This window comes from Danaus plexippus, chromosome 14 (genome assembly GCF_018135715.1).
Source record: "Danaus plexippus chromosome 14, MEX_DaPlex, whole genome shotgun sequence".
NCBI classification, from domain to species: domain Eukaryota; kingdom Metazoa; phylum Arthropoda; class Insecta; order Lepidoptera; family Nymphalidae; genus Danaus; species Danaus plexippus.
The window spans coordinates 7494962-7615151 of NC_083546.1; the positions used below are offsets into that span (position 1 = coordinate 7494962).

At 35.0% G+C, this 120190-nt stretch overlaps 1 protein-coding gene across 1 annotated transcript; it reads right to left on the minus strand.

Annotated features, from left to right (window-relative positions):
* Positions 1–12071: 12071 nt before the first annotated feature.
* On the minus strand, positions 12072–111985 carry LOC116769396 (protein couch potato-like). Its single transcript, XM_061522654.1, has 10 exons — positions 111820–111985; positions 105095–105761; positions 20293–20370; positions 19597–19650; positions 19175–19237; positions 18143–18284; positions 17463–17605; positions 16930–17153; positions 16031–16226; positions 12072–15800 (listed from the first exon to the last, which is right to left on the minus strand). The coding sequence occupies exons 2-10, from the start codon at positions 105152–105154 to the stop codon at positions 15765–15767; spliced, it is 996 nt and encodes a 331-aa protein (XP_061378638.1). The 5' UTR covers positions 105155–105761; positions 111820–111985; the 3' UTR covers positions 12072–15764.
* Between the last annotated feature and the right edge of the window lie 8205 nt (positions 111986–120190).

Consider the following 120190-nt stretch of genomic DNA (forward strand, 5'->3'; position numbering starts at 1 on the left):
TTAACTTATCAATTAACAGATCGGTAGACTATTACAGATGTTAGAAATTAGTTACTTGCTGCTCTAGTTCGTTAAGGTCTGAAGGGCCTACTTACTACATCTGTTTCGTTGGAACTTTTACCTTCTCTCTTGTCAAAATACCTTTGTTCATTTCTTCTTTCAAACACATCTTATTCAATGCTTAAATAAGACACCTAAATAAAAAAATTCCTAGCTTGGATTGAATTTTAAATTATTTGCACAGCAGGTTCAAATAGAAGAACTGGAAGCTACCTCATACAAAAGTTTGAATTTTTGGAAAAGAAGCAAGGAATTGTAAAAAGGAATAAAAAAAAATGACAATGCGTATTATATCAAACGGAAGGAATTAAATATAATATTTTTTAAATCGTTAAAAATTGTTTGAAAAGAAAATATTAATTCTCTAGTTGTTTATTGTAAACAAGTTACTAGTAAAAAATATATATAAATTGTATTAAAGCTAACCCACATAACAAAATACTAAACACTCTTTAAAGCAATCAAAATCCATAAAAACGACTAAATTTTATAATACTCATTGCGTTCGTAAGACGGAGTTTACTTAAAACTTCTTATAACGTAAATATTTTAACAGACACAATTTCTACAAATGTAACGTTAAATGAAAAATAAATTCAAGATGTAGTTATTAGTAAGTTTTTATAATTTCATTAATTCTTGAAAGATGATTTTGATCTATGTCGGAAGCTACAGTAGCCGAGGAAAGACAGGGTGCTAAGGTTTGTTTTGTGGGTGGTGTACTAGACAAAGATCGAGATAGTAAGTCCATATAACTTTTTGATTCACCCACATACACGGTATGCTTTTAAATATTATGATGTAAATAATTAATTTTACACGTACAATGTACATTACGATCTATTCCAACAAGTTTTAAGGCATACACGAGTCCTTACTTAGTAATACTTTTAAATTGAATTACAATATTTTCTGTGAGTTTCAGACCAAAAATAATTAAATGGGAACGTTTAATTTTCGCTCAGACGCTAACAAAGCGTGCGGTCAAGATAAAGTCAAAGCAACAATTAGTTTTTAATGTCCGTAATTAGCGTTGTTGAATGCTTTTTGGTCAGAGTTTATATATTAGTGTTTTATTAAATAATATATTCTGTAACTTCTATCCTTAAGAAGCGAGATGACAGTTGATTAGTTGCCCTCGTGCGGTGTAATGCAGGTGCAATACAGACGAGATCCCTCCAGCTCGTAATTAGCAGACGTAATTGTGTCGAGCGACACTCACAGAGCTGTATGAGGGGTCGAGGGTGAGCTTTTGAAATATTTGACAGTAATGAGACGGAAAGTATTCATCAAATCTTTGTATGTATTTTCATAATACGTTCATTGTTTATGGCTCTATATTAACGAATCTGTTTGTTTGCTTTTTGTAAATATTCCTCGTGTTAAATAAGTGATGTGTCGATCAATTGATCATGTTAAGCTAAATGAAGTTTTTAAAATATGATGTCTAAGATTTTTACGTGTACTCATTGAACTGGAACAATTTTTTTCGGATACTACACTTCTTTTTATTATTTTAAAACTGCGTATACCCGACGTTTCGGTTCCTTTACAGCAACCGTGCTGACGGACTCACGAGATGAGAACTCTGACGAGATGATTGTAGTTAAATTATTTTAACAAAAATATTTTAGTGAAACTTTTATTTTCTGTCACATCTCGTCTACCCGTGATCACGGTTGCTGCAAAGTAACCGAAACGTCGAGAGTATGTAGTTTTTAAAATAATGAAATACGCGTAGTAATCCGAAAATAATAGTTTTTTTTAACGGATTCCATCGAAAGTGTTACATCTCATTAAAATAATATTATTCAATGTCAACTCTATTGATCTTTTAAAGCTGGTATTATACTTCCTCAGACCAACGAAAGTCTTGTTTCAAAAAGCAATTCATTAGTTTTTAATCATTTATTTAATTATATAATTTTCTGTTAAGGAAATTAAATTTAAAATGTCTATTATTATTTAAAATGTAAAATGTTACTAAACCTTCTTTGAAGATCACAATTCTGAATGAAATTTATTTCTACAATCGTGACTTCACCCCTTAAAATATATTATACACACAAGTATTAATGCAAATACATATATATATATATATATCTTCAATAACCCATCACCTCAATATATTAAATTAATTCGAAAACTTATTACTTGAACTGCTCTGGTTTCGTCTAGTCGTTCAATAACAGTGTTCAGTCGTTTCGAGATTAACCGCTCCTTCCTCACTCAGAGAACCGAGTGTTTTACAGATGACAGATGTTCTCGTATACATTTTACATGCTATACACTTAAATTTCAACTGGATTTATATAAATTCTTTAGGAAACATAACACTAGTTGAAAATGTTGTATTAAAAACTGGATTGTAAAATCTATATCGAATATAAATTTGGAAAGTGGATTAGGAAGTTAAGATGAAGAAGAAGAAAAAGAAAGAGAAAATAAGAAGTTTATTTTATTTCAAATAAAAATATGACAGGGTCTAAAAATTTTTACTCACTTGGGGTCTCACTTGACTAAAATTCTTCTGTATACAAATATATAATAAAGTATAAAATTACCTCACTTTGAAAGTCGGTGAAAATAGTTTTTGGCAAATTCTACACAGTTAATTTAGTTAATTTAATTTAAGCTGAACGTCTGTCGGACGAGCTACGTAGCCGTAGCAAGGTGTTACGGCGTAGCACCTGCTACGTAAGTTGTATAAATTAAAACCAATACATATATATTTTGGTAAAGCGTCAGTTAAGTTGTTATATAGTATGAATTGGAACTGCTGTTGTGTGGCGTGAAATAAAAATTGTATGGGATATTATATTTTGTAATCAGTTCTTGATAAATACGTCTCACACATACATATATGTATTGAATACCAAATGTAAATGAATTCAACAAAATTATTCTAGATTTTAACTTTGAGTTATATGAACGATGATCTAGAGACGCAATGCCGCTAAGGTTAAGCAATTTTCTACCTTTGATATTTTTAAGTAGCACTCAAAATAAATAATTACTTGCTGAATTGTTAATATTATGACTTAAAGCATAAACATATAAACAACATCAACAAAAGCATACATGTGTGTTTGTACTGGTTTCAACAATAATTTTCACGTGTAAACACGAATTGTTTTAAGAATTAATGATGTCGTGAAAAAATTAAAATTTAAATCATATTTAAAATCATATCCGAAGCTATAAATAAAATTAATAGTAATAGTGAGGCTGAGAAATATTAAATAAAAAAATTCAACAAGTGCGAGTGGACTCGCCCGTGAAGGGTTCCGTAGCAGCAAGTAGATGACATAATATAAAAGTTTCCTCCACCTCGTCTGCCCGTGATCACGGTTGCTGCAAAGTAACCGAAACGTCGGGATTATGTAGTTTTTAAATAATAAAATCCGCGTAGTAAATCCGAATAACACTAGTTTCATTTAATATAAAAGTTATTGTAGTGCGCTGTAACTTTGATCGATGTTTTATAAAAAAATAACTTGGGTTTACATACATTACATTTTATGAAAATGTATCATTTCTTAAAAACTAAGAATGATATCTCGTTCAAACTAATTTTCGTTGAAAGTTTCCATTGAAATCTACAGCATATATTTTTTTTAGTTTTCTTATTTTAAAAGTGGGGGGGCATTCATTTTTCCACTTTGGAAGCGTCTATCTTTCAAACAATTGATTTTGACGAATAATGGTTTTAGAAACCTTAATGTCTTTTTAAAATCCTATCCATAAACACCCATCACGTATAGGTTAGCTAAAAAATTTTTTTGAATCAATTCCATGTATGTAGTGCCCCCCTTTAATTTTTAAATTTATTATTTTTTATTAAAAATTCGAATAGAGGTTACCAGAATACATCAACCTACAAAGTTTCAACTATGTAGGCCCAACAGTTTCGGAAATAAAAGGCTGTGACATACGGACGGACGGACTGTCGGTCAGACGCACAGACGCACAGACGGACAGATGGACAGACAGACATGACGAATCTATAAGGGTTCCATTTTTTGCCATTTGGCTATGAGACCCTAAAAACAGTAAGCTACCTCTAAGCATAGTTGAGTTAGTACTTAAATGAAAATTTGAATGAAAAATATAAAATTCATCGAAATAAACGGGATTCGAACCTGCAACCTTCTTTTTATATGTCCCCAAAGAGGCAAACGGGCAGACGGTCTACCTGATAGAGGGTAGTCACCGTCGCCCATGGACATCTGCAACATAAGGGGTGTTATAGATGCGTTGCCAACCTTGGTTGTGCAATAGCCACCTGAATCTGAAAAATATCAAGATATCCCTCAAGTTCAGAACAATTTTCAGTTGCATTACTAATGAACCTATCGCGCCCTAACAAGAGCTGGTGGATTAATCATTCTCTATTCCTCTACCTCATGTTGCCAGGTGATGCCATCTAAAAAGCTGGTCCTGTTAAAGCCTGCTCCGGTCTCATTACTCTTTTTATTCTGTTTTTTACTTTGGTACATTAATGAAACGAGTTTATTTAGTTATGAGACCTCTTCTAGCAATTTTTTGTCCAGTTTTGTGATCTATTGAAATTGTTTTCTGCTCTTCATTCCAATTTACAGCATATATATTAAGTTTTATTTTTCTGACAACCTTTATAATATTGTTCAATTTACTTTATTCCTTTTTTGTTATGTTTTTCTTCCGGATCATGGTGGAAACAGCTGCACCGATTTTGATTCCAATTTCATTGGCAAAATAACAAAAAAAAATAGTAGTAATATGTATTTTTTTATTAATACGAATAGTAAAAAAATTATTATGCGTAGAGTCAATCCGCGCGGAAGAAGTGAAACTTCATAACGTTGATATGGAAACAGAAAGGAGTAGAAATTATTTTTTTTGTATTTCTTTAAGACAAACTTTATTAACATTACTTATAGGTCACAATTGATTGCTCGCATGTGTTTGAGCGCCAGGCATTTCCTCTCGCTCAGTACCCTTTTATCCCTCTCTCCCTAGGAACGTAAGAAGTTTAACACAACCTTGTTGAAAGTTGCATAAGATGTTTCACATCTACATAACGTATCTGCCACGCATCGGTGACGCATCTGTAACATCCCTTATGTTACAGATGTCCATGAGCGGTTGTGAGTACCTTCCATCGTGTAGGCCAACTGCTCGTTGGCATCTTTGAAAAAAAAATCAAACAACAGACATTATAGAGCTTATTCTGGCTAACATTAGCAGCGTTCATAGTCTGATCCGTTATTTGTAATTGATGTCATATTGTGGTTTATTTTGAAGAAATCTAGTCAGATTTTAACGAGTTCTTAAGTTGAGTCACATAAATTTTCTCAATCGTTCATTTATTTCAATGCTGTTTGGAACATTTGCTGCCAATAACTGCAAATATTGAACACATGAGACTTGTTCTGCAATCTGTTAATGGAGCAATCGTGTACGAGCTGCTTCGACATCATAAAAGTATCCGATCGTTTTTCTGAATTGCAACCGACTTAGTGCTCTGTTTGATTAATATTGTAGCTATAAATATTCAATGTTTAGATTCTCCTTTAGAGATCGTTTGCCGTCCATCCATTTATTAATGAAAACACAGAAATAAGATCTAAAATGACGAAGTATAAAGCACTTGCTTTTTTATTTCATCTTTTCACAAAATTGTTAAACATTAGAGACAAATGGCATCCATTTTCAATGCATTTTATAAAAAGATATTCACGCAGCTCACAACGAGTCTATATTTAATTTAATATCTGTTTTAATATAATAAAAACATTTCTATATGAAATAATAAATAGTCTGTTTGGTTGTTTGTAGTCTAAGTAATTATTCCATATATATATTATTCTGTGGCACAATACGAGTATGGAATATTTACCACACAACGATTCGTGTCTCTAGTTTCCTAACAGTTGCTAAATCCTAATTATTTAGACGGCGCCTAAAGCTCTGCTTATTCTGCGGTATTTGTGTTAAATATTAATACGACGCTCCTTAAATAATCCTTAGTTTCTGGTTAAAATTATAATAATTAACTTATTTATATGTAACAGATTATTATAATAAGACAATACGTAAAGATAACAAAATATCACTACTTAACAAATACGGACACATTAATTGTATTGTCCCTTTACTTTAATGATATCATGCACCAGTTAATAACTTAAATACACTGAAAATTCCTATATTTTAAGACGACCGACAGTTTGTCTGACAGCGCTTAGAAATGGTGTCACCGGTTCAATGTTGTTAAAATTACTCTCATTTGTAAAGCTTTTTTTAATGTTCGTTATGTTTTCACGAGATTTTTACTTTTATTTCTATCATCAGCCGTAATTATGTAAAAAAATATTTCGTATTCATTATTTTGTACATCAAGTTTTGAATTTGCTTATAATATTATGATTCAGATTTTTTGAAATAAATTATATTTTTCATATACATTCATTCTCGTTAGATAGTTGATTTAAAATTAAGGCGATATTAATAACAGATATGTATAAACTTAAAAGAGTTTGTAAATAAAAATGATAAACGATTGGTGCATTTAATTGCAATAAATTTTTTTTTTTAAAGTCGCCTCTTCCTGATATTAAAATTAAAGGGAAATTCAACATGAATGAAAACAGGAAGAGGTAGAAATTAATCTTTAAGGATTTATTTTTGTGTTTTTAAGACAAACTTTACTAACATTACTTGGTCACAATTGATTGCCCGCATACGTCCGAACGCCACGCTTCCGTCGCGCTCTGTATCTTTTCACCCCTTCCCCCCCAGAATTGTTAAACGTTTAACGCAACCTTGTAGGTCGCATAAGATGTTTGACTTCAAAACTTACGGTTCTCATTGCTTATTTTATACTAAATATTTAAAACATTTATATTCATTTTAATGTTGTAGGTATAATCACAAAAAAATTAATCTAAATCCAAGCACCTATACCTATACCTTGTTAATGAGTATGACTTATGTGATTGTTCCAAACAAAGTATTTGGTCAGGGTCCAAGTGTCGGACGTCACAATTAGTTTTTACTGCTGGCAATTAGCGCAGTCAAATGTGTACAGCAATAAAGGCTTCGCTGATAAGTAATTAGAAGCCGCCATTAGTAACCCAATTATATCTGTCATTTATTCTGTTCTATTAAGCGTCTGTCAGTTATTTTTATATAATTATTCGTTCCTTTTAATATATATTAAAAAACTACGAATAAAAATGGAAAATACATTTATTTTTCAATAATAACTAAAACCTTTATACGTAGATTTTTTTTAAATTAATTTTCCGAATAGCTTGGGTTTAAATTGAGTACCAACTGAAAAAAATATATGTCGCTTCAAACAAAGAAAGTTTGTTTATACTTTATTAATTATTTTTTTACGTTGTAACAGCTAATTGGATTGCTGAATTGTATAAGATTTTTTCTGTATTTTGCCAAATTAAATTTCCAAAATGAGTGTATTTTTAGCTCTAGATATAGATTTATAACAATATAAGTATGGAGGTATGTCCAGATAATGTTGAATTACACTAAACTTCTACGATTCTTCTTGATTTCATTAAAGCACTACTAGTTCTATGATATGGTAAAACAGAAGCTGTGAACAGAGAACTTCCGCACCACTGGTGATTAGCAGAAAATATTTTGTCGAGCGAGATTCGGTGTTTTATGACGGGCTCGGGGTCTTGACCAACGACCAGGACGATATAGTTTATATTGTGAATAGTATTAAAATAGATTTTGTCCCAAATCAAAATTCCTTAAATGTATTTCAAGTCTTTGATGTCTACAAATGCTTGAAGTAAAGTGATTTATTTCGTCTCGTTACATGACGTGTTCCAAATGCGATCTATTTTGACACGGCCATGTGTATGTTAGCTAAACCTAGGATATTGGTGGAAAATTGATAAATGTCCCGCAATACAGGAGTATTGCTTCTAGTGCTTTATTAAATGTGCTAAAGGAATTATCATTATAAGATTGAAAAAAAAAATTATTTAATGATTCATAAGTGAAGAGAAACATTATTTCTAAAAAGATACACTGTGTGAGATGGAATGTAGTCATTACTTAAACCTTAAATAAATGAAAAGTTCAAGAAAACATGCTAAATGTTTGTACTTGGGAATCTCGTTGTTTTTCTTCGTATTATTTGTTATGTAAAATAAACATCTCTGTTGTGTGTCCCTCACAAGAGGTGCTCTAAAATATTCAACACGCTCCCGATTCTGCTCCTCTCACCTCTGACCTTTCACAATACGCATAACATCGCTTAGTGTGCCGTTTTTTTACTTCCTCTTTGATATATCATATATTAATAAACAAGTTACTTAGATTACATAAATGTTAAAATTCTAGGTCGGGAATAGAAAAAGAAATAAAAAATATATAATATATAATAAATGAAAATAAAATGCTTTATTTAAAAAAAAAACAAGTATATATGGTAAGCCAAATTGATGAATTATTTGACTCAGATAACTAATATGTGGAATAGAGTTATTTCAATGCCCGGACTTGACGGAGACAAGCGGGGTGAACGATAACGGGCAACACTGACAGTGTCAAAAATTAAGTCATAGATATGTCCATTAAGAATCGTACACAGAAAGCTGACCTTATAAGATAATACAGGTAGTTATTTTTGTGTAAAATAAAAATCAATTGTAAGAGAAAATTGCTTTTAAAAATGTTCCAATGTTCGTTTCAAACAAGGAAACGAGTTGAGTGATCTTGACAACTTCACAAAATAAACATCGTTACATCCGTATTTGTGGTGAGTCACTGGTTACGTTAACATTTAAACCATCAGTAACAAGTTTAAGTGACGATTTTTCGTAATAATAGTAGTACTATTCAAAAAATACAGAGTGTATTTTTTATAAATATTTAAGATTTTACAAGTGCTAGGAATGAGTTTAGTACATTGGACCTTACTGATACATTATTAATTTTGTTTTATTTTTTTTACAAAACTGTTATAAGGTAATACAAAACTCAATTATTCCAGAAATTAAAAATTTTATATTCCAACATAATCAAGCAAATAAAATCCGTAAATCACAAACATTTGGGATCACCGAGCGACACATATTTTTCATTACAGCGAACATGCAAAGACAGACAGAAAGTTGCAATTCGTATTCAATGAACAGAAATATTTGAAATGATTAAACTTTTACCATTGAAGGATTTTGTATTCGAAGTTTCTTTTCACAACACAATAAAATGAAAGGTGTACCAGGACAATAATTTAATAGCCGCAATGGGTTATAATGTAGTGTGAACAGACCCCTGACGAAAAACTCGTCAAGTCAACGTAAATCCATTAGTAGGTACCTAATATTTATACCGCGCTGGTGGAAAATAGTTTTAATTTAATAACATTTACATTTTGTACCTTACTTAAAGATCGAATGAAATCAGTGAAGCCTACTTATGTTTTTTTATATATTAATAGTGCAGCTTTTCAGGAGCTTTTTTTTAAACATCGGTCTAAAACAGTTTAGTCATTGACATTTGAATGCCGATATTAAAACGTTGGAGGGGGTTGGTGATAATATTTAAAAAGTCGGACCTCTACTTTATTTCATATTTAACTGAATATCGTCGAAGAAAGAAGAAAGATAAATAAATAGGACAGAATTCTTAAAGGTTTTTAAATAAAACACTGGATGATAAACTGGTTGTTTGATAATATTGCTTTTATTTGTTAACGAACTTAAATTATAACCAGACCAAATGAAAAAGATTGATTTTCTTGCTGATATAGTGTAAGATTTAATATATATCTTAAAACTATAGTTATATGTCCGGTGTGGTACAAGTATTAAATTTAGCGTAGCGCTGAATTTAATGCTGTAAATAAATAATACGAGAGCTAAAAATAAAAGCCTGAAATAAATACGTCAATTTAGAAAGGCAATTCAGACGGTAACCTTACTTTGTTATTCAGACAAGTCTCAAAACTACCCTCCTAAAGTTAGAAAACAAATTATACACTCCGAAAATACATTCGCACTAAGAAATTGATTATTTATGTATACAGGTTAAGCAATGTTTTAGCCTTTTACATCAATAATACAGTACAGAAGACTGGTACAATTATATATTTCACTTTACAATAGCAAGACACACATATTGATTTATTATTTATCGTAGTTTTGTCGCTTAGACCAGTTTCCTGAGTGGCCCAATGATGACTAGCTGTAGATCTAAATCATTCTCAACTCGATCCCATCGGAGACATTACGCGACCATGTCCATTGTCTCGTGGGCCTGATCGTTGACTCTCATTGCGCTTGATAAACGCAACAGAATTAACCTATGTTTATAAAGTTAGCGACTAGTCTACGATTTTTTTTCTCCTCTACAAGTATTTTCAATACATGATTTATTTTGTTAAATTATTTGCAGTTTTCAATGTTCCTACTTACCTTCAGTTAAAACCGCAACATCAGCTCCAGATGTCTTAAACCGTGAACATGTAACTATTGAAATCTATGATTTTCCCGTTACTCATTTAAATGTAACTAATTTTTTCGGATACCACGGGTTTCTTATTAGGTATTTTATATCTAGATACTCCCGACGTTTCGGCGCCTTTACAGCAGCCGTGATCACGGACAGACGAGATGAATGTGTCAATTTAAAGTATCCGAAAACCTCAGTTTCATTTAAAGATGTAGCTTATTTTTTTATTACTGATAGATTTGTTTAATTTTCATTCATGTAACAAAGACATCTCCAAAAATCGAAGTTTGGTTATATGTACTATAGAATTTATGTTTTAACTGCTCGTTAACTTATGTACTTATTATGTGTGAACAAATGAATTAATAGTTTTCAGTATATACGTACTAATATTTTTTGTTCTACCAGTTACGTGATAGCATACTGATTGCTAACGTATTGCTCGCTGTTTGTTATAATAGCGTCCGTTAGGGACGTTCCATTAAAATCACACAATACGGTTAACCAGAAGAGAAGTGTTAAGTTAATTAATAGGCTCGGCTCGGTACAGAGTATAATGTCACATCAGTCCTAAACTTTCCGAGTTTGCGGCTAATGCGTTATTAATGTCGCCTCAGTAATCTTCTCCAGGCTCGGGAATGGGGTCGCACCAGCTTTAAATTGTCTAAATAATTTGAAAGCCACACGCCATCACGGCATGCATCGTGAACTTTTGTAATTATAATCTGAACTCAATATACGAGATATTTATTACGGATCCGTTATTGAATATATGAAAAATAAATAGGAACAAAACGAAGTGACTAATGATAACTGAACTTTTGGGTCTGTTTTTTGTTTTTTTTTTTTTGTAATAAAAAAATGAAATATTACAATCATAGATAGACAATAGCGATCGCCTATTGTCGACATGTTCATTAGCAAAAATTCAAAAACTCTTCATTTTTAACAGAATCCCAACATATTCCGACGACAAAACCCATTCAAATATTGTCAACCCCGAGCAGTTTATTCAGTGTTTATGGTCGTTAGCTGCAGGACTTTAATATTCTTTACAGATATCAAACTTAATATATATTAAATGTAAAATTTCCAACGTGTTCAGTCAAGGAGAACGTAAATAATATGTTTATATTGTAAAGAAACAAACACAATTTTCACATACATTTTATTCGCAACGTTTGGACCCTATGATGCTTTATATCTATTCATACACAACACTGCCACAAATTTTCACTAAACGATGTTATATCGCTTAACTGACACTTGTTTTGTAAAACTGTTTTTTTTTTAAATCGTCACAAAACCCGTTTTAGAAGACGAGTGTCAGCCGTCATACTACAAGCCACTGAACTCCAGTCACATGTCTAAATACCGATTACACTAAAGTACACCTATTTGTTTCATAGAATTTAATACAGCGGTTAGATTGACAAACGATTTGGAAGTCAAAACATTTCAAACAAGTCAAACTCAGCATCAGACTGGTCGTATGCGGATGGTGTTCTGGGGTTGTTGAATAAAAACTTCGGTAGAGGATGAGCTCAAATTTATTTGAATTAACAATGACGTCTCCAACCACAATAGTTCATGAAGTAAGAAAGGAAAATAATGAACATCTATAAAAGTCGTAATAATTATATAATTAAGCTAAATTTATCACTATTTATACAATGTCATTATGTTTTTTTTTTTCTTATACCACAATAACACTCCACCTCCGCCCTAGAAGCTTTAAATAATCCGATTCACACAAATCTAACAATTAATCACTAATTATATACTTTGTATGTTTTAAATTGCTCGATATACAAATAACTTTGCAGCGACGCACTAGCGAATAAACGTAAATAAAAATAATAATAATAATAATAAAAAAAAACAAACAAAAAAGATTTATTAATACTGCTACAAATGTTTTGGTAATTAAGCCATATTCATCATTAGCCTAGACATAACGAAGGAAATTATATAATAATAAAAAACACTATCAGCGGTTAAACTGAAAGGAATCCCGCGACACTACTCGGATACTACTTCCAATACTTACTCCGAACCGAAACGATGCTTCGCTAATATTTTTCCAACTCACGACAAACAACACTTATGTATCTGATACTCAAAAAGATTATTTTTTTATTTATGCTATCCATATGTATCTCTTAGATTTAATTTACTTTTTTTATCTTTAATTATTTTAATAAGGGGCACAGATTTGATATGTTTTCGATGCACGGTATTTGTTATGAACCGCTTCACTTAACCTAACTTGCAAGGCGCTACACCCCTACCTACACTATCACATGTGGCCAATGTCACGCGGATCCTAGCCGTCGATCCGTACCGATAGAACCGAAACATCCACGAGATATATCCGTAAAGAAAACATCCAAGCGGAAACTATACGCGAAGCGTGAAGGTAACGTGAACAAAAACGTCTCACCGTGACATACAGCCGAGCACATAAGACGTAGATAGTGGATATAGATCTCTATGGTAGCGCGTTATAACTCTAATTACTTTATATATATAAGACGTTGATATGTATCGAGTAGTCCCGCAAATGACGTAGCCGTAGTCCGTAGCCACTGGACGTCTATTACTTCGCTAGCTACGATTGGACGGAATCATTGTGGCACCGTCATCCCCGGCGCAGGCGGAGCCGCGAGCTACAACTAGTCAGTTACCATGCAGAGTATAGATCGTAACGACCGCCCGCGCACGGCTCGCTAACTCAACAGTGTATACTTGCTAACGAGAGCCTGGTCGTATTACATGTCACACTGGACTTACGTTAGCACAGTGTACAATACAAAATGAATCTGAAAAGAAAATTAGAACTTTTCGTTGTATTGGGTACGCGCCGGGACGACGGTGGCCAGGGTTTGGGAGATCGCTACTACACCATTACACATACTTACATACGAATTAATTAGCGTAATATATATAATGTAAGTAAATGTTGACTTAGCTTAGATATTTAAACCGACTGTGTTCAAGAATAGAAGAGAAACCGAAAAACAAAAAAATAAGAATCTTGATTGATAATTTAAATTTAACTTTCATTATTCCTAATAAATACTTCGTAAAAATATTAGCTTACAATTTTTTCTAAGTTCGCGTCGTATTTACGCACGAGATATTTTTTTATCAGAAATAGAAAGTCGAAGTAGAGTGAATCACGTCGTATGATTGTGTCGTGCCAATTAACTATTCATATTTTACGCGGGGACAGCGTGGATCTCACGGTAGTGTTGTAGTCCTAACCTCGTAACGGCCGGTTTGTGAGTTAACCAACGAACGGCCGGTAACAATCCCGGTTTGTAAACATTAAACGTATATTATTCTCTTTGGTCTGTAATCAGCGGCGCTCGGTACCAAGTTCCTATAAATAACGTATAAAATTTCGCTAAGTCAAAAATTGACATATCATATTGACTAAGGGATATCATAAGAATCACATGCTATAAACACCGAGTGGTCGCGATCTGGGTCATCACAAACGGACAGACAGACGAGCGGCCGTCTCAACATTTCCGACACAATCCGAATCTTATAGGAAAGCCTAAGCGGGGGATATATTTTTTTTTTTACTTTTTTTTTGTTATAATTTTTACATCAGCAGAATACATCTATACCTATAGTAAACATTAAGATTTAATATTTTTTTTTTGGTTTATTGCTATCTCGCTCCGCCACCTCGCCACGGCCGGCGGCGATCAACGATGAAGTCAACTAACTAAAAATAATATATATATTATTCCTCTGTATTTAACCTAACAGTTACTCAAACGTTACACCGTCTTTATTATGTACGATTAACTGTCGCGGTAATGTCACTATGCCGACGCCTACAATAAATACCCTTATCTAATTTAATCGTCTAATGATTACGCGATGTAACTACGAGATTTATTAATATTTTTGTTTCATTAATACATTACCGAAGCTCGTCGAAGCATGCAAATAGAATGATTTTATTGACTATTCAGCATGACGCTCGTCACAATATAATTACAACTAGAAATTACTAAAGTATAGTGATTACATATTATTATACTATATTATTCTCATAAGGCCAAGGCTAAATTCTCGCAACGATCACGAAGCGACGGCCTCGCATCGTATGCATTGAATGATGAAGAATTTCGACGAAATCCTTATTTCTATGAGAAAGGGCACGATATTATGATGTATTCGGGAAAATGTTTCCGCAAGGCACAAGACTTTAGGGTGAGGGCAGAGGGTATTAGGAACGATGAGAATGAATGAATGATCTGATGAATGAATGAATGAGTGAATGGATGAACGAGTGAATGACTGGATACGATGCGAGTTTCGTACGTTCAGTGAGTATTGCACTCTGACGGGCCGAGGGCCGCCATCGTCTCGTCAGTTACATTAAGTTTATTGCAATCAATTAACATAGAGAGATATCGAAACAGACACTAGAGTGCCGGCGACTTAACGAGTGACCGTACCGTATAAAGAGGTAACTTAAAAAAAGCATTCAGGTAAATATAATTTGTTATAGACGTTAAGAATTCATTTAAATACTCTAACACTATCGAGAGAAAACAAAGAAACTATAGTGATCATTTACATAGATTAAAAATCATTTAACTCGAATGATATCATCAACAAAACGTAACGTCTCTATGAAGGGCACCTTTGGTTTTTAGCTTATTAGAGTGAGATGTAACCTAGTTATCATTTCAGATATAACACTATCCGTAACAAAACCTCCATCGATACGTCGGCCATAGAAACTAATGTACAAAATCGACCGTACAATAAGTTAGTGTAAATAAATCTTATGTTACATGTAAAAAATAATATATTAAATAAAAGCTATAAGGATATCTCAAACAATAAATTGGAATGTTAATATGATCATAGAAATTTATACTACATTTGGTATTAACACCACACCCTCCGAATACGGTGGAGGGGAACGTAAACGAGAAGAAGATCTGTATTATATACCACAAGTTTGTATTTTTACACTAAATACGGACAGTTTGGAGTTTTTAGTCCATTAATCTTAGGTGACAGCAACAAACGCGGCATATTCAGTCTAACTATACCAACTTGTGATCACGATAGCAGTTCGGTAGTGCTGGCCCGCGCCGTCTTGATCCTAGTGAGGGCGCGCGGTTGGTCCGGGATCAAAATAATACGTGCCTCAGTTAGCCGATTGTCATGTGCCGAGTGCCACGAAGGAGTTAATGCTGTTCGCCCTCTTCTCCGCCTTTGGCTCCCTGAAGATCGAAGCACAGGTTAAGACTCAATGTACCCAGCATCGACCCGTCACTGATCTGTTAAGTATACAATCTAAAGTGCGTGGTGCATGGTGCGGCGATTCGGGACCCATGGCGGGGCGCGGATGGGAACCGAATCTGGATACGACACGGTTTCTTATACGAGTGAGGAATGAGATCATCGAATGTTATGCGACGCGTTATATGAATCCGTGAGGTATCGTGCATACTTCATATGCTAGTATCCAGGTGTGCGGCGACTTGTGGCGGGCGTACTCCAGCTGGAGGGCGGACTCCGAGCTGAGGAGGAGCGCGCCTTGGAGGGAGGCTCGGGCGGCGGCGGCGTCCCTCGTAGTGGCGAACTCCACAAACGCCACCGGCCCATTTCCGCCCGTCATCAGCCTCAGGCGGTTGAAACCCGAGCAGCTGGTATCACACAAGCCTCGTGACCCACCCATATCACATATATGAAGAACGTCTTCATCATCAGCGAGCCGAATGTTGTCATGATCAAAGTACTGTCTGGTGTCATTGTCTGCTATGAATCGTTCTGTCGCTGTTGTGAGACTGTTTACGGTGCAAGATACATTTATGTGATGGTGCTCGTTTTAGTGTTGTGTGTACAGTCCGGCTGTCATGCGGGTGAGGGTGCTGGGACATCTCACACAAACTGGGAGGCTGATCGCCTTCTCAGTTGGTGTCAGATGACATCTTAAAATATCGACAGTGTACGAGATAGTGACAATCTGTGCGACATGCACTGCGGAGAATACACATTTATTTTACCTATTCAATGGACTATGTGTTATCGATTTTCATACTTTTATATATTGTTACATGCAGACATTTATTTTTTTTGCATCGACTGGAAATATTTTATCATGTTAAAGTATGTATCCTCATACTTAAGCGTAAGACGAGGGTTTTCGCTGAAAGTAAAAAGGGTTTGTGATAAATATCCTCAAAAAAAATAAAATATTCATTGGTAAATTGATATTCGATCAGGTTCAGCGACGTTGCATTTTATAAATATACTCTTAGTTAGTGAACATTGCAAGACAAATAAATAAGTTACCGTTTTGATATTTAATATTCCAGTCGATACTCCCTAACAAATTATTGTTTGTACCTGCTGAATATCTCCTTGAGCTCATGCTCCGACACGAACTGTCCCAGGTTCGCGACGAACAGCGTGGAACAGGGCGCGGTATGAGCTGGATGAGCTTGATGGCCTGGATGAGCTGGGTGCGAGGGGTGCTGAGGATGCGAGGGGTGCGCTGGGGGCGGAACTGACGCCCCCGGCGAGCCCAGGGCTGGCGCGGGCAGCACGCACGCTCCGAGAGTCAAAGGGGTCTGCCAGGATTCAGAAATTGACATAAATATAGGATGACTCGAATTGTTAAGTAATACTTACGCAATACAATAGAGAAGGTAGATTTCAATAAAATTCAATATGTTCAACTACGAGTAGTTCGGGGTTCGAAAGCTATCTATTTCCAAAGATGTTCACAGAAACTTTTACCGTATCATATGCAATAGAGAGTTCAATATCCATAGACACACAAGTTTCTAGAGGGGCTTCTATTGCAATGGTAATTAGTAAGGGTTGTTAGAAAAGAAAATCGGACTTACGTGGTGTGGCCTATCGGCGGCAGCTAGTCAGAGGTAAGAACGCACGGGCGCCATTTGAGGATGGATAGCGGGATGGACCAGCCCGTGCGAGAGAGTCGGCAGCTCACCGCCGTAAGCTAACGGGTGGTGCCACAGTTCAGCACCTCCTCCAGGGAAGAAGGGACTAGCTAAGTCTGTACAATCATCGAACGTATTACAAACAAAAAAAAACAGCCAAATCCCAATGAAGCAGCTTTAAATAAGTTTATTTACAATACCCGTGACATGTCTTCACGGTTCCTATACGCAGGAAATTAAATTGTTACATAGTATAGTTTGTACCTCATTATACCAGGAAAATATGATAGAAGTATGTCATGAAAACATGTGACTAGAAGGTGGATAGAACCCGGAAGATCAATTGATAAGTATAGCCTTGCGGAGCTAGGCTTTGCGTGGAACGTGTAAGCGATTACAGATACTTGGCCAACGTTTAAGTTTGCTCGACACGCCATCACTCTCACTAGATACATAAACAAGCGTATTATATTAAGTACATAAGTATATCGTGTGGAACTCTGTTCGGCCGTGTTGGCGTTTTAACAATCGAAGAACAATAAATCACCTTCGCCATAGATTTGGGAATCCTCGATGTTGTGATTTGCTGTTATTCATTGGATTAATTAACGTGGACAATCGAGCTTGCGCCGGGCGGTGTGTGTGGTACTTACGTCCAGTGAGTGGGTGCATCAATGCAGGGTGTGCAGCTGGCGCGGCTGTGGCAACTGCCGGCTTCGGCTTGCTGACCTTCGTGTTGCTTTTAGCGAACTCCAGCCGAATGGTTTGCGGCATGTCGGGGTCGAACCGGACACCCTGCTGTGAACAGCCGCGAGCGTTGCGGCGCTCCGATATAATGACGAGGGACCGCTCCGCTCACGCTCCCATAGGACTCCCAACATTATGACAGTCCATCAAGGATCACGTGACGTATTACATGTATCCCTATACGACTTTGAAATTTCGTTGGCATGTTCCTCTTTCTTTTCAACCCGAGGTTCAATAATGTTAAATTAAAATTCGTTACTATTTAAGTGTCACGGTCAGATTTCCGTTTTGACAGAAGCTGAACGTTCGATACGCTCGCGACAGCGCCTGACAGTGTGCCGTAACACAGTGCTCGGGGGTGTGACATCAAAAATCTGTCAAACGGTGACATGCAGTTGCGTATATACAACGTAAACCTAACGGATTCCTCTCAAATATCCTGCGATTGAGAGCTTAATTGCTCCGAGTTGATGAGTTGACGTGGCCTATTCGGTATGTGCATGGGTTTAGCATAACTTACGATGCGGTTACACGATTCAGGAAAATGTTATTCCAAGTCTACAATGAAAATATTATCTATAGTGCTCTTTGGCTGTGTTTAGGCATGTGATGAGAAAGGTTTTAGTAACACCGTGCGTTGTTGGTCCTCAGTATTTACATGTAGCGTATTCGTTTCTCGTGTTCAACTATGTCCATCTATTGCAATGTATTATCGTGATATTTGTATTTTGTGTTCTGTAAGCGTTCAATATTATCCTTATGCAATGTATTGTCTGTTGTGACAATCCTTCTGTTTACCTCACACATAATACACGTTAGTTATGTTTTATTTAAGTTGTATATGTTAGTTACTTGGTGTGGTTTACTTAAAGATATAAAATTATTTGTTTTACTTTGTAATATATAATTATACGTCGAGAGTTCGATGTGGGACTAACCTGAAGATCTTGCTTTGCTGCCTCTGCACCAGCTCTGGTGTGAAATGTGACGAACCCAACCGGCTGCGAAAAAAACAGCACCATTGACAATATCATATTACAGGGGTTGTACAACCTTTAAGTAACCCAACACTCATTCACACTCTATAAATGCGTACGAGATAGATAAACTAAACTACTGAACACTTTAGTAGTGTTATCAAACTGCTTACTGTTTTAACGAGAAGCTGTCTGTAGTACACAACAAACAAACTTCGCAGATGCGGCAAATAAACCTACTCAGTTTGATAAATATTGTCACTATTTTAAATAAACCAACGCAAAATTTATCAAAAGTCTAATTCTTATTAACATATCATCAGTTATAATACAATTATTTCATCTTATAAGGCACAGTAATTAAATAGTTTTAAAATACTCACAGAGGCAGTTTTTCCATTTTTGCTCGTGACTTTCAGCAAAGAACCTTCGTAGCCCTGAAAATTGTTGAAAGTTATATTTCTGCTTAATTATTAGTAATAACATACTTAATATTTAAAAACAGTCTTCCTCGATTGTATGAAAACCTTTTCATTTTCGGCGCAAATAAAACTATAACATCATTTGCTTCCAAAGAAAATAAGCTTTGTACAAAATAGATACGGGACAATACTATAACAATCGCGCAATATTCATATTAGTAGCACAATGACGAAATTACTTTAAACCGTACCGCGAACCATAAAGAAAATTACTGCCGCTTCCAATTTTCCCTACACAGCCGTCATCATGACATAGTAAATCAGTTTCAACGAAATTTAATTCTCTAATCATAGCAGGTACCAGGTACAATGCCAGCCCCAGTCACGCGATGAGGGCGAACTCCCCAAAGTTTTAGAAGGTGGTACCATTCGTGCCAGACACCAATTTGATACGCTATCGTCCGAACCGATTGTACCAATATCAATCAGGATAGCTATATACTATAACATATACGTACAGTATAGTATCATGATTATTTTACCAGACATATATTAGCAGTATTAAAGAATTGTCGAATACAAGCTCTCCGTCTGTATCGTTTTTTATATATATGGGAAGATGCAAATGATGCGTTTAATGCAAATGAGTATACTCACTTCGTATGCTCGGAAAAGCAGGTAAAGTTCACGAGGCTTCGCGTCCATTGGCAGTCCGCTAACAAACAACGTCCGCACCTGAGGATAAATTATAATATATTTATGTAATGGAATCAAAGACACATACATTATCTCGTTATTTTAAAATACATTAAGGTCAATCAACCGAATATAATTAAAACAAAATTCTTTTTAATATCAGCTCGAAGTATTTACGATTGCTTTCGCCAGACAAAGGCATTCGTTGGTAACCGACATAAAGGGGAAATTCTCGAGCGGCATTCTTCATAAATCTTTGCCTTTGTAAACATTTAATACATTTGGTCAGTTTAATGAAATAAAACAGAAAACCTTATTTGTCCGGATTGCGTGAAGGTTATGGATATTTAACCCGGGTAAAACCAGCCACCGTCTTGTGATTTCATATCGAATTACGTTTTAAACTTTTCAGGTGTCAACGGAGGATGTAACATTTTCAACTGTGATGATAATAATGAGATCTAAGATTTTCGCGAGTTTTATTCATTTAAATGAAACTAGTATTTTTCGGATAAACTACGCGTGATTTATTATTGTAAAGAAACTACATACTTCCGACGTTTCGGTTACTTTTCAGCAACCGTGATTAAGGGCAGACGAGATGTGTGAGTATGTAATTTTTTTACAAAAATAAATCACGCGTAGTCTATCCGAAAAATACTAGTTTCATTTAAATGTGATGATAATATTATCACGTCATGAATGCTTGGCTTGTAAATATTTTGACGTTAAAATTACGAACCTTATAGGCCATGAAATTGCTGCTATCACTCAACTTAATGCATCAGCGTATTTAGAGCTACTAGTAATTAATGATACGTTTCATATAAAAAATGTTCATAGCGATAGAAGATTACGGCTCTCACGGTGGAGGGCGCCGGTGGATCTCATATATATTTTATCGTTTCCGTCCCCCGGTACGAAACAGAATGTCGGACCTTTATGTCGGCTATTTTCCGGTCGAACGCACGGGAATTCCCCATATCGGTATTTTTATTTTGGTCACCTTTAATATTTTATGCGACCAGGCCGAGAGTTTACGGTGGTAATATACACTTCCGTGAAATACCAACATATATATAAACGTATACATATATTATCATGTGTGTATAGTATGGACTAAACAGTTGTTTGAACAGAGATCATCCCTTAATCCCTAAGCGCATGTTAAATAGATTCAGTATGACAAACGTACGTCAAAGCAGCGAGCTAGTTGATTATTAACATGGCAGTATGAAGCGGTATCGATATACAGCGTCGCATATTTCAGTGGCCGGTCACTGAAAATGCCCCTAGTCCTCCAGCATTATACACTCCGTTGAACACGTTTGCCCCACACCACTCCATTGAGCTGTGTTTCATACACGCCTTCCTAGGAAAAGGTGTTTCCACATTTGACATCACCGACTAATATTCAACATCCACTTCATAATTATTTCGTAATAAATTTTCCGTTGTTGATTCTCAAGCAGGTTTTATTTATATAATCTCGTTTCAAAGATCCCAGCTATTAATAAATTCCATCTCGGATTATTCTAAGTGATGAAGCGTAGTTTCATAAAAAGCTTATCAAAATTGTATGCTTTCTCGACTTCAAAAGAGATACGAACACTCGATCCCCGCACCGGGTCAGATAACATCGCGCTTGACATTATTGCGACGAAAAAGAATATTAGGTATTCAGCCCAATGGAATAGAAACAGGCAATTTGTTCAACTCCATATGAATTATTTCACTCGTCTGGAATGGAGGTTTTGCGGCGGCGCTCTGAATCCTACATGTAGACATTACATGCTGAACTTTACAAAGAGAACGAGTAAAAGGAAACATCTAATAAAATTTTGCAAGTTAGGATGGTCTACATTTTATACAAAACTGCAGTCTTCGGTTACTGTGTATATAGACTTGTAGGATGAATGGTTCTCACTGGCACATAGTTTAAACAGAGTAAACGCAAACAAAACTGTATAACTTTTATAGTTCACGTGTTTATGTAACTTTAGTTGGAAAGTTAGCTATTATCAATGAAGACATACTGTTAAAGCTAACTAACGAATTTGAACATGAGATACCGTGCGATGAAATGGATTTTAGACTTTTAATATTTATTATAGAGATAGTTTTAGTCTACTCACAAGTACATATATGTTCACAAAATATTATCGGGCTGATCTTAAGGAACCAAAAGAGTTTGTTAGTCACATCGAAGTAAAGTATCAACATATGCTTTGAACCAAATTCTTTATTACGTTACACTTGCCGCGCTCATTTTTGAGCTCGTCTTAATCCATACAATCTATTTAGACGAACATTGAGTGACTTTAAATCAAACGTTCTCAACAAACGTCTCTCGCAAACTGTATCACCTCGCATACATGACAGCGAACACATGCATGAGCGGTCAAAGTGAACTTTACAAATATCTCCGCTCAGAAACACCGATTAGGCTCCAACGATTCGGTTTAATGCAATGGACACAATGTTCCTTTGTGTAAACCCTCTATGGTACTCAATGATGACTAATAATAATTGAACGTGGCGAGTTTATCATTTGATGACTGAGCAACGGAATGCGTTTTAAAACATCGCCAGGAATGAACATCTGATGTCGACTAGCTCAGTCAATGCGTGAATTAATTCTTCTCTAAATTCTTCTATAACAATTCTATTATTAATTCGAAGTTTTCTATTTTATAATAATAATATGGGTGTTCAAAAAAGGCTTCGTATACAATAAGTAAAGCGTGGTGTACACGACACTTTTTAATTTCTTTATGTTGATAAGTCTAGTATTTGAATATAATGATGCTAAAAGTTGGCAGGCATTTTGACTTATTTATAAATATTGTGTATATGAATTATTTTATTGTAAATGAATATACCAGGCGTTATATATACGCGGCTCGAACGTTCGTTTTAATTTCTACATCATAAATTTCATGTGCCAAATAATCGATAGTCCGCACGTATGCGGTCATATAGGAGAGAGTAAATTCTATAGCGGCCTATAAATAAATGAAAAAACAAAAATAGAAAAAAAAATACGATAAAGGTGCATTCACACGATCGATCGCACAGCAGCGAGCCGATTGAACTGTAAACGGCCGGGCCTCGCCAACGATATCATACGCTTATATGTATCTCTTTTAGACTGCAAATATCAAACTCGACCACCAAATACACGAGCTCTATAGTACTGCATTTTCACTAATTTAATATCAAACCAAGCAAAAAGTCCGATTATGCGAGTATACATATACATATATATATATATATATATATATATATATATATATATATATATCACACTATTAAACTACGGTGGTAAATCCCAAGCCAGTTTAAAAGATTAAAAATTAAATAAAAAATAACTGCCATTGAAAAAATCATTTAACTAGAGCGGCGAAAAATATATCAAATCGTGCCAGCCCCGGTATCGACACCGGCCGTCATCGGCGTCCGAAACGAAAAACCGAAACAATGACATGCTCCGTTTGTAACAACGAATCAAAATCAAGGAGGAATTCAAATTAAATGTCAGAAGTCCGAGCAAATTTGAAAATAATAAGCAAGGAATAAATTCTCTTTATCACACAAAGGCCGTCTGTTTACTTTGAAATTAAAAATCAAAGGGAAAACTGTCCTCGTTCAAGCTTATACGAATAATCATGAAAGACCAGAAACTGTTTAAAAATTATTTGTTAACTGTTTTTATCATCAATGCATTCACATAAATGATTATACTGGCCGTGGATGTACGTACAGGTGTTGAAGCTTGTTTAAAATGATACAAGATTTAGAAACAGATAGCTATATGTACATGAACTACGGCCATCCTTATTGTGGTGATAATAGTTTCGAGGAGACAAAGACAACGATTCAGAGAAACTTCATTATGAAACATTTAATTATTGACGAGGCTAACAAAACTAAAAGAGTTGTAGATATTATTTATTAAGATGAGTGAAAATGAGAAAGCTAAGTATCTACATATCGTAGTCTTAGAAGTACCCCGGTCCCGTCGTAAAGCGACGAACATTGTGTAGGATTAATAATCTACAAAACAAAAATGGAATCTTTAACGATTCTCTGTATTTAATTTAATACACTTCTGATGATCCGAAGCGAGAGAATTGTTTACAAAAACATGATTTCAATTTGCCGCAGAAGTGTTTTGAAATTCAAATAAGACACGGTTTTGTTGTAATAGCAGGTTAAAGAAAGTTTAAAAATCCACCAGTAGCAGGAATATGGTAAATAGGTTTCGGATTTGATCGAATTGAGGGGCTTCAGGAGCTATAATAAAATATTTGTTCGGTAAGTTGGAGTGGGAGCTGGCTCGACTTTAGGAAGATCATTTTTCTTCCCGTGTCAATGTCAGTAGCAATCATTGAAATTTTTACAACAACACATTTATTTATTATCAATTCTATGAAATATAATTGAATGAATATCACTTTATGCTTTATACAGGTATACCTATGCTTTTATATATCTGCATAAATATTATGATATTAGTATATTATATTCACCGGATACTCCCAAAGAATATAACAATGTTCGCCCTTTCCCTCCATTAGTCTAACTCACGCCGGGAAAAACCTTAATGGGGTAAAACTTTACTTTTATCCGCCATAAAGTAAAAATAATAGCCTGTAATTGCACACCTTGAGACCAACGTAAAAGCTAGCGTCCTCTTTAATTTTAGCGTTTCGTAATTTATATTCAATAAATTTGCCATGCACTAACACGATTCCCATTCTTAAAGTGATGTTAAATTCAAGAAAATTATGATATTTTTACGACAAAATAAAATAAAAATGTAGCAGTCTGAAACTAAGAAAAACAGAACAAGATATCAAGACAATAGAAGTTGCGATTCGAAAGTAATCAAGTAGCCGTCGGGTTCACCGAAATGCTATCGGATAGAGATATTTCTAATTTTTCGGTCGACCGATATCTCGATACTGGCTGCTACACAAATAGATAAACCAGAACAAACAGAGCGGAAAAAGAGAGAGTTTGAAATACAGTTGTAGACTATTAAATAAGCTCATTTACAAACGAAAACATTCGCTTAAAGCGAAATTATGATAAAATAATGGACGGACCAATTAAAATTTACCGTAATGTTGAAATTCTCATCGCATCGCAGAATTAAAATGGCGAAAGCAAAAGAGCGGAAAGAGTTCTAACAGGGCAATATAACCGAGCACCTGGTCTCCAGAGATAGGGATCATAATGTTAATTTAATTAAAGGACTAATCTAAATTGCAGACGACCCGACACTCCAACGTTCATTAAAAGGATATTTCGCGCCAACTGTTCGGGGGAAGTTGCTGACAATAAATATCTTAGAAGACTTATTAAATAAAACAAAACAAAAACACGAGCGATCGGAACACGCTGCTGACTTATTCATTTGATTGAACTTCATCGTGAAAGACGTTATAGACACGAAATATTATGAAGCATGTCCTATAACTTGTTTAAAAAAGAGCGGATGATCCTAAAACAAACGGTCTTAAGATCAATAACCTATAACAAATCTTTATAATGACTGGGAGGAGTTAAATTAAATAGTTAATTATATAGTTATCTTGTTAGCGGACACGAAGTTTAATTTCAACTACGTTCCCAGTTTAGTCTGTTGGAGGAACAGAAAAAGTTTAGAGATAAGATGTCTTTGCATCTTTATCACAACGAAACAGGAAGAGAGTTTAAGAGCTCGGTGACAGAGAATTAATCATTGTGATACCTTAATATTTATTTTTTTATTTAAATATAGATTTATGTAAGTCGCAAGACTATATGAGTGAGACCTGATACAGATCTTCATACAGTTTGAGACTGAAATATCACTCACTCGTACATTATACTTTATTGAAACGAGTTTTTTTTATCAATAGGAAATCAATTAGGACTCCTACCACAATTCAGCGATGGGAGCGATTGACTCAGGCTTCTCTCAGTTGTCCGCCCAAATTATGTTCAATGGATAATTAATAGTCCCCGTTCAGTTCAATAACAATGGCCTCAATAATCCCAATTTGAGTTATTACAGCTATAAATACGTTTTAAACGAAATCAGTAACTCCTTTACCTCTGAACGATTCCGTTACAAATGACGGCGATGAGAGATATCCGTAGACACGTAGATGATGTTCGAATACATAAAGGGAACGGAATATTAAAAGCAAAACAATATTTAACTCAACTCAGGGGAGCGAACAACAAAGGCTTAAAGGATAAAGCAAAATATAAAGGACAACCGTAACAATTACCGCTAATTGGTTATTTTGTTAGGCTTACGTAATAAGGTGCGGGTCTTCTGTGCCCCTTTAACAACCCTTCCACCGGCATTCCTACTCGAAGACGGTTTGCGCGAGAACTATTGACCATAAACACCGAGATACGAGAGGGTTTCTCTCATACAATCTGATATTCAAAACAGTTTCAGGTGACAACGGGATTGTTTTAACTGAAGATCCGACAACGTTCACTTTAGCTAACAATCTAATCGTATCTGGATCTCAGTTTTATTTTAATATTTAACTTTTATAGGTTGCATAAGAGTTTTTACTTTGCTGGCATTGTTTTTAATTGAAGCTTTGTACTTCCCAAATATTCCACGTTGTTTATTTTTCTTGTCTGCTTACACGGATATTGTTGTAAGAAAAGTATTTCTCTTTTTCATTAATACAGAACCTCTATAAATAGATTTAAGTTATATTTATAACAGTTCAATATTGAACATTGAGTCTTGTTTGTTTCTGTTATGTTTTAATTCACACAAATCGTGACGAAAGTATTTCAAATCATATTATAGTCGAGAAGAAAAGACTGAAACTGGGCAGGCAGTCACAAAACTTGGCCATAATTGGCCATAACTGTTGTTTATCAGTATTAATAGTCGTGTCTACACATCATAAGAGAAGCAATCTAGAAGACGATGGACGTAACGAATTCAATCCATCGATTATAAATAACTCAATCAACATAATGTGTACAGCAATCCGAGTCGGAGCTATCCAATCGTGTTAAATCTCGAATTGCTGGAACGCAGCTAAGCAGGGCGAGCGGGGCCGTACGGAGTCTCCGAGTCGCTGATTTAAATTGCAGATGGCTCTCACGACTTGCGCCGACTGACGCGTTATGCTAATCACAGTCAAGCCAAGGATTATCCCTGTTTACACTCAACAAACTCACTTAATTTCGTCCTGACAGACATCTCGTCATGCTTACTATATATATTAATATTAAGACTTAGATTTAAATCTTTTGCCGCAATTCAAATTTTAATAATAAATTTTATAAATGTATGTACTGTTGTAAATGATTTCTCACAGAGACGTGTATTTATCACGGAAGCCAATTAAAACATCAAGAAGATACATCGGTCCAATTTTCCAAATTCTAAGAAACTTCGTGACACCTTTAAAGATGTCGTCGTTATTTAAATGCTCCTCTCTGAGATCTCTTTTAAGCTGACTTGAAACCATTATTATAAGAAAACTTAAATGTTAACTTGGAAATATGAAGCCGGAGAAAAATCTATCAACAAGACCCTAACAAACTGATAAATATAAGTATCAGTATCGAATATAAAATTTAATAATTTTATAGACTAAAATGTCTCATTTAAAACATTTAAAATATAAATTTAACAAGAGGGGGACGTCTTTACCTTCTCCTATTTCCAAGTCGTAAAGTCGCTCAGGGTTGGCACTAATGCGTATTTATGTCTATGGACTTGGCGCCCAACATCGATCCTATAACAGCCTATTACACAAAGTGAGAACCAATTTTAGACAGCTTTTGTATTTTATAAACAAGCCAGCACCTACGGACGGACCAAATAATTGCGAGATCCTAGTTTTGAGTGACAGTTGATTTAATCAGCTTATATTTAACAAAACAATTTTAGACTGACAATAAAATAGGCACAAAAAAAACATTACATTTTAATTTCTCACGTATTGTTTAAGAAAATTGCACATAATAAATAAAGTTCCATTAAAAACTGTGAATTTTATTAAATTGTGTATAAAATGTCCAAAGTTAAGTGTGAAATATATGACTGAATAAGCTATCCGTTTAACATGTACCCATGACGTGGTGCTCGTGGAAATCTCGATTTACATGATAAAGGACGCTGCGAGAGGTTCCGTGTCTTCTAACAAGGGTGGGGAATGTTTGAGGTATTCGAGTCGGGAACTTGAAATACGATAGGAACATTTAAATTGAAATCGCGAACACGCTTAGCTTATATTGAATTAGAGCCAAAGCTATACGGGATAGAGAAAGGCTTCTATACAATGCTGCAAATATATTTGTAACAGAATTTGTTGGTAATTAAGGCCATTGATCCTGTATTAATTTAATTATATACATGTAATTGAGAAATCGCTATTTATCAATAGAATCCTTTTCAATGACGACTTCTATTATTTGAATATTTATAAATTAAATTATAAAAAAACTCTATCAAAAAAATAAAATTTATGATTTGGATTCGAAAAATTCACTATATATTTGGATAACCCTCATTCATCAAACATGAATACGTATATAAATGATGAGATTCATGTGAACGTTAATAAAATAATAAAAAGCGTGACCAAAAAAGCCGCGGAAAGTTGGCAAAATAATTTTTATCCTTTTAATTAAGCTAATTACAACAAAATTGAAAAAAAAATCAAGGCTAACATGGCGAACTATTAGCCCGGAGCGTACTTAACTAGATTGCAAGGCCCGCCGTTGTAAAAAGATAAATTCTGCGGGCCCCAGTTTGGGCGCCAAAGTTCGCGATGTGTGGCCGCACCAGTTGTAATTAACAACACCCCGCGAGCTCTCCACTCCGCTCCCGCAATCCCACCCACAGGCACGATTGAATTAAACTTCGGCACGGTTGTTGCGGTGCTGATTCTAGCTTCGGGTTTTGTCGCGTTCCGTACAGCTTGCAACTGCTATTAAACTACCAATACCGGACCGGCATTTATTAGTTTCACTATCGACCTTTTTGTTTGTCTCCATTACACTACAAACGCCAGGTTTTATGTAGTCGAACATACGTGTACCGACAAGTTTACAGAATCGATTTAATTTGGATAATTTCAAAGTTTCGAAGTTCATGTTGAATTGTAATAAAAAAAAACTCTTTCAAGACGAAACCGTACCGAAAATTTACAAGAGACATACACATCTCTCAGTCTTGCTTTAGTGTAAGAGCTCAATGTCAACAGTTATAAGTTTTTCCACATACAATGGGTCTTGGAAACAAGAAGTATAGAGCAGTAGGTAGAGTGGGAGGGGGGGGGGGCTGTACGAGGAGCACAATTAGCGCGCGCGGCTCAACACGACTTGAGTTTTAACAACGCCGAGCGGAACACTCAGCGTCATTCACACGAGACGCCTGCACCGCGGGACTCGGCCCCGAACTACCCACACCACCGACACGCTGATGCTAATTAAATAGTTTCAGTCGCACCAAGCTAGATCATTAAGAGAAGTATTACTGAACCCAGAGATTAGTAGAAACCAACCAGAGACACATTTTAACTCTTCATATTCAACTTAGATGAATTCAATTACACAATTTCGACATGAATTCCGTGCACAAAGACGGCCGTTTGATTTGTGGATCGTCTTATAAGCAGTGTCTTCTGTAGCATTTAAAGAATTTTATTTTCTATACCATCAAAATCGATTCCGAAGGGATATTCAGTTGTAAAGTAATGTTCGTCCTATGAATGTATGAGGAGTAAGTTTAAATAGAATTAATGGAATCAAAATTCAGCAACAAAACAATTAATCAACAGGAGTTTACACGACGCATATAAGCAAAAACAAAACGTGACCCAATTAATCCATCATTATTAAAGCGGAGACGACGAAACGAATATCACTATGAGAAAAAAAAGTGGAAACATTCATTAAACGTGAAATTTATATGAACGGAACAAGCAGACGAAAGAAGTTATTAAACATCCTCATGTACGTAGTCAAAAGCAACATAATAAAACTAAATGAGAACCGCTGTTGGCGCGTTCATAAGCAAAACCCTTTAGTACAAAACCAGTCAGACTTTAATATAAACAGCAAACGCAGTACGTGCCTCTGTAGATTTTTTTTTTCAATTTAGTGCTATGGAACGTTTTATTAAAGGGTTTTCACTCGGATAAAAAAATTATAAAGAATGCTTTATGTGCGTACGTTTTATACGTCGAGAGAGAACACTTGTCTAGTTATATTTTTATAATTAATAATTCATGTACACCGGGGCTCACGTAAAACTATCGAACGAATTGTATGGGATGCATTAATGGTAAATATTTAAACGCGACTCTGAAACATTTAAAACTCATTAGAACAAAGGACATCTAAACAAATTATCTATAATAATAACCCTCCTGGCAGCAGTAGAAAACTAGAAGTAACATAACGAGTACTGATGCTTGTGGACTGTATATTTAATAAATTTTATATATTTGTGTAAATTTCTGACCATTGTATGTATTCATATGTATATATAATTATAACAAATTTGTTGGTTATGATACATGAGGTAGACTGCCAAGATTTCAAGATTTAAATCATCTTGAAATCAGTCCAATTGCAGTATCTCCGGGGAAATTTATTTCTTACCGTTTTACTCTACTGCCATTGTACGTCAAGAGAACAACATTTTTGTACTATATATAGCTTATTAATATCAAAGTTAATACAAGTCCAGGTCTCCAAATACCCAAAAATCAATATAAAGGCTTCAAGTCAACTTTATTCACTTTATTATTAGGTCATAACATTTTTAACATATTATTTTAACTGAGACATAAAGTCGTTGGAGTCACTTAGCGATCACCTAGTTCCGCGTCAATAGCACCGGCTGACAGCCACACATGTATATGATAAGTTATCATGAGCATGTTAAAAACGTCACTAACTAGCGCCCCGCGGCGGGGGCTGAGGGCGCGTGGAGGCTTCTTTGCATCCACTCGAGTCGACCTGGCCTTAAAGCCCTTTATAAACCACCGCCGTACTCCTGTTCTTAGCTTAGCTCCACTTTCGAGTACTCATTTCCGCTTTTTAACCGACTTTCTAAATAGCGCTAACCAAAAAAAAATACTAATAACAGTATTAAAATATTAAATCCGCTTTCCTTTGTTTTCCCGGTAAGAAGGAGGTACATGATACAAAAATTATAAATCTTAAAGTTTAATCTCAGTTAAAGACAATATTGTGCATTAGAAAAACTAATATCCTGACGCCAAAAGAATTAGATAAATTAAGATAGATTGATATGAACTGATTAAAATATAAATTGAAACCTAACAGAGTGGTAATAATGTTATTATTTGAATGGCAATATTAATTGAAATGTTAAATGAACAGTGAATCAATAGGTATACAGGCATCCGCAACAAGTTAGACTCTCACGGTTGAGCGAACTTCAAAAATTCAACGTGTCTATTTGAATTGAAACTGGGACGACGCCGGAGGGTCACTATACCTCTTAAAAAATTCAATATCCATTTCAATTTATCACAACAAGATGAAAAAGAATATATGTATGCATATACGTATATATTTTTAACCACATGTGTATATATATTTTTATTTCAATTTTATAAATAACACTGTAAAATGACGTCTGTTAAATACAATGATATTAACTGAATGATGTCCAAACAGCTTTATTTTGAACAATATTTCCTATGGGACACGTTCAATGGTAAGGTTAGTTTAGTAAAGTTTGCCCCTAGTAAATAGAATTCGATCCTCAATACTCCCGACTGAGAAAGGGTTGTTTGTGTTACATCTCACGCATTCTGATTTGCTTTTAACGATATCCGAAGATCAGATGATGACGTGGCGCCTTTGTGAATACATTCAGTTTGATAGACACAGCGAGCGAGAAAATTGTATTTTGTTGATAAAACTTTCTTTCCAGTCACAAGGCACATGAACACAAGATGCTAACAAATTTGAATATGACATGACCACAAAAACTTTACAGGCAACAGTTTCTAATTCAAAGCCAACAGGCCTCCTCTGGGTACAGAAGTTTGGTTATCCCAGTACCCTGTCTCCACTATTTACCTATTAAAGTGGTCGGAGGCACTAAGGTATTCATGAGTGGCAGAATACGTCTCCCGTTTTACGAGCGACCTCCCAGCCGTATTGAATCGGAAAGGTCCGGACCCCTGCCCGTGTAAAATATCACGAAACCGTATGCTACATAATTTGAAACATTCATATAAAGCTCTGGAAGGGTTTTATGCTACACTTAAGACTCTAAACCGGCAACTTAAATAAATAATGTTACATTCGCTGCCCAGAACGTTTATTCTTGGAAATATATTGAAATAAACTCTGTAATGCGCTGATTTATTAGATTGACACATGCGACCTACATCTGTTCACTGTCACACAAAGTCCACTTCAAATAGAATGTATTTAAGTCATCAATATATTTCAAATGGTATTGACAGTTCCAGTTGAAACGACCAGATGTTGTTCATGTCATATCGAATAATTCGGATATCAAAGAATTTGATCGCGTCCTTTGAAGCGACCGAAAATAATCGTAAGATATTTCAGAGACATCAAGTTGGAGCGGATTAGTTTGGGATCCCTGTTTGTAAAACAGAACACAGATGTCAATCGAGACTAACATGACACTTGTTTACGCAGAACGAAATAAATTACTTTGAAATATATGTTTTGTGATCCAAAACTAAAGGTTGCGATACTTTTATGTTACAAAATATTTTAAATTAAAATTGTTACATTAAATTCTTTAACGTTTTATACAGGGTGCACAGAAATCAAAAAGTCGACATCCCCATTCCCTCCCTCCGGCAAAAGTCACCGAAGTCTGCATTCGACGTCGCCATTATAATGCCAAATAAACATGACAATATCAAAGCCGATAACAATATAACAGAATGTGATATTTCTTCAACAATAAATATACATAACAGTAATATGGTGAGAGCCGCAGTGGAGCCGCATTCAGCTAATGCAGCGTTCGTGCAGACATACTTATACTCGGTACGTGATCGTTTTGCACTCACACTGTGCCCGCCAAATATTTGTCTTTCCATATATTATGCTCTGGAATAATGTTGTTGCATGGCTTCCTTCAACATCTACTGATGCTATTACTAAAGTGACGCACTTTTACTCTTTGTCTTTATTGAATATGAAGATTGAACATAATTTCATCATTGACTTATTTGATTTTAATCGTTATGTGCGATAATGAGACAAAATTTAAAAAAAAAATTCGCGAAACTAGTTTATGGTTTCGGGAAGAGTGTTTTTTTAGTTACTATTATATTTCAATAACGGTGTAAGTACGAAGTCTCATTAAATGAGATACAGTTGAATTAACATGTTAAACTGAAAGAAAATTTATGACATGGAGAAAATTGTTTTCAAAAAGACAAGTTTTTCACAATGAACGAAAGACCCTCGTGGATTATTTAACATAGATCGCTTTTATCTATAGATACTTTTGCATATTCAAGACCGATCTTCATAAGTTGCAAAACATCTTTGAGTATAGCAGGCGTTCTAAAACAGGAAGTCGAATAGCATAAATAAAATACAATAAGCCCGTCAAAAAGATTGCAGATACGATAGAAGTATGAGCGGTTTGGAACGACCAATAGAATCGTCTTGGCATGTCAAAAGTGTGAACAAAGATTGAGAAAAGGCAACGATTTTTCAAAGCGCTACTTTTTGCAAGATGCACCCGTGCAAAAGTCACCTGTTCCGGTGGCTGCTGCACAAAGACTAGGTATCGAAATCTTGGAACACACTATTCAGTTTAGACTTATAAAATTGTGTAATATAACTACGTAGTATTGATTGACGGGAAAATAGAAAAAATATTATTCATTTATTTCTCATATTTTATCCGGTTTTAAATTAAAAATAAGGTATATCCGTGATTAATGAACATTCGTAATTGATGATACTACGGAGATCGCAACCTTAACAGTTAACTTAGAAGTAAATCCTTTGAAATTTTGTTATACTTTCTTAAATCCAACTACATTGTATTCTCAATCGTTGTTGATATAAACACGAATGGTCTAACCGATTTCCAAAGTTCAGGGAACGTCGTCTCATAAAAGTTATATAGAATAATGTTTAAGTCGGGGGTTAAGAAGGCGCAAGTTTACTCACTGCAGGAAGCATCTGTCCGCGGCTGGATTTATTACCAGACAAATTGCGGCGTGCGCATCGCGGCTCCCGTCCTCTTACAGGAATATTTAATCTACATTGGATTATAGTCTTTATTGCATCACAATAAACCCGATAGTCCTCGGATTATATTAACTACAGTTGTAGCGAAAATGTAAACAGCTGGATTAGAATTTTAAGCTTGTGATTCTCTATGAAACTTTAATTATATTATATATATAAACAGAAACATATGAGATATGTCTATTTGTTTATGACCTTCAATTCCATGTAAAAGGTAAACAACATTTACTGATTATATCTTTATAAAAACGAACTTAAACGAGTTCGATAAGAGCTAATGTGTTTCTAATTGTATATTTCAGGTCACCAATTGATGTCGTTATATTCCGCGCTGATGAATATTGTGATAACGTCTACGATTTGATAAAAACGTCGGCGGTTGTTCTGTTGCTAAGCACTTGTGTGTGTAGACAGTAGAAATACGATCATTGTTTGAAGTGAATTTTCTTATATTTAACTTGTAAAAATAGAAAATAGGTTTAATGATTTTTAACCGAATCTTATTAATTTTATAGTAATAAGAATAATATTTACAATAATAGAATAAATACAAGAGATAATTGGTCAATTACTGTACATAAATCAGGCTGTAAACTTATATATATGTATAAATTGAATTCAATTAAGACGCCCCGAAATACAACGTCGTCTTAAACGATTTGTTTGTCTGTTAGCGTTAGTTATTGCTTTGTTTATATTATACCTAATGTTCGAGGGGCCTAGTCTGACAGGTGATCCTAACTAAATTGTGAGCGGATGAATAACTATTTGTACAGATATAACTCTGAACTCAAATATACGTATCATGGAATTTGTTTGTTTTTTGCCATTAATATATAATTTTAGCAAAGAAAAACTAAAACTGTTATTCTAATACAACAAAATTGTATTCAATTGAAGGAAGATACAAGAGATTGCTGCATCTCAAATACGGAATGTAAGGAAACGTTTAAAAACACTTAATTCTTTTAAATATTCAACATGACCGTACCACATCACTGTAGCATCGCCTGTTAAATATTCTTATCAAAACGCTTCGGGAATGACGTCTAAACTTTTAAAACAGTCCCGTCCCACATACATCGTGATAATATTTTAAAAACATAACTTAGTTATTTACGTCACTAAATTCTCTCAAACTACCCGCTCACCACATCACTGTTAGTGACAATAACGAACAAACAGACATTCACAGTAACAGTCGAAATAAATTTTGAAAACAAAGTATTTTCGTTAATCTGTTAATTAAAATGTACTGGAATAATTAACTCTGGCATCGCCAATTTAAATTATGTTCCGATATCAATGTTTGCGACGTAAGAACATCCGATCGATGGTCTTGTCATTAATATGCAATTAAAAATGTATATCTATACTATAATTGCATAAAATTTAACCGCAGCTAACACATACTTTGTCCCACCACAGCCTAACTTTCGTAAACAGAATACTGTTTCAAATATAAAGGTATAAATATATGTAGTAAATTTTTCTCAAGTGCCATCATTACACATGGAAATTATCAGTAAGTAGCATTAATTTGAGCAACACAAAAAAAAACTAAAATTCCAAGCCTTTGATATATTAGCAGACTTAGAATATAGCTCTGTGAAATCGCATTGACGAAACCTAGTTGCTTCCGGACCAAAGTGAGACTGACATATGAGCCTGTAACGAAACACGGAATCAGTGGGAAGTTGAAAAGGTAGCTAGCTAAGTCTAATGACGAGAATTTTTCAATGTCACGTAAAGGGAAAGAAAGACTTCATTACTCTGTGACGAGATGAAAAAAGTCGCAGCTGGTTACATTGGAACAGCTCGTACATTGTATATAATTCAACGTCAAACATTTTGCAAATGTGCCGTGAATATTGATGTACACGATCAATAACCGTTTATAGCGCCATAGAAACAGCACAACCCTGGAGGTACAAGTTTGTTCCTTAATCGAAACTTAAGCATGCTCGCCAGTAAGTATTATATAATAACGAATTAGTTAATTCATAAGTTCAGACACATCTCAACACAGAACTTAGATAACTGTGGCGGAGTTAAGCCAAAACTCGAAATAAAACTAAGTATATTACCAACAGAAGTATAGGACGTTTTCGTTATAATGTGTACTCAAGCCGGTGGAGGTCTGGAGATGTGATCAGCATACATTACCCTAACGTATCCTAGTTTTGACACCTGCTCTCTGAAGCCGGCGGAATAGATGGGGTAAACATGTCGCGACTGAACTCAACTCTACAAACTTAACAAAACGAATCGTAAACGTTGTCGTCTGTTAACTTACATTGCTTTATAAGACATTATCTCCTTGATGAAACATAACGTTCCCTTAACACTTCACAGATATGTACACAAGATTTTTAATAACTTATTGGACAAGTAAGTCGCATTACAGAGAATGTATGCTGAAATAGGGAGTTTTTGGAATACGCTAAATGATTAAATATCTAAATTAAATCTCAAACAATAATAAACGAAATACGTAGAAGAAATTCAAACAATTTGAAGGTAGAACGAGAAAACAGGTTGATTAAAATAGAACAGCAAGGGCCAGTGGGATGATGGTGCTATAAAAATAAATAGATTACATTGGACATTAAGAAAATAAGGTGATAAGGTGATTGGCCTGATCTTAATTGACAGCTCGCACCTCATTGGATAAAACGCAGAGAGAAATGTAACAGTTATTTTTAAAATGTGTGATGATTTTTCACATAAATGATCCCATATAAATGTCTGTGAAATATATTAGACAGAGTACAAAAAAAATGTTACAAACATGGTGGCTACCTGAAGTGGAACTCATTAAGGAGGGTAACATTAATGTATTGATAACCTTACCCGTTAGGGGGGAAATATTTTACAGTCAATGTTGTATTAAACCGAGGGTAATTTTAAACAGCGAAGTGAGGCGAGCCGTCACGTCAGGGAGTGTTTTAATAATGCAGTTGCTCGTTTAGTATGAAAATTAGCTGGAGTGTTGGCCGGGAATGTCACTCCTTTGTTTTATTGATGCATGGCAGCCGCATCACTTCTGCTATGACGTCATTATGTGCAGATAATTCGTTAGAAACGCTCCGCGAACATTGAATATATATGAGGTTTTAATTTCAACAAGCTATGAGGCTTATAAACATTTTGAAATAAATGTAGGGTACTATTTCTTTTAAATCAAAAAAATAACAGCAAAGAAAAAATACGCGTAGAATAGAAGAAAATATACTATACAATCACGTACTGGGTACAAATTCCTTAACACCCTAACCCTACCTTCTTTGTATGAATATATCAAAGCAAATGGAAATATATTAAATCTGCATATATGTAAGTATGTGATATAAATTGTTCAGCGGCCGCAGTGAACCTTATCACCCGATTAGTTGTAGGGGATCATTTTAAAATTAAACCCATGTGATATCCGAAACCAATCGCGAAATGTATCTTTATATAGGATCGAATGCGTGACCGGGTTCCGTAAGCGATGGCGGTAATCGAAAAAGAATACGTTCGATATAACTTAAAATGTTACTTCAGACGGGAACATAGAAAAACCGCCTCCCATGTCGATATTATTATAGCTTTAACCTCAACAAAATTTAATAAATTTTCGCCCAACAGGAATGTTTTGCTCGGTATAATTTTTAATTACTACTCTTTATGTTTTCACGTCATATTTTTCTGCCTACGAAACCGAGTTTGATATCGACCACTGAATTATAAAATCTGTACAACATAATTCATTTTTCAGTTAAGCTGAAGCATAAAGTTTTTCATATATTTTAAAAGCAACTTCTGCTTTTAGTTTGTTTTTAACTGAATTCAAACGCGTGCGTTACACAACCGCCGACGGCTTAGAAAACCACGTTCAAAGTCAACAACGGAACGCGTTTTAAATATTAAAGCCAGTGGAAATTCAATTTGTAGTTGTAACCCCGGAGTAACCCCGGAGGTATGATAGCTTTTACCACACTTTCATCCTAAAACCCATCCAAAACTCTTCCTGTTTCAAAAATAGTACTGCATAATCCTATTCCATGTTCTCGCCCAGCGGAAGAGTAAAAAAGGCATTAGTTTTAACGATCGCGGGTAGAATGAATCAGAATTCATATAGACGAAATGAAACTAACAAGAAAATTGTTGTTATATACAGTATAATAAAGCTAAATATAGGTAGATCGATAACACTATATTAAGATGTATACCAGGAGAAGCAATCGTGTAAACGTAATCTTCAATCTCACACAGATTTAGCTACAATCTGGATATAACGTTAAAAATTTTCCGGCTTCTTTAACTGGTTTCATTCATAACTCACGAGCGAGTGGAGCCTTCGAATATTTCAAACTGTTCCTCACCCCTATAAATTCCGGACGTCGGGTTGCCAAATTAGGCGCAAGGAACGCCGACTTATTCCTCACCATTACCCGACAGCGTAAGGCGCTGTTCTCACTGTAGCTGTCGTGAACAGCACAGTCGAACTATCAATATTAAAAATAGATTGAATCATAGATGTTAGAAATATTGAAAACGCTCAGCAGATTTAGTTGCACGATCACGAACACGTTATCTCAATGTCATTAAATCTTAAATCGTTTAATGTGAACACAGCCTTAAGAAACGTGTCCGAGCTCACGACTGAAAACTTTCCACACTGTCACAGGTGTTGCCAACATTTGAACTTTTTGAAATTGAACTTACAGTTCTAGATCAATAAAAAAACTATTCCTTTTCTTACGTATCATAAAATCTGTGTTATACTAAAACATTCAAATAATAGGTTAGCGTAAACAATATAAATCAATTCAACCATATCACTTAAAACATCCATTATATGAAAACGTACAAACGAAATAGAAATCTATTTAAAACAGTAGTGCGGCTGTCGGAGTCAAAAATAATTAAACAAGTTATTACAATTAAGTTAATAAGTAGCTCGGAATATAACGAATACAACACACACGTATCCGCGGCAACAACCGAACGAACTTCTGCCCAATTTACTTTATGTAGACCATTATTATAATTGCTTCAGTTTCACCTTACCTGTTACTGACAATCGACTAATCGAGTTACGCTCTTTGTATTCATGTTTTTCTGACGATTGTACTAATTTTATTCACGCTAGAATACATTTTTAATCACGACTCGCTTTCGACTATTCTTAAAACAGCAGAGGCTTTGGTCGTCTGTGATTTAGGAAGATCTTAAGAAAGGAAGCCTGACACACCCGCGGGAATTGAGCTCTTGTGAAGTTACAAATATAGGTCAACATTTGTTTAGTTTTAGAACGGATAGTGCAATGACCGGCTTTGTTTTAATTAAGCAAAGTTTAGAAATGCCTTTACATCTATGAATGTCAGAAATTAAGAATTTAAAGATTAAACCCCTCTGTTTGGGATGATATTCCTGTCTAGTTATAAACTGATTACGACAAAAAGTTTTCAATTTGCTGACTAGTTTATCAATTGACATAATTAAATATTTAGAAATATTAAATATTCTTATATATTAAACAAATATTACACTATAATAACTTATAGTCAAAAAGTAAACAACGAGACAATAAGGCAGAATATGCGAAAACAGTAAAAGTGTTTAATTTGCATCAAGGCGAATATGAATTTCCACTTCATTTGCGTATCGGTTAATGGAAGCAAATAACAGAAAAACATTAAAAATTACTTTCATTAACAGCATCCGGCCATCGGAATAATCATGAAGAATAATCGACGCAACAATAGAGCCGTATTCACAATGACCGGTAATTTAGCGAGTAATACGAGCGGAGCGTTTGGCGAATTTAATTTTATCAGGGATAAACTGGCCCGCAATAACTCATGTGAAGTGTCCCGAGCCCGGGCAGTGTGCGATATAATTATTGGCTACCCCATTGAAATATTGTAACCGCTTTGGAAATTATATTTAATTCACACAGTCCGTTATCAGAATCATTTAGCTTTCAATTAACAAAATCTGTGACCCATATGACGGAGGAGCTAAAAACATTCGAATCATACCGCAATTAAATGAAATTCAGTTTTTATAAAACTTGAATGTTATGAAAGAGTTAACGGCGCCGGATATTAATATCACAGGAGCGAGTAATAACTTGCAGGATCATACTGAGCTTATTGGAATACGTGTATATTAGTTTCTCTTTCAAAGTCTCCAATAGTATAAAGTTGTGAATTTTACTGAATACACCACAACAATGTAGATGAGACCTCCCGGAGGTGGGGACGCTGAGAATGTTACAAGTGGACAATATCGTGTACAAGCAAACATCTGGGGCCGCCTATCGAACACGTGTAATGCACGGTAAAATATCTAAAACGCTCTGTAACTGACGCTTCCCTGGAAACAGAAGATGAAAGTCGGACATCACTTTGGAAACTTGAATACAAAATTAGATAAACTCACAAGATTCGTTAAACTTTGTACGGACAGAAAAATGTCACAGGCAATTTTATCTAATGATATAGACGTTAAAAATCTCCGAGTTGGGCTTTCAAATGAGTTATTCGTGTATCTGTCATTGGACGAAAAAAATATAATATATATATATTTTTGTGAGACGTTTGGATTTATCAATAATTTCAATGAAATTGCGAACGTAACAAGCGTCAAACACAGAACATTGGGAAGGAAGTCGTCATAACAAATCTCCGACACAGATTCGCGCTGTTAGAATGTTAAAGTTAACGTTTAGTGCGGAACGCTGAACAGGGCGATAGAATTAATTCAATCGCACAACTTTGCATTCGCCATCAAAGACTATCGTTTCTATTCATGATAACTAAATGAGGGTAACCTCAAAGGGTTCCATAAACAATCCTAACATAATTGATGAACGACTTATTGTGATAGCTAAGAGAAATGTCAGCCGTTTCATTAATACTGTACGAGACTGAAGTTATATAACCTCTATGGTTCGCCTTCAACTAATTATAAATCTGTTTGTTGAATATCACTTTATTTCTACATATTGTTACAAGAATTAGCTACTTTGGAAGTTGTCGCGTAAGAAAATTTTCAACACATTAAAACAACATCGCATGACAACGGAGCAGCTCTTGAACACACACCGAACTAAGTTAAACAGCCGCCCAACCTGGGATTCAAACTCCGGACCTCTCCAAACAGCGAGACTTAAGTGCTTAAGCCGAGAACAATCGAGGCGTCGCATTAAACTCGTGGCAAAACAATAAGTGTTCCTCATAATACTAACACCATACATCCCTGACAGATAAAAGTCGTTACAGATACGTTGTGAATAAATTTACATTAATATATATTTATTTTGTTTGAGCGACAAATATTTCGTCTGTCTCTCGCTTCTTCGTATATTACAATCGTTTAGGAAATGTTTTGACGGTAACCAATTTATTTCTAATCAAATAATCTAATGTGTTCCATACATTAATGTTATAAAAATTATAATAATAAAATATGCTTTGCATGTTTTGTGTAGGAACAATCTCTTATATCATTTTATACAAAAAATTACTTAGATGGTGACTCTTATTCGTTTTGACTCCATCACGATGTTTCAGTTATACAACATCGAGCCGTATCTTTTCCAATTAACTTGAATTTGTTTAGCATTCCCGTGAACCTCGTCGCATAAAAGTTACGACGAATAAAAGTAAAGTGACGAGATTCTGATCACGTCAGGGAGGAATTATCTCGCTAAGGCAGGCGATCAATTACAGTGACAACGGGTTCCGTGGAAAAAAAGAGACGGAACTAAGTTGACGTTATGTTTGTATTGGCGTAATCTGTTGATTCTTTATAGGAATATCTGCGAGAGATTGTTTGATTTATTGATCAGGAAACAAGGGACGCTTGGAATAAACGAAAAACGTAAAATTATATGACGATCATGAGATTGACAGAATAATGTTTGTAACAAAATTTTACTTTATAATCAATCAATATAAAATGAAAATCGATTCCTCCTAAAAATTAAACTAACAAGATTAAAAAGCTTAGATAATGAGTGAAGTTCAAGTTCAAATTAGCTGGAATTAATTTAACGAGACATGGTAAGCTTGTAGCTTAACGAATGCAAGATTAGAATTGAAATATAAATTGTATCGTAACAACACATCCGCAGGTGAGTGAAGTGGGAATTACGGGTATTACTATTGAGGACGCGGCGTTTGATGCGAGGCGACTATGTATTAATTATTCCAGTTATTGCAATGGCAATGTCGCTATACTGTAGTATTATATACATATATATAATTTTTAAAACAGCTTCCAACATGATATATACTAATTAAATGTGTTTGTTAAATAAGGTTAAGAATAACTGTCATATAAACAATGATTTGCTATGAGCTGATTAAAATAATTTTAAAATAATTTAAAAAATAATCTTCTATACGATATTAACTTGCACTATATAAGAATCTTCGTAAAATAAAAAATTATGTATCAAATTGAAGCACATTTCGCGACTAGCGAAACAACTCGTAAGACTGTGAAATAATACTCGAACGAGATCGAGCCAGGACGAAATAATGTAGCGACTGAGATCAATTTGGGGGAAAGTAGAATTAGGGACTCCGGTAAACCATCAAATTTGTGAAGATTTACGACGGCACATTTTGGATCGGTTTAATTGTTAAAGCCTGTATTTATTCGACACTCTTAACCTGTTCACGGTCGCGATGTTGTTTATCGATTGATAGTTTTGTTAGTGTTGATGACGTTACGAATTCTGTATATACGTTTCAAAGGAGCGAATAAATGAAAATATCTCTCATCGCAATGAAGGAATATTTTATGCAGCATATTATATAGTGTATGTAAGAAAAAATAGTAAGGGTTTAGTGTGTTACATAGCTTTTAAGTATGGTATTAAATTAATGAAATATTTGTCACTAGCCCGCTGGATATGTCACGAATCCAGAAAAATTCTCTCAATCATGACTACCATCAATGTTTTTTTGTGTGCATACATAAGCTCAGAGAATCATATATCAAACTGCAATAGAATTATAATATTCGATTTAAAAAAAATGATTAAGCGCTTACAGCAATGTTTCTGTAATCAATAGCATGGCATGGAAAAGATTTACGATTCAATCGTTGGAACTAAAATCACCACTTCTAAAATACGAGTAACGTCGGCGAGCGCTCGTAACACTCCCCCAAGATCCCTTATCGAGTTGTTTGGGTTCTTGTTGGAGTAATTATCTTGGATGAAACAGAGTCGTAATTATGGTCTGGATTATCCTCAATAGTTTAGTTTAATGGAGCATTATACGAGCATTAACATCTCTATGGAGATATCAATTATTATGTCGTTTTGATCGATTTCTGTATATGATGCATCGCGTTTTGGCGGGAGAACTTAAATGATTTAGTGGCTATAAGACAACACGGCGAATAGGAACGAAATGTATAACTATAATCTACATAACATTATTACACCAAAATATCTTTAGGTTTTAGATATATCTTTATTATGAAAATACATATTTACTTTTTATTGAAAATAAAAAAAACCTCACACTGATTGCTTTAAATTTTATTCAAATCAGTGAAAACTACTCATAAGCGTTTTATTATTTCCGAATATCGCATTCTCTTACTAATTAATTAATTGATTTTAAAATAAATGTTAACAATGTATCAATTGGAACCCTACTCATGACGTCTGGCGGTTAACCATACCCCCCCCCCTCATTCGACACCCCCCACCCCTCCCAGCAACAAAACTTCCTCTGAACACGAATTAAATAGGAAAACGGTGCTCTTAGGAAACGAAACCGCCCTTCGGCTCCATTAAGAATTCAGCAAACGAATTGGGGACATCGAAATCGACAAAATTGTGCTCGGCTCATCTCTCCTTACATCTTATATTTTCTATCCCGAACGGCGTTCTTTTAATATTTTTTCACCCCCTCCAGGGAACAGACCTCCGTTTTGATCTATGTATGTGCGCAAAAAACACTTTTATTCCTAACACAAACTCTGTACAGTTCATACGGTCCAGAGCTAACTTTTTGAATACATCTGAATGTATACAAATCTTTTATGAATGTGATTTTATGTAGCCGCGTTGAAGGGGCAGCACTCCAGCCAGGGCTGGCGATCGTTTAACCTACAAAGGGTTACACCGAAGTTAGTTCTACTTTCTATCATAACTATAAACAATCCTTCACTGTAACTTTATATTATTGGGAGTTTAGAATCAAACTTTACTAATACTGGTTTTAGTTCGTGTTGGATATAACCACGTCCACACTGAGTATTTACCTGTTCCAGATTAAATTTTACTAAATAACCGTTGGTGTCATAACTATAATATTTTGTTTAAAATCAAAGCACCACCCCTTAGCATATAAAAGATAACTTTCACGGGCCACATCCTTCGGGAGCCATATCTCTCGGAACAGTTGAAAATGCATTACCTGGAACAAAATAAACAGCTGTTAAATCTTAATTTATACCACATTCATATTTATTATCTACACAGTCTATTAAATAACAGTGAACATGAATACAGTTGTATAATAGTGTACTTATATTTTGTACCGAAAAATATTTAATGCAACATAATCTCATAAATTACTTAATATTTATGAAATTTTATATCAGATATTATCGTTTTACGAGTTTGACGAAAGCAATTATTAAATCAGACGAAGTATCCCGCACGTATGAGCAGCTCATAAATAGAAGTGTAACCTTTTGACCCGTACTTCATTGACCCACCACATATTAGATCACCTTCGACAATCGGGGTCAAGTGCCTTAATTGTCTTCAGCCACACTAGGATGTGTCAATGAGTTGGGTTGCTGCAAATTGCTTACAAAACTATACTATATGTACATACACACAGATACACAGTGTGTCTTAATTTTTAATACATAGGTATAGAACTCAAATAGACATGAATTGTATAAAGAAATTGTTATACTGCGAGGATAAAGAAAAGCTACTTTATATCGAAAGTAAAATTCACATTCTAAAATAAAACAAAGCGTTAATATATTACAACGCGAGACAAACGCTGTTCGCACATCTTCAAGTTATCTTTGGCTAAGCGGACCAATGGATTCCTATGTAGAATTTATAGTTTATTGAAAAAACAAAGACATGGATGGCTAAAGAGATGGTATTTTTAATTTTGCAAAAAAAAATATTCCTTGTCTAAATTATAGTTTAATGTTTTCTTTGTTATTAATATCTTAGATATAGTTTTCGTCAAAGCAATTAATACAAACGCCATACACAAAGTTAAACAAAATAGTTATTATAAAACAAATTCCTTTTGTAATCCGCAGAAAGATTACTTTTATTAATGTTTTGTTCAGTCGTTTCCATTACGGGCACAAAGGCGGTAAAAAATTGCGTCTAGAGCTATACCGACAGCACAATGAGAAAATTGCCAACAAAAACGACCTACATGATGCGGTGTCAACAAAGATAATGTAGATCTCGATATCGGGGGTAGCTATTGTCGCCCTAAACACGCCGGGTTCATGGGATCGTCAGCCCAACACTCGTTTGTCCCGGGATATCCTTTGGCAAACATCAACGAAACCCGAGATTCACTAGACCTTTACTCGAGAGCTTTGTCAACTCGCCGCAGGATACGAAAATATAAATAAATATATGTTCCCCACCCTCCGAACGCCCCATGTTATATCCGCTGTTTTGTTATTGCTTCATATTGTTTCTGCTTTTTTATGGAATAGCAATTTTTCTTGGTTTCCTTTTAAGACTTGATATATAATAACAACGCCGGCTTACGCTAGCCGTGTCATATTAAACAGCATTCCTTATTCCTATTCATTCTACGGCTTTATGAAATTTTGATCATATTGTCATATATTTACATAATATCACCTACCAGCGAGGCAACTTATCTATCAAGGAATCACTCCTATAATATATATTCGACAGCAATAACTCAAGACCCTCGGCGTGAATTCCGCCCAAACAGGAAACTTCCACATATCCCATAAAAGTTGTACAGTTGCACCTAAAAAGTTTGGGCCACGACCTATCGATCGGTGAACTCAAACGACTTGTCCTCACAACTTCGATATTAGTTTTCCCGTGATCGATCCAGCCGGGCCAAACTGACAGTTAGGATGGTGACAGATGACGCCTCGTGCCATAACGCGCCGGTGATTTGTCTTTGACTATTTGCTACGGATGTCCGGCTCTAATTAAAAAATTATATCTCACTTTAGAAATATATTACACTTTTGAAACTGTTCTATAATAGCACCTAACTCAGACGTCGTTTTACTCAGCTTGAATTTATGTAATATTAAACTTGGAAGTTAAAAAAAAACACAAAGCCAAGTTGATAACAATGTAGATTCATTTACAAAGTGACTAAACAGTCTCCACCTTATTGTATAGCAATAATTACTTTAGCGTCGTGGAAGGGAGTTCTGCGGCAGTTTGCTCTACGGGAAAGTGTTAAACGCCTTTAGTGTCATTCCAGTGATTAATTTGTGTCGGGCCTGTCACGTTAATGGGCTAAAATAATTTAGTGGGCGCCACTGCTTTATTTATTATCAGGCTTCGCATCGGAAAATGCCTCATCGTTAATCTGCTGCAATGTATATGCAGATATCCGCGTGTTTTGTTTGTGTTTTGCTAATGATTTTGATTGCCAGGACCAATAACGTATGTTTGACACTGATTAGTACATCGCTGATATGTTTATGCTAATCGCAGCCTTCCAAGTCGTTTGCGTTAGAGTGCTTTCGGTCTAAAGTCGTTAATATATATACATATTAAGTTGAGAAAAAAACTTATTTTAGTCTTGGGTAACAAAAAATGGATGAAGTAAATGTAAATTTTATATCAAATAACTTATATAGAAATCAAAATAAAATTATGTTAAAACACCAAAAACACATTTGTTCGAATATTCATGCTTTTGGACGTCAAGATAAAAATGTTAGAAAATATCAAAACATTCAAGAGTCGTATCATAATATGAAATAAAATAACGGCAGAGACCTCCGGAATCCGCAAGCTTTACTTTGCCGAAACCATTTTACACTCCTCACAAGAACGAGGGGCGAAACTTTCCAAATGAAAATCATTGGAACCGAGAACAGACCGTAAGTATTCTTAAAATAAATAATAATTTTCCGTCACAAAACTTTTCCTATCGGCTCGGCTGAGTTCTGATTTCGGGCTCATAATGAAACTTTTTGACTGACAAACAACAAACTTGAGGTCGGATCAGCATCACGCAACATCTAAGTTGGAAGCGAAAAGCCTCTAGTAATACGATATAACTTGTCTGATTTCAGAGAAACTTGCCCAAAATACCTACGAATGGCTTCAACTTACAACGAATCGGAGGGCGGGCAACAATGCCTTGCGAAACAAAGAGCTGTTTGAGATACTCGGAGATTACCACGGGGCAGACTCGAGTTTTTGTAACTTTTCAAATTTGCTAAATATTCTGAATAGTTAATTAAACTATTGATGTGAATATTATGAAAGGTTTGATGGAGGATGTTTTGACGATCATCAGTTGCTATGTAAGGGAGATGCTTTTACATTAGCAGACGATATATCAAGAGGATATAAAATATAGTGACACGAAACGGGGAAGCCAGCAGAAATACCAAAAATCTGTAATAAATATGAACAGACGAGGAAAATGGTACAAAACTCCGTTTTCATGACGGCAGGTATTTCTTTTGTCACGTGAGTGGTATTCATGTTCTCTCCTTACTTCCGATGAAAGATAGCTCCTTAATTCGGAATTACGATGACTGTTGAATTATTTTTAAAAATTTAACAGCTAGAATCATCTAATATATTAGATTTATTTAGTTTTTTTTGTTATTTGCAACATCACCACTAATTTCAGTTTCATAGTTTTCATGCAGAAAATGATTTATCGATTAATTCGTTTTCTGTAATTATGTTTCTCATATGCGGAAATGTTGAGAAATACACTAAAATCATTTATAATAATTTCATCGAATATGTAAATTACTTTTCAAATTACTTGGACACGATGAACTGAAGGTCCGCCGTCGATCCCGGCTCCAACAAACCACTCATACGAAATTACATATTTTAAAATTATTACAAATTTATTGCTATTGAATCAAACATAACACGAACTTGTAGAATCAGACATGAAGCCACACAACATAGCATAACGGCGCGGACTAAGATAAGTAAAACATTTTAAACCACAGAGGACGAATAAAAGCGTCGTTAGTAAGTTGTATCCCGATGCTCAAGACTGAAAAATGTTAACATCGTTTTACCGTAACAACGAACGGGTTTATCCTGAACCCTTACAGGACTTAGCGGGTTTGTTTAGATCGATGTGACGTGCCTTTTAGAAGTTATTACCTTCTATAGCACACAAATAAATGTACGTTTATTACAAATTCCTGTCGGAGCTATTCATGTTGCCGATACGTATTACAGAATTCCAGCAATGACTTATATTTTTAGCCAACAGTAATGTTTAAGAAAAAAATTACTTAATAATAGTATTTAATACAAATATGACTCTTGATGCTTCGATCATTCATATAGAATATTAAATAAATTAAAAATATTACTATTAAAAACCTAGTCATCAACATAAAAGAATAAAATAAATAATATACATGAAAGCCTTTAACTACGTTCTATGAATGTTAAATAAAGTAATATTTTTTTATAATAAATCCATCGCTGTTAAACACATTATATTAAACAAAGAGGTTGCATACAGTAATAACATAATACAAGTTGATAGTAGCGATGTAATGAACTTGAATCAATACAACATGGGATTCAGACCAGCTGGCCGTGTCACCTAGCGACCAGGCACAAACAAACGAAGAACACGCCCAAATTATACCACAATTAATAGAATATTAAAACACGTGATGTATACCACGGACTATCATTATGAATGGCATCGATAAAGGTCGATAGCAATTTAATTTATATACGAACAATGCATATAAAACTATCAAATACTGACTATTCAGGAGTTCGCGAGGCTATACTTAGAAGTGATAGCGAGGGAGCGGATGGTGGAAAGCACCGTAGACGATACCAATTACAGACGTTCCTAACGCACACATAAAAAAACATGTGTTCAGACGCTAGTGAAGTAAACATTTGTTAAAGTACACCGGACTTCATAAAGACCTATTCCTGTGCAAAGCATTTCATCGTTTTAAAAACAACTTAATGCGAAACGTCCTGAAACGTATACACTACCAGTAAAATCAATAACACCGATCGTTGTGTATAAGAATCAAAGGGGAAAAGACCAACGCCATTAAGGGCCACACGTCAGCCATAACCACAAAAGACACAATTACTTTGCCGTGTGTAACCAAAATTGGTTGGCCTGAAACCAAATTGCCGTACATTTTATTTCACTTTTTCGTGATCGTAAGGTCACAAAAGCGAGGTTATATTTTTGCGTCTACCGAAAATTTTGTAAGAGAATTTATGTTTTCTATTTAAATTAAGTTCCCGTTTTTATACAAAGAATTAACTGGATACGTAAGTACAAATCTCATTTTAATAAATAGTCACTTAAACAAAAATTTCTAAGAAGCAGTCTCAAAACACTACGAGATTTATTCATCGGGGAAAATATATAAAAGAATAAACATAAATTGAAAATGACTGTTTATTTTTAAAAATAAACTGTTGCACCATAGCAACGAAGTGCTTGTGGTATCGCTCAGTAATTAGCATATAACAGTTGAAACAAAATAACATATTTGAACAACGACACTTATCAGTGGAATTGTCGGCGTCGAAGTAACACGTGTTGTAACAGGATATGAGAGATTAGTTCTCCTTAATCTGCTTTACGACATGGCATAGCATGCGAACCTTGTACCTGTATACCTTATATACATTTATTTTTCTTTATATTGCACTAAAATAGAAGAAAGTACAGTATTCCGATCACAATTTCCACTGAACCATATCCGACCAGCGGGTCAACGAGACCAAGTATAAAAAGAAGTCTCCTAGTTTATCGGCTCATAAAACTTACAGGCGAATAAATCACAAAGAAACTGCTTTCGTAAGAGTGGACGGTTACGGAAAACTACGCTATTTCCATAAGAGGGAAAAACAATAACTGGAGGAGCTGAATACACCGCTTTAAAGGCCCATAAATCAAGATACCTAAAATATTGTCAGTACAGCATCCGGTGAGCACTTTCGGTGCGGGATTTTTTTGGGACACGTCGGGATTAGTGTAGCCTTTACGATTCACCACTAGCTTCTTTTATTTCTTTATCGAGACGCTCGTAAAACGATGTCACACAATATTGTTAGCCGGAGCCGGCTGTAACTAAACATTTTTACGATACTCATGGCAACAATAAAAACTAACATAACTATACTAGAAAATATACGTATATAAAATTTACTGAATCGTTTACGTGACTGTTCTGCATTTAATAATAGTATAATATTAAATTTCAATTGAACCATGCAATATAAATATAATAACAAAAGAGCATCGTTATTATATATAAGTTATAACGTAAAAATAAACATTACGGCAGCGTGGCAAACGATTTCAGCCCATTTCGGTGATTGCCACGATTCAATGCTAGTAACATGAATATCTTAAAAAGCATGGCTTCAGGCACGAGCGGAATGAGTTTCTTCCTTTGTGAGCTCATACTTCATTCACCTTCCCCTACACGCATCCATAATGCACATTGAAATATTAAAATCACTTCTAGCTGCCAACATTACAGCACATTTTTAACTGTAAAGCTCTCGAGTAACTATACAATATTATATTGCCTTCAGAACGTCTTAAGGCTATATGGCTTTTGAGTGGCGAATCAAAATTTATGTAACGTTATATATCCCATACGGGATAAATTTTTTTATAACTATATTCTATCATACATACAATTATATTTTAATTCTCTTTACACTCAATACGTATAAAATTACATATGGAATAGGGGAAGTCAATATCGTATACTGATCATTTGTAAGGTTACAACATATCAGTCGTATTTCAATCGATTTGAGAATAAAAAAAAATCTCCTAGACATCCCACTCTGCTTACATTTCCCTCTTTGTTATGACGTGACAAATTGGCAGCATTTTTTCTCCGAAGCACCGGGAATTAGCGTGATCAATTCAGTTTTCGAAGCTCTTCCCTCACGCGGAGATCGTTATAGAGCCATCTCTATCAGACATATATTAAGACTTCGGATAGGCAAATCGTTACATGCCAGCGAGGGTCGCTTCATACCTTGCATTTTATAGTATATTTGGATTACTTCTAAACATTACAATATCAATAATTCCATACAATTTTCAACATTACTTTCGCTATACATTTTATGAACATGCTGTAGATGGTGTTATTATATATTTATAATAAAGTTGAGGAAATAAATCAGAAAAATAAAGTACCACTTCAGTGGTCGGTTGACCCGGAGAAACTTTAAAATGATTGCGCATTAAAGTTTGTCGCCCGTTGTTTTGACTCCGCTCGTTATAAAATCAAATTAAATTTCGAACATAAATCTCATTTTCAAGAAGCTGTTTTACAATGCGACAGATCATAATATATTATAAATAAAAATATATACATGATATAGTAATCCTTGGATACTTTATTATTGCGATTTTATTAAGAAAGTAGAAGAGTAACTTCTGAATATGCTCAGTATGAGTATTCTCCTGAAATAACGCAAGCCGCGTTCGGCGATAACATTAATTATAATTCATAGCTATTAAAGAGGCCAACCGAGCACACACACGACGCAGCCCTCACGAGGGAGCAACCGGCGCGGCGGGAAGCCATCTTGTATAGACTATAACAAAATATACATTCGTCACACTGTCTCCAAGATTCGGATCCTTAAATCTGTCATAGACAATTATGAGGCGACCGTAATTGATGATGCGGCCGCCGGGGCCCAGATAACACAATTACCGTGCCGTTATTAAGAGCTACTATAATTCATCGCTAAGACCTTCTATCCGTCAGGAGGACTGCGCCCCCGTGATGTTCCTAGGCGTTTATGAAATCTATCTTCGGCACATTCAGCTATTACTTTTCTCTATCTACCGTCACCTCGCTATCAAAACTGCGCTTCACTTTCTATTTTCATAAAACACTAATGATTCCTTTTTCTAATTAAACAAAATTTAATCAATTACAGTATATATTAGAGTCGTAAATAAGTAAACGAATGTTTCGTCAACAACAAAGATAATAAATGTCATCTTTGCTAGCGGATATTAATTATTCGGCAAAAGACATTGTCAAGTCAGCGAAGTCATTAGAAAAACTGTTTGTACGTTGAAAAGTCTACAACAATAAAGACATGTGAAATAAGGTTAGAAAGCGAGCAGAAAGTACGTAATAAAGAAATAGCTACAGCGGGACGTGCTTTACATTAATAATTTAATGTGAACCTCCCTAGTCTGAGATACGAGTGTGGAGAGCGCGGAATAGTAATACTGCCTTCCGACAGACGTATAGCTTCGGAAAACTATATCGAGTTAATAACAAAAGCTAGTTATAAATGTTTTTAAGTTCCGTATATAAGGATGTGACGTCACCCAGACAGACGCCGCGGTTAGACATTTAAACTATGTGGAGAACATTTTAAAGTAAAAACATTTTTCAGGACACGTTGTCGGCTCGTGTTCTTATCAGCTGTACGTCCTCGAGGTGAAATTCGTTGTGAACGCCTTGTTAACTTGTTAATGTATTACATCTTGTTAGGGATCTCAAGAAATGCTACCACAATACCTAATGGGGAAACGTCTGCCACATCTCACAGTCAAAATGACACCATATTTTCAGCAGAGTGTCTTCAGTGGTGGCAATTACGAAATGCAAAAGATGACATCGTTTATATAAGTTATGCAATCTCGACTGAAATATGCTCTAGCTTAGTATTACACATTTTTACGTTCTTCGGTTATTGTAATTAATTAGTATTAATTCCTGAATATTTATAGAATAGATATTAGCATATATATTTCTCTATAAAATATAGAACTGTATTCTTATATATTAAAGAATTCAACATTCACCTTTTCAGATATCTGTACTTTTTACTGTAGACGTATTTTATTCCAAAAACTCTGAAGAGTGAAATAGACGTCTACCTTAATATATTTATTCACTATAACCTGTTGTGGTCTCAATAAAGTATAACAATAACACTAAAACTGTCATAATTAAATTTCATAGTGATATGTGGGAAGCGTTTGGTATTATTAATAGACACACTGGGTGCTAAGCGTATCACGGCGATCACAGGACGTCAACAGTCCTATAGAAAACAGGAGCGATTGACCGTCGCTCTTCGGAAGCTCTTACAATCTGTCATAGAAACGGAAGCAATGGAATATCATTGGAAGCATATTGAAGAATGTTCGTGGATGCGACGGTTTATTGCAATATAGTCTTTATTTTAATGAATTCTATTTAAAGGCACACACATAGCCACGTCTAAAGGCAATAATCTACAACGTTTTGTCATATGCTTCACGCGTAATATGTGAAATAACTTGAATTGACTGACTTAATAATCATCTCTTAGTAATTTTATCACTCGACCCTAACAAAAACTCTAATGTAAATCTGTCTGTTAACGCTATATATTTTATCTTTGACATATTATATGAAGTTTTGGAATGTAAAGTATATTTTATTTTCTAGTAAACTAGTATGAAGCTATCATATACTGGCGAAATCTTAGATTTATTTTGAAACATAAAGAACGAACTCAGCGGAACACTACAAAGAGTGAGGTACCTACAGTCCGGAACCGACAAACTTTTAAACTTGTAAACGTAAACTTCATATGTCATTCTTTTTAAAATAAGAAAGTCGTATCTGAAGTAAAACGGCTTGAAACATTTTTATATATAAAATTAAAGCACGAAATATCGCGTGTTAAAATGTACACACACGAGACATAAATAATAATTAATTGGACATTTTTATAACGCTCCTTCAACAGACTAAATAAATTAAACAGATGAATTAAACATTTATAAGAATAAGTCCGGCTACATAGACCGGAGCCGCTGAACAAAAATACAAAAGTAAAAAATAAATAAATGGCGATAAAAGAAAAATAGAAAGAGCAAAAAGAAGATCCGAAAAAGAATACATCAATTCAGTTTGATTATGTTAGTTCGAATTTGTAACAAAGTAGAAAACCGGATGGGGTCAGAGGGGTCATGTCCAAATTAAACAAAAGCGACTGGAGCAAGAGGGGAAATGGGATTGATTGGTTTTTCTTCCTTTTTCGCCACACAATGGACTAGTCAGGTGGATTACAATTGTTTTCAATTAAGATCATTTTTCATGGACATTTCTAACAATGTTAAAGAGAAACTAGGATTTAGGCAACACTTACCGACAAAAAAGGGGTCATAAGAATTTTACTAAACATGTCTAGTCATGGCAAAAAGCAATTAAAAAGTACAAAGGAACTGAATCTAAAAATACAAAGCTGATAGCGGAGTTGAAAACTAAAAGTCAAAGAGGAGCCAGTGTACGTACACTTCGACGGTTGGGGCAGTTAATTGTTTGCGAGGTCGGGCTTGTTGAGTGTTTGTATCCCTTACACCCACCCTACAGTAAACAGAGAGGGACTGTTTTCATTAATTTAATACTTATCTATGATAGAAATTCCCAAATGTGGGGTATTTGCTATGATAACGTCTATAAATACATCGAAGCTGATAGTTGTATAAACGTAATTTCAATAACTTGTGAAATATATCTTCAATTACAGTATTATGAAGCTGGTAACTCCGGAGAAATCCTGAATATTACCATTACAAATGCATTAAAATATTCTTATACGGTTACTGTGGTATAACATTATGACTGCAAGTATGATTAAGTTAGTTGAGATCGGGCTTAGAGTCCGCTCAGACGAGATGTGATCATTGTGATTGGTTTGTAGAGCTGCGGAGGATATTGTTGCTCTTCAATTTTATATAAAAATAACTTCACTTGCAAGGAAAATTATTATTCCGATCGCTTTGCTCTAAAAATATATACAAAATCTTTTTTTTTTAATGCACGTTTTGTTTACTGTAGAGTTTCAGTAGCCTTCACTCACGACTTCTCTGTCCTTTTTATCGAATGTGAAAAACAATAGGGTGATTGTTAAAACGATTTGAAACACAATATAAAATATTTCCCATCAACCTAACGAGTATGCCTTCACTTCATCATAAATCATAATACTTATCATATGCAAATTGAAGCTGATTTTGTAACTTAAAGCAAAGTAAAACAGTCGCATCCCATAGGACGACGCACGATAGTTTCTCCGATACCCTGATCCCTAGTGAACAGTGTGTCAGTTGATTGGACATGTGACAACGGGCCTGCGAGAGTGGATTGATTCACCCCCTAACCCCCAACACCCTTAAACTCATCCCCCAAAAACCTCCCGGTTATCCCGCGACATATTATTACTGAAACTACCGCTGGTGAGTTATAGACAGGGTTTCTATAATTAATAAGAATATCATACCCTCGATACACACGGATGCTGTGCTTAAATTATTGAAAACTGTTTGCAAACTAACAATGTTATTTTAGTATGATAACGATTGACGTAGCTCACTCACGTATTGTGATAAATAAAATATGTTTTAAATAAATTTTTATTACTAAAATGTGACGAATTGATATGGACGAACTTGGTAAATGTATAAAACCTAAGTCGAGGAGGCGAGCGGTCGTCGCGAGACAGGTATGATGTGAATATATCCAGAGCGCAATGTCATCAAAGTAAAACGCCTATTCTCACAAATCAAGCGACGAAGTCGAGCTGTAAATCTGAAATCGCTTCACGGAATTGAAATAGTGGCAATATTTCATATTGGCGCGTTTCCTGCGTAGACGTATAAGGAAATATTTGCCAAGCTGAGCTGGTTTATAAATGCCCCCAGACGGCCGCGTCGACTCGGGGGACTCGGGGGACCAGGGGCCTTCCGGAATATTTATTATGGCATCGAATAGTGACGTGATGAGTATCCTAATTCTGTCCCCTAACAATTTCGCCTGTAACTCGATATATTAAAATATATTGTTTCGGCTAAACACGGTGACACAATTTTATATGTACCATAATTTTCGAAGTCGCTAAAGATACCTTTGAAGTTACATAGAGCCTATTCCTTTAAGTCGGTATTTACATTCTTCCTTAACGTTTTAATCTGTCTGAGGTTTTGTTTCAAAATAACAATTTAAACCTTCAAACTCGTTTGGCATTCAGAACTTTTGTTAACGTTTTGTTCGTGAAAGATTTTTTAAGAATATTTCCTGTAATGTTTATTTTGGTTATGCTGAAAAGGGCTTAAAACCTTTTAGGATGTTTGATTTATTACTAGCGTCTTTGATTTTGCCTAACGTAGATGTCTGTGAGATACTTACATTTGTCCGGATTTTTGGAAAAGGGAAACATCTTTGGATTAGGAGTTATTGTTGTGATCTTACGAGTGTGTTATCCGTCAATTTATGTGCGGGCCGTCTTTGAGTTCAAGTAGATTTATAAGGGAAATTCATTTTCAACAAAAATGATCCCTTTCTAGTTTCTAACTTAATCATCGAAATTTATAAAAATATAGATACAGTTTAAATAAAATACGGAAACACTCTCCGAAACCACGAGTGCCAGCCCTGTTTACAATTTCTCACAATTCAGCAACGTTTCCAAGAAATAACGTTTTTTCGGAAGTAATGACGCTTACTACATAAACGATTCTTCGCACATCGCGAAAATTTTATTGAAAAGGTTACAATTTTGTCACGATATCGATCAGAACTGTTGTCACTGGAATGTGATTTTTACAACGCTTTTGTTAAATTTATTATATCATTGAAAAAACATAGCAGTCATTCAATGAAAATGTGCCTTTTAGATGTTATAAATCGTGCGTACTACAAAGGTTGGTAAAGAATTAACGATTTTCTCTATAGCGACTTTATTTCAACAGTTTTTTAGTTGACGAACTGTTGTTTAAAAATGAGCTTCGAACGTTAATCCAGAACCTTAAAAAGGAGGAGGGGTAGGTGAAGATGATGATCGCATTTTTTCATGATTAGTTTTTATTCTGTCTCTCTATAATTTTATAAGTTCGATATAATAATGTAAGACGAAGCTAACACATTACTGCCAGTTCACTGATCTAAGTATCCTCGAGACAATGCTCCGACGTAAAATGCTATTATATTATACTGGGAGGTGATGTTAAGTTTTCATCGAAAAAGAAAATTAGCTTATATTATAAAATAAAACGTAAAATATTAACGCAATTAGGAAACGCTGAGCGTATCTAGAAAATGTCTGAAGGTTAGTCTATTTACGGACACGTGGGGAGTCTTCCTAATTAGAAAATACAGTGTTCGCAGTCTCCGGGGGAACACATATCGGTGACCACACTCTAGGCCTTGTTTGCACAGGACGTTCTACTAATGCACACCAGAATGTTTCGCCGCAAAATCTCCGACCCAAATTAACAACGCCAATGTGCTGGGAAGGCTGATTTTATTCCACACTATATTAATATATAATGCTATAAAAATGTTCACAATTTTTGCTTACACTTTTCTTTGAATTCCTTGATATCTTTTAAAGTCACTATAAATATTGCTTTCGCCGACCCCTTTATAATATACAGATGTAATCTCAGATTTCACTTTAAATATACGCATAACTGAGACTTCCAAGTATCCATACTCCAGATTTCTTATTCAATCAGAATGTGGAAGTCAACCAGGACCAACTGTAATCGTTCTTTGCTCTAAGATCAACTTTCGCTCCTATATTTAATAGCACAGAATCAACGGTACTAATTTGATCCCATCTATATCCGTGCCATGAATTTTCCCATCAACTACTCCAAGCATGTATACCAAAATCCATCAAGCATCTTGATAGATTTCGTTGCTTCATTAACCACGCTCTAATAACAAAACTTACTGAGCCATCCAGTGTTTTACCGTTAGCTGTGACGTCATCGCTTTAATTAACATTTTATATATTTTTATACTACGTCCTAAAGCAATACAATTTTTTAACGCGGCTTCGTCCATCATTATATTTGTCGCTAGTAAATACATTCTAAATTTGTCTTGTATTGCAATGATAATTATTTGCGTAATTTCAGTTAAAAGCGAAAGACATGCATCATCGAACACTTATTAATAAAATATATTTTGATTTTAAAACAAGAAATCATTTCCGATCTTCTCATCTTTTCTGCTTTAGTCCTAGTTTTATTTTGAACGGCAAACAATTTGTCACTTCAACTTAATATCACGTAAGCCGACTAATATAACTCCGACACACATCTGAGACAAATTGTACATCTTACCGTCCTACAGACAGCAGACACCCCATTCCCCAATTCCCGGGGCGAGAGCTCGATCTTATTCGGCATCGATTTAAAGCGGTCTCAATATTGTGGTGTAGCTTATTTTTTTATCGGTAACGTTTCACTGTCTTCTAACCGTCCCTTGATTTAATGCTGTCAGAGATGAACCACACGCAGAGGACACAATAAAAAACAGTTCGACCCTGGACTATTTAATATGAATGTTTTTTATGTGTACTCACTCGTAAATGGAAAATTAAAAAACTTTATAAAGAAGAGTAACTTAAATCCCGATAAGTCGCTGCCTAAATAATCGCAAGAAAGTCCCAGTAATTGCCGACATTTGTAGCAATACTCAAACCAACGATAAGTATTTGTTAGCGACGCACACATAACCAAGTTGCCATAGCAACCGCGCTGAACTCAAGGGAGAGGGCTATAACTCGCGCCTAGTTAATAGGATGCCGCGAAATTAGGAGAAGGCTGCAGTGTTTCAGCACTAACGTATCACGAGCTTCAGAATCTGGAAAATTACATAAATACTTAAGGACACTGTGTCGCGCAACAAAACGCTATAAATATTTACCTCACTACGATCCAGCCATAAACCGAAGTTTGTTGCTGTACAAGTTTGAATTAACGACCTAAGAGTAAACACATGTTGCACTAAAAGCATTTTATAGTCATTCATACAAACTGTTGTTTTTGAAGTAACTCTTACATAGATATGCATCTGAATTTAACTTTAACAATCAACTTTTATGTGCAGCGCCTTTATTAAAAATATAGCAGAGACAGTCTTCGTCGTAATGGTACTAAGATAAAAGGCGCCTCTGTTATGAAGTTGTATAAGTTATCATGTAACAAATATTTTAGAATAATTACTTAAGAGATCATATAACAAGAATATTACGGGCTAAGGGCTTCAATATAACTAAGGAATACATGTACTATAGAGCCTACAAATTAAGCTACAAATATTTTTATATCCTACTACCTATATAAAAACTTTGGTCATAAAACAATAATAAAAAAACCTATAATTAGTTCTAATATAATTTACGTCAACAAGATCGTACATAAATAAAAACAAACATACATACATATAATATCAAAATATATTAAGGAAGCATACATTAAAACAAAACAAAGATACTTAAATAAACAAGAGAGTTATTATATCAAATGTTTATTAGAAGTAAACATGAATCGTATTAATATATGAAAAGAATAAAAAAATGAATAACAAATAAGAATATTCCATTCAATCAAAATAACGAGAATAATATAATATTTCAATGTTCCTTCAAAAAGTCCCTTTAAAAATGTTCTGAGCAACTTTTCAAGAGCTCTCGACGTCGGGACGTTATTATACCTTAGAGTACAATTTTATTAAGATACTTAACTAAACTTTTGATAACCTCCGAACAGAATGTTGTACGTATTGTGATATATTATTAATTTTAATTCCATTATAAGTACTATACAGTACATGTACCATCATAAATTCAATGTTATATTTAAGGTAACATATAAGGCTTCAATATTTTTTCCTTTTAAAAACGTGCAAGGAAGCTTTGTTTCAAAATTCAGATCCATTTCAATCTAGTGTAATGGAATTGTCAGTACATGTGAGATGGGGATAGCGTTAATACATTATCGTTCCCATTGAAAGCGAAGATGGATTAATTCTAGCGAGATATTCGAGACGATTCTACTGTCTCAGTCATCGCGGGAATGCCGCTAAGACTGAGGAAGTTAGTTTCAATAGAAACTTCTGGAATACAGTTCGTACAGGCGTTCTGCGGCGCTCTGGATCGTGTTCATTGGACGATAATAACTATATAAACACCCACCTCACAGATTATATCCTGAACCTAACAGATTATGCTTAATCAAAGATATACATAATAAAAACTCCTTGCTATATATGAAGAGTTTATTTATTGGATTGGACCTTTACAAGGTATAAAGATTTTAACATAATACAACTCTGAACCCTTATTGATTCGTATAAAAAACGTTTCTCGGCATGTTTCCTTCAGCTTTCATACGGGCGAGGTGGAAGGGTGTCGTCCTTTGACTGGGAAATACATCGGAAAAACATCGCACACTCGAGCTCTGTACAATAATACGTCTTCTTGATAAATAAGATTACTTCATTCTATATATAAAAAAAAAAACACAGTTACAATGAAACGCTGAATAAGAACATGGTTTATTCTATATCAAAGACGACTTCACCTGTTGAAAGAGAAAAGACTTCAGTGACGTCATCAAAAGTACTTCAACGTTGCGAGCTAACAATGTGCCCTCCGACCCTCGGCCTCAAACCTCGCCTCTTTGTGAGGGCAGATGTCTACATGTACGATACGCATCACACAAAGAACGGCCGTAAAACATTCATTATACATTTAGTTCAAGACGATGTTAATTGGGCGCTGCGAGAGAGGTGATGATGTAACATTAGTCGTCTTATTGAGGCTCGGACGGTACGATCCGAGATATACTCTAAGATTAAGAAAAACCAACACAAGTAAAATTTAAAACCAATCTATATAAAGATAGTCTTAATTCCGAAAACATGAACAATGTAAAAGTACTTTTCGCGCGAGATGCTAAATAAGTGATTATATTGAGGAATTAATCTCTCATTTTATTAAAAATCATAATATTTTTAATGTCATGGATTTATTCAAATTAGTTATATATCTAGAACTAGAGCCTAAACGAAATAGGATAGACAGAAGATGGGGAGGTCCTGTGTCCAGTAGTGGGCGATCAGTTACGTTGCCGATGAAACGAAACAAAGAATCAAACTGCAACCTTCTCAGTCGCTCGATAGATGTTATTGGAAATAAATTACCTGTTTTTAATTTTGGGCCGATATCGTGTGCTGAATATCAATAGGCGAGCTATATTTTATCACTTATCGGAGGGGAAAAAAAACGACAATTCATTACCGTCATGATAAACGTTCACTGGCGCTCTCCCATTGAAATCCAGCCCTTTTTACATTGACGGTGATATGCAAAAAACGGGTTAAAAGGGCCCCAAATAACCAATGATGCATTAATCACAGCGGAGACGGCCCGCCGCCGTTACTATTGTGATATTAATATTGAGACATACTATAGGATACTAATGAAAAACTATTTCTAAGCCATTCGATGACACTAATAAATACATTACATGTAAAATTCGCCCTCAAATCTATCGATCTTCCGTAAGTTAATCGATTGATTTATACGTCATATTCATCGACATGCCGCATTGTTCGCCTCACGTTTAATATTGACGAGCGACAAAAATCGCTCGCGCGTTTATATGCGGGCGAAAATAAATCAAGGCTTCGCGAAAACAACGACGGGGTGAGATGCATAGAGAACATGTCAACTGAATGGAGGGAAGGATTATGGGCTGCTACGTCACACTACTGACGGTAAACGAAAACGAACCAATAATCAAAGCGTTCATAATTATAATATCAAATGAAACATCACCACGTTACCAAATATAATAACATTACGATAAAATATCAAACAGGATTCAAATTGCAACTCCCGGGAGATCACGTCTCAGTCGCTTAAACAAGAAAGCCACCGTGTCCAACAAAACAAGACATCTTACAAATCATTATAAGTAAAAGTCTGACTGGCAATAATGAACTAACTCGTCTGTTTATAGCGTACGTAATAATTTTACTACACTTTACGTAATATGACATACTTGTTTGAACACGTACGTAATTAAAGACAACTCCGATTGACACGGACTGCTCACTGCTCTGGTGACTAGAATGTATCTGTTCTAGTATCGGTAGCACAGTTCAATGAACTATCATTGTTTATTGTGTTTTTACTACTAATGAGAACTATTTAACGCTGCCTCAGAATAAACTGAGATGTGAAGTCTTTATTAACGATTTGAAAGTTTAATTATGAGTTCAACTTTAAAAAAAACTTTTAAACGTGAGGATTAAACACAGACCAGTTAATAGGAAACCTAAATTAAGACTTATTTACTAATGTGCTTTTGAAAAATCGATAATGTACGTCCGTTTTATGCATTCGTCTGAATAATAATTTATACAAAAAAAACTATCTGTCGATACACCGAAGCAATATTTCAAATAAATAAATACATAAAGTGGAACATCAACCTGGTAAATATAAGTGGAGCGATCGTTGCATTACCTAATGGAACGACTTTAGAAAATTACACCAACTAGAGGTAAGTCAAGTTTGATCCGGACGGTAATCAAATTCAAATAGGTTAAAATAATGGCTGCGGGTGAAGGGGGGCCGAGGGTCGATTTCGGGGATATCTGTGGTACTCTGTCAAATGGAAAGCGCAATTTATGGAGGGCGTGGCGAGAATACACAAACGATGCGAAACGAAAACTGCGAGTACTTTACGACGGAATAATTCACGTTAACTCAACTTTACAACTTAAACTATTAAAATATCACTATTTTTTATATTATAATAACATCGCCATTGAATGTTAATTTCTATCAGCCATATAAAAACTATACATTAAAGTATTCAATCGCTTCAATCCTCGTCAATACACTCCGCGGCCGTATAAAAAGGCAATAAATCTTCGAAAGCACACAGCTCTCTGTTAACGATGGGAACTCACGTTATCATTGTTTAAAAACGCTATAAAATAAAAGACACGTACAAGCATCGTACGATATTATCAATTGTCACCGAAACAAAAATACAGTTACGGGCTATCGAGGACCTACGATTGACAAAAAAATGTCTACCCTACAAACATGTCAATATTCGTTTTCCTGAACGACCAATGAACATATCCCGGCAATTTCTATCATTTCTCAGTTATGTCCCAATATCGTGGTGTATATCAATAAAATTACGTAAAACGACCCAAAAATAAAATACGTTCAACAACAATTCTGAAATATTATTTTACGTGAACATAATTCCGTCATCGCGACCACAAGACGGCGGTCAGCGTTAGAATATAACGTATAAAACGTTTGGAGATCATTAGAACGTATTTATTATTTAAGGGATTGTGATCAAAATTAGAATTCCCGAATCGATCTGGTGCGGAATTCCGTAATTGTTCGTCTCTGTTATAAAGCGAGGTATTTTATAATATCGGAGAGTAAAACTATGTCGTACGTCGTTTATGATTTCCTGCGTCTTCGGAATCCGCGACCGACTTGTCCAGAAGATCATCAAAATGTTATCTGGAATTAGCACTAAAAATATATCTGACGATCTCTGTTGCTAACTTCACGTTAACGTAGTTATAGTAAACATTTTTCTGGAATTATTTGATCGCTGTTTAATAAAAATATCCCTCACCTTATTTATTTTCGACGTTTATATTTTCTATAAATCTCCACTGGCGTATAGAAAATGTGGAATATGGATGTCAGACTGTCATAGTCATGACTTTATAGGAAAATAAATTATTTACAACGTTAAATACTACGCAATAGTTTGTCCGAAAACTTTAATACTACAGAAGTGATTTAAATGAAAAAGCATTATAGAGCTGCGTCATTGTCAGACGGAAAAACTGTAGAAGATACCTATAGCAGTATAAAAAAAAATCAAGTACAGAGTATTTAATCGTAGCTGAAGAGTGAACCTCACTCTTAACACACACACCCACACCAGCAGACACATACACATATATAGATATACACACACGCACAGACAGATACACACACAAAGACAGACCGGTGAATCATGCGTCATGTCATATTACGACCTCGAATATGCAACTAGGCATGTACATCCACGTGCAAGTATCGATAAAAATAACACATACGTTGGGTATAACACTGCGATATCCGCTAAGCGTAATCGGTAACTGTAGCAGACATATAAAAATAACGATATCAAATCTATTCCAATTTAAATAAATGCAATTGTAATTGACAAATTCTTGAAATGACAATGCTCTTTTAGAGTCGCCTGCCAAAACTTAGTTAGCGTTATACGAAGGCGCTGTTTAAAATATATTGCACCGACACGATTTCCGTGAGACGGTTATTAAATGTCAACAGCGGCGTCATCGCGAAATTTAATTTTGTGTAATTTTATTCTATACACGACGTTTATGTGTTTACGCTTTTTGGAGTCGGATTTATGGCGTCTTTACCCAGTTTAGCTCATTCTTGTTACAAGAATTTGTTGTGTGAAACATTTCTGTTCACTTTTATACAAATAACATTAACATGTACAAAGTTTTGAATATTTCAGTGTAGTTATTTGAGTAAACAACAAATTCGTTTCGTTACGGGTGTTTGTATATAATTCATTTTTTATCGCACACCTAACAGACCACCGATATCGGTGTAATGATAGATGTAACGACTGACAACACTAGCGTCATGCTAATCTGCGGCTCGGATGTCATCTTACGCAACAGGCGACCGCAGTATGTAGAGGCGGGTTGGGTCGACACTATTTAATGTCCCACTCCTAACTTAAACCACAGCCATCCGTTAAAGTATGCGGTTTTTTACGTAGCATTAAAAACTATAACGGAAACCCTTCTCATGATGTACCTTTAATGATCACGTTAATACGCGATAATGCATTTTTAATTCTATAATAAAAAACACAATCACATATAATACGTAGATCGCTCTGTTGGATAGTAATAATAGGAATCGACTCGGCACTAACTACGTTGTCGGATATTAAAAAACAGGTCTTGACAAATGCTATTGTTTTCCTTACTAGGCTAGAGTGTGATTCATTAGTCAGGTACAAAATTGACGAGACTAGTGGAACAACATCCACTTGTATTAATTTGCAAGCTAGGGACTTATTTATTTATATCTGATTTAGTAGAAAACAAATTTACTAAATTTAGATCGGACCAAAAACATAATCAAGTTATTTTTATCAGTTCGATCGTTGCAGATATATTTAAATAGATAATTATAGAGTATTTTAAATCGGTCTCGACATTTTTCCTGATAATCGTACAACCAACTTAAAACCTATTTGTTTTTCTCGAACTTCGCCGCTTCATAATCTCCGAGCGTCTATTTTTATATAAAGTCATTACAGAGAAAATTTATTTTCGTCCTATCAAAAAAAACATGTCATCAAGATTCACGAACAAATATAATGTAATAAAAAAATATAAATATTGAAGAGAATGTACGTATTTAATATAGCGGTATATTTTATACATGAAAACGTTTGTCTGTACGACGTAATCATGTCGAGGGTGTGTAATTCAATATTCAAAGTTCCAACCCTCCGTCTGTAAGAACGCTATGACAGACTGGCGCATACTCGGTCTTAATCCGACTTCGTCTCTTTGAGATATTCAAATTCGTTTAATACATTTTAATGTTGAACTGTGTACACCTACGTTTTATTAATGAAATTATTCAAGTTCAAAACACGTCACAGACTATATATTATGATTTGATCATGGATTGACGGTGCAGTCACTACAGAGTAATCGAATCGTAATATTAGAAATAAAAATGAATGTTAAACAGAAATTAAATCCTAAACTATAGTTAGATTTATTATAGATTGAATGTTTTAGACAACGTAAAGCCACACAGACACGATCCCACCAATAATCATAACAATTCTAACATTAAAAATATATTTATTACATAAGAACAGTTAAATTCATGACTAAAAAAGGTGTTCCATACAATATTACATTAAGCTTATATGCTTCTAGCGGCGGAAGCGCGCTCCCTACATCCTGTGAGGCGTTGTTGAATGCAAACTAGCGGCGCGTGCGCATGACGAAAACAACGCCGCAGACTATCCATCAACATATGGCACTTACAGATTGATTTAATTCCTTAACTCTTAATTTAGTTTACATCATTGTAATAAAGCTTTAAAATTATGAATTTAGTATAAGATATATCGTGGTAACTAAATAAGTAGTTATCGTTTCTGAAAGCCTCAATCATGATGAATGGAGAGTTTATAGTGCCAGTAAATATTAGTACCTTTAAAGTTTCTATTTTTAAATTAAGTCAAAATAATATGACACCTTCAAGTATAGCGTAATAAAATATAATGAAGTCATATAAATTCATCTGTATGTAATTTTTTTCTACAGTTCGAATTCTAAATACAACCTGAACAAAAATTCCGTAATTGAGAATTGAAATGACCGGTTTGCTGTTAGATAAAACTGTAATGGCTCGTCTGTGTTGCTGAATGGAAATGAAAATAAAGGTAATCAGGCGTGCTCCGCCCCATCCATCCCATGGAAACCCATTCCGCAGTGGTCGATGTCGGATATCCGCAGTAATGTACCGTTCGTTAGCGGCGTAATGAATTTTTTATCCGTTATTATTGCCCCGTTCGCCTGTTTATCCGGTCCATTTAGTTTCATACATGGGTGGCCATTTGGACGTGAGCTAATGCATATATTGGTACCATTAGTCTCCCATTGTTTTCCATTGACAGATCTAGATAAACTTAAAAACTTTACGAATGTATACATCATAAATATATAAATAGTTACAATAAACAAACAATTCGGATCATAATACTCATGAGAAACTATGCTACGAACAAAAACAATTCAGACACAAAGTTATATTACCCAAGCATTGCTCTAATCTACATCAGCGGACAATCTAAACAAAGTAAAAACAAATTACTTGAGATAATCTAAAGCCGCAAAAAAAATACGTATTGCGTGTAAGAATCTATAGAACAATCGTCGACCTTGGGAGTACAGCTCGTAATCAGAGGAACAATGGACGCGGTCTGCCACCGGACGGCCAAATGAAATTGTAGGAAAACAATCCGGTAGTCACTTTGAAATGATCACAATCGCTTGTTCGAGATGGATTGCTTTTCTTTTATGTATTCAAATTCTAGACAGAGATGTATGAAGCAAACTTCTCTTGCTCCAGATACGGTCCACAAAAATAAAATAAACAATGTATTACTATGTGTCATTACGTTTTAGAATAGTGAAGGAAGCTCGCTCAAGGATATGGCCGATAAAATGATATTAAAAATATTTAACAGATTAAGACTTGATTAATGATACAGAGACTGTCATTACGTCCGTTGTTTACGCAGATACCTCAAATAACAGTAATTTTATTCAATGTCGTGGGAACATTGCTGAGCTAACCGCCGATCTAGTTCCCAGTTAATCTTAAAGCGATCGTTAACGCTCGTCAATAAACAACTATTAAACATTCATCATTGTTCGCTTTCAAATGTATATTTTTTGTAGAACTGGTCTTTGATATCGATTTAAAAACCGGTCGATATCAGTCCTGTAGTACAAAATTACGCAATTGTCACATTACTATGAGGCAACTTTCCATTACCTTATATAATATCGTGCGAGCATATGTGCATGCAACATAGAATAATAAAAAGTCAACTATCATATAGGATTAACAGAGTTTGAAACGTATAGGATTGTTTGAACAAAGTTTCGATACTTAGTCCATTGAGTGTTTCAATCAGAAATTCAATCACACGGCTTACAAAACCGACACGATGCAATGCAATACGCGGTGAAATCGAAACCACGCTTCATAGTTACTGTAAGTGAAACCGTATACTATGCAACTTCCGTCCACAATATGTTAGATATCCGATGACCGGCTGGTAAGCCACGGCCCGTTGGACCTGTGGCTGGACACATCCATCCCTCCAAATACACTGGAACCATCTCGGGGCCCTATCCTATTACGATAGGAAACCGATGTTATTAAAGTCTCATTCGTCACAAGCGGCCCCAGTTCCCAGCACCTCATATCAAGCCCACCTTTAAATACGTCATTATAATAAGTGTCCATAAAATACCCTTGGACGGACAGTAATGAGGTCTCCGGCGATGAAAGAGAAAATACGAGGGATAATACGGCTATACCTAGACAACTTCTAAGAGAGTTACGAAAGCCTAATAAAAAATACATAACAGAGTGCCGGCGGCAAACGAACGGGGGGCGCCGTTACAACGACTCCAGGGAACAATAAAAAAATGATATGGACCTTGCAGCGGTGTCGTGGAAAATCGATAAGACGAAATAACAAACTGTTTCCAAAAAATGGAACAAACATGGACAGGCTCGTGTACTATGTTATGAACATAGAACCTTTATTAAACCTTTATAACTCCTACTTGTATCATTAGGTATAATTACCGCATTAAGATCGCTCGGAGCTCCGCTCAAAATCTGGATAACAGCATTCGTATTCGACTTACCTGCAAAAGAAAAATATATATTCAATGAAAGGCCAAATAATTGAGTCACCTTGACGTATCGCATAGAACGTATCCACGCTAGAACAATAATGTACATCAAAGCGGAGCAGCCTTGGTGTCTGTTTGTGTTGGATGCAGTGGCCGGAGCAATCTGTTAGTCATTTAATAGGGCGAGATTTATACAATGTATATTAATACAAAACACCTTCTGATGAGAACCAATTGGCTGCATTCCCGTGCATATCAACAAATTACTTGCGCTCTGTGCCGTCACTGATAGATTTATCTGGTGTGTGGGTCGATATGCGCGTTTTATTCTAAATCAATTGCCACTAGTGGCCCACCCCGCTGACCGTCTGCTATTAGTTTTACTAACTGATAGATTTAGGGTAAATCCACACCACACGGAATTTCGATGCGCATTTTCCAAATTATGATTTCCATATTATCATAACTTTAGCAATTTATTAGATGTTTACTCCGACAGTATCAAACGAATAAGTAACATATTTTATATAAAGTTCGTTGAAATGTAGAAGTGAGCCTGAACATTCATGAGATAATTAATTTAAGTGTAACTCATACTATGTTATGTTCTAAAATAACAGTAACGTATTTTTAAACCCTAAATCCCGTAATAATCCCGTCATAATATATTGTAAAGTCAACCTGCCAACATTAATGGGACATTACGCTCCTCCTCGAGAATGATTCAATAATTTTTTGACAGCCGTGACGTCATAATCCGAGACCGAAAGTTATACATTTCGCATTTTGGGCTGTCAATAACAAACCGTGGCGCGGATCAAGTGGGTCGATTGAGAGATTTCGTTAATCCCATTAACGGCCCGGCGACTTACTGTGAAATATTCCCTAAACCGGCTACCGAGACGGTCAAATAAATTGAGATTCTTAACGTTAAATTACCACAACTAGAACACGAAACATTCGGAATACGAATCACAGTTAAGAAATGACCGCAGCTAAACAAAAAAGGCAGGAAACAAGAGTGACTGTAAAATTTCAACGGTGGCTGTTTACTTTCAACGTTTTTACGATGTTGTTAACTGTTGGTTCTTTTTAAACATCTATCTTTATAAACCGTAAACTATATTGTAAGTGGTTTGACAACTTTAATGTTCTTTAACAATTCTGCGTATCTCGTCAGTTTGTCCATTGACTCCGGAGATTGATATGAAAAAACATGTATTTTTACATGAATAGTTAAAATTATAGTAGAGTCTAGGTTCTAAATATTTTATATTTCATAAAAGTAATAATATAAAAATGAAACAATTAGGAAAAATTTTCAATATAAACGGGCGCAAGTGTGAGGTGAAATGCCATAAGATTAATTGTAGATTTGTTTCGCGACTAATTTCCTTCCCTCACTGGTCGGACGGCGAGCGAAAGCCTTAATCGCCCCAAGCGTCGATACAATTTAAATCGGAATAAAACGAGCAAAACGAATCGTTCTCCGTCGCAACGGGAGCAAATCGCACGACTAAAGATGTTCTTTCAAACGAAATGCTCCGATGCTCCGAGCTATTGGAAATGCTTGCCTCAACTTCGGAAATAATACAAAAAAAACACTTAATTGATATCTCATTTCGTTACAACAATATCCCGTTATCGCAACTAATTTCTCAACTGTGAAACTTTACGGTTATTTGTAAACTTTAGTTAGAATTCGTGATAGTTAAATATAAAGTAGAAAATAAATTTTTTGCTGTTTATAAAAAAGAAACGTCAAAAGTGTCAGATCTCACTTAAGACTGCAGATGAATGTCTTTATAACCGTTACAAAGATTAGATGAAAGAGCTAGATGCTGGAATGTAAAAACAAAGCTTCGGAAGATGGAATATGAATGTAACGTCGTTGAATAATAAATCAAGATACCGGCCTCTCCGAATATCAAAGGGATCTTCAAAGTCTTCAGCTAACTCTGTTATTAAAGTGCCGTGTAAATAAGAATTAAATATGAAATACACTGACGCAACAGACGTCCATTGAGAACTAACATAATAAATACCTCCTGAAATAATTAAGATGGCTATTTGTTATTATGAAAACAGATATCAAAGATTATTCCCATGATATCAGATAACAATACATACACACAAATACGTATGCTGTTCAATAATTCTCACAACAAATAAAATTTATCGCTTGCATATTAACAGGATTTTTTTAGGCACTGTTCACATGATCCGTCCTGATCCAGAACCTAGTCACATAATATAATTTACAAATTATTTATTTAACATCTGGCACTCGAATGCATTGCCAGCGTCGGAGCGCAAACTCCGCAACGCGTAACGGTCGCGCATCGCGGGTGACGAGGCGCACGCTTGGCCGCTAATGTCGCCGTACTTTTGTCCTCACATATATGATCGATGATCTATAACCACTCGATGACAATACTCTCGTACTTTACAACATTAATTTTCATGAGTGACGGCATTAATTCCACGTTTTAATCCTCTAAGACGCGTCAAGGCAGCGGTAATATTTATATGAGTAGAAATATTCGTTTGGCAGAATACAAGCACATTTTCATTAAGCTTTACGGTGCTAGTGGTACAAATACTCGTTCCCTGTTAACTCGTTTCGTAACTTACTTTATACACTGACAGACATCAAGGACGATAACGTTTTCACGTCAGTTTCAAACCAAACAAAGACATGGAGGAGAAAAGACATCAGTCATTATCAGAGAAGAACAATGAAAGGGCAAGTCAGCATCGTTAGTCAAATTCCGATACAGAGATGATCCGAGTGCACAGACTTTTATACTGCGACGGAATCTCACTCTCAGATAATTCAAGTCTAAAGGAATTCCGTTAACTAGACTGACGGAAAGTATGTCACTCGCACGACATGTTACGCAATTTATACGACGGGGTTAATTCTGTTTGATCCACACTTCGGCTTATTACTAAATAATTATATTTGCTCCAAAAGTTTAAGACATTATAACAGTTCCAAGTCTTGATGGAATGGAATTATAATTTGAATATTTCTTTAACTTCCTCTATGTCAGAATAATGAGACAAAAATTATACCTTATCTGTGACGTGTAAGGGCTATATTCGAATGTTTGGGAGTGGTCGCTGCGAATGGCCCATTAGAGCAAATGGCTGCGAGTACGCTGACGCTGCCGAGACCCGTGTTGACCGTTATATTATAGAGATTTTCGTGACGAGATCGCCGCTTCAAGTAATTGCTTAAACTCTAGGAAACACTTCCACAAAAATTCTTATAAAAGTATACTTTGTTATACGACTTTGATAATTATTACGTCTTCTGTCGCGGCAAACGACGATACGAAGACAAAGATGTTCTAGAAGATGCTAATGTAATTGAGTACTTCACATATGATTTCAGAGGTAAAATATGTGTGCAGAATGATGTAAAATATGAAAAGATTCAAATTAAAAGAGCCCGATGCTTCCCGGCCGTGTTCACACAAAGCGTGCGAACGTGATGTTTTACCGCACATGCAAAAAACACAGCACCACGACGAGCTCACCAGCCCCAGCGCACTGTGTCATAAACAAAACACATTTTTTAATTACTCTTTTTATTTTATAATTTATTGGATGTGAATTTTAATTTGTGTGTGAATTTAAACATGTGTTGATCGATAATTTAGTCGGTCGATTCAATTCGACTCGGTAACTAATACGGACGTTAAATCTCATAACACTTGCGGGGGTCGAGTTACAGATCACAATGTGATGAACTTGGTTCAAAGAAAAAACAAAACAAACTAACGTAACTGGTTACCACGACGCTTGGAAATGATTGACAGTCTCATTTCAACGCTTTCTAAATTTTACTCCCCCCAAAGAAGACAAGCAGACGATAATGCTGCGTTCAATAAAAAAGAAATCGAATAGAATAAACCACAGATTATAGTTAGTATTGTTTGAATGTATTAAGTCATTCTGATGACACTGAAACTAAATTTTTCGGATACTACGCGTTTTTTATTATTTACATCTCCATGTTCCTAGCGTTTCGGTCCCTTTACAGTTTACGGCAACCGATCACGGGCAGACGAGACGAAAGTGTCAAAAATAACATTATAGTCATCAAAATTTTCAACAAATATCGTTTCTGTATCAAAACAACCACAAGCTTCTTCTATACACGTTATTTAGATTATATATAATTTGTAGGCATTTATTTACTATACAAGATCAAAATAAATGCAATTTAAGCGGCTAACTGTGAACACGCATAGAATTTTTATGTCATCTTATTGTTTAGTGTGTGTATGTAAGTTTGTGTGTGTGTGTGTGTGTGTGCTGCAACAATATTAAATGTAGGTAAAACCAGGTCCATGTCCGCGCCGGTTTAGATAAGGTACAGTCAACAAGCTCTTCAAACAAAGAACGCACTGTTTCGCTTTATTTTACTATACTCGCTTTTCCGTTCGCCATTCAAGAATCCAAAGGCAAACTTACTTTTACCGCAAAAGGCAGACATCCAAACACTCCACACTGATACATTACTTTCTTTACAGATATCTAAAGTGAGATAACATCACAGACTACACCTTTTAGATGAGACTCTACGACTCCGTGGAATTAAACATACATTTTTACGCGTCATTGTCATTCGAAACGTTGAAATGGCAACAATTAGTCGAGGTATTATATGGAAAAAAAAATGTTTTTCAAACTGCAACATTGTACCCTTGTTACTCAACATAACGCAGCTCATTAGAAACGGGCTGTGGGAAGAGATGGCCGATTAGTGATGCTGTTATATCGATAGTTTTTAAATTATCCACTATCAAAAATTCCTTGCAAACTAAAGCGCCAGTGTATGTAAAATTTTCCTTTTTAATATAACCTTAAGTTATTTTTTTATCTTTAACACTATTTATATAACGCTATAAAATTCCAAGGTCGTCGTATCGAGCCCGCGTTCACGGCTAAGTTACCGTTCGCTGGCGTGATGATGACTTGATCACTGATAACTTATATTTCTCACGCGATCAACTTACGCTGCAATTACCTTCTTGATCATGCTATTTAATAGCGATACTACAACACCATGTAATACACGAGAAATATAATGAATATAATATTTAAATCTGTAAAGATTTAAATTAATAACAATCATAGAACTGCGTTGTTTAAAAAAACAATTTCAAAGGTATAAAAAAATTATAAAAACGTCCATAAGAATCTTAATACAACGTTAAAAAACGTAAGAATGTTTGTACGAGTAATAATAATCATATTCCTGACACGTAACAATCGATATAGCAAATAAAAATTTCCCATCCTTAGCCGGCATGCAGAGCACCGTTTACAAACAACGACGCCTGCGGACGAGTAGATACATACATACACAGACGCATACACTCCTGAATAGTATTCGTTTCGACATACGTGAGAAAAGCCAACTATATCATACGTTATACATTGTGCTGCGGATCGGATTTAGTAAACCGCTGCGGTATGGCCATTATGGACATTATGGACACTATGGCCATTATGGACATTACATGTTTCATAGCGCATAACATTCAGCCATACTTGGTTTAGTTATTCCGAATTTGCAACCGATCTCGTATACCACATACGTAATTTTGTTTCCATTACGATTTCGCGTAATATATTCGATAGTTGAAGGATAAGCTGAATTGTATTTACGTTTGTATTGATATAGTAACTTCTTAATGATATTATTATTTAAAATTGTTTTTAATAAGAGTAGACTTCTTAGAGATATTCGATTTCTTTCCATTCGTTGCTCTATAAGTAAGTCTAAGCCGGTTATATATTATAAAACTAACTAAGTTTTTTTTATCTCCCTGGCAGATTGCTGAGTAACTCTTCGAGTCAGCAGTACGATGACACAGTTCGTTTGGAACTGCACATTCTATGAGAATACATCATGGGACTGTACCTCTTCGGTTTAAATGAAATTAGTTTGAAAAAAATTGATCAAGTATAGTGCCATCTCGAATTTAACAAATACTTATACATTTTACAATCTCGATATACGACACTCACAATATAATACTCACGACCGAAAATTTTAATACCAATATATTACAAATCAATATCAATTAATATCACAATAATCTAAAATCACACATCGGTTTATAATCAGATGACAAAACTATTCCAATGTTAGTTATCTGACAGATCGCATGAATACAAATCCGCAGCATCCCGGCTGCATTACGAGTGATTGGCTCACCTTTGACATAAATAACTAATTCGTAAACCAACGTTGTTTGTATATATAGTATCAAAGCGACCGGTAGCACTTTATCCAATTATGATCTCCCAAATTTCGCATTTCGAGTTGGGAGAATTTTAAACCGATGTAAATCATTTTAACTCATTTCGACACTGACATGGATAACTTCATCGATAGCTTTGTTTTTTAAATATACAAAAAATTTGTTTAAAATTAACATAACAATAATATGATGTAGAAACAACTCTGACTGACGTAATCAAATATAGAGGAAATGAATCTGAGATTGACGGTGTATATATTTATCGATACATTATAATACTGATGTCAGCGTCTCTCGAACGGCGGGGTAATGTGATTTTTAAAATCCTTATAAATTGCATGTTCATCATTTCCACACCTGTATGATATTGGACGCGTTCCAGCGGACCAGTTAAAAAAATATTTATCATAACAAACGATCCGAGACTAATACGAAACTACACATTGATATTCATATAAAAATATGTTTAGGAATAAAGAGAATTGTTTCTCGACTGTCGAGTGTGAAGTAATGAGATACAACTCCAATGTAATTCATTTTAGAAGAACGCTTAAAACATTTAGAAATCTAATAATAAAAAAAAACACATCTTCCGTCATATTCACATTCGAGTAGTGTCGTAAAATATATATATATTTCGGTTTGTCTAAATCTTATGTTAATATCGCAATAAACTTTGATTTTCACATATTCTTAGTGCCTCCATCGTAAAAAACGTACAAATTTAACGTTTGAAACGTCTTGCAAAATTAATTAATATAAAAACAATCTTTAAAGTGCGTTGTTTTGAGACGACACGACGATATGTTTCGTTTATTTATTTTAAACAATAGAATAATGAAAATAATTACATAGAGATCTTTGTATAAATATTGTTCCCATCGACCCCTAGCTGAATGTCACAGTCGGTGTTCAAACCGTGATTCACGAGACCGTTATAAAACTGATGTTAACAAATAATGAATAAATCACACCCTAATTATATGAACGACGCCCACACGACTAGAGCGAGGCGCATTATAATAAATAAAGTTAATTTCACGTCTCAAACGCTCGGCTAAGTAAAAAGAGCGTTTAGGATACCTTTGATGCCAATTGCTGATTCTTTGTGACATTACGCACGTAATTCGTCTTAATACGATGATTGTTTGATACAAATAAGACGTTTTAAATGTTCAAATATAGTGTGATATAAAAACATATGTCTGTAGCAGATGTATGACAGCAAGATACGAGGGTGTGTAATCCGACAGACGATCAGGCTATAGATACTAGAAGCCTTACATCAATTTAAAAAACAAACATATCAAGTAATGAACACTTCATTTTATATAATCCATAAACATATATAAATATATTATTGTAAAAAAGTTAATGTTCCCACTTGTTACACATACACAGATATTCTGCGTTGATTATTTTTTACGTTAACTTCTTTAAAATGTATTCCAACATATTTTCGTCATTCGTTTTATTTGTACAATTCAATGGATAGTAACGATCACTGTTTATAATTTGATACTTCGGCATGTATTCACGAACAACAGAGCATTACCGAATGTTTCATATATTTTTATTGTTCCCTCCATACAATAATATCTGATTATAATGAGATTACATCATAAATTTCATAAACAAACCAGTTAAGTCTACTTGTAATTATTTACTATTTTCATTCGGTATCAAAACACTATATTTCTGTATTAAAACAATCCTGGCCATGTTGTTTGTTCCACTTGATACAGCCTGTTTTTCCATTGTTCAAACCCACGCTCATACAGCTCTATTAAAAACAATGCTTTTAAAATGTTTAAAGTGAATTCGTTTGCAATTTTTATAAGGTATTTTTTTTTATATTAGAATCATTATTTTTATAATGAAAAAAAAATCAATAAAACTATGACAGCAGATAGATAACAATCATAGTATTGACATTGGACAACTACGAGTACTCTACAACTACACGAGCTTGTATCCGTGTTGAAAATCTTCTAAGAAAGTCTTTCATGACGCAATTCCGGCCATGATCTCTAGCGCTGCACCAAATTCACAACTCCTCAAGCTAATTTCCGAACGGCACTTTGTTCTTTATTCAATTTCCGATATTCGCTTTATTACGTTTCAAAACTCGATTCCCGCTACTCGAATCAAATCTAAGTAAAAAGCTAATATAGCACAAATTTACTAATACCGCTCCGGAGCCGTCGTTCAATTACAATTGCATTTTACTATTTAGTACGTTTCACGGAACTACACTCATTGTTTCTACCGACTTCGTTCGCTTTAATAGAAGGCACTTGAAATCAAAGAATACATAAAGCGTATACAAATTAATGTCAAAATACAGAGATTGAACCGTCGAAGGTTTTATACGTGTCTAACGAACTAATATTAATCCTAACATTATTATAAATGAGAAAGTTTGTGAGGATTTATGCTCGTTTGTACTCTTCCACGCAAATACTATTAAACAGATTTTGATAAAACTCTACAGTAATGTAGCTTAGATATCAGAATAAAACATAGGCTACAGTTTATACTAAAATTCCGTGTAGTTACTGTAGGATCCAAGCATAACAGCGGTATTGTGTATGAAGTACTGTGACGCGGACTACAAAATATTGTTGGCCGTTGATATCAGCATATCTATCGTGTTCACACAGTACATACATTACACTGAGCCCTGTATAGAAGCTCACGGAAACGAAGTCACCTATAAAAACTTCTAGATATAATATATACTGAATGATAAATGTGTATAAAAAATATGTTATATTGTCTGTCATATATAATATATATCGTATCCGTTATAACAGGCTGCGTATATTAAATTTGTGTCGTCACAACAGACACGTCACAATATTATTACTTTGTTCCTCTCTGACTGATAGATAACATTACAAGAACGCTATTACAACACCAAACGGAATAAATTTTACAAATGTATTGACGTCATTATAATATACGTTTTGAAAGAGAACGAAGACAAAAATTATAAAACAGTTGAAGCTATTCATCTTAATACACAGCATCCTACTGATGATGAATTGCATCACACGGTAATGGAGCAGACAGAGAGAAGTACATACAGACAATCAAGCACTTATTATTATATAATATTTGTATGAAATAAAAAGTTTTTAATCAATATAATATATTGACAGGAACTGTGTTGGACATCGTTGGCACAACGTAGTATCAAATTAAGTGTAAATCTATTTAACTCTTAAAATAGCAAAACGTTTTGACAATGCCAAAGCTGGCGTCCGATTAAAAATATATTATATAAAGAAAATAGTTTGATACTATTTTAAGAGCATAATAAAAAATATGTTCGGTTCACTGTTGGCGATCGTATTCTCAAAGCGTATTAACATTTAACACCATCGGTCCGTTAGTACGCAATTAGGGACAAAAAGCGAGCCGGCTGAAACTACGCCGACAGATGTTGCCGCGCCACTGAGCGATCGAGACAGGTGCAGAGCAGATATAGGGCTGGACTACACCGCTATAAGGATATATTTATAAACATTACAAAAAAATATCCCATCATTATTAACATCGCAAAAAAAATCCTCTATTTTTCCTACACTTACATTATTTGAACTAAAATTGTAATAAAAATATATATGTAATTACAAAATGCAAAGCGTTTACCAAGGAATTTCATGACTGAATACCGCTCGTGACGGATTCGTCATTCCTCATTACACATCATTTATGTGATATTAATTAATATATTTATTACATAACGATAAAAATAATTAAACTGATAGCATCCTCTATAAAGGCTTGAATAACATTTGCTGTGATGTTCCAGCGGTGGGGCGTATCATATGTATAACCTTGTTAAGACAATAAACTGTTTTATCCGCGGTTTGATTGGACGGATTATACTATAACATAAAGAAATAGAAATTTAATATTTGATCACAATCCACGAAACATCTAATCGGCGAGTTTGAAACGGCCCGATCGTAAAATATTTATATAATATATAATCTTTGGCATCAATTTTTATTTGTTGAAACAATCGTCGAATTCCAAGTAGACATGTTGCCAACCCTAATAAGATGATTGGCCTATTGGCTGCGAGAACGCTACTTAGGACCTGCAGGTCAAACACATCCAGATATATCTTACAAATACAATTAGGCTGACAGCTGATATGAATCATACGAAAAAATATAGGGCAGAAACTCTCATGCACACGTAACGATTAATTAACTCATTAGTTTATTTAATGGCATAGTTAACGTTTCAAATTGATTACTTTTAAATTATCCGTCGGTAAAACGGAACTATTAAACTTAATGCAACAAACACAAAGACATTCCAGCGTCCTGCCGGCGAGTACACACCGCTAGCCAGTTTAATTCCATTAAAGCCTCCCTTTTATTTCCTTTCTTTTATCTTCTACTATTGGATTACTGAACCGACCGACTCCACGTACTCCTTTTTCAATGCTTCACCTCGTCAATAACGACCTTACAGGCGATGCTTCAAATGTTCACATCAAATGACATTTGACCTTTCTAGTGTCTTTCCGTTTATAATTCTTTACCCAGTCTGATCCAGGTCGGGTCTCAATCTCCGTCCGGGGTGACGCCACAACTTCACAGTAACCGTACCGTCGATTAGGGCAACTAACAAAACTAATATCTAATATGTTTCGTTAACGACACTTAGTCGAGTCTGTGCCGACAAATTCCCGCAGCATAGTTTCAAACAGCTCGCCTCTTTGATGTTGATCAATAAACCGCACATAAATATCTATCGGGCTCTTGAAGCACATACTACGCTCTTGTAATTACACCAGAGACTCGCTTTTTCTCTCGGATTTTCACGGTTGTATGGACTACTTAGGGATTTAGTGGCGAACAAAATCCTAAGGGAATTAAAAGATCGAAAGGACATATAGGGCAGGGATAGTTAACAGGAAAACAGAAAAAGTACAACGAGATCCTGAAGATATGTCGAACAAACTGACACTCGCGATATAATAAAAAGTCTGATACAAATTATACGACATCAATATTATTTACGTTAAAAGCGAAACAGAAAAAAAATACGAATTAATTCGTTTCGCATACACGCGAGTTTCTACTTGTATTAACGAAGTAAGTTCTCGAATAGAACAATCTCGTTTGTAAACTATGAACTTGGCTGTTAGATTCCCTCGGGAGATGTATGTAGCTGGCGTTAGGACTACCTACTAAAGGATATTAATTAATGCAGACTATACAGCATAATACATCTCACACGGGAACATACGACTGTATTTCATATAATTTATTATTGACGACATGAAATACGTTAGATATTAGTGGAATTTAACCGAAAACATTTAGTTGGTTGTAGTTCAGATCGTGTGTATGTTCTGCTATAATAAAATGTAGGGTAGTGTGCGCGCCGTGGACTTATTGAGATGTAACATTGGCTAACAGTTTTCAATACACGTCTGTTAACGTAATGCCAGACTTACAAACAAAGAATGCGCCGGCGACGCGATCAGACTACATTGCGCTATTAGGGCTGACGCCAATGTCATTAATACATATATATATAACTACTAATTCATAAAATACTGCGTATAAATGTAGCATACATTTGTTTATTTACTATTATATATAATCATATTTTTTTCCAGAGATAACAAAAAAAACAAAAGACTCATACATTATTGTGACAGCAAGCTGAATTTTTTAATGACATATCATTTATTAAATAATACTATGATAATATTATACTTCCACGGCCCTGTTGCATGGCATGCGTAACATTCTTCGCTTCCATACTGGAATAGGCCTCTGACTTTCCTGCGCCGGCGCACTGAATTGCATACACTTAATTAGTGACAGACCTCATTAACTAGTTAAATACGATTATAAGGACACCTACGTGTTGCATAATTGACTAAACATATAAAGTATAAGAAATGTGATTGATTGAAAATAGAGGACCAAATTGAGAAAGTATGATTTATAACAAAAGGTTGTCATCAGAAGCGAACGTAGTACGTGATGAAAGTTAACTAAAACGTACACAGTTTTTAAGACGACCACCGAAAGTCCACCAACAGTCATTTGGCAATATTTCACGAGTACCACATGCATGCATACATAATAGTGTAGTACAGATGTTATTTTTTTAGGTTGAACGGAAATTAAACGCGTGTAGATTGAATAGACAGAAATAAAATGTTACTTGTTTTCATTTTTAACAACTACGATGGAAATATTTATAAAAGAAAAAAACCTAGTTGTTTATTTTTATTACAATGTAATAAAATAATATGAAATATAATAGATTCTTTTTCATTTAACAAAAAAGCAACGCCGCGTGTCAGCATTATAGGGTAAATATAAGAATTAACGAAAACGCTTCATAGGAGAATCTTTGTGATTAGAATCGCTTTGATCCCAGCAAAATTGAAACAAAGGGAAAATCAAGAACACTCAAAATGACAGGCCGAAGACGTCAGTGGAAAAGTGTTTCTCAAATGACATTTCGTTTCCAACTCCCACGAGTGTGGTTCCGGAAACAGTTTTGAATGCACATTATTATTAACAAACCTTACATGCGGCGAACGAACAGCTAACAATTTAATATTTATTCATTCGTTGAAACACGAAGCAATTAAAAAAACATAAATTAATTCTGCCTTTTCTTCGCCGTCCATTTAATTTAAACGGGAAAAATTCGTTTCAAAAACGTATAACATTTTTCCTTTAGTTTAATGCCGGTCCGTTGGAGAGCTGAGTCTATTAAAACCACATCCGATTCCTCTCTTTATGATGTAAAATGACATGCCGTTTAATGCTGCTGAATCACGCGTTCTGTAATCTCCTAGCGATGCAGTCGGACCTCAATCGACGCTGATTGAAACGCCGGGATTTGTGCCCATGTCGCGCTTTTGACTGTTTGTTACGGATTTGGCTCCGAAGTATCTACAAGGGTTTCAGATTTCAAATTAATACCGATGAATTATGAAAATGTAATCCCGATTCAATGTGTTTTTGCTTTTGGATCAAACGATTTTAAGTAGTCCGATACACTCGAGTTTTGGGTGATAAAATTGATAATTTCCTTTCAAACTTGCAAACACCGAACGTGGAATCCGTCTCGAAACTTTTCGAGATCAAACAAGGTATCGACGCCGTTTAAGCGCGGACAACAATCGAGATCCCTTTCGAGTCGTGTAGAGACACAGAGCGTTTAAAACCTCCGAGATGTCGTTTAAGTGCCGGATAATTTATTCCACATCCGGAAAATACCGATAAACCGATCCCATCCCCGAGACAGCCCCTAATCCTTTGATGGATTCCACCTCCAGACGGCAAATACCGGAAAAGTGCACTCCTCCACCACCCTCCAAAGAAAAACAAGAAGTCTTCGCTTCCAGGCATTTTGTACCAAGTACTTACTACGTCTTTTATTTAGAGAAAAATTACTTTGTTCTCATGTTCAATTTGAATAAATAAACAAACTTTATTTAAGTGCAATAAAAGTAAAAAAGTAATGAATCTTTTTCAGTTTGACATTCGGGATGAATGATGATCAATGTTTTGACTCCTATTCCGTCATAGAGGATGTAAACAAATTGAATCAGAGACAACAAGTTAGTAAGAAACAGATCTGAATATTGCCATAGGAATGAAGCACTTCGCATCTCCAGCTATCGGGCGTTAATCAGCGATGTATGCACCAAGTCGATGACCCGCGTCCACCGCCGGCACGATCGAACAGTCGTCAAACGAAACGAATCAACGCTGCTTCGTCCCCTTTTACCGCAACACGCTGTTTTGGTAACAACGGACATGTTCCGTTCGTTTTTTGTATTGACGTTGTAAAATTGGATTCCGACGCGGCCAATAGCATCCAATTTTTTGTACGGAACGTGACACCGTGTATACTTAAAAATGTTACTTGGACTACGATTGACAAAATAGTACATAAGTTTTTCCTAGTATGCTTTAAGCATCGCGTGCGATGTAACCAGTTATTACGCCGTATTCTTCATAACAGTATCCAGATAATCACACATGTCCAACTATTAATAACAATGGATTTAGAAAGCTTCGGGTACGAGCTGGTAAGCTACATGTTGTGGACATCGGCCAATAGTCAGCGGAGCGAATAATATGAACCGGCCCACCCCCGAATTCCTGATTAGGTACGACGATTCTTAACTTCCATTCATTCATTTAGAATAATAACTTTACTATAAAAAATGATTGAAATCATTACTCACATCGATTTCTATTAATTTCACAAGCGTCATATAAAGATAAAGGAAAATTTAATTACTGATAATTTATTAATCGTTTAAACATAAAATTTAAGACAAACAGACAATCACAAGCACATACTGCATTATGAAAACAAACAGCAGAAACATATGAAGTGTAGGCGTGTTCGTTACTTGACGAAAAATACCACAGACTATAAACATCACATAGATTTCGAGGTTCACTTTACTGTCCTAGACGAATTTTTCTCATAATATCGCTTAACAGTACTTGAACACGCCTAATTTACAGTAAAATTTTATGTAAATAGAACTAGTTTCAAAAGAATTGTAATTACATAAAGAAAGAGTTAAAAAAATGTAAGCATGTAAGCAAAATTTTCTCCTAACAATTGAACGTGTTGTATATTTTTGGGTTTTTTGAACGTAAGGTTTATTTCAATTAATGTTTCGATAATTTCTAAGACAATGTCATGTTGACAATATAACAAACAGTAAGAGTTATAACTCGGTTTCATAGACATTAATAAACTATCATTAAAAATCTGTTTTGTTTATGTTTCTCTAAATAAGTTTCGTAACCTTATAATACGAAAAAGTCATAACATAAAAACGGCCTGTAATTCAGAATCATTTTAAGTTTCCTGTATAGTTCTTTATATTATACATTTATTATTTCACAGCAGTATGAGTTTAAACATAGTGTGTAATCAGACGAAATCTCTCCAGTTAAAACTGTTTGTATGTACGTACGTTAGCCGGTATTTTATCGAGTCCATTAGGCCGAGCAACTCTTTTTTAATACGCGTTTTAATTTTATGTTCCAGTATCCTAAGGATTACGGCTTAATTGAGGTTTTTCGTACTCAACTTCACTTTAATACCGCTACACATTACCGTATTGTTATAATTTTAATTCATATTCTCAGATTATTTTGCTATTTTTAAGATTATGGGATAATTTTAAATTACTTATACGGAACCTGATTTGTGTGTTACACTGATATATAACATTAAGTAACGAACGATAACTTCAAAGTTAGTCGATAAAACAGTTAGACGTAGCGATGGGACTGTATAGCCGGCGATCACACGAGCTGTCGTTAAAGACGTTACGGTCAACACTGTAAAAGCTAACCCTAATAGCTGTTAGTCAAACAATATGACAGTTGGTAGGACTGCTTCATTTTTATCGAGCAACGTTATGATGGAATATTCGTTTGTTCGAATCAGCATGTTTCGACGGCGGTAATCATTGTCAATATTACCGGAGTGGAGCTCTTCAATCGAATTCCACATCCGTGTTGGCTTTAAAATCATTGCGCGGTAATTTTTAACGAATACACCAAACAAAATTGATGCAGGCCAATCATTTCTGTTTGGACTGTAGTGTTTTTGCAAACATCACATTTAATGGAGCTGCGTAGTTCGTGTAATGTAAAATGTAAATTGTTAACTGCGATCGAATTGAATGCAAATTGTTAATTTTACATTAATATATGTAGAGTAACCTTGACGGTATATTTATATTGGCAGCCAGCTAGGAATAAGGACGTGAGTTCAAAGAGAGACACGTTCCAGAGCATGTCTCCCGGTGAGCAATAAATTTTTGCTAAAACAAACAAGTGTAGAGGAAACAAACATTTCAGCGCATGCGCCGCAACTGACCGCAAAACTCCGCTCCTTAGCCACGACCATCCAAGGTGACGTCAGGAAAAATTATATTTTCAGACATTTGACTGCACACAACTAACAGTTACAAAATGTTTAGCAGACATCGGGAAATCATTTTGAAAGCGCTAAGAAGCCTGTCTCATGCTCGTTTTGTATGAATCATATTTATTTACATTCTGTTACTTATTACTCAACTCGCATACTAAACTAAGACAATCTGTGACCTCGTCCCTAAGAGTGATGTCTTAAATGAATCGTATAAATCATGAACTTTGATTTAGCAGCAGTTTTACAAATGACGATATCAAAAGAACAGTCATCGCACCGAAATAGGTCCGCCATCACGATCGGTTGCAGACAATGTTTCCAGCAACAATGGAACGAACAGTGGGCCATGGAATGAATGGAAAAATATGTCAAACTGAGTCTGAAAACGACTATTATTAAAAAGTATTATTTAGTGACTAGCCGGCGGCGTTGGTGCACTTTTAAGTTTTAGCGAATTTTATACTCATCATCTGAGATCTGTGATGAGATCTGAGACAGATTAAAAACGCTCCTCAAACATAAAACAAAAGCTACCATAATATATCAAAATGTTCGTGGATGGTAACCGTTCTCGTGGACTGCTTCTTATAATCGATACCCTCCGTGATAAGCGGGTTGCTTTATCGTGAAATCAAACCGGTATCATGAGACTCAGCAGCACTTAATGTGATAATCCGAGAGGAAGCGAACATCAACGTTTGTCTGGGAGACCTTGGAATCACCCACACTTTACCTAAGCGTCTGGTCGACTTGAAGGATATGCACTTTACATGGCATTTTGATCCCTATCCCAACGACATAGGAGCCGCTAATTTAATAACAACTATCGAGACTTTAAACAGGCACGTGAGCGGATCTTCTCATCTCACAATGCGTCAGTATGTATAATACAGAATATATCAGTTAATCCTGAACCCATGTGTGTTTACAAATATGAATTTCGTAGAAAATGACTTGCGCTCCACAAATAGGACATCCATTATCATTATATGAAATCTAATGTAATATAAAATATACTTCAATGTTAAAATTATTTTTTTTATACAAGGATCCTATTCGAAAACTATTCGTTTTAAAACGTCAGCATGAAAACGAGGATACATAATTTTCAAATGTTTTTTTTGAAATCGGTTAACAGGCAGTATTCGAACTAACCGCCCCATTTGTTGATATTACCTTATCTAACCGTCACTATGGGGGATCCAGTAGTCACATTTATTAATTCCATGGGGAGGTAATCGCGGGCGTACCGCCAGGTGACTACACACATGCCCTCTTTAAATGCCATCGACCCTCGCACTGAAACCTCCCATAAATATACACTACTTAAAATATTTATTTAGGACACAAATAAAAATATCATTTATATGCATTATGTTACATTATTATATTTCAATTTATAACAAAAGTAGGTTGAAATCTGAACAAACATTTCCGTAGGAACTGTAATTTCTGAATTGCAAAAAAGTCATCACGTAACTAAATTTCGATTAGCTAATATTATACAATGTAACATTAACCTTTTTATCTAGCAGCTCGTCGTCCAGACGCTTGTAAAAGGTCAAATTACGGGAAAAAAAGGAGCGTAAAAGGGCGAATGGGGAACATTTTGGACAACATCGACACTAAATTGTCAAACCGTTAACGATTTAATTCACAAAGCTAGAAGACGCGTACTCTAAACACGTAATTAGAGCTGGTGATCCATATCACATGTACAAACAACTTGAAAGTTGTTTACCTGCGACAAGTTAACGTTAATTTGCAGCTTACTGATGGAAAATAAACACTGTCAGCGCGGGCACGTCCTAACAAGCGATGCAACCGGTCCCCGGTCTCAGACTGAAAACCTATAACTTTGTTACCGGAAACACAATACTATGACATAAATAATATTAGATTGTTGCCTGCCGTAATTATTAGCTAATGTCTTGTGCAATCGTTATATTTTATGGTTTAACTTTTACGGCAACTTTCAGTCGTTTTTTTCGATTGCCGTTCCCTTCCCTCGATTATTTCGTTATAAAATTTTATTGTGACATTCATATATTTTTAACGGCTTTTAATTTCATTCCGTTTAGAAATTTTATTTTGCTTAAATTTAGTGTTATTTTGGGAAAAAAAATTAAAAAACATTCCTGTGTGAATATAGTTTTATATAGACATAAGAACATTGAGAGTTAGACGAAAGAAAGTCAAATAATTTGACAATTTTATTCGTTGCAAAGAACATAATTTCACCTTAGAAGTCTTATGTTATTTTGAACTAAAACGAAATTTAATATACATGTTGAAAGTTGAATGAAATTTAAAAAATTTAGGTTGTTTCACATCAGCCGGATGTTGGGAACATTAATTAATAATCTAAAACTCAGCATCAGAACACGGCAGGAAATTCCGGTCAGTGTTACGACCGCCGAATCTGCGAATTCCGTGCGAGGTGCAAATACTCGTTAACATTTAATATTACCCCACGGATTACCTCCCGCGTACATCCCGAAACAAAAACTCACTCTTACAACTATGAATACCTACATCGGTAGCAAATACTTCACTTAATATCATTTTATTAAAAATTATCTTCGCTAACGAAAACAATATTATTTGATACTGCAATATTTTTTTAATATTACTAATATTATGGTACAAAAAACTATCGAGTTATATTAAAACAACCTTTATATTTCTTTCTTAACGTAAGATATTTCTTCAGTAATATTCTATAAATACTAAGCTTCATATTTTAATCTCAGCAAAACATTATTTTCCCGCTTAATAAGATCAAACATTAAGACATAACAGAAAATTAAAACGTTAATTAAATTTTATTAAATTCGTTTTTTAATTAAATTAAATATGTTATTTCATGTATTTTATTTTGAGTTACGCAACTTCTATGATCATATGCCGATTATTCCTTTAGGTCGCATACTAACGGCACTCACACACACACACACACACACACACACGCATATATTATAAGTAAAATTATCACTCACATTTTATTCTAATTATATAATTTTAAAACTCATTGTTCATATTTGTATTTCCCCTCCATGTTATTATTTCCCACAAGAAAATATATATCCACAGAAACAGAATTATGTTACATTTAACAATTAATGTTCATCAAAAAAGCTATTTTCGTTAATGATTTTCTACGTTTTCTTTGTCTGTATATACAGCGACACCCATCACATTTCCCAAACACATCTAGTAACAACTAACTCGACGACTGTATATAATTTACTGAACAAAATTTTACGTCAAACTTTAATTACTATAAAACTTAAACGCCGAGCTTATTACATCAACAGATGTACTCGTAGCTAAGACTTGGAGGCTTGTGGTCACGTCGTGAGAGCTGCCCTCTGCGGTTGGGCTTAGAACACCAACCTGCACTGTATAACGGTCAAGCCTCTTGATTTCCGACTTTATTAACGACATTAAAAAACACCAGTTTAAAGTAACGTTAGATTGTAACGAATAGATGAGATTTTTTTCGTAATAATGATTATACTAAAATATTTGCGGACCAAGATAAAAAATATATATATAAAACTATGTCAGGCATCAATAAATGTATCAAAATTCCTAATTACAGCTGACGTATCCCACGAACCTGATCAAATATGAACGAGTCCACGCCAGCTGAGAGGCAGGTGCTGCTCGTGCATCTCTCTCCCGCTTCACGAGCCTCACGGCGTCCTCTCTGTCGCACTCTTTATTTTTTCCTCCGTTATTACTTTCGGGGGTTGATATGCAGCGAGCTGATACACGGATATTCCGAGTTATTTGACTTTTCATTCGTCCGCGTCATGCATTCCAAATAATTGGCTATTGAGTTAGTCGCTTGCACCAGCTCCCTCGCACACCACTATTTCGATTGTTTCGCAAAACTGACGGGACTTAAGTCGTTTTTTTCCCGTCTTAATTAACTTCAGCGTTCAAATTCGATTTTCATATTTCGTTGACTTTAGCTGTCGGATTCCTTTTGACATATAGAGCATAACATAAATGTAGATGATGCAGATGTTTACTTTATCCAAGTGAATGACTCATCGCTCGTGTTTTTTTTTTTATGCAACAAAAGCCATTTTATTATGATCTATGAAGCTCCCGCAACCCATTCTAAGTTATACAGATAACGTGGGCGATACGTTATCAGCGGATCAATAAAACTCAATGCTTTATTATATTAGTGAGTCAGTCACAGAGGTACTTGGGCGGATATATTACATATTAGATATACCAGTAAGTGTACGGGCGGCTTGTGTGCTTACTTGCTCAGTAGAATAAACGTAAATAAAATAACCCCTATAAATTGTTTTGAATCGATATAGTTTTAAAAAAATACTTCACATTATTCCACAGCATTCAGCAATAACGTTCTAACATTAAGATTCTTGCTTTTAATACAACTCATTCTAAAACATTGACCTTTAAATTTTCATAATTGTTTCCCCATAAAGCGACTCGTATTAAAAACAGGCGATTTATAAAACGACAGTTGCTAAATATTTTACACAAAAACCTTTCTTTATCAGATCGATAAACATCGCCATTATACAGGGGGTTTAAAAAAGTTAACGACCACATATTATTAGATAGTTAAAAAAAATAACCATCTGTATATTGAATTCTTGTTTTTTTTTCTATCATATATTCCAACATCGGGCTTACACGTGCATTTTTATATGAACAATATAACAGCTAATGGTGACTTCGCGTGTAGGAAGTCCCTTATCGATTTCCAGCGTGTAACCACGCCTTTACACGTATAATTTACATCAAACAGATCATTAATTGAACGTCTAATTCATGGATATAACATTTAAATTATTAATTGAATAATTATTTCCTGTAGGAGTGTTTAAATTTAATATCGCGACCTCTAATACGTATACATTAATGTTCAGAGTACACACCGCGACCTTCATTCACTACCTCTAATTTACACTAGAAATATTTCTTACATATCAATACATAAAAATCTATTGTCTCATCTCACTAACTCGAAAACTTGACCCATTTAAATAATCTTTTGTTTCGAACGAAAAGAGTTGTAGTTGCGAGCAGATAAAATAAAACAAAAAAAAATATTTTCATTCTGACACGACTGCATTTATACTGCCAATGTCTTGATATTAATAACTTATTTAAATTCATACAGCCAATGTTATCAGTCAACGAGTTTACATATAATTGATGTCTGTTAATTAATGTTGTTTTAAGAATATTTATATTTTTCCTATACGTAATAGATTCCTGTTCTTCTAATATGATACCGTTTCCAATAGGAAATGATTTTGAGTCTGTTACGAATGAGACTGCCTATTAGCTTATATACAGCCTAATAACAAGGTTTCCAAAATTATTACTACAAATGGCGCGAGAACATGTTACAATGACAACGACGATAGAGTTGGTAGATGTAAAAACAAAAGAAAAATAAATCACTACTTTCTAATCGCTTTTTAATCAATATATATTTTTAATTTTAATTCTTAATTGTTACGGAACCAATTGAACTGTTTGTTAATTGACAATTAAGTTTCAATTAAAATCATTAAAGCAAAAACTTGACGCTCATTCTCTTCTTGTTGGCATCCAAAAAGATTCATATCTTATCTTCTAAGATATTTGTTACATTCTATTCATTTATTTAATATACAAATATATATTTGTTTATTTTAATTTATGTTCAATGAAATATAAGCAACGGAAAACCGACATTATGATATCCTGTAACATTTAAAACACACGAACTATTAAAGTCCATCTGTTAAGCAATTTAAGTTAGTAATCTATTATTTTTTTGCTATTTAATACGCATATATAATTCATTTACATACCAAGTATGATTAATATTCAAAGCAGCGATTATTCTCATCAGGGAGGCTGCATTTTAAATTTAATTATTCATACATTAATATATCGCTAGTGTGTACGCATAGCTGGTAAGCAGGAGGTGCTCTGGCGTTCATACAAAGAATATATTGGTGTCTTTTAGAAGTGAAACTTCTTACGCAACCTCCAACAAGGTTGCGTTAAACGCTTAACGCTCCTGGGGGGGATAAAAAGAGACAAAGCGAGAGGGAATGCGTGGCGCTCGAACGCATGCGTGCAGTCAGTCGTGACTTTTAAGTAATGTTAAAAAAGTTTTTATTAAAGTAACACTAAAAATTTCTTAAAAATCAATTATTGAACCGTCCCGTTCTCATACCAACATTACGAAGTTTAACTTCATACGCGCGTACAATGTTTTTTATACACTCCTTTCCTTACTTCATGCTACTCTTTAGATACTGGTCCTGATATTTAGATTTTGATAAAAGTATGTACAAAATGATTTTTTCATTTTGGATAAGTTAAAAATATTAAATCACTATAAACTTTTTTCCATAAATTAATACCAAAGAAAGATAATTAATCTGTTCCAAACCATTGACAACACATTTTGGAAACATCACCAAAAGTCGGAAATCATTGATGATGATGAAAAAATACGTACACCAACCAGGTAAGTACGGTATAAACGCGCCCTTAGCTCATACGACTCAATCTATTTAGAATCATGGGGTCCAGAACAGAGCTCTACGATATGTAATGAAGGAGCAAATAATAACCATTACGAATATTAACAAAATGATAAAGGTATTCCTCTACATATAATATGTTTGCCGTGTAAAATATACTAATTACTACTTAAGAAGCAAGATTAGATCAAAAATAAAAACAGAAAAATGATATAAAGGTCAACTTATCCATTAACAGAGATTAAAAATATTTGAATGTAGAGAACCTTCTTACTTAATAAATACTAGTAACGTGATAGATAAGCAAGTATATATATATATATATATATATATATATATAGCATAGCAAGCAATCCTGTGTACATATATTAAAATACATTGATTGATATATTTTTTAAGTATATAGAAATCGCTCCTAAGTACATAGACAATAAGGTCGACTTTAGAAATTCATTATTATTTTCTTTGACGTTCTGTACTTAACTAAGTTATTTGTGATGCGCAGTATATTGTTATGTGCGAATGATATACTGGAATAAAAAACGAAAAGATGTTAGTAGCTAACATATAATTTCATTAAGTCATCGTAATTTAAATTGCGCTTCATTAATATTTGTTTTTCAATATAATGTTTACTTTGTATAGAGCCTGAGGAATTATTACGTGTTATTCAAGATACGTCTCAAGAGCGTCATGTATTTCGTGCCTTTTGTTATTTAAACTGCAAAACTTATGTTTTAACGAAACCGACATTAACTACGATGACAGTATATTTTACACATACTACTAACACATGAGGATGTATGTACGAATTTTGCTTTCATTTAAAATCTATTTAATAGATTTTCTTGAATATATACTCATTCAGCTTAGACATCAGATTGCTACAGAGAACTATATATCTCTGAAGTCCGTGTAGTTCCCATGGTATTAAGGCATAAAGGTATATCGTGTATAGTCCCCTTGAGCAGACGATAGATGTCGCTGTCCATTGGTTACCATATCCATTGCCAATGCAGAGCCCAAGCCGATGAATTCGGGTCAAAATCCAGTATAACAAATGAAACAATCGTTTATATTAAATTCAGTAACGCCAGCGGAGGCGAAATAAAACATCGGCGCAGCGTATTTTTCTGCTTAATCAACAAACAGTCCCACAAACCAGAAGGCATTGCTTGCGCAACATCACTGCGAACGATTGTGAAACACGTCCGCCCGAACGTACGTCCTCAGTATTGTTTCGATGTGCTACTAAGAAGAATGCGTGGGACGAAACTCTAACGCGAATCATATAACTATATTCACCTTCCAGGTATTGAACCATCACCTATCAAGCAAGCTATAGCTGAAGTCCAAGTCCCATCAGCTTTAATATAACATGCCCTGATTAATTTGTGGTAAAATTTGACCGGTGCAAATTTATGCATCACAATCATTCATTCATTCTAATATTATTTTCTCTATCATTCAGAATACCATACATACATTCAATTCTCGAACGTAATCTGCGTCAAAACACTACACGTTTTCCTTAATGGAATCCGTCTTTCTCAAAAGATAAACAGCATTATCTTCTGTTTTTCAGTTAAACAATAATCATATTTAAGTTAAATCACTTGCACCATCTCATACAATACAGCGGACACGCTACAGGCGCGTTATTATATCCTTTAGTACGTATCCCACAATTGTGTATCCGAATCGCATGCGAATCTGAGGCGTCCGAGCGAACAATGGAAGTGTAAGCTACTGTAAATATTATTCTCCTAATAGTTACTAAGTCTGCACACTGTCCTTATGTATTGTGTTAGTTTTAAATCATTTTAAGAACATTTTAAGAACTCGCGATAACTAACTTCAGTGATAGCACGTGTTTACGTTGAACATATTAAATATACCACGTCAACGCGTAACTCGACGGCATGAAGAAAGACAGAAGCTCGTATGTAAAATAAAACATGTAAATGATATTAAAAATTATCTTAAAATAAGAAAATATGACTTCCATTAATCAACTTATAAATATATGTAAGTGTCCGCAATATATCACAGTGTAAAAACATCTCTGGGAATATGAGTGTCGGTTTGGAATAAGAATTTGAGGTTTATGTCATAAAAGACACGCTGTAAAGATATACAATATCTGTAGCCTGATGCATATGTAGCATTATTTTCTATTGAACGGAATATCCTTGGACGTAGAAAATATGTGTGCAGGCAAACTAAACATTAATATTTATACAAAAACCGTCAAAGGAGACGTTCAGAAAGTTTCAGATTTCAAACCTATGTGATAACTTATTGAATTAAAATATAACCAGACGTACAAGTTAACGCCAGTTTAACCTGATTATATACGCACATGTAATTAAAAAAGCGTTTAGTATATTTAAGACTTACAATTGATTTTAACGAACTGCTCGAACTTACCTGTGAAATAAAACATTCGTAAATTAATTTATGACAAATTAAGGCAACATTAACGTTGAAAATATTCAAATTTCAATGTAAACAATCGTCGAGCTGTTATCAGTCGAACTAACGTCTGAACGGTCCACAGTCGATAACATTAGGCAATCACGATTGAATCCGTAATAAGGCAAATAAGCAATTACTTGCTTATAATCGGGCTCCACTGCACACATTATGTGACTACCACTACATCATGCACATTCATAAAGAGGTCGCACAACGAAAAAAGCAAAACCTCCTTAGACATTTAAAATAATATATAATGATTTTATAAACATAAATATTAACTGTCTCCCAGCCAGTATTCACACAGCGAAGAGAAAGCACTCAGATGTCTATTGAAATGCTGTTTTAATACTACTCCAAAAAGACGAAGAGGAGGCTAAAGAGTCCTCGAACTAAGACACTCAATGAAAACATTGTTGTATTTGTTATGGAATAAATATTTTTCACTACATTATAATATGAAATAATACTTCTGACTATAAGCTACAAATAAATACGACCCAATGTAACACAGCATTAGGTTTTAGATGTCTAAATCTTTCAGAGAATCGCATAACGTTCCTGAGTCGACGATTTCTGCTGACGCGATCTCCGTCTAACAGAAACTATTTTCCGGTCAAGCCACATACATATATAAAATAAAGTTATATTGGGTATTTATAACCTTGTTTTACCTTTATGACATCCGCATTTAGGAAAACTGAGAACCTTTTACGGGAACGTAACGACCTTTCTTTGCAGTGACCTTGATTGTGTTTGATGAGTGACACTGAATATGCGAGTAAATTAGTGAGAGTTGCACAAACTTCAAATAAAACACGTATAAGTGACGACATGTATACATAACAAGTTAATAATAATGTATAGAAAATCAAATTATTTACGAGCGTCTAAATTTAATATTTCATAATGAGACACATCACAGCAAATAATATTATTTAGGCTAAAGATGTATTTCATGTTTCAATATACGAGAAGATCGCTCGTAAATCTGTCTGAATGCGATGTCATAACGTTAAAACCGAGTCGTAGATGAACCGAATGTAATGTAACTCGCTGCACTGAAATATTATGAAAGATATTATAATTATTACAAAAAAAAAAACAAAAAAAACTCAATTCACTTTGATACTAAACGACATCGGGTTATTTATATCTGAGATTTAAGAAACTTTCCTGAGACTGCGTAATAAATCTGTCTCTGAAGCCGCTTTACGAATTTATAAACAATATTTTCACAATATATTGGCTAACTATACTATACTATACTATACTATACTATACTATTCCATACATATGTGTTGTGTCGGTTGTGTACAAATTCAGTAACAAAACACGCGGCTCTCAATTTCCATAATAAGCCGCCCACCTCTGGGAGCCTGCCGATATATTTAAATCCGTATTTCGGTTATTATTTTACCTCATCCAATCCGATTTTATATCTGAACAAAATACCTTTATGAATGTTTTTATACAAAACGTTTTCATACCTTTTGTTGAACATATCGAACTATTAATTGATATTTATTTAAAATGAAAATTGTTTTGATTCATATAAATATATTAAACGTTCTGTTACCCGTAATATATAATATAGAGTATTTTAAAGTTAAGTTATTAAAATGACTTAACAGAGTATAAGAATAACGATCGTTACTCAGCAAAATGATTATTTTACAGGCGTTTAGTTAACAAGCTGTAATTATGGGAGATAGATTATAGGATTCTATTCTTCGTATCAGTAGCATTCCATAAAGATCCTGATGAGAGCATAAAATAAAACGAACATTCGCCATCCACCGACACAGTGTTGGTAGTACGCCAACTCCACGCAGACATCCGCACCGCGTACGGTGCAGCACTCAGTGGTGTACGAACGTAACATACAAACCGATATAATAATATGATAAACTTACAGATCCACTGTATTATATATGATCGTTAAGAAGTCTCACGCGCTGTAGATTATTGGATCACGCTCTTTGAGCTGTCGGCGTACAAGCTGATTAGAAGTGCCTTTGACAGCGAACTCGCTAGATGAATCTAACTTCGTTTCTTGACTAAGTATAAATAAAAAACGTCATGTAACCAACATTGTTACGTTATATATATGATAGATTTTTATTTAATTTTATTAAAACAGTATTCACAGTGAGAATTGATTCGTTTGTTTGGACGTACGAGTGTAGGGTGTGTAGTCTGAACACGCGTGGTTAAACCGACGTAATTAATTGATCGGGGGCACTTTATTTTATATCACCAACACCAATTACATTTAATTGACGTTTCCTATGACGATTAAAAATAGCGCGAGTAATTAACAACTCGCGGATCTGGAACGTATAGTTACAGTAACATACTAACAAACGTACAAAAAAACAACCATTTATATAAAAAATTAATACGTTATGGCTTTAGGACAAAGACTTAATAAGATTAAATTTAGCATTTAAAATAAGTCTTTTAAATATGCTCTTTGCTAGCTCAACTTCAAGTTTTAATGACGGGGCTTCTAGCAGTACGTATTAAAGAAGAATTATTAATTATTGTGTATAAATTTCAGACAATACATCCTTAATGCACATCTCAGTATATTTTTTGATGAGTTACCCACTACAGGCTCCTCGTACCTTCTTTGACCAACATTCAAACATACAAATTATTTTGCTACTATTTTATATGCAAACGTGATCCACCAGATGCATTTGGTAAGATAACTACCCTCGTAAACCTACAACCTAACTTAAAGGAAGAAGCCTTATCAGCTTTCCTTCTGGAGGATACGTTCCTACTATTCAGTCCCAGATTTGGTCCATATTTTTAACAAAATGATAGTAACTCACTGACAATGAATTTAATATATTTAAAATAATTTCCCATTGCCATTATAAAAACATATGAAATAATGATTTTTATGGAACAATTAAATTGTATAATGTACCAATTACAGCCAGCGGTTATTGAAATACTTACGATATAATCTGTCATTGTATAATAGAAAATACATTGTAGCCACAAATATAGATTGCGTTACATATAAAAGAAATATATATATATATGTATAACGTTTTTTAATATATTGTATTCATAATGATTCACGGCACCTTGTGTGGCATCAGTCGTCCACATACAGCCGACGTCGCGTCTAGGGATTAATTGTGTATACAGTTTTGTATTCTTTCATCGTATGTACGAACCAGAGACTTATATAGGATTAAAGATCCATTAAGAGTATCTTCATTGTTTTATTCCCTCGCTAATGTATTGTTTTAATGTTCATTCTAACGTTTTTATTGAAGGAAATTAGCTTTTGAATATTTAGAAGCGGCAAACAGACATAAAATAATCATTAAACACATCTGATTATAGCTGTAAATTAATTGTAAGGAATTTCAATGTCAGAAACAAAATGTTTTATTAAACACTAACTAAGCCTAATATATTTATCAAAATGAATTATATATATCAAGCTAATAAATTAAAAATACGTAAAATATTAAATACGTTGAACACACGAAGTATGGCCGCGGTCCGTCTCGCTTTATTACAAATACGTGAGGCTCAATTAACACGAAGGATTTCGACAAACAACCCAAATATGTAACACAATAGAATAAATTAAAGTACCTTGTGAGAGTCACTCATAGGTATCAATTATAATTACGACGATATACTTTCAATGTTAAGTTAAAAAAAACAATACTATTGTGGCTATCAACACGTGGTATGTCCAACGCGGAGAGATGTTTCTCTTTAAGTTATCATACTAGATACGAAAAGAATATTTAACGGGATTATGACACGTAGAATGAAACGCTGAAAAGAATGATAGAGTCTTTAAATAATTCACGTAAATAAACTATTAGATTAGTAAAGCCGAGTTCTGGCAACACTGAAATGGAACAATGGAAATCCATTTAGTACTTAACAAGCTACACAGTAATCAGCATATCTTTTGCATATAGAAACATCATTAATAACTAATGCCAGTAACTTATATGCCGGGCGCGCTAACGCCGACCGAACTGACCGCGTTAACCGTACACATATCTACCTACCTACATATCAAGAACAGGAAGATACGACACCTGCTATAACACAATAATTAAAAAAAATCCTTTAACTGTTCTCAAACTATCCGGATTCCTTGTTCGTAAATTTCCGCTACATTTTATCTCAGTTTCGATAGACAGTCATTTTTATTGAACCTCGGCTAATGGATTTACTGAGTGTTGAGATCTTGTTCGTACGTGTTAACACGGTTTGATTCACTACACTTATTGTTTTTCAATTTGTTACGTTTAATACATTTTTATTATCGACGTTATCCTTGAAATAGTATACAACAATAAACGTACAACCTTCCGAAAATATATGAAACAACTCGTTTCTGGTGAATGGTGTCACTGAATCGGTCGACGTGACGAGTGTCCAAACATTACACGGAAAATTTGTCTGTAACGGTCACGGGTTGCATCACTCACAACGTATTCATCACAACAAATTGCGCTCGGAAAGGAACGTGGCAGAAATGGAGTCGTGCGTGGCGAGTCGATTACAATCGGATGGGATGCGTGGCCCACTGCTGGCGAATTAATATTCAAGTGTCGCCGCGGCGCGAGCCTTGTAATAAAAGCACGCTCCGCCGCTTAACGAGCTATACCGATGAGCTCCTCCGTATTTCAAACAAGTCGACGATCTACGTGACCGCAGAGGCTGCGTCTTAATTTCTACTGCGAATGTTCAGATTGTGAATTATTATCTCGGCCGGTGGGCTTATGGTATCAGAGAATTATTGCATGGACTCTTCGCTTTAAGATTATTTTTTTATATTACTTTTTTCTTCCGGTTTTAGTTTTCGTTATTTTTTTTTATAAAGTCTAAGTTTAAGCTGAGGACATTTAACTCAGGATCAAACGCAAACGCTGTTAATGACCCAGCTGTCTTAAACGTCGAGAGGAACTTTCGGAATTAGTATTGCGACTTAGCCGTTAAATCTCATAGTAAATTCAATACGTATAACCAATAATAATATAAAAATAACATCGTTATTATTCCATTAGCTCAGAAATATTTTTAAATTCTAAAATTTCTCACTGACAAATTGAAGCCAAATATTTATACTGTTCCATTTGTATAAGACTAAGTTTACATTGTTTCGTGGAACGCTGTCTAACAGAAGTTATATTTTATTAATTGAAATTTGAACTTTCTCAGAAATACAGCTACGAGAAAATTTACGACGTGACTAACATTTTAATAATGAATTATATTTTGAAACTTCGGGCCCATCACAATAGGGCTAATAACGATATGAAGGGGAACGATAAAACGCAAGGCTAAACACGAGTCCTCTGTATTGGAGAGTTCCCATCTGAACGGTTTCTCCTGAGCAGTCTCTATCAAACTTGTAGACTGCGAAGAAAGTTATCAGCAATCGAGGGGCATTGATTGCGCACAAAGCGCCTTTCGTCTCGCGACATTTCAGTTCCATTTTCCTCTAACAATGCGGCTCCCATTTTTCGTCTTGCACTCTTTATTATGCCCGGCTTCGATCCGTCCGTTATCGTTCATTTCGTTCCTAACCCGACAGATTATGTCCATTTTGGAGGTACGTATTTTTATCAAAACTTGTCATAATTCCAGCGGCTTATTACATCGTTGCAATGCCCAATGCCAGTCTGGCCGACAGCCAAGATGCTTGCACAATGCGCGATAAATACGTCCAACGACCACCACTCTTAATTACTGCACTCCAGTCCCACTAGACCCAATGCACATTAAACGCAGTAAATTTTATTGTTGTTATAATTATAAACCATTTAACATGCTGTTCGAGTTTAAACGGAACGTAAACCGCTTTCACGCCAACGACTCCAATTATGATATATAATAGATTCATCTTGATTGTAAGGCTAAGATAGGAATTGAGGCTCATTAGAGAAAATTGGTGAAAATTCAAATAACAGAAACATCTGTTTGAAGTAAGCTTTACCAACAAAGGGATGAAATGTCTGTTTGTTTACACGGGCCGACTGTAAGCCAGCTCAGACCATGGCGGAATCAAGCAACAGTTATTGGCTGAGCCGCTGCGTTCACAGTTTATGCTGTGTCTCTGCTTCCTCGCTCCGTATCTATGCATCACAGTTAATTGCCGAGATAACCCACTCGTCCCGCTAGCTGCATTAATACAACTTATATCTGAGGTTTATCCGCTTTTATCTTTTAATCTCGCTGCGACTTAATTCTTTTCACAGCATCCCTCACTCTCTTCCCATTCAAATTTTATTTAAATATTAAATAAATATTCCTTTCATATTTTGTTTATTTTAAAGCTGACTATTATATAACCTAAACATCATTGTGCATGAAGAGATCATTTCAAAGTTATATAAAATATGAATTTAAATGATTAATGTGAATGAAATTTAAATAGAATAAATCTCTAACAGATTCTGGATTTTAATTTAAAGCTCATAGATGCAATTAGCCAGTCGGTTCCTATTAAATCGTTTCGTTTGTAAAACTCTCTCCTTTAATTATAGATAAGTCAAGTCATCTTTTGTTCGAGTGAACTAATTACAAGCCGAGCCATTGTAGATTGATGGCTTACAGAAAGTTCTTCTTTTACAGATACTTTATTACGCGAAAAATTTCACAAAAACATCCGTGTGTGTTTTTCTATATATCAACTAAATTTGGATAAAATAACATGTAAAGATCTGTTTGTAAACATGATTAATACAAAACAAAACGACTAAACTTCTACTTCCACAATTATCTAGCCATTTAATGAAGCTGTACACGCAGGTTGTATTTTGCAGTAATTCAAAAGTCTTTTCCACAGAGCACGAGGAACCAACGGCGTCACGGCTCCATCAACATGAATAATTTTAATGACGAATCTACGAATGGAAGTGCTTAACGAAGACTCCAGTAATAAGACCTGCTTAAAGACATTCAGTTCCCTATTAAGGAACCGTACGTACGAACATTTATTAATTATAATATCATGCAGACACAAAGTTAAGCCTAGCTAACATCGGGATTCGGGGAGTCCAACGATGTTATAAAAAATTTGCTCTTAATAAGCAAACTTGTTTCCATACAGGCATTTCACTTTCACGCTCGCTTCGTGAGCATGTTCAAAATTTCAAAGTAACATAAACGTGTAATAAAGTTCCGACAGGTAAATACGTTACCCGGAACAGGGGAGCGTTACCCAAAAATTGTTAGGATACCGCACAGCGATGTCAAAAAGCCAAAATCGACAAGCAAATTCAATTAAAACTTCAACCCCATGTAACGTGAACCAAGAACATTAGATCACAAAAGCATCTCGCAGACAGCAGACGAACAAGATTGGAAGACAAAAGGCCGACCGCTATCATTCTAAAAACGTGAGCCGAACTAAGTCTAGTTTTTCTACTTTTTATCAGAATATATTTGTCTTTATCGGCAAAGGGGAGCTGGGAGGAGCTATTTGTTTTCACAGTCGGCCGGCGTCGAACAAATTAGGTGGACAAACTGTTGAAGCGGTTGAGGTGTCTCTATTCAACTTGGAGAGAATTCTTCTCTTAAATTCTTTGGAGCATGTCTCCTCGTTCGGGTTCGAGTGGAGCGAGCGTCCCCTCTTTAATTTCAATAGAAATATCACATTTGGAGTGACGTCATTCTCCAACATTTATTATTAAAAATTTGTACAAAGAACGATTAAAAATTCATAATGTATATGAATTTGTTTTGTATAGTCAAAAAAATTGTTAACAAAATTTACGTGCCACAGTTTAAAACAATTCTACGTACGATTATCAATATTTACTAGTAGTGATACCATTACACATATGTATGTTATATTTACACAATCTTTTTCCCCCTCTTCATATAAGTCATCCTTGTCTAGACCGTCCCCTCTTCCGTGCCATAAAGCCACCGTCGGCCAAACTCCATTCTCACTATCAACAGGACATCACAACTTTAGGGGTTCTTTGTGAAAACTTTTACTTTTAACTTTTCTCACAAAGTTTCCATTTATTCGACTGTAAATAAGTTATTACATTATGTACCACGAACTACATAAAATTTTATATAATATTTGCTGACTGCATAATATTTAAATCAAAATGGATTCCTAATATAAATATTCACCGCAAAATAAACTAGGATTCAAATCACAAATGTAATCCTCAATCAATATACTCGGGATTCAGACCCAAATTATAATCTCAAATAACAAGCGACTTTCCATACATCCGATGCAAGATGATGTGATGAACTCGTTCCTACAACCGCACTTGAATAATACATTGAAGTCAAAAATAAGAAAAATTATAATAACATTCATAAAATTACTAAAGTAGCTTTACAAATATTGTTTATGAAACCATTCGAAAGCCAGCTCCGCAATATAAGAGAACAAAGAGTGAAATAAGTGAAGCGATCGCAAAAAGTATCGCAAACAGTGAACAAACTAAAACAAAAGTAGTTATAGGTTTCAGGAAACCTTACAGGTACTGTCTGCGGCCCGTCAGGTGGGTCGCGCGACCCGTCGCTCGACCGATCGACCGAGCGATCGCGCTACCGGTCCGACGATCGATCCGGTCTAGAGGTAATCGTCTGACGTCTCAATTGTCAATAGCATTCAGCAATAACATAATATTCAAAACGTTTCCGAGATGTTGAATTTTATTTTACTCAGTCGACATAAAGTGTGAAATAATACGGCTCGTTAGAAAACTGACATTTTAGTGTCTCACCTGTACTTGTTCGGCTAGATTATAATAAAGGGGATATATATATATATATATATATATATATACTTGTAAAATTATCACCTCACTACTTAAAGACAGGGGTTAGAGGTCGACTATTTTTAATAATTAATTAACATCTATCGCCCGAATGCTTCCCCTGCCTCGCTGTCTAATCAATTTAAATTCTTGTTATTTTGAGTGGGTGCCAGTCACGGACAAATCCATGGAATATAGGAAATAAAAATGACCTTACTATCAGTGTCCCGTGTCCCCGTCAGTGGCGTGACGGTGAGTCGGTGAGAATCTATAGCCGATGAACGTTTCTTAGTGACATTCAAACAAAGCGGTGGAAGCATTCACAGCTCTAGTAAATTCGGCGCCAGACATGAGGACGCCCGTCTGCCACGCACCCCCCGCCACGGAACCCTCCACTTGTCATCTTTATCGTACAGTTATCTTTATAAATCTATGCTTTTTTAATAAAGATCAACCCTCTATTTTTATTTCAATATTACGTTGGTTATTGGGTGTATTTTATAACTGTAATCAATTATTTTGTGCTACCCGCTATTATAAGCAGATAAAAACGACTATCTTATACAAGGAGTAAAAAAATTCTTTGATGTCACAATTTATAGTGTATCTCTATAGCCCAAACCAAAATATAGTAATAACCTGGTATAATAACCATTAACTACTGAATATGTGTTTAAGTCATTAAGTGCGTCAAAGTTTCAACTTTCAAGTGAGTACATCGCTTGTACGAGTTCCGTGACGGTCGCCGCTAGCTCTGACTCCGGCATCAGACAACATCACAACCGAGACCAAACATGATGCGAGGGTTTTGTTATGGTAACTACTTTAAATCCATAATCAATGCATAGAGCTTGGCACACATACGTCAGAATGCATAAGCACATTAGCTTCAGATAACTATACACCTACGGAAAAACTTTATCTATTCGACGCAATGAAATGTAAAGTATATCCGCTCAGCGAGTTAAAGTACCAACAAATCAATTGTCTGCTCACACCCGCCTGTCCTGTCCTGGAGCGGGACAAAAACAATCAATTTATAAACCTTCAAGTGAACGGTGAAGGAGGACACCGTCTCTATTTGTCTCGCTAACACCACGCGGCCACTTCCCGCGTACTCTTAGCGTTCCACGATCCATCGCTTCTCGTCCGAGGTTCGATTTTACTTTCAACTTAACCGCAGATGCGATTTTTACTTCCATGAAATAGGATTTAAAATAAAATACAGCCAATATTGTTATGAATTGTCTCATTGTTCTGTTTAGTTACTGCTTCCGAATCTTTGTGAAGCACTGCCGCTTTCAGGACATTGTTTAATTTATGCAAAATGCTATCGAAATAGGACCGCCTGAGAAATTAAGTCGGAATAGACTTGAATTGATATGCACCTAATATTTTATCTCAAGCTGTAAGGTAATATACATTAAAAGTAATTACAGCTTCAGGTGACATTTTAATGCTATGCTAAAAAAGCAGTATATGTTTTAGAGGTCGGGGTGTAACAGACAAAAGCCGTGACATATGGCCTTCGTTTTGATTGGAATCAAGAGGAAAACGTTCGTTTTATCGTATTAGTAAATGCTTATTGTAGAAGCCTCCTCCCTCACTATTGTAACACGATGAAGAGGCGCCTCACCGATATTACTCTACAATTGTTCGATGACAAATCACTCCAACGATTGACTGTTCACCGAGATCAGCCTTAGAGAACCACTGACACTTAAAACATCTCGAAGACTAATATTCATACTAAGTAACAAGGATAGCTCGGCAGAATAGAGGGAGGGGAGGGGAGGACGAGTGTATTGAAGTGACTGACCTCTTCCTCAGCGGTGGCGGTGTTGACGGAATCCATGCTCTGACAGAGCGCCAGCTCCATGTTCTTGTGTTGCGGGGAGGCTGCCCGCGGCGAGGGCTGCTGCGGCGGCAGGGTCCCCGTGGGCTGGTCCTGGTCCGACAGCTGCGCCTGCAGGCTCTGCAGCGACTGGTGAGCGAGGCTTAGCTGGTGCTGCTGCACGATGCTCTGCTGCACTATGCTCTGCTGCACCTTGATGTGCTGGTGCACGGCCAGCTGATGGATGGGGTGCAGAGCGCCGGCGGGGGCGGGGTAGGGGGGCGACAGACGCTGCCGCTTCACCTGCGCGGTCTGAAGCGCTTCGTGCAGCCTCTTCACCGGATGAGGGCTCTGGCCGAGGTTGTCCACGGCTGTATCGGGGCGTGCCGGCCGAGTCGCGCGACTCCGGCGAGCACTGGCAGTAGCGGCGAGGGGTCCTGGCGCGGGTAGCCGGCTCAGGGGGGCTCTCCACGCGACGGCGCGCGCTCACGCACCGAGCCTTACACTTTACGATTCAACTATCGACTACGTCTCGATTCGACTCGTCGACCTGAACGATCTCTCCGCGCTAGCGACTCAATGTTTCCCGTCGTTTATGGCGCTGGGGCAATTCGTACTCATCCGTACTAGTCGCTCTGCACGTGAACCGATCCTGGGAACAAAACATACACATTAATATATACCGACATTCCTACTCGTCTTATTGTTCGAACGGAAGGCATCCCCGATGTAGACGACTAATAGCGTAATTCCGACTGATAATTAATACACTTGGTATTCTGTCGATTTCCAATTAGTAGTAGAAATCTCTCGGAACCCTCCATCGATAAATCCAAAGGCCTCTCTGTGCCGTATCCCACCCGCGCTTTCAAAAGGAAGTGCTGTCGGAGCGTCATATATGAAAGCGGGGAAAATTTCGCGATATCGTCAATAACAAAAATAAAGATAGAATTTTCGTTTCATCATTCGTTACGTTTTGGAACATTCGAATATTGGAAAAATCGATACGATTAAATGAAAATATTCCACCGACCAGAATATACGTTTTGAAATCAAGAAAAAAAAACATAAATTTAACAAAACTAAACACCAAAACTAATTAAAACTATTCAGTATTTTTATATGACGAAAACAAAAAGAAATGAAATGAACTCTAAACAGTTGACAGAGGATATATTTTTAATTGTATTTGTATGTTTTTGGAATGTCAAGTAGGACTTATTGCGGGCATGTGGGAGTCGACCGCTGTTAGTCAGAGCAATAAACACATAGAATTAGCTAATTTAAAAGCGAAACATGACGTCACTGAAAAACTACGATTAATGATAACAATTAATTAATTTAAAATAAAATATAGTCTATTTTTTTATATATTTCTTTCCATTACAAGTTTGATAAAACGGTTTCTTGGAACTCAAGCATCAATGTCAATGACAGGTGAAGGAAATTTAACAATATGTTTTGACTTACGCCATATTTAAGAATGAGAATATTAACAGCTTTATATTTCTGAAGTTTGACCCTTAATTAAACAGACCGATAAAAATAAATATTTTAATATGAACGCAGTTTATTTATCTCAAATTTGCTAAATCTGTATTTACGTATTCTTGCATTGCGAGCTTAAACTATCAAACCAACATTACACGGCCTATCTGTTACACTTAAACATTAAACACGGAACCAACAACGTTCCCAATCAGAGTTAATCTAAAATTAATTAACGTCTTCTATGATACAGCCTCCGAATCAGCGACAAAAAAGGAATGATTCAATTTTTCAATATTGTCCATTTCAACTTTTACAACATTAGAATGCAAGCGGAGTCGCCAGCAAAAAATAGTCAACAATAAAAAATACACAAGTGTCGTAATTGGCTAGTTCTACGTATATAAAAAATTATAATCGGAAGTGAGTCAACATAATAACTAATATATAGCATTATATATACAGGGTGTTATAGCAATAACGTGTTCAAGTTGTTTTCAAGGTCAGCTTTTTGCTTCACAACGTGACTAAAGCTGAACAAAAAATTATTGACAACTGTCGATGAAATATACCGCGAAATAACATAACATTCATTGTCAGAGAATATTCAAATGGCTGACAAATGGAAAGTTCTAGATTAGGTATCGAATTCTATGACCGTATTAATTAAAAAGTTGCACAGACAAATGTACGTCTAGCTAGACTGTAGATTACTCTAAAGTAACCGCATCAGCTCAGACGAATACCGTCGACTCAGGGCCGATAAGCAAATTTGGCTGAAACTTAAGCTAACAGTTCCCTCCTAATAGATACGGCTCCTCAAACCGCAGACAGACAAACCGACACTGCGTAAAAATACATTGGCCACTAAACATTATTATAATTTATAATACTTACTAGACAATATATCTATAAGTATAGATTTTTCCCGAGACTATTTTAAATAAAATATCATTCATGCACTTTGACCGTAACGACAAACAAACGAGTCTCAATATAATTTTCATTAGTAATGATAATTCTAGTACTTTCCTTGTAGCTGGTTTTGTAACGAACAAAATTTCGCAATATAAGCCATTACGTAAACACTGTTTGCTGATTGTTTAAACTTTAAATAAGGTAATATCATTAATTTACATAAAAAAAAATACCAACTCGATACGTAATTATCGACTAACATGAAATAATTATAATAAGGTTTGTATTTAAATAAAATTTAATAACAAAGCATCAATAAGTCTGAAGGTTTACAAGACAATGTGTTAAGATTATCGCGCGGCCACATCACTAACCAACGCTCCCCACAGCACACCAGCATCGGTTAAATTTGACGTTAAACACAATTTCATGTTCGGCTGATCGGTTAAATCGACCAAATATCACAATTAGCGCCAACCCGTTGTCTTAATATTTATACCGTATTAATAACAATTGATTATATTCTTATATACAAGTCGTTAATATTAAATATTCTCTAATACATTTGAAACAAACATAGTTGTAATAAAAATGGCGTTAGCGGATAAGTTGCATTTTTCATACTGACGTTTAACGTTCTAAACCTCTTGAAGTCGCGTAAGTAATGGCCGATAGTGACGTCATTTCAAATGATTTCTTCAATAAACAAAGCGGCAGACAAAAAGCGTAGCGACAATCAAAACAGATTCTCTAAAGTTAAATTTCGATGAATTCTATCTCATCTGCGAAGCACGGATTAATAGTGTTCAGAGGAATGTGGGGACGGAATCCGAATCCTTTACCCCAAGTAATTGAAGTGCTGGTTACTAAAGAAAATATTTCGTTGGTCGTTGAATGGTTTAATTCAATGGAGCCGTGATAAAGTCGGTAAATAAAGTCCCGGGAACTCTTTCAGATGCCATCCATTATGTCTCCGGGGATACGGAACTTTCTAGACGTTTTGATATGTTGTTTCGCGCTAACCTTAGCTACTCGGGTCGATTTAAGTTTTATATATAAAAAATATGTGACTATAATGGACTACGTAGGCGTTTGAGGGCGCGGAACGTTAAGAAAAACAGGTTCAATTTCGTGAACTATATGAAGATATACTCTAACTGGACTCCTAGGCGTGGCAGAGTTAGTAATACGCGCTGTGAAATTCTCACTCTACATACAACACTGCAAAGATTCTACTTTAATGTTCATTATAAATAATTTTACATTTCATAATAATATTTAAAAGGCGAAGCCGTACTCTTGACGGCTTACAAGTAACTTGATTAGTGTATCGACAAGCGCACCGTACGTAAAATATAGTGAACAACACTGGAACCTATTTAATAATCGTTATTTATATCATAGGAATATCATGTTTTTATTTGCTGATACATTTTCGTTAATTAATCGAGTCATTAATTAATTATTACTTAAAAATAATCGATAATTTAATCCTGAATATGAACCGTTTTGTTCTATTTAAGTAAGAAATTTGTGTAAATTATCTTGGACTCTGTCAGTGAGGTTGAAACTTATACACAACCCAAAACTTTACTTCAATGTATAATTTTTATATTGACGTTTTTCTACTACCAACATTAACAAATACGTTGTCCCGAGGGTAGCTCGTTCCTATAATCTATGTATATGTAGCTACCTATGGGGAAAGTTTAATTTGAAAACTATGATGTCGGGTACAAAGAAATAGTTCGGGGGGCTTGTTAAGAGTTATTTTGAAGATGAATGGCCGAAAGGTTTCCAACTTCACCCGAAATTTCTACGTGGGCTTCATCCCGACTCGGTAAATCATTCAATATACATACATATTTATAATACTTCATAATGGCACAGAAACAGTGTGTTATCAAGAATGAAAACAGAACATTTTTTCAAATAATATAATTGACAGCGTTTTCACAATCAGATCGAAAGCGGCGGCACGGTCGCAGCGCTGTGACAGCAGCGGTCACTCGGATATTCAATAACATTATATGCAAACATTCAATCAACGGGATCCATGCGGCACTACGAATTTTAAATACATCACGCAGATTAAAATATAACCTGTGCCATCAGTGGCCCGCCGCGTGTGTACTACGCGGAGTCTAGAAAGTTCTAATTAGGAGGAATATGGAAGTTAATTAGCGCATAGGATTCTTCAGAGTGTACACTTTTTGAGATCTCCCATTGTGTTTGTTCGCTGTACAAATTGGAGGTAATTGCAGAGAAGTGTTGAATCGGGTCGGCCATGCTTTGGTGGCCTGAATTGAAGCTGTTTACTCACTTAGACTGCAACCCACACTCTACTTGTTAATTACGTTGAATCCGCGAATTTTGTTGCCGTTTTGGTTACAAAACAACGGAATATTTTAAGTTTTTACGCGTTTTTTCTATATATCATTAATGTACTGTAAGTTTGGCTAGCCTAGAGGTCGGCCAACAAAGTTTGTCGATGTAATTTTATTGGAAACCAATGTTACAAGAGTAAAGTTTGTCGGCGCCAGTGCTATCACATGTAGACTCGATTGAAAAGAACAAATGCCAACTCATATCCATTTGTTAACAACAAAATAAAGTTACTATTTAACTGTCCAAATATATATATATAACAATTAATTTTAATATTATATAAAAGAAACATGTCGCTGTCGACGATTCTGGTTAAAAAGGTGCATCGGCAGTCTCGCCAAAAGTGACTTTAATATGACCGTAATTACGTCAATAGCTTAAAAAAATATTATAAACAAAAATACATAACTTATCGCATATGTTATAAAATATGTTATAAAACTAATATTCAGTAACAGGCCGGCTCAGAGAGCCGTAGATTAGCGAAAGATTTGTTATGAACAAGCCTCAGTACAATGAGAAATCTTACGCAGCGTACAAATACTCGGCGAGTTTCAATTACTAACAATCGGTTAATAACAATGGGTTCTGTTCGCATAGTTTGTTTGTGTGTAGGTGTGTTACGGACGAATGCCTTAACACATTTTTTTTAATCCGAATTATCTTTACAATTTTATAACATACAAGTTGCATTATATATTAAAGATTTTGTTTCGAAACTCTACTGTTTACTAACTGGAGATAACTTTATGCATATATTTTATATGTAAATTGTTACAATACTTTTAATTATGTACTTGTAATGACTATACGAAATAATATTTATGAAAATGCCATGTGATTCAGCGGTTGATATAGAACGTTAGAAAATAAACTTAATATACTTATTTTCTTAATTAATCCGTTTCAAAATATTTCATTGGTAATAACAACATATATTAATATGTCACTATGTTTTAATATTTAGTGTATTTTAGTGTTTATGTTTATTATTTAACGTGCACAGGTTTTTCCGTTGTTACGCCCTTTTGTTGTTCTCGTATACTAGACTTTGTTATCAAACTTGATCACACAAACAGGCGAACGTAAAACATATTTAAGACGTTTCTCCATTATAATAACAGTATTTAAACTCTAATATACAACCTTAACAAACTGTCTAAATTCATTAACATTTTAATATATATGATTTCTTAAGAAGCGTGCCAAATACAACTGAACTCTACTCTGAATGTCATACAAGATGTTTATTAGGGATCGTTAATTCAATTAACGTATCCAAAGCTTAATGGTGGTGACATCTGGGGACGTTTTTATAATATGACATTACATAGTTACCAACATATATGTATATGTCGGTATATAAAGGACAAATACAGTTTTGGATATAGCGACGTTTAAAATACTTTGTGACACACAGTTTTATGAGCCTGTACCTATTTCAATGATCTCTATTTGTTTCGCCACAGATAAGAGAATTCCTAACTTTTTAATTTGTATATAACTAATAATAGCGGTTAGCTCAACTTAGTCGGTTCTTTAGTTTTAATGCAAAACTATCGATATCACTTTATGATGTGAATGTTTTAAATCGAGTATCGTTTTATCGAAGCAATTATTCCTAACTAGTGTCGTAAAAACTACGAGTAGTTAAGAAACTTAAAACAGCAAGCAATGTATCGTGTATGTTAGTCCTATGTAGCGCGCGAACAATTAACACATCATAAATATGTAGCGTGAGTTTGCGCGCCCGTATTTTAAAACAAAACATTGAAAAGCTTCGCCGAAATCTACGGGATTCTCATTAACCCTCCACACGTTACTTACGAAACAATAATAATAAATAAATAAATATAAACTTTCGTCCAGTCCTAAACGAACATCGGTTAGCCTTTCGTCGTGAACATTTCCTTTACCTATAAAACAAGAGCACATTTCACAACACACACACTGCTCTCACTCGCACTACTCCCGATCTCGGGCGAGGGACGCGGTCGCGGCGCTGTCAATGTCGATATCAGTGTGCGCGGCGCGGCGGCTCACAGTAGACTGACTGCTGCCTGCTCGACGCTCGCTGCTCACTGCTGAGCGACCGGCGGCGGGCGTGTCGGAACGCTGCGCGCGCATCGCCCTCTCTCGCTCGCACCCGCACCTGTCGCATGCCCTCGTCCCTGTCGCACGGGCTCGAGCACACCTTCGGTCCCCGAGACAGGTGTTCCTGTGCCTGTGTGCGACCAGAGACGGCTCGGTGAGCGTGTGTGCGCGCTTCCTGCGGCGGCGGATCGTTTTTTATGCCCGACAGAAATTATAAAAAGTAAATGGAGGGAAAATTAAATAAAACGTTTACAATGAAGCGTTTTCCTGTGCGCTTTCGACGATTCCGTGTACGACGGTTTTCAGGATGAGTCTACGGGGCAGCGCCGGAGTGATCGCCGGCCGCGATGCTTTTTATGAATGTTTGAGTGATGTGGGCGTAATTAGGCATGAGGCGGAAAGGGATATTGATTGCGGTGACGCGGCTTTGTCGAGGAATCGATATTTTTGTATTAAAGGTGGCACGCGACTTGTCCGCAGCCCGCCGTCCGCCCGCACGGACAACCATAAGCAAGCAAACACATTATCGATCGAACGGTTATGGGGGACTACATTATCACACCATGCTGTACAACATAATACATTTAAATACCATTTTTACATGAATAAAATCCTTCACTTTCATTCAACGCTGCACTGGAAACTCAACAGCTCCCCTAGGACTTGTTAATGAAAGAAAAACACAATTTATAAAGAAAGATCCTTTCAACTATCACGATTCATATCGCATTAACCCGTCTCTTTGACATAAATATGTATTGAGTGAACCTCCGCACAATACACTATAACCTCGAACAGTTCGGACAGGACTCATCTAATTTTTTTACAGTGTAACGACAGAACATACGAAATTAATTAAACCTTCGAAAGTTGTGAGCTCGCGAAGCCTAGGTCATAGTTGTAATATCGTATATATAAAGTAATTAGCGTGAGGGTCCGCAGTCACTGTGTGAATGCTCTTTGTCATGGCGCTAGTTGGTAATATTATTTCTCTGTGCTCAGATGTTGCAGCAGTTAGCGGCTTGCACCGGTTTTATTATGAATAGCAACGGAACAAGTATTTTGCGGTTTCCCTCCGGGGCTGGACGCGAATTAATGCCGGAGCTTTCAGCTGGAAATTAATGTAATGCACCTAAGTCACGTCGTACTGCCATTGAAATTTGTTATGAGCGATGCTAAAGCCTTGGATATTAAAACCTAATTGAATTTCATATACTCTGATCATACGGACGAAATTCAATCACACACACACGCTTTGCACACACTATAAAAAAAAATACGCGACATCTACACCAAGGCATATTTTTATTCGGCCGAGAATCATTAAATTACAAAAATAATGAATAATTTTGTACTTCCAAAAAGTTCACTACTCTTCTTATAATTGCAATAAGTTGAAAGCATCATTACGGCGTCATGTCACCGCGTGTAGATTCAGATCTCACTATACCTACCTAAGCTTGGTCCATTAAAAAACTTTAAAATGTCACCGTCCCACTCTATCGTATACATATAGCATACATCTGTCTCATTCTTATCACTCGAATCAACATAACACTAATATAGGGTTAGCAAAAAGATGCTTGAATGTAAATAAAGCTGTAAATAGTGAATGAATCCAGTGAAACGAACTACTGACCAGTGAATGTAAACCTTTGCACAGCCCTGACGAAACATCCCCACTTAACAGATTAAAACACTCGTGTGATTTTCGTATTTTTCATTCTCTTAGTCGGTACTTTAAATCTTTCTCGTAACTTTAAGAGATTAGATCCGAGATATCAGACACCGTCACGGTGAAAACTGGACTAAATGTAACGACTGATATTAAATGTGGCCAAGTCACTACACCACTCACGTGACTTCGTCTGTCTTCAAACGTTAATACCGTCACGCAAGTAACATAAGGACATATAATTTATAATGATCATACGATATTTACATCCTTTATTTATAACCAAAATATAAAGAATAATTTAACCGTAAAAAAAATCACGAGTACAACGAGACAATCGTTGATATTTTCTTAAATTATATCAAATAACATTAGAAAGCTTTTAACGGATCGAAATAATAACAACATAGAATATAATAAAACAAACAGAAATCTCAATTAGGCACATTAAATATATGTTAAACGAAAATGTGTTATACTTTTTGTAACGATGAGCACAAGCAATTTGACACCATTATTATTACATTTGTACATAAAATAATATTAATGTAGACTTATTAAATATCAGAGCTGCCTCGGGGCTGGAAGCTGGCGGACGCCTTAATAAACTTGACGAAATACATCTCCAACGGGAGTGACGAACAACGCGGAGATTATTCGTAACCATGACGACTGATCACGACAAAATTATTTGAAAAATAAAGCTATCAACTTAGAAACAAGATCCTTTTAAACTAAGTAACAGACAGTTAACTATTTTATCAGATAAATACAGATTAACATTAACAGCGGATGCTGCGGAAAAATAATGAAATTGATGAAACGAACACTATATACAATATATGGCTTCAGTATTCAATTTTAATAAATAAATACTTATATCATTAAATTATTGTATAGTTAATAGAAATAAAAAGGAATAAATTATGTTTGTCGTCAATAAATTCGGATACTAACACCACAAAAAATAATATTTTTTAAAAAGACCGCTGAAAATATTTAAAATGTTGGTAAATACGAGTATGTATTCAACATTGAAGGAAAAATATAGCAGGTGAAATTGCGTTTGAAAGATAGTTTAAAATTTCATTTTAACTTTATTAACATCTGTCCGATATTTGACTAAAATAACACTTCCCTAAAAATACTATATCACAACTTAAGTATATTAAAATGACGAAAATATTTAAAAATAAATATAAGAACAAGACATTTTCTTAATAAGAGTAGAATGTATTCCTGTAAAATGTGAAACGTGTAGTCGCTGTACATCGTAGAGTGAATTTCACAGTAGCTAATAACGTGTAGCAAACGTACCTCGTTCTGTGCCAGTATGCCAACAATTTTAATAAATAATTATCACCCTCACACAAACTCCTACGATAAACAGCATTAATTTCTTACCATTTCTGGCAACACCGAGTATTCCGTTTTGTTCTCTGATTTATTATTTTCACAGATTATTTATCAATTATTTAATCACCTGTCAGTTTGACATTTAGTATAATAAGGGAAGGCGCAACTAATACACACTAAATGCTCACTAGGTGAGATGTTGATTTTTGAATAATCTAAGGAAATTCGACTATGGCATTATAAGTATGAACTCGTGCTTATTTAAATAATATATATATTTTCCTGTGACATACAGTCGCCATATTGTGCCGACTCGCACGGCACTCCCTAAAAGCTGAGGCTAATTGCAGTAAGATACCGTTCTTTGCTAATACGATATGTGTTTCACGGGGCGCGGTGCGGGACAATTGTATCAACACAAATCAGTTACACGCTCACCCGAATATAGCACATAAAACACGGGATTAGAGCTGAAAACCGTGTGTTATAGCAAAAAATTTCAGCCGTTCCTGTTTCGACACGGCTAATGGAAATTGTGAACCGTGCCCGTGTCGTTACGCGCTGCAAATGTACCTAATGTGTCGTCAAAAGGGTGAAATATACTTTAGACGTGATTTCGTTTCGCAAATTGGGCTTTACAGCTTTTTAAGTTTACACAGTGCAATTTATGTCAAACGGTCAAGCCGCTTTAAAGCTGCTTATTGGGTTTAGTGGACGATCATCTAACACATAACTTGACATTGGATCTCTAATATCTCTGACAGTCGTATGACAAATGTCAATTTGACAGATGTATTTTTTTTTTCGTCTTTATTATTTCGCCGTCTGTTATTAAAAGCGAAATGTTTACAATAACAATGCCTTTATTAAATTCTTTTTGCATTATCTGAGAGACGGAAAAATGCCCGGCTTAACAAGAAAGCTGCGAGAAAAAAAAAACAAAAGTTTGCCGCTTTTTTCGCTAAGAATTTTATTAATCTTTAAAAATTTCTCGTTAAATTTGAACGTTGAGATTACTTCTCGCCTTGTATCCATGACGTCTTCAAAATATTCACCGACGAATGTTCCTCCACCAATATCAATATCGGTAGTATGTTAAGGCGTACTAAAAACTTATTTTTTATCATTTATAACCATTAATAAGCCCGCAGCGGCTCCCGCATCGAGCTTAAGAGAACGAGTGCGAATACCATGGGGTGACACGCCCCTACAAATTTTTAACTTCACGTTGTATAAAAACTTAGTAAAAAAACAATCATGACTCACCTTGAATAATATGAATAAACATTATTTAATACTATAGATATAACTAAACTACAATGATATTAAAAATCGATCAATTGTTTAATGAAAATGGTCGATGTAAAGCGTTATCAACAATTACTATACAAAAACAGTATAACATAGTTAGAACAAACATCCATACACTAAACGTATAGTCTATAGTTAACTGTTAATGTAAAGTTATTGACGAACGAATACGTAACTATAAAATTAACTGACAACATACATCCACACAGTATAGCAATCCATTTGTAACCAGGTAACACGAATGAACACAACAATCTTAATACCTAATAGAAAATATAACAAAATATATACGAGAATAGTTAAATAAAACAGGGTGTTTAATTATATATTTAATTTATATATAACCTTAATTTCACCACACATATATGGTTAAGGAAATTCAGTTCTGCGAAACAGCTCATAAAATTATTAATTACATATAAGAACACGCTGTATACTGTACATAACTAAACGTTATATGTATAATATTTTTATTTAAACCTACTTTGTTGGTAAGGTGACCTGGGTGAGTTCCAAAAAGCCTATTTAGTACGGCAGTTCGGTCGCTATGATAAATGTCAAAAATACGCCGCATTGCAGGATGAAGAGGATACTGCTTGCTGTTATCCTTAAAAATTTAAACTTAACGTACAAACGTTACGTTTAAACGACTTTATTTATGTAGGTACACCTTTAGATTTAAATAAACGTCCAAATGGACCGCCGGCTGAGAGATTTGAATGTCTCACTACGTATTATAATATTTATAAAAAAAAAACCGAATATCTACATTTATTATTTGTGCGTATTTTTCCACTTTCACCGTTACTTTGTATGTTTGTTACTCAAACATACAAAAACTGCCGATCCGATTTAAATACAACTTATAATTTATATAGCTCAAGTCGCGGAAAAATTTAGGACCTTTGAGTTATCCCGAAACTTACAAAATCGACATCAACAATATCAAACACTAACGAAAATAATTACTAAATATATAATAATATTACTAAAAAATGTAGTATCCGTAATGTATTGAAGGTTAATGACTATTTCTGTGTGTTTCTTTATTGTACTAATTAATATAAATAAGGTACCCGCTTACACTGACCCTAGTAATTTGTAGGCGTGGATAGAATATCGAAAAGATTGACCAGCTACATACGATATAGACTATACTAACTTATAACATACTAAGTATTTCCATCGGCTTTGTTTGTTATACAAAATATACATTTAACAGTGAAAAAACTATCTTAAGCATACGTAGGGACAAACAACAAAACAAACAAGATACTGTATATACACGTTATAAAAATTTAACCTCATTAAATATAGAGTGCACTTAGCGTTACGTGAAATGTGGCTTTACTAGTTAAGTGACTAGGTTTTATGAAAAATATTATGAAAAAATAAACAAAATATATATGTATAATCCAAACCATCCGGTTAACAATATTAATGTCTAACCAATTAAACGTGACAGTTATATTTTAAAATGTTATAAAAATTTAACACTCTATGTTTTGCTGTCGAATTCTGACAAAAATTTTGTGATAAATAGAATTCCTCTGCATCCGTGGACCAGAATCTTATCTCGGATATCCCCCGCCGTGATACAAGCGTGTTCAACAGACAGACAATTGTTTATACATTATAATAATAAACGGTGTCACTCCCTTACAAAGTGACGTCGGACGATACAGGAGTGAACCTAGAATACGGCAGTGGGAGGCTTTAGATACTACTAGTGCTGCCTAGAATTGTATAGTGATGAATGTACGTAACGTGGAAATGAAATTATTACATACTCTCATGAACAACACGTATAATATATTTAGAGACTTGTTTAATATAATCAATACTTAGGCGCTGCTATGAAACAGAATTCGATTTTAAAATACAGAAATGATTACTTATACTGTGCTAGATAGTTCTGTTTGTTGTTATAATCACATATTGTCCTCTCATACTCTGGTTTATAGGGATGTAAATGTTATTGTATATAACGGTCCTATAAGGCATTTGTTCCGATGCTTTATAAAGAATGTTCTAGAATTATGAGAAACATAGTATATTTATATCCTTTCAGGGGAGGACAACAATAATAATAACTGAAGCACAGTAAAACGACAAAGGCGAAAGACACCGCGGGCACCAACTAGTCGTATATAAAAATCAAAAATTAAACAGAGCACACGACATTTCAGTTTTATTGTTTTGTTTATTGACCATACAATTTGAGTGATTGCGAGGGGCGACATTCGACGCGCTTCACACGTTCTGACAACAATGTACATATATATATATATGCATATACTTTTAATTTACTCACTTTTACTTACCACTCAGATATATATAAGTTTAATTTACCTACTCACTTTTACTCGCGTTAAATAGTTCTACGTAGATGACCTCTTTCGTAAAATTTCTTTCCTATTAACATTTTGTTTGTGTGCACCTCGTCATTCTTGCTTTAATTGGACCCGGGACTACAAATATTCATTAATTAGACGAATTACTCTGTAATTACATACCGATCTGTCGGTTCATAACTAGGTTCGCAGCTAGGTGTCGACCCAGACTTCACATGAACGTTTGAACGTTTGTTGTACTTTCATAGAAAATCATATATATCGAGAAAAGTCTCATAAAATATGTACTAAACGTAGAAACCTTTGTAAAATTATTTTTTTTATTTCGTTTTTAATACAACTAAACTGTTTCTAACATAAAATTAAATTAGGATCAACGTTATATCGAGTTATGAATTAAAGTCCGAGCTTTGCTTTTATTGAATTCATAAAAAAAAATTAGCACAAAAAAAATATTTTAATAAAAAAAAATCTTAAAAACAGAACATAAATTCTAAACGCCGACTGAATATGAAAAGCTTTCCAAAAATCCGCATACAATTTTGATTAGAAAAAGTGTTTAGGTCTGACCAAACCGTGTACCATTGAGTTACTCGTGGGTCAGCTGGTCGTGTGGGGGTTGGGGGTCGGCGGTGGTGATGGGGGGTCGTCTCCATGGCAACCGAACCCCACAACACGCCGCCGTGGCGCCGAGCGTTCTATACAAACGTACCTATGTATGTTTTATGAGTGCAGCGGTGTGTACAAAGACTGCCATGGAAAATACATGGAAACATGCGCTTTAATATTTATATGTAGAGCGTTGTTGGCCTCCCCGTGTCTTATGTTTAGCGATAAATGGGTTCTGAGCTAAACGACAGATATTTCATTTTAAACATAATTTGAATAGAAAACATTGACTATTATTCCCACAGACAAAAAAAGGATCAATAAAAAAGAAAATATTTTTAGCAATTTTAATGAATTCGTAAAATAGGAATTGAAGTAGTCCAGAAATATAATATACGAACATATTGAATCGTAGAGACGATCGGAATCAGGGGTATTTCAAGTTTATTGTAGGTGTAGACCGCCCTTGAGGACTTGAAAAGCCTGGGTTGGCTTACGTGTCACCTCTAACGTAACAAAGGTCGTTTTAACTCACTGGCAATAAATAAATGAAATTTAAAATGGCGTGTAAAATAAAATCCGATATCTGTTAAGAATATTTTTATACTGAATGGCTGAAGTATTAGACAAACGGCATTGTAGTATTATTACTGTGAAATAGACGTGAAGTGGCGTTACGATCCTGACAATCAGTATCATGGTTTTTGAGTTAAAGAGTAACAAACATTGATAAACGAATTCAATAAAATCATTTTTTCTAATTAAAACTCTCAAGAAGTTACTTAACTTATTAATTTAACAGATCTCAATAGATTATTCTATCTGCGACTACCTACGTAACAGCAGACTCGTTCTAAACAGCAATGATACATAACATAACACTTTTAT

What these genes read in the sequence shown, in the direction of transcription:
- LOC116769396 (XM_061522654.1), bottom strand. Translation starts at nt 105,154, where the DNA reads ATGGAGCTGGCGCTCTGTCAGAGCATGGATTCCGTCAACACCGCCACC. An exon ending in AAAATGGAAAAACTGCCTCT is followed by an intron (nt 19,238 to 19,596) that starts GTGAGTATTTTA and finishes TTTTTTTCGCAG; the next exon opens with CCGGTTGGGTTCGTCACATT. An exon ending in GATGCACCCACTCACTGGAC is followed by an intron (nt 17,606 to 18,142) that starts GTAAGTACCACA and finishes ATGATTGTACAG; the next exon opens with ACTTAGCTAGTCCCTTCTTC.